This window comes from Mustela lutreola, chromosome 10, assembly GCF_030435805.1.
Source record: "Mustela lutreola isolate mMusLut2 chromosome 10, mMusLut2.pri, whole genome shotgun sequence".
NCBI classification, from domain to species: Eukaryota; Metazoa; Chordata; class Mammalia; order Carnivora; family Mustelidae; genus Mustela; species Mustela lutreola.
Genome location: NC_081299.1, coordinates 75,768,633 through 75,912,811, shown reverse-complemented (window position 1 = coordinate 75,912,811; position 144,179 = coordinate 75,768,633). Strand labels below are relative to the sequence as shown.

The window sequence follows — 144,179 nt, the reverse complement described above, 5'->3', positions numbered from 1 at the left end:
TTTTTCATTTTATGAAATTATTCTTTCTAATAATATTTTTTATTTAAATTAAAAAGCCAGAAAAGGGATGCCTGGGTAGCTCAGTCAGTTAAGTTAGTCAGTCTGCCTTGGGCTCAGGGCATGATCCCATGGTCCCAGGATCAAGTCCCTCATAGGGCTCCTTGCTCAGTGGGGAGCCTGCTTCTCCCTCTGCCTGCTGCTCCCCCTGCTTGTGCTCTCTCTGACAAATAAGTAAAATCTTTAAAAAAATAAAAAATAAACAAACAAAAAGGCCAAAAGGAGATAAATTTATGTTTAGCATTTGATGTTTGTCTTATTTTGAAAGATGATTTAGACATTCAATGAGTACCCATTATTTAGTTTAACTCAGTATAAACTTTGATCTTATTTATATTTATTTAAATTACTTGGTTTTTAGTAATTATGCTTGGATTAGCCATTATACAATTGATTATCATTTTAAGTTATTTATTGCTGTTGTTGACAAATTTTGTATGTCATAGATCATATGAGCTAATTTGATTAGTAAGCCTGGGTTAAAAAAAATGGTTGATCTCATTATATTTAATGCTAATAATTCTGAAGACAGGATTAAACCAACAAACTTGAATTAGCTTTTATTTATTAAAGATTATTTTAGATTATATGAACTTGAAAAAATTTTGGATTATTTTTTATGATACTTCTGAGAACTTCACAAATACTTAATTCATAAGCACTTGATTTTCTGTAAGCCAATTAAATAGAGCTCTTTTCTGAACTTACACCATCCAGAGGTGGAAGATCACATACCTATAACATACTCATATACACATACAAATGCAGAGACCTTATAGTTTTTATTTTTACTTATTTATTTATTTTTGTTTTGAATTTCAGCCATGCCTCAGGTATGAAACACAAAAAGAATAGCTGGATGGATCAAATGATGGTTCTAGGAAATGGACAAAGTTAGGATTACTGGATTAGATGGCCAAAGTCTTTTACACTATTTGTATGTTATAAGGATCCTTTTGGAACTGTTTCTGAAGTTACTATTTCTTTTAGAAGCTTCTGTACATCAATCAAAGGGCATATTCTATTGTCCCTCAGAAGTTTGGATTCCTCTCCTCTAAGGGTGCAACTTTAAGGTAGATTGACCTAAGTGAAAGCTTCCCCAGCATGGCTTTCACTTACAAGCATATGAATAAGTTGGTAGAGATCAGAATAACCAGGTGTATAAGTTTGAGTGACCAAATTATTATTTGTTTTTTGTTTTTAGCAGACTCTAAAGGGTCTTTTTTTTTAATTTTTAATTTTTTTAAAACATATAATGTATTATTAGCTCCAGGAGTACAGGTCTGTGAATCACCAGGTTTACACACTTCACAGCACTCCCCAATGTCCATAACCTCACCACCCTCTCCCTACATCCCTTCCCCTGGCCCCCCTCATTTGTTTTGTGACATTAAGAGTCTCTTTTGGTTTGTCTCCCTCCTGATCCAATGTTGTATCATTTATTCTTTTCCTACCCCCGAAACACCCCCAACCCCCGTTGCATCTCCACTCTCTCATATCAGGGAGATCATATGATAGTTGTCTTTCTCCGATTGACTTATTTTGCTAAGCATAATATCCTCTAGTTCCATCCATGTCATGACAAATGGCAAGATTTCATTTCTTTTGATGGCTGCATAGTATTCCATTGTATATATATATATACCACCTCTTCTTTATCCATGCATCTGTTGATGGACATTTAGGTTCTTTCCATAGTTTGGCTATTGTGGACATCGCTGCTATAAACTTTTGGGTGCACGTGCCCCTTTGGACCACTACGTTTGTATCTTTAGGGTAAATACCCAGGAGTGCAATTGCTGGGTCGTAGGGTAGCTCTATTTTCAACTTTTTGAGGAACCTCCATGCTATTTTCCAGAGTGGCTGCACTAGCTTGCATTCCCACCAACAGTGTAGGAGGGTTCCCCTTTCTCCGCATCCTTGCCAGCATCTGTCATTTCCTGACTTGTTAATTTTAGCCATTCTGACAGGTGTGAGGTGATATCTCATTGTGGTTTTGATTTGTATTTCCCTGATGCCGAGTGATATGGAGCACTTTTTCATGTGTCTGTTGGCCATCTGGATGTCCTCTTTGCAGAAATGTCTGTTCATGTCCTCTGCCCATTTCTTGATTGGATTATTTGTTCTTTGGGTATTGAGTTTGCTAAGCTCTTTATAGATTTTGGATACTAGCCTTTTATCTGATATATTGTTTGTAAATATCTTCTCCCATTCTGTCAGTTCTCTTTTGGTTTGTTGACTGTTTCCTTTGCTGTGCAAAAGATTTTGATCTTGATGAAGTTCCAAAAGTTCATTTTTGCTGTGGCTTCCCTTGCCTTTGGCATTGTTCCTAGGAAGAGGTTGCTATAGATGAGGTCAAAGAGGTTGCTGCCTGTGTTCTCCTCAAGGATTTTGATGGATTCCTTTCTCACATTGAGGTCTTTCATCCATTTTTAGTCTATTATCATATGTGGTGTAAGGAAATGATCTAATTTCATTTTTCTGCATGTGGCTGTCCAATTTTCCCAACGCTATTTGTTGAAGAGGCTGTCTTTTTTCCATGGGACATTCTTTCCTGCGTTGTCGAAGATTAGTTGACCATAGAGTTGAGGGTCTATTTCTGGGCTCTCTATTCTGTTCCATTGATCTATGTGTCTGTTTTTGTGCCAGTACCATACTGTCTTGATGATGACAGCTTTGTAATAGAGCTTGAAGTTGGAATTGTGATGCCACCAACTTTGGCTTTGTTTTTCAACATTCCTCTGGCTATTCGAGGTCTTTTCTGGTTCTATATAAATTTTAGGATTATTTGTTCCATTTCTTTAAAAAAAAATGAATGGGATTTTGATAGGGATTGCATTAAATGTGTACATAGCTTTAGGTAGCATAAACATTTTCACAATATTTGTTCTTCCAATCCGTGATCATGAACATTTTTCCATTTCTTTGTGTCATCCTCAATCTCTTTCATGAGCACTTTATAGTTTTCTGAGTATAGATTCTTTGCCTCTTTGGTTAGGCTTATTCCTAGGTATCTTATGGTTTTGGGTGCAATTGTAAATGGGATTGACTCCTTAATTCCTCTTTCTTCTGTTTTGTTGTTGGTGTAAAGAAATGCAACTGATTTCTGTGCATTGATTTTATATCCTGACACTTTATTGAATTCCTGTACATGTTCTAGCAGATTTGGAGTGGAGTCTTTTGGGTTTTCCACATATAGTATCATATCATCTGCAAAGAGTGATAGTTTGACTTCTTCTTTACTGATTTGGATGCCTTTTATTTCTTTTTGTTTTCTGATTGCTGAGGCTAGGACTTCCAGTACTATGTTGAATAGCAGTGGTGATAATGGACCTCCCTGCCATGTTCCTGATCATAGCAGAAAAGTTCTCAGTTTTTCTCTATTGGGAATGATATTTGCAGTGGGTTTTTCATAGATGGCTTTGATAATATTGAGGTATGTGCCCTCTATCCCTACACTTTGGAGAGTTTTGATCAGGAAGGTATGTTGTACTTTGTCAAATGCTTTTTCAGCATCTATTGAGAGTACCCTATGGTTCTTGTTCTTTTTTTTTTTTATTAATGTATTGTATCACACTGATTGATTTGTGGATGTTGAACCAACCTTGCAGCCATGGAATAAATCTCACTTGGTCATGGTGAATAATCCTTTTAATGTACTGTTGGATCTTACTGGATAGTATTTTGGTGAGAATTTTTGCATCTATGTTCATCACGGATATTGGATTGTAATTCTCCTTTTTGATGGGTTCCCCCTTGTCTGGTTTTCAGATCAAGGTGATGCTGGCCTCATAAAATGAGTTTGGAAGTTTTCCTTCCATTTCTATTTTTTGGAACAGTTTCAGGAGAATAGGAATTAATTCTTCTTTAAATGTTTGGTAGAATTCCCCTGGGAAGCCGTCTGGCTCTGGGCTTTTGTTTGTTTGGAGATTTTTGATGACTTTTTCAATCTCCTTACTGGTTATGGGACTGTTCAGGTTTTCTATTTCTTCCTGGTTCAGTTGTGTTAGTTTATATGTCCCTAGGAATGCATTCATTTCTTCCAGATTGTCAAATTTGTTGGTGTAGAGTTGTTCATAATATGTTCTTATAATTATTTGTATTTCTTTGGTGTTTCCTCTTTCATTCATGATTTTATTGATTTGGGTTCTTTCTCTTTTGATGAGTCTGGCCAGGGGTTTATCAATATTATTAATTCTTTCAAAGAACCAACTCCTAGTTTCGTTAATCTGTTCTATTGTTTTTTTGGTTTCTAGTTCATTGATTTCTGCTCCGATCTTTATTATTTCTCTTCTACTGCTGGGTTTAGGCTTTCTTTGTTGTTCTCTCTCCAGCTCCTTTAGGTTTAGGGTTAGGTTGTGTATTTGAGACCTTTCTTGTTTCTTGAGAAAGGCTTGTATTGCTATATATTTTCCTCTCAGGACTGCCTTTGCTGTGTCCCACAGATTTTTTTTTTTAAAGATTTTATCCATCTGTTTGATTTTATTCATCTCTGTTTGACAGAGATCACAAGTAGGCAAAGGGGCACACAGAGAGAGAGGAAGGGAAGCAGGCTCCCTGCCGAGCAGAGAGCCTGATGTGGGGTGCGATCCCAGGACCCCAGGATCATGACCTGAGCCGAAGGCAGAGGCTTTAACCCACTGAACCACCCAGGCGCCCCTGTCCCACAGATTTTGAACCACTGTGTTTTCATTATCATTTGTTTTCATAAATTTTTTCAATTCTTTAATTTCCTGGTTGACCCATTTATTCTTTAGAAGGATACTGTTTAGTCTCCATGTATTTGGGTTCTTTCCAAATTTCCTCTCTCTCTTTTTTTTTTAAAGATTTTATTTATTTATTTGACAGACAGATATCACAAGTAGGCAGAGAGGCAGGCAGAGAGAGAGAGGAGGAAGCAGGCTCCTGGCCGAACAGAGAGCCCAATGCGGGGCTCGATCCCAGGACCTTGGGATCATGACCTGAGCAGAAGGCAGAGGCTTTAACCCACTGAGCCACCCAGGCGCCCCCCAAATTTCCTCTCTTGATTGAGTTCTAGCTTCAGAGCATTGTGGTCTGAAAATATGCAGGGAATGATCCCAATCTTTTGATACCAATTGAGACCTGATTTATGACCCAGGATGTGATCTATTCTGGAGAATTTCGATGTGCATGAGAGAAGAATATGTATTCTGTTGCTTTGGGATGGAATGTTCTGAATGTGCCTGTGATGTCCATCTGGTCCAATGTGTTATTTAAGACCTTTATTTTCTTGTTGATCTTTTGCTTGGGTGATCTGTCTATTTCAGTGAGGGGGGGGTGTTAAAGTCCCCTACTATTATTGTATTGTTGTTGATGTGTTTCTTTGATTTTGTTATTAATTGGCTTATATAATTGGCTTCTCCCAAGTTAGGGGCATAGATATTTAAGATTGTTAGATCTTGTTGGACAGACCCTTTGAGTATGATATAGTGTCCTTCCTCATCTCTTATTATAGTTTTCTGATATAAGGATTGCCACCTCAGCTTTCTTCTGATGTCCATTAACAAGGTAAATTGTTTTCCACCCCCTCACTTTAAATCTGGAGGTGTCTTTGGGTCTAAAATGAGTTTCTTGTAGGCAGCATATTGATTTTTTTTTTTTAATCCATTCTGATACCCTGTGTCTTTTGATTGAGGCTTTTAGCCCATTTACATTCAGGGAAACTATTGAGAGATATGAATTTAGTGTCATTGTATTGCCTGTAAGGTGACTGTTACTGTATATTGTCTCTGGTCCTTTCTGATCTACTACTTTTAGGCTTTCTCTTTGCTTAGAGGACCCCTTTCAATATTTCCTGAGGAGCTGGTTTGATGTTTGCAAATTCTTTCAGTGTTTGTTTATCCTGGAAGTTTTTATCTCTCCTTCTATTTTCAATGATAACTTAGCTAGATATAGTATTTTTGGCTGCATATTTTTCTCATTTAGTGCTCTGAATATATCATGCCAGTTCTTTCTGGCCTGCCAGGTCTCTGTGGATAAGTCTGCTGCCAATCTAATATTTTTACCATTGTATGTTACAGACTACTTTTCCAGGACTGCTTTCAGGATTTTCTCTTGGTTGCTAAGACTTGTAAATTTTGCTATTAGATGATGGGGTGTGGACCTATTCTTATTGATTTTGAGGGGGGTTCTCTGTACCTCCTGGATTTTGATGCTTGTTTCCTTTGCCGTATTAGGGAAATTCTCTCCAATAATTCTCTCCAATATACCTTCTGCTCCCCTCTCTCTTCTTCTTCTGGAAGAAGAAAGAGAGATCCCAATTATTCTAATGTTGTTTCATCTTATGGTATCACTTATCTCTCAAATTCTCCCCTCGTGATCCAGTAGTTGTCACTCTTTTGCTCAGCTTCTTTATTCTCTGTCATTTGGTCTTCTTTATCACTAATTCTTTCTTCTGCCTCATTTATCCTAGCAGTAAGAGCCTCCATTTTTGATTGCACCTCATTAATAGCTTTTTTGATTTCAACTTGGTTAGATTTTAGTTCTTTTATTTCTCCAGAAAGGGCTTTTATTTCTCCAGACAGGTTTCTCTAATATCTCCCATGCCTTTTTCGAGCCCGGCTAGAACCTTGAGAATCATCATTCTGAATTCTAGATCTGACATATTATCAATGTTCGTACCGATTAGGTCCCTAGCTTTTGGTACTGCCTCTTGTTCTTTTTTTTGTGTGTGTGGTGAGTTTTTCCACCTTGTCATTTTGTCCAGATAAGAATAGATGAAGGAGCAAATGAAATACTAAAAGGGTGGCAAAGACCCCAGGAAAATGTGCTTTAACTAAATCAGAAGAGACGACAAATTGGGGGGGGGGGGGTAAAAAGAAGTTCAGAAAAAAAAATTAAAAAAAGAAAACAAATAAAAAAATATAAAAAAAGAAAAAAATTTATATATATTAGACGGATGACTAGAACAGAGTGTTTTGGTCTCTTAGAAGAGACCTCCTACAATTTTAAAGAATGAAAAACATATATTAGGGTAAACACAATGAAGGGATAGAATATGGCTATAAAGATGAAAAAAGAATTTTTAAAAAATTTCTAACAAAGCAGTTGATAAGGTAAGTTGGTTCGGAGAATAAAGAAAAAGAAAGTGGAGAGAATTTGCTCAGGCTGGAGACTAGATCAAGCCCAGTGCTAAATTTATGGTGTATTTTGATCTATTAGAAGAAATCATACCCCAAATTTTTTAGAAGAAAACACCTATATGTATACAAAAAAATAAAGTTAGATACAATGAAGGACAAAATATGACTTTAATAATGAAGGTTCAAAAAAGATTTTTTTAAATGAAAGCTATTAAGATAAGCTAGTTAAAAAACATTAAAAGAAGAAAGGGTAAAAGTTAAAAAAAATTAGCAGAAGAAAAAAAATTAAAAAAAATTAACTTTTCAAGACTAAAGATTCTTGGGGAGAAAGCCATGAATTCCATACTTTGCTTTCTCCTTCTCTGGAATTCCGCTGTTCTCCTTGGTAAGTGAACTTGGTCTTGGCTGGATTTCTTGTTGATCTTCTGGGGGAGGGGCGTGTTGTAGTGATTCTCAAGTGTCCTTGCCCCAGGCGGAATTGCACCACCCTTACCAGGAGCCAGGCTAAGTAATCTGCTTGGATTGGCTTTTGGGAGCTTTTGCTCCCTGAACGCTTTCCATAGAGTTCTGGAGGATGGGAATGAAAATGGCGGCCTCCCAGTCTCCAGCCCAGAGGAGCCAAGAGCTCAGGGTCCCACTCCTCAGTGCACCCTCAGAGAAAAGCGCTCATTCACTCCCATCTCCCTGGCCTCAGGCCGCACTCAGAGCTCACCCAGCCTCTGACGGGTTCAAAATAACCCCGGGTTGAGAGCCTACTCCTCAGCTCTGTCTCTGTAGCTGGCTTTCCTGCTCTAATATCTGTGAGCTCTGCGACACTCAGACACCCCCAATCCTTCTGTGACCCTGCATGACCAGGGGCCACGCTGACCCTGTGTGGGCTTCACCCTGGTTTAGCCTCTGGAGCAATGTCCCTCAGTGGAGCAGCCTTTTAAAAGTCCCAATTTTGTGCTCCATTGTTAAGCCACTTGCCGGGAGCCCACTCCTACCCCCTCGGTCTATCTTTCCGTCGCTTTGGATTCATTACTCCGCCAGTCCTACCTTTCAGAAAGTGATCAATTTTCTGTTTCTAGAATTGTTGCTCTTCTTCTCTTCGTTCTCCTATTGGATCTATAGGTGTTCGGAACGGTTTGACAAGCTATCTAGCTGATCTCCTACCTGATGTCGTCTCAGCCTGCTACTTCTCCACCATCTTGACTCCTCCTCCCAACTCTAGAGGGTCTTGAAGGGCATTAGGAAATTCTTCAGTAACAACTCACGATCCAACTTCAGTCCAAGGGTGCTAAGAAACAGAGGGAGTTCCTGAACCCTCTTTGTTAGGGTTTATCTCAAAGAGTGCTTGACTGCCCGGATGATTCAGGAAACTTCAGGGTGTTGCTATCGATGAAAAGCTCAGCTACACTGGGGTAGATAGGTAGAGGGTTGGGGAAAGAAGGCAGAGGAGAAGAGTAGTGACCATGGTCAGTTCAGGAGCTGCAGAAAACTTTTCTACTTCAGATAGCCTCTAGGGAAGATCAGAGTTGTCTTTAGAGAGCCAGGATTAGTTTCTTATAAGGAAGAGAGTTTTGAGTCATTTGATTACTTGGAGACCTCTGTATACCAACTGAAATAGGCTTCTCATTGATTTTGCTTGGTTATATTCCCCCTTTCCAGTTGTGCATGCAAATAAATTCATTTTCAAATTTCAAAGGATCTCCAAAGTTACCATTGCAATTTTATTTGTTTATTTATTTTAAAAGATTTTATTTATTTATTTGACAGGGGGAGCAGCAAGCAGAGGGAGAGGTAGAAGCAGGTTCCCCACTGAGCAAGGACCCCAATGCTGGGCTCCATGTGGGACTGGATCCTAGGGTCCTGAGACCATGACCTGAGCTGAAAGGAGATACTTAACCAACTAAGCCACCAGGCTCCCCTGTGACCACTGCAATTTTAAATGTAGACTGCTTCTCAGGTAACTCTGGAGAGGAGAGTGTTAATACCCTGTAGAAGCCTTATCAAACAGAATCCTGTTAGGAAAGTGTTAATCCCCTGTGAGTACTGGATAGAGTCAGAAGGGATGTGTGAATCCCCTGTGAGAAATTCTACCTAACAGAATTGGGTCAGAGAAGTTTTACTCCCCTGTACAAACCAGCACCAAACAGATATCCAAAGAGAGGCTAGAACCTCAAGCAAGGAGACAGGTTCAGAGCCAGGAGGACTCAGCACAGGAACTCAGGCTGTGGGGTCAGGGGACAACAGAGCACAGAGAGTTCAGAAGGTACCTTGCTCGACCAACAGCAGCACCAAGTTGGGGCTGTGTGTCACTTCAGATCCCACTTCTTCAGACATCAGAAATGTCAACCGAGAAAAGAGGCTGAGCAAGAATAAAAGCAAAAGGATTTATTTGGAGTTTCAGAATTACAACTCAGGAAACACAGATTTGGGCAGGAACCCAAGAAGTCCCCCCCACCCCACATCCCTGCCAAAAGATTTAAAAGACAAAAAAAAAAAAAAAAAAAAAAAAAAGCCTATATATGTTGTACACATACATTTTTGATTGAGGAAAAAAATACAAAAATTTTTTTGGATAGTGCTGGTGGCAGAAAACCAGTCTTAGCTGAATATAATTGGTTATTAAGGCTATCACCAAGCAAACTCCCTTACTCTAGGAGGTTGCAGGTGTTCAGGCTAGGTCCTTGGAACATTTGGGTTCCAGAGAGCTATCAATAATCAGGTATAAGAAATGAGAAGTGGGTAAGAAGAAAGCTTGGAGAAAGGAAGGGGAAACTGATGAGTACCTATCCACTGTCAGATATAACACCAAGAATTTTAAAGACACTGTCTTAATCCCCGCCCCCCCCCCCCCCGCCCGGGGGGTTGTTCATTATTCTCTCCCATTTTACAGATGAGAAAACTGAGGTATAGGAAGGTTAAGTGACTTGCCCAATGTAACACAGCTAGAAAGTTTTCAAGACAAGATTTAAACTTAAGTTTGGCTGATATCAAGGTCCCAAGCCCAGGGACTTCCACCCTCTGACAAGGACAAAGGGGAGCAGGTAACCAGGAAGGTAGAGATGGCTGAACTACTCTAGGAAGGGGTGGGAGGTGAAATCTGAAAAACTAACAATTGTAACGTCGAACCCACACCCAACGGGCAGAAGCCACAGATGACAACCCTTCTCTGTCTCCACACCTCTTCAGACATGTGAACTTTTCACCAGGCCATATTTTAATTATTCACAGAGGTCTAGTCTAAGACAAGCACACAGAGGTGGTGAAGTTTAGTTGGGAAAGCGGACATTCTACTTTTATGTGTGCTGCCTTAGTCCATCCCCAGAATCCTTACTTTTGTGGCTAAGTGGAAATCAGTTATCATCACTTAAGAACTAACTAAGATTTTTTTTTGCAAGATTTATTTATTTTGGAGAGAGAGAGTCTGTGCGTGAGCAGGGGCAGAAACAGAGGGAGAGGGAAAGAGATTCTTGAGCAGACTCTGAGCTGAGTGTGGAGCTGTACGTGGGGCTCCATCCCACAGCCCAGAGTTCAGGACCTGAGCCGAAATGAAGAATTGAGGGCTTAACTGACTGAGCCACTCAGTGCCCCACTAAGATTTTTATGAATCAAAATTCCTGAAGAAACTAAAGAAGGTATGTTCTTCAGTTCTGGTGGTGGTATTGTCACAGTCAGTTTGGGCCACTGTAACAGAAGACCACAGACTGAGTGGCTTAAACAATAAACATTTCTCACAGTTCCAGAGGCTGGCAGTCCAAGATCAAAGTGTTGCCAATTCGGTTCTTGGTGAAGGCTCTCATTCTGGTATAGACAACTGACTTCTTGCGGTCACAAAACACGGAGAGAGAGAGCTCTGGGTTTTTCCTCTATTTCTTCTTCTCCTCTCCTCCTCCTCCTCACTTCCCTTTCCCTCCTTCTTCTCCTCTTCCTCCTTCTATCTTCTTCTAAGTTTTTTATTTTTTAAAATAATCTCTATGCCCAACCTGAGACTCGAACTCACCACCTTGAGAATCAAGAGTTGCACAGTCCTCCAACTGAGAACCTCACCTAAGTACCTTGCAAGGCTCCACCTACTAATACTATCCCTTTGGGAGTTTACGGTTTTAGCACTTGCATTGTGGGGTGACATGAACATTCAGTCCACAATACTAACAATAAAAAATAAGTCCATACACAAAGAGCTTAGCAGCTGACAAAGTAAATTCATATAAATTGTCTCACTTGTACCTCATGTTTGTTACCACTGAGTTAGCTATTTTTATTTTCCTTGTTTTCCAGATGAGGGAGCTGAGCTGAGAAGGATTCAGTGATTTCCCCAAGGTCACACCCCTAGTAAGTGGCCGCGGTGGCGGGCAGATTCAGGTCCTCTCGTTCCAAATCCCATGTTCTTTCAGCTGCAGCAGGAATCAGGCTGTTCTGCCCCCAGTATGAGCAGCCACAGTCACAAAGCCGAAATGAGAACTGATGTTTACTTAGTGCTCTGCTACGGGCCATCCTCTTTGAGAACATTATCTCCTAGGGTAGGTATTATTACTCTACTTTAGGTCCCTTAAAAAATGGGAAACTATCAGGTTTAAGTCACTTTTCCAGATCATGTGGCTCGTCTATGACAGAACAAGTATTTGAACCAGGCCTGGCTGAACCCACAGATTATGTTCTTAAACCTTCTGCTTTTTGAAATGCTCTTTGGAAAACAGTTTGAAAGATGAAAATATTCTGCTAGACATATTTATCGAGATTTTTAGTAGAAATGGATCTCTTGCCCTTTTAAAAGCATGAGCGTCTCACAATGTACTCCATTGAAAGCCCTATTTTCTAAGCACTGCAGATGGAGGACAGATGTTTCTTTATGCTCTGAAAGGTCCACTCTATGTAGCTGACCATAATGAGATTGTATCTTGTACTGAATGTTTCAGAAAAATGGCCTCGGACAGATCATTCCAAACGAAAGCCAAATCAAAGGAGTTACTGCATAGATTTGATGAAAACAACAGGATGTTATTCAGTGGTTTGGGTGGGAAGTTTTCATTTCAGAGTTCACTCAGAACCACACAGCCGTTTTCAGATGTGTTTGACCCTAAAATTTAGTCTCAAGTCAGAGAATTGCATGCATTATCTGACTGAGATTCCTGTGTTGGGGTGGGGTGCCACAGGTATGGGGCACAAAATGCTGGACTTTATTTCAGTATGATACAGAATTATAGGTAGAATGAAGTTCTAAGGCCATGGAGAGGGAGTGGAAACTTGGACTTAGGTCAACTATTCAGATAAAGTTACTTTCTGTGAGTTCAACGGTTATACTTGAATGCGTAAGTATGTTTTAAACACCTATTTGGGAAGAATAATTGGGCCTCTAAGATAGTATTTCCTAGGCTTTGTTGTGTTTTGGGGTCATGATTGCAACCCATGACAAGGTTTTTAGGGCCAATACACCAGTGGACTTATGTTTTGACTGAGCTGATCACCAGATTAAGAAGTCTGCTGGCATCCTGCAGAGAATCCTAGTATCTCAGGCCTGAATCTGGTCTCGCAGACACGTAGCTCAGCGTTTCTCATTTTACTGAAGAGGAAACTAAAGTAGGCTCCAATAAGGGTTAGTTACATTCTGGAGTTAAACTTAATACAGCTGAGAGGGCATTCCCCAAAGACCTGAAGGACCCAAGTTCGAGGTAGTGTTTGAAGATTTGTTTGAGGTTTTGTGTAACATCTAAGAACACGAACTCTGAAATCGGACCTGTTAAGCAGATTTCTTTGCTTACTAGCTCTGTGTGTTTTGGTAAAGCATTTAACTTCCTTGAGCCTTAGTTTTCTCATCTGTAGAATGGGCATAAGATTTTCATCCTTTAATTTCACCATCCTGTTAAACCTTCAATTAATGTACCCAAAGTTCTACTTCCTTGTGCTGTTCTGCCCACCAACCTTCAATGACTTTTTGTCATTTTCACAGTCTGTCCACAGTCTGTCCAGTAGTTTCTGGCATATACCCTTGCAGTTAGGCATTCTGGCGGACCTACTGGCCCCATGACACAGTTTGCCGGTGCCTAGTTTTCTCCTAATTTATCATTCTGCACCTGCAACGTGCTAGACACTGCACTGCTTGAAGGGGATAAAAAAAATGAAGAATATTTGGTTTCTGTCATCAGTTTAATGAGGAAGAAATAAAAAAATAACCTTACTACCTTGTTATTTTGAATAAAACCACCTAACTCCAATTTTGGAGAAGGAAGGTGGCCAGAGGAGGTTGGAGACAGAATGATGATGAATGAATGAATGAATGGAGGGTTGACCAAAACACTGAGAGATGATGATGGGTAGATAGATGATAGATACTATTCCGTATCTCCATGGAAGGAAGGAACTTCTGATGGAGAGAACAGTATGGGCAAAGATACACGGAGGCTTAGAAAGGCCTGGTAAAGAGGACTGCCATGCAGTTCCATGTGGGGGGTTCATAGGAATGCATGTGGGAAGTCCAGCACAGCCCAGTGCATTTGGATTTTGGCCAAAAGAAAACCACTGGGGTCAGGCCACATCGCTGCTTTGTTCCATCCCACAGGGCTCCAAAGGGCAGAACATTAACCTTTGCAGTGAGTCACATGTAAACGACTGTGTTTGCTGGAGTCTCTTCCTCAATGTACTGAGGCTGGGGGCATCTTTCATACCATGTGACAGAGCGAAAAATCAACATGGTTACATTTCTGCTGCTGACATCCTTCTAGCCATGTGCCATTGGACTTCATTTTTCCAAGCTTCTTCTAGCTAGTTACAAGAGACAAGACCATTTCCTTTAAATCATACTGCCTGGCTGTGGGAGGGCAGATTAGAATGAGACGGTGGTACATGGTCCCAAAGGAGACTCCTACTGCCCTGTTCTCAGCAGCGCCCTGAGTGGTGATGGATAAATCTTGTTACCAATGGGCAACCCAACATGCCATCATTTGCATGGTGACTTGGCTATCTGATTGCCTCCAAGGAGATATAGATGCTGCCCAGGGCATGGCCTGTTTTATCAGCCATGTTGGCTATTCCTCCTCTTCATATTAGACTGAGAAGAGGGAGGAAAGAAAGGGCCCGAGTACTCCTGATGGAGTACTTTTCTCCTTTTTCTGGAGTACAGATTCTCCTTTTTCTGTCCCCATAGATGTCTCTCATTTGGAAGAGAACATCCCATTCACATATCAGCCAGTCGGATGGTCAGATACTTATGGAACATCTTGGAGCCTAGACTTGGGTAGACATGGATGCCATCCACCCCAGTTTTATAATCTGGTCAAGAACACAGACACTGAATGAGTAGTAGTTATCAAAGGGATGGATACCTCAAAGTAGAGTGCCAGTTGCAATGAGGACACACAACAGGGAACCCCGAACTTGGACCTGGTCTGGGAGGTGCTTTGCTAAGGAAGTGACCCTTGACCCCAAACACTGGATGAACAGGAGTTAGCTAAGCAAAGGGAGCATGGAAGAGCATTCTAGGCAAAGAGAAATCCATGTGCAAGGGGTGGGAAAGATCATGTTTTAAAAGATTTTCTACTGTATTTGGAGGAAAAGTCATCAGAACTAACCAGCAGTGAATACCTACCAGGGTCAGAAAAGATGCTAGGCATTTTATATAATCTCACGGAACCCTCCTGAAGCCATACTTCCATGAAGGTGGGGTCCTTGTTTGTCTTGTCCCCATTGATCACACTGTATCCTCAGTACCTAGGATGGCAACTGGCTGGGAACAGATGCTTAGTATTCGTAGACTAGAGTTTACATTTTATAGAAGAGGAAACAGAGGCGCAGAGACATTAGGTTGGTTACTCACGTGTTACTGGTGGAGAAAAGCCTCCAAGTCAGCACAGAGTAGAGTGCCTTCCTGGTAGCCTGCTGATTGTCCAGCTGTGTCTAGGACACTGATCTTGCTTCCCCTTCTTCTAGACACAAAGGAGCACAAGCCTAAGAGCAGTCCTGAGCTGGGCACCAGGGCCCAGAGGAGGAGCACAGCACACAAGATCCAGGACAGCCCGTCACATGTCAGGTGAGCCCGATGGGCACACAGTCTGCCCTGGGAGCTGGTACTCTGTTGGAAGCGTATACTAAATGCAGGGAGAAGCTGACACGCCTCAGTTTACCAAGACTGGAGGTGTGTCTCTCCAACTGAGCCGGTCTGCTGCTTGGATGCTTAGGCTAGAGCCCCATGGAACATAATCCTGAGACCTGAAAATTTGGAGGCATCCATGGGCCCCGAGTCAGACTCCAGGCTCAGTGTAAGTGGTGATGGAGTGGCCTCAGATTTCCAGCTTTGGTGTTAAAGCCCACGAGGGTCAAGTACCTCATGGGTCACCTTTGTCATTACTGGGGCCTATCAACTGAGCAGGACCAAGGCTCTTCTGAAACTGTTCTAGCCGGCCCGTCTTCGAGAGCACCCCTCCACTGTCTCACTATCTTCTCTGATGCAGGGATGGCAGGACTGCTCTTCCTACCAGTTCTGTCCTCCTCCACTTGCTATTATGCTTTAGGTTCTCCAGTGAATAAAAGTCTTATTCGTATGTCCTGAAAATGAGTCATTTTAAAAGCTCAAAAATAAATCTATGGTGTGTTCAGACTCTTAAGAAAGTTAGTATTAACCCCCATCAACACTTCCTACTCACTGAACCTTCTATGTCAATCAGAATACCAGAGTTGCAGGTACCCTAGGGAACACCTAAGTTCACCCTCTCATTAGGCTCCATTAGGCCAGGCCCCCGAACCCACGGACATATGCATATTGCACTGGAAATGCCATCACGAAGGCAGATGATGAATTCCACATGTCACAAGGACCTCACGTCCTCGTGCCTGTTGAGCTGACCTCCAGCATCCTCAGCAACACCAAATCCCCTGAGTCACGGCTCACTCTGAGAGAGAAAAGTGTTATTTTCCTACAGGCCCTCCAGTCATGGGCTCAGTGAGGGTCTCCGCTGCCCACGCCAAGCATCACCTATTCCATCTGACTTATTTCCCCCCTTGCAAAACATTCTCTGTGGGCACCCTTTTCTAAGCAGGATGAATGAAGACTCACCACCAGTAGAAAAAGGGACAACTTCTTTCATCTAGAAGAAGATAAACAGACAACGTGATTACACAAAGTTGCTTGGTAAGGAATCTTTCCTTCCTTAGCAGAGCTCAGTGGCAGGTTGGGGGACAGGCAGCATCCAAGAGCTGTGGTAGCACTGGGTGCATGGACCCCAGGGACAGCTGACCTGATGTACCACTTGCCTTGAAAGGCATGTGCTTTGAAATGACGCCAAAGGAAAATGTCAAGGGAATCAGGGCTTCAAGGAGTGGGTTCTTTGCTTGACTTAAGGCTTTTTCCATACTTAGCAGTGCATTCAGCCAAAAGGCAAAACCAGGGAGAGATACACCATCAGCTTGGGGTGAGAAACACAGCTTCTTATCTGGAACATGGCATGGATTCAATAAGGACAGCATAACCCGCTCCTCCAAACGTCTAAATCAGCAGAACGAATTTAGAACTAATTTAGCCTGAACTGGGATTGGTAGTCATTTTGCAAGTCTAAAATGTCTGCCAGCATTTCCCTATAATAAATCAGGGCTCTAAGGGAGTTAGAGTGCCATGTAGTGAAACCCAAACTGATGACGAGCCTCATTTCTACCTTGAAACAAAACCCAACATATTAACCTCTCCTTTTAATGGCATGAGGGTATTTACCCAACATCTCCCACAGGACTCGAAATTCAGAATGGCATTCCATTCTTCAAATGATATCAAAAGTGCTCGGAGCTTAGGTTAGGACATGTAAATAAAAACAGCTTCCCCTCCTCCCCCCCAAAATAACCACATTTAACAATATATTAGCACTTTGGATGAAATTTTATATTTAAATGAAAGGGTATTTAAAACTGTGTTTGTGCATATGTATGTGAATGTATGTCTATCTTTTCCCAGAATATTCAGAGCCTGTACATCATAAAGGACAGTATTTGATGCCCAAATCCTCAGCTGTATTCACTGCTCCATCCCTTGCTTGCCGCATGACCTTGTCTGTGTGCAGTATACAAAAAGTGGGGATTTGGTGCTACAGAGTCCCCAGTTCAAAACTTGGCTGTGCCACATCCTATGCAATCTCATATGTGACCCAATATGTCCTTTCACTTGCCTGGGCCTATTTCTTTTTCTATAGAATGGAGATCATGCCTACCTTTATATATTTCAAGCATTAATGATATTTACAAAGTCTATGGCAGATGCCCAATGTGGTAACTATTGAAGAATGTCTCTTGCAGAGCCTAGTTTTCTTTTAGGTGAAATGGGGACAGGAACCTAAACTGCTTTGTGTCCAGTAATGTCCTATGCCCAGGAGGGGTCATTATTAAGATGCAGGACACAGTTCAAATGAATGCAGCTTGTGAGGGAATGCACAGGACTTGAGTTAGGGAGGATGCCTGGCTGCTGAGCTCAGATCTTCCACTCTTTGTTTACATATAGATTTTCTGGACTTCTGAGAACCAGCCCAGGAGAGCACAAAGTGTACTCACCAGGGGCACAAGCAGATAGGTAGCAGCTCCCTCAGACAGTGGGTCTGTGATCTAAACAAGCCAGTTAGGTCTTCCTCTTCAGAAAAGTCTATGTGGTTCCTTCCAGTTGGAAAGTTCTAAAATTCTGAAATTACATTTGTAAGTGAGGGAGCAAATAAAATGGACAGGAAGTAACTCACTGGCTTGGAGAAGACCAACTAGGACAGATATGGAGGAGGAAGAACTGGCTCAAAGGGAGGGAAGAGGGCGGTGAGCTCTGAAAACCAGAGAACCATCTGGAGTCTTCAAACTCCAAGGTGGGGAAGAGAGTATGTAGTATGGGGTTGTGTTCTTTACTGCACCTCTGTAGAAACAGGCTTTGCAGACCTGTAGTTTGAATAGGGTTCCTCTTCTGAACGGTCAGGAGAACTTGGAAAATGTTAGTTTCCAAGTTTGTTTTCTCATCTGTAAAATAGGAATAACATACCAAATAAGGCTGTTGGATGGATTGAGCTAGCTCGCATAAACCATCCGCCACCTGGCTCGTAGCAGGTGTTCAATAACATTATGCTATTTCCCCTCCAGGGATGGACACCATGCTGAAGGAGCATAGACAAAATGATTCCATTTTTATCTTTTCTCAATTTGAAAACATTAATGTAGTTCATGATCTATTGCTCTGTCCAGGTATCACAAGCCAGCAAAATTTTCCCAAGTCTCTTAACGCAGACCGAATCAATTCTCCTTCACTTGGTTACTTCTTCAGACTTTCCCTTTTCACAGAGCAATTTTAGGAGACTGGCTCTGTCTATTATGAAAAGGGTGACAGAACTCTTCCATTCTCCCCATAATGATCTAAGTCATTTCTCTAGGAAGCACTATAAAGACACCAAGACAAGGATGTGAATCCAAACCCACTTCAGGCAAAGACTAGAAGGAAACTCCTGTCACACCGGTAGCATTTGGTCCTCCTGAGGTTTAGACATTTGCCTTGGGTATTAATTTACACAGATCAAAATATTAATGAAGTAATTGGAATTAGGTGACCAGTTAACTCCGGTTTCCATATGCAATACTCTAGGTTATCCACTTAAGGAATGCAAATTGGTCCTACCCCCATTCAGTATATTGAAGAAATCTCTTATTTGGAATTTGAAATTGTGACAAGAAACCACCTTCTAGGGAGACTCTTGATAAGTGAAAGATGTTTATTTTCGTGAATACAAGCTAAAACATCATTCTTAGTATGACTTAATACTCTCAAAGATGGCATTTAGTAATGGGTGAAAATATGTAAGCTTGGAGTGCATAATTAGGAAAATGCTAAGTAGCACAGCCAGAGGAGGGGTGGAGAGAGAGGGAAAGAGCGCATCCTGGAAAGGGAGAGGGTGGGGACCCGGAGAGTAAGGTACTTCAGTCCTTCCAAGGGAAAAAAGAGAGGTGAGCCTCAGCAGCTGACAGGCCTGCTCAAGAGGCCTGGGAGGAGATTCTCTATTGGGGTGTATGTGACAGACTTGTTATGAGCCATGAGAACTCTCACTGGCTCTGCAACTCTTGGCCGCCCCACTCCCCATCTTTACCTTACTCTTGAGGTTTTGGTGGGGGGGAGAATGGAATAATTAGACAGTTGACACAAAAGTTCATGAATTCTTTTTATTTTTAAGGATTTTATTTATTTATTTATTTGAGAGAGAGAGTGGGGTGGGGGGAGGAGTGGAGGGAGAGGGACAAGCAGACTCCCTGCTGAGCTCAGAGCCCAACACCGGGCTTGATCTTATGACCCTGAGATCATGACCTGAGCCGAAATCAGGAGTTGGGCACTCAGCCGACTGAGCCACCCAGGTGCCCCGAAAGTTCATGATTTTTAGTAATAGAAGACCAATTCCCTTATCTCTCTCAAGGGCACATTGAATACATATTCAAAGCAGGTTTTTTAAAAGAGTGCCAAATTCTTAACTGCTTAGGGCACTCACATGTCTGGTCTGGTCCTGGTGCCAGGCACTGCTTGAGGCTTTCTGAGTGCCTCTCATTTGACAGGAGTCACTGAGATTAAGTAGGGGCCACTGAATTGTTAAGATCTTACCTTGGGGGTTGCACTGGATAAAGGCAAGGCAAGAAGAAACTATGGAGCCAGAGCTTGTCACCTTCTATTTGATTTATTCTCATCTCAGCGGCAGAGGGAGGCAGAGAGTAAAGAATGGTGTGTGACAGGCCCTCCCCGTACAAACACCAGGCATGTGTAAAAGGGCATATGCGATTTAAGGTATTTTATTTATTTTTTAAAAATTTTTTTAAAAAGGCTTTATTTATTTACCTCACAGACAGAGATCACAGGTAGGCAGAGAGGCAGCCAGAGAGAGGGAGGAAGGGAAGCAGGCTCCGTGCTGAGCAGAGAGCCTGATGGGGGGCTCGATCCAGGGCTTGATGCCAGGACCCTGGGATCATGACCTGAGCTGAAGGCAGAGGCTTTAACCCATTGAGCCACCCAGGTGCCCCCTTAAGGTATTTATGATAAGAAATAATTTGAAAAACTGTGTAGCATGCAGGCAGCTCTACAGAACCACTGGTATTTGGGAGGCAGGATTTATAAGTCTAGATTTATAAAGATTTATAAGGAGAAAGATTTATAAAGATTTATAAGGAGACAACAGGGTGAAGAGAGACTTGTAATTTAAAAAAGACTGTGCATTTTATAAAATGACTTTTTTTCTGATCCTCCTTTGCCATACAAGATCTCTTTTCTTGGGTAAATATGGGGCTTGAGTTCAAAGGTGTGACTCTGGGCCTCTGGACCAATCACTTTTCTGTAGAGCTCAGTGAGGAGGGGGACAGGGGCTGCAGCTACGAGTGGGGTTTTAGAGAATCCCCAGACGGGCAACATGGGCTCAACAGTGCAGGGGCATCTCTCCCGGCCGACAGGCCCTCACTGTAGTCACAGTCGGGAACGGCCGTTATTTCAGGGTGGAAGGGAATACTGACGAATGAAGTCACACTTTTGCATAAACTCGGAGCCCCATCACTGCCCTGGAGGCTGTTGGCACAGGACCCCAGCATCCCGAGGTCCCTGGCAGTCCCTTAAATGGCTGCTGACGTCTTGAGTCAGACCCTGGCTTCTTTTCCTCAGTGTCTCCCATTGCTCAGCCCTTCGAGGTGGATGCATGCCTTTCTTGAAGTACCGCACGTTCAGGGTGAAACACGGCCAGCCAGTGTAAGTCAGCAGAGTCACTTTCCTTCATAAAATCTGGTTCCATGTATGTCGAGTTCTGTCCTCCAGCAGAGAAAAGTCTTTGATCATCTTTATAACGTGCTCCTGAAAGTGTGTGTGCATGGGGGATGGAGGGGGTTTGGGGAAGGGGAGTAGGAACTTGAGAGGGAGACAGAGAGGAAGGTCGAACTATCATGGACTTATTTTTACCCAGTAATTCCATTTTCCCTCTTTTACTCAACCTTCTCCAAATTTCATCTTGCCATTCTTTACTTTTTATTAATCTGATCTATAGCCAGTGTTAGAGCTGCGCTAAGAGTAAATGGAGAAATGAGAGCCAAGAGGAGAGGGAGAGAGCTGGGTCGCCTTGTGAACACCAGTCCCCAAGGACGAGCACCACCAGAAAGGCGGACCTACTTAGAGTCCTGGGGACAGATGTCGCCCCTTGCCCCAGCATATTCTAGGATCAAACCAGCTCTTTTCAGGGGCTTGTTATTTTGTGATCATCATCGCATATTTTGAGAACTCCTACTCTTGTCATGAGATTCATGCGTAAATCTAAAATTGACTATCCAGTGAATGATACAGCAGTACACCTGCATGGGGACAAATCAGTAGAGTCAACTTCTTCCAACATTTAATCTGTTTTTATTTGCCATTTGTTATAAAAATTGAATCTGTATTTTACACAAAAGGTACTTTAAAACAGTGAAGTTTACCAAAAACCACTGAATCTCAAGCAAAGGGATTCACCACCAAAATGCAGATTTACATGGTAAACCTGAGGCCTCAAAACATTCAGCTTACAAAAAAAAAAATCTTATATTTTCTAGTAATTCATTACCAGAAGCAAAACCCGACTATGAACATGTTTCAAAACAGGTGACAAAATAACAAAGGCAGCTTTCACTGTGAAGCTAACCAAAGAAAATGCCCCCACCCAAGACTGGCCCATTATTCCACTCAGAGTGAAACATCTGAGGAGCTTTAAGAGTATTTACACATAAATATTTAGGTTTACACACAAGACACATATGCACAGACATGTCGATTCTAATTCTATGCCCCTTTGTATTTCTTAAATTGCACCATCTCTGTTAGAGATAATATAGAACATGCAGGAGGCATTCATAATTGTTTTTCTCAGCAGTGGTGTATTATACAAGTCAAATGCAAAATTTAAACATGAATTAGGTTCAACCGGGAGCCATCTCAGCTAAGTACTTTAGCTCATATATTCTGTATTAATGCTTTAGTGTTGATGAAATTGTTCATATTAAAAAAAAAAAAGTTGAAGAGAATGGAGTCTATTACCAAAGGTACCGAGCAGATAGTTCCCAGCGGATTTAAAAGTGATGGGCCAGAAACAGGAAGAAACCAATTAAATAGGACTGCAGGTTTTCACTGCTTTCACATTCAGCTGAAGATAAGAAATAATTATATCCAGGACATTTTCCGACAGCCATTAGTTTATACCATTTCATGTATATAATGTCTTCATAATTCAAAGGAGGATACAAGGGAGCTCCTCCCCCTCCCACTGCCTCCCTCTTGTTTCCAGAAAGAAGTGAACACAGATTTTGGTGCAATATCCAGTTCCTGGAAACAAAGTGGACTTACGATTATATTCTCTTGCTTCTGGGAGGGATGAGAGATCATGGGGTGAATCAGCTCTAAATACTGCAGTGATGGGTAAAGTGGAACAACTCAATCAGGCCTAATTAGAGGCCCTGGCTTCCCCCCAAATAAATACATGCTCAAGGATCACTGCGAGTTCTTTAGCACAAATATATTGTTATACACAAGTGCTAACCAAGTATAAGGAGGTGAGTGAGTGGAGAGGGAAAACAACATACCTACGTGCAGTTAGGACGATGCTAAGAGAATGTAAAAATGGAAGGAGCGTTTTATGGAAAATATCGGGAAAGAAAGCTGTCACCCACAGGTTAACTATTTGATTATTTTAATGGTTTGTTAACCCACCATTATGTGATATTTTAATTAAACATACAAAATCTGAATCATGAAATGCATGAAGAACAGAAACAAATATTGTCACTCTCAAACAATTAATGTTATGCAAAGAACTCACTGCCGCTTACCACAGCACAGTAGTAACTTTACCAATGAACGAGTTAGGCCACAGCACTGGGAGCCCATAGATCTCTGCTTACCCTGTTTAACACAAACATTTGTTAAGTGACAGTGAAATATGGTGATATCCAGGGAGAAAAATGAAGACTGAGGATGAAGAATGAAAACACGGTCTCTATGTGCCACAAAGACATATCCTAGGGTAGGTTAGGGAAGGAACACTATACCATACCAGGAGTGCTCAAAACTGCCCAGGGTGTCTGTGTCTGTGTGTAGCCAAGCTCATCTGTGAGTGTGTGTGTGTGTGTAAGTGAAACGAAGCTATGCCATTGCTACCATGAGCCACCAATTTTGTTCTGAGTAATAGCCACGTGTATTTTTTAGAAAAAAAAATACATGCTATACATCTTGGAGATCCTAGGCCAACTAAAGTGTCCTCATTGAATACACCGCATTTTCCTCATTGAGAATCCTCTTAAATGAATATGAACACTCGCAAAATGAAGATCTGCTTCAACAATGCAGTGAAGGTGGCCTCCAATGCCACATTTCCAATATGTCAAGCGGCGGTCTCAGTGTTCACTGCTTCAGGGCCATGTTATTTCGAAAGCTACCTAAACACTGGTGTGTAAGACGGAAACAAGACAGAAATCTAAAAACTGTGGCATCAAAGAACAAGGTTTGTACCAGTAACCATACCCTAGTGTTTGGAAAGCAGCTTACAATATTCAGTATTGATCCTGATGGTAAGTAATGAGCTTCTAGAAACTGAGAGTAGCGGTAAGGAAGATTTAGTCAATGACTTGTGCAGGGAACACAACTGGTCTGACTAGCCGTGGAGATATTTTAGTTTGTGAGAATGATAGCAAAGCTGAAATTTGTTTTTGAAAACTCTTCTTTCTGGAAGGGGTGGGATTTTTCATGGAAACTATGGCTAATTATACGGCCACAAATATTTCAAGACCTCTCCATGCAGCATATTCCATATTCTAAATATTTAAGATAAATCCTACCCAACATTGAAATCAGTACACATGACAATTTTATTGCGAAACATTCAAATGGCAGTTAACTTACATTAAAAAAAAAAAAAAAAAAAAAAAAAAAAAGAAAAGCGCAAAAACCCTAGATAGAGTCAGAATCTGTTTTCTAAAGTCCTAGAAGAAAGTTTCATCAGTTCTGCCTGGGTCCCTGAGAACTTGAATGTTCTGACTAAAGGCAAGTTTGGGTAGGAATTAACATTTTTACACTGTTCCTTCTCATTCAGAATAAAAATAAATGTTTTAGGCAGCTTTTGGTGCTTAGAGTTTTATAGCTCATTTTATTCAAATTACATTTGACATAAGCAATTCCTTTCTGAGCTTGAGTTCAGGGGTGTGTGGCAGGTGAAGGGAGTGACATTTTGCTGTGATTTAAAGACTCGCTTTTATCTTTCTGGAAGGGGCAAAGCAAGAAACGACATCCCACACATCACAATTCTGTGTTTACAGTACTTTACCCATAGTGTTTTCCACTTTTGTCTAGGTGCAGTTAACGGGTTACTTCAGAGTTAACATCCAAAATGAGTCGGGCATCATAATGCCCAGACCCATTAGAGAAAAACATGGTAAAAATGTACATTTCCCAAAAATGAGTCAGTTGACTTTATTCATTTTACAATATGCATGATAATAAAAGACTACACACAAAGCTATTTATTTAAAAAAAAAAAAAAAAAAAAAAAGGAAGAGCAAAATGCATTCCAGGAAAGTTAGACAAAAGCACGGGATGAATTTCAGTTAAATGGATCTACTGCTTTGTGAGCTTTGAGAATTCTTAAATACTGAATAGAGGCGGAGTGTTTTACATGATAAACACATCTAGAGATCATGTAGATGAAGTATTTTGCTTGAAGTCTTAATTTGTCTGGGTGTTATGAAATCAGTTTTAAAGATTCGATTCTGTACCTCTCCCCTCCGTCACAGTTTTTGAACTAATTAAGAATTGTACCCGTGCAACAGCACAGAGACTAGGGAAGAGAGAGGTAGATGCTGCGGCCATCCTCTTATGAGGAAAGCCCCCAAATATTTTAGGGCATGAACACAAGGCCTGTGTTATCCAAAAGTAATTAGTTGCAGAGTACAAAAACATTCTGGAGCAGGGTGCACACAAACAGGAGACTTGTAAGCAGCCCAAACCAAGTATATTAATAGTAAATTCTTAAATTGCATGTGTTCTCTGTACCTTACAAAAATGATTCTCACAGACTTTGAATCCAAGATTATACCATAGAAAACAGTCACAGGTTTTACATTTACTATAAAAATGACTAGCAAATAAGAAAGGCTTTGATGATACAAAAGAAGACATTTTAGTTAATAGAGTAATTTTCAGGATGCCCCGAGGCTGACGGGTCCTTAGTACCCTGTCCTTTTTTATGCTCATGCCAAAGACAGGCGCTTTCTCAGGGCTCACCCTTGTTTGGGGGCTTTCTTTTTTAGGATTCACCATTGTTAAGATAAAACAAGATGAAGGAAGACTCCAGCAAGCTTGGACAGAAAGTAAAATCAAGCCAACAAGGAATTCGGCCAAGCACAATGTACACCCTGCCTAAAAATATTTCAGAACATAAAGACAGTGTAGAATATACACCAAGGACATCTATATTGATGAATTTATGGTCTAGGTGATAAATATCAAAGCAGGAAGTCCGTTAAAACAAGTGTGCAAATAAGTAAGTAATGAGGACTAGGGGAAGGAGATGAAAGAGTATCTAATCTTCAAGGTAAAAACTGTAACGTAGAGATTCAACAATTTCATGTCCCCCATGTCACCCTCGAAGTGTACTTCTCACGTCTTATTAAGTTAAAGATCAGTTATTCACAAGACTTAAGTTCAGTGTTAACACTTTTTACCTGTTTAATTTAGAGTTAGACACTGAGTTGCTTTAAAGATATTTGGTTATAGTTAGTCATAATTATTACCCATTTTTCATCTTTATAACTTAGAAAATCTTAGTTCTCATTTAAAGCCCTGGGGCAAACTTTTAAACATTATTTTCTCCTTAGGTCAGCATTTATCTAAGCATGTCTGCAAACGTTCTGTTACAGGGAGAGGAAGCGTGTTGAGCAAATTCTCCTCTACAATCAGACAGCTCCGTTTTAGGGACTGACATCCTTCCAGTTCAGGAGGAAGTGTTTCCAGGTAATTACCAATGAGCTCCAGATGAGTCAGGTTCGACAGCTCACCCACGTGAGGGGACAAACTCATCAGGCTATTTTTCCCCAAAAGTAAACACTGCAGCTTTTTGCACTGAAACAGCCCATCTGGTAGCGTCTCAATCTGGAAAGGGAAAAAAAGAAGCCAGTAAAACTTGTTTTCTGTTGTCTATGATAATACATTTGCTTATTTATGCCCCTACCTTTTCCCAAAAACATTCCTGGACATTTGCAGGACTCCACAGAACAGTGATGATAAATATGAAGGAGATGGAAAAGATAAAGAAAAAAGAAGAACGGCCTGACTTGAAGTTGGCACTGAGGTTACCATGAACTTCTAAACCCCTGCTGTACATGTGCATGGGCAAAAGATTTGATTCTAAGCATTCTAACAAGCAATTCCCAAACAAAACCTAATCAGTCACCTACTCACGGTCCCCAAGATAAAAAACAACAGCAGCAGCATTTTAGGAAAATCATAATTATTCTTGAGGCCGAGGATCAGAAATAACTTGTTCTCAAGAGTCCTCATGAAGAATTACTGTGTAATATAATGAGCAGTAGCCTCAAAAACACTGTGAGTACAGACACAAGGCTATTTCCAGAGATTGAAAACTTCCTTCTGTTAAAAGAAAAAAGTCGACAGAAGCACAGACAAGAAGACGTGATCATCTACACATGCACATTTCATTTCCCTCCACATATACACTTCTGAGTCTTTACCCTTCTTCCTGCCCTTTGGCAGTTTCAATGAAATCATGTAACACAGAGAAATAATTTAAAATATGATAAATAGCCTGAAATTAGGTCAACACCTAGGACTGCTCAAATGAGCTGCTCCCCCATGTGGTGGCTGGTTGCATGGGAATTTCTAAGGGAGCCACAGTCCATATGTGAAAGTTGATTGTAAAAGACATCCACAGAAGAGCTGAGAGCAAGCATTTCCCCCCTCCCTCTCATCATGCCACTGAAAGGTGAGTTTGCACCAGGCAGTGCTGGACAGCACACGCCCTGATCTGTAACACTCCACATATTTACGTATCTCTGGATGGGGCATCTTTGCAGCTATGAAATAGTGCAGGCTCCTTCCTTGGTTCAGGACATTGGCTTTGGTAGACACAGGGATGAAAAGGGCACTCAAGAGCTCAGCCCGCTGCTCTGACGGGCTAACACAGCCCAACTGAGCCAGCTTTCTGCTGGAATTTCCAGGGCCATCCAGAACAATCTTCTCAAAAGGATAAACATTCTCTATGCAAACTAAAAAATGGTCAGACTGCCTTCAAAAATGCTCATTATATTGGAAATTCCCCTCTCTTCCATCACTCACACATATACTGAGTCCTGGATATCCCTGGAAATAAATCGCATGATCCCCATTGCTGAGTATGGCATTCAATAAAGTTCGTCATTGCACACCAGAATACTAGGAATAAGCAAAGGAAAAATATCCATCCTTCCCTTTCATTCTCTTCTCAAGTATGCAGATGTAAAACTGTACATATGTAGATTTCGATGTAGAAATGTGGCAGAGAGATAGGAGACAGGAGAAATGGAACCCCTTTCTACTGCAACATCTTCTAGTCGGACACCTGCTGCTCAGAAGTAGGGTCAGGGACGTACAAGTAAACAATCTGTCTTGTGCAGCCCAAGCTCAACCCTGAGAGTGCCTATCAGCGTCTAAGTGATGACTTAGGCAAGCCAGCTGAAAAAAGAGGGTAGGCTTGGCTCATCTGTATTCAGTAAATGCAGGCAGAGAGCCTCCGTGCCAGTCTCCCAGTTAGGTGCAGAGGATAAAGCGCTGAGCAAGACAGGTGGGTCTTTGAGAACCATGGTCTAATGCAGGATTTCTCAACTGTGGCACTGTTGACATTTTGGGTGAGGTAATTCCTTTTGTGGGGGTGCCCTGTGGATTATATACTATTTAGCAGCATCCCTGCCTCTGTGTCCTAGATGCCTCCTCAGTGGTGATCATCAAAAATGTCGCCAGACATATGTCACCTAGGGGGCTACAAAAGTGCCCCCATTTGAGAAGCTCTGGTTTCCTGGGTGAGAAATACTAAACAGTTACATGAATTAATCTGTCATGGATGCTGGGAAGGAGGGGCTGTATTAGAGACTGTCTCAGGGACCCCTCCATCTCCCTAGTTCAGTGAGCTTCCAGATGCCCAGCAAGGACTTGGATAACGGGACTCATCTCCACTGGGAGAATACCCAGAAGCCATCGCCGTCACGCTCCTGTCTGGCTATCAGCACTACCAATTTTCATCAATCTTCTTTCAAATTTCTGAATTTGTGATTGTAGCAACTTCTCAGGCCCCTAAGGCAGACGAGGGATTTCACAAGGCAGTGGGAGTGAGCCAGAGGGTCCCCTCAGCTGTGCTGCTGTCATGAAAGGGAGGCAAGGGCTGCGGTTAGAGGTTCTCCTTCCTGAGTGCCAAGTGTCCATCTCAGGGACTTTCTCTCAGGTCAGCACCCAGCTGAGGCGCGAGACCTTTTGTCACCTACCTGAATCCAATTATGTTAAAGGAGGCGGGGGAGTTGTGTTAGAGACGCAAAACTTTCCTTCATTTCAGCTATTTTATTCTGAAAAATCTAAAATAGTTTACCCTGGGGATGACTGGGTGGCTTAGTGGGTTAAGCCTCTCCCTCCAGCTCAGGACATTGGGCTCCCTGCTCAGCGGGGAATCTGTTTCTCCTTCTCCCTGCTGCTCCCCCTGTTTGTACTCCCTCTCTGGCAAATGAATTAAAAAAAAAAAGAAAAAAGAAAAAAGTTTGTCCTGAAACTTGCAAGAATATAAAAATCATTTTGCCTGGGCCAATACATTTAAAAAAAAACTTTTTAGATAGCATTTATTTATTCTCAATTCATTTAACATGCTCTTTCCTAGACCATATAATATACAACCTGAAAAGGAAAAAATCACCCCCATGCTACTGATTTCTTTTAAAAAATCAAAAGAAATGTTTGCAGACTATCAGGGAGATGAGAGACTTCATATGCAGGATGGTTTTTACAGAATGAACTATAAACTATACATGCAACAAGCTATTAAATAAACTGAGAAAAGGAGAGAAACTAATGCTATAATCCTAGAATTCTCTGGCAATAACATTTCTCAAACAAAATGTAGTAGAGCCCCTAGAACATCCAAGGAAGGATGGTCCCCTTCCTGTATCTATTGCTGGCATTTGATAATTAAATACTCCCCTGTTTCCAGAGGCTTCGACTTACTTCAGACTCTGTCTCAGTATCAGATTTCCCCTTTTTTCCTGGCTGTCGAACACATCAGCTCAGAACATGCTAACCAAATCCATAAAATCCAATCGTTTCAGGAAATAAAAATGAATATTTCCATTCCTAAGTAATGATGTCAAACCCAAGCTCCACCACATAAATGATGCTCAGAAGTAATTTCTACTTCCAGCTATAAGCTTTGGAGTTAATGGGCTATAAGCCTTGGAGTTAATAAAAGAAATGGATTAAATGCACAAATGCAGGGGCACCTGGGTGGCTCAGTGGGTTAAACCTCTGCCTTCGGCTCAGGTCATGATCCCAGGGTCCTGGGATTGGGCCCCACATCAGGCTCTCCGCTCAGTGGGGAGCCTGCTTCCCGCCCCCTACCCCCGGTCTGCCTCTCTGCCTACTTGCGCTGTCTGTCAATAAATAATAAAATTTTTAAAAATGCACCAATGTAGAAGTTGGAAGACCTAGGTGTAAACTAGAGTGGTTTTTAAAATTTGAGCGCAACTATTAAGTCCTCCCCCTTTCCTATGCTTCTCCATCACATTCAATACCATCATAATCCAATTATGCTTTGGCACTGGCATAGAGACGCTGCCTCCCCCTCTCCCACCTCCCACGTCCACCCACACACACACCACTGCATCCCGTGTAATAGCATTGGTTGGATGCATCTGAGATGCAGTAGAGGGAGGGCTGGAGTGGGAGCTGGAGCTCTTGGGTTCCATCCCAGATCCATCACTGGAAAGCTTCAGACTTCAGGCAAATGGCTCTGAGCATCGACTTCAGTCTCAGTAAAATGAGGGCAGTAACGAGAGCAAAGGTTGGAGACGTTTTTCTCTAAATGTGTAGGATAGGAAATATTTTAGGCCTTGTGTGTGAAGAAGTAAAACTGAAAATATTATGTAGGAACTTATATAATAAGAGAGAAAAAAATCCATACACGTTTAAATGAGGAAATTCAAAATAGAATAACAGTCGAGGATAATTTTTTTTTGTAATAGAGGCCCACGAATGAGAACAATGGAACAATGGAATTTCTTCATGGCTACTGAGATTTGAATTTCATATAATTTTCATGTGAGACAAAATGTTATTTAAAAAAATTTTTTCCCTGACCATTAAAAAATTTTAAAACCATTCTTAGGTTGGGGCTATCTACAAATTTAAGAAGCATTCTTAGCTCAGGCTGTGGGTACGTTTTGGTCCCAGGTTGGCAGTTGGCTGACTTGATGGTCTATGGTGTTCCTTTCAAATATAAATCCTCATTTTTTCATTTTATATTCCTACTTCTGAATCATAACTGATTTAAACTTTGTCAAGGGGTTTTATTTCTTGATTATACTCTCCCAACACTTCTAAATGGATTACAATCAGAGCCTCCTTTGAAGGTGTTGGTTCATGCTAAATATCACTTTCAAGCTCAAGTCTGACCCCACCTACTATCCAGTGAACTTAAACCTGAACTTGACTCCAGACTTCAAGGCATTCTCCATTCTGACCCACCTTCTAAATGCTCTCATCTCTCATTACATCTGGACATGCCTCTGTCCATGACCTCTATCCTTTTACATTTCCCCAACCCCCAGTGTTCCTAGGAACACTCCTCACTAGAGTTACTATTAAAAAAAAGCATCTTGGGCACCTGGCTGGCTCAATCAGTAGAGCATGTAACTCCTGATCTTGGGGTTTAAGTTTGAGCCCCACATTAGGTATAAAGATTACTTAAAAATAAAATTAAAAAAAAAAAGAACATTTTGCTCAAATATATTCGGCAAACATTTGAGTATTATACCTCCCTCCTGGAGAAGCACAAAGCATATTCAACTACAAAAAGTTCTGAGGTATCCTACAGCAAAAAATATGATAAAAAGAAATGTTTACTGTTTTGTGTGATAACACCTATTACTATCTTGTAGAAGAAACTCTAGAGTGCCCTCTCTGTGAATGTCTGTCATTTGGGGGATGCCCAACAACTTCGATGTCTGGAGAATTCCCTACTTCATCTTGGTGGGGAGCAGAGTGCACTTCCCACTGGAGGAACCGACAACACCAGATTCCAGTTTTTCTAGATTCTCTACAGCTTGAGTGTGGGGTGGTAGTTCATAAGCTCTGCTCATCAGGTGCTCAGACTTGGACTTTACATCGGGGCTAGTGTCACAAAGCAGCAGAAACCACAAAGAACTTTTGTGGGAGGGTGAGGGCTGTAATAGCAGCAGCATCCAGTATTCGGGGCAGCACTGTGCCAGGGCTGGGATGGTCAGTGGCAGGTACCCTCACCATTTTGTTTTTGTGGTAGGCTTTTGACCTTTTGGTTATCTGACTAACTTAATGCTAGACTGTTTTTCCAAGCTTGATTCTGCAGCCTTTACAGTGATAATATGAGAGACACAACATCCTTTCAATAAATGTCTTTTCTACTTAACCACAGAGAGCATTTGTTGCCTCCATCCATGAACCTGGTATATTGCCCAACTCTAGAAGAGCATTTTAAAACCTCTGCTTTCAGGAACCTTTACCAACTTTTATTCCAAATGGACAAATCAACTCACATTCCTGAGTATATACTTATGTATCCAATTTGATATTTTATTTTCTAAGTTTATTTTATTCATTTATTTTTTTTTTAAGATTTTATTTATTTGACAGAGAGAAACAGAGCCAGAGAGGGAACACAAGCAGAGGGAACAGGAGAAGGAGAAGCAGGCCTCCCACCGAGCAGGGATCCTGATGCGGGTCTTGATCCCGGGATCCTGGGATCAATGACCTGAGCCAAAGGCAGATGTTTAATAGCTGAGCCACCCAGGCACCCCTTATTTTCTAATTTTAAAAAATATTTTGGTCTACCTCATAGAATCTTAGGAATCTCAAAGTTAGAAGGAACCCTGAAAATGAAACGTGAATCCCTGATTCATTCTTACCGAGTGGTTGACAATCTATATCTGGACAGTTTAATTAATAAGAAATCATTTACCCCTTCCCAAAGGTTCAGTTTTTGGACAGCTTTTTGGGAATATGAGAAATCTTACCCCTACTTGTCCTGGTTCTAACACTCATGGTTACTTGCAAGAAGATTTCTATTTAAGTCTTCCAAATATTTAGAGACCATTACCATGGACTATTCTTTTTCCCTTCCCTCCCTTATGTCCTACATTTAGGTTAACTGTTCTGTTGGAGAACTTTTCATCTCTCTGGCTGGTAACTTCTGCATGAGTTCTACTTTCTCCATATCCTGATTAAATAAGTCTCTTCATAGTTGTGATGACAGTGTTCCTCACCCATTCAAATGTATCATGGTCATTGTTATGGCTCTGGGATGCTCAGCAACTGCTGGTTATTAGACTTCTGAGACAACTAAGCCTAGGATATTCTATTTTGGCCATAACTGCCTTCAGCATTGGACTTTTCTTTCCTCCTTTATTTTTTTGAAAAGATTATTTATTTATTTGAGAGAGAGAGAGAGCGAGTGCACATGAGTGGGGGGAAGGACGGAGGGAGAGAGAGGTAGACTCCCTGCAGAGCAAGGAGCCCAATGAGGGACTTGATTCCAATACATGACCTGAGCCAAAGGCAGACATCTAACAACTGAGCCACCTAGGCGCCCAGCACAGGACTTTCCACATGTGCCAAGTATCTTCCCTTACTCCGGATAAAATGTGTCTGATACACCTAGTTTCTCTTTTAGACGTGGTCACATCAATAGACTTGGTGTCAAAAGTACCAATGGATTTAAGGTCTTATTATATTAACCAGAAAAACACACTGACCTGCTTACAAATTTAAATAACTCATGGGCCGCTGACAATTTAATCAGCTGCAGTTTTCAAAAATTCATGTGGTGATATAACCACACAACAACTTGGTGGAACTGATGCCTTTCAAAATAATTAGTTGTATCTTTTATTATTGATTTAACAATGGGACAAGTATAACCAAAATATTAACACTGATGAACTACATGATTAAACAATGCTAATAATAAATCTCTAAACGTATAGTTTTCAAAGTATGGTCACCACACCAGCAGAATCAGCTTGACTTGGAATTTTGTGAGAACTGTCAACTCTTGGCTCCTACACCAGACCTACTCAATCAGAAACTCTGGTAGTGTCCAGCAATTGGTATTTTAACAAATCCTTCAGGTAATTCTGATGAACACTGCTCATCTAGATCAACCCTCAAGGAGTCTTACAGTCTTACAATCTTATCAGTCTTACAGCCTGATAATCCTTTAGGATTTGAAGATTTCTCATTTATCTTAGAATGGATTCTAGCCTTTTAACATATGAGTCAAGTCTTAGGGCTCTGAAAATCAGCAGGAATTTTGTTATCATCCCTCAACTTTCTGGTGTTTTCCCAACAACCTATGGTTTTTGAAAATAATGTCTGGGGATTAATATGTTTATTAGCCAACACCATGCTCATAGTCACATTTAGCATGAAATATGAATTATAAAAAGTCTAGGAGATATTACATTTTGGTGGATGGGGTAGAAGAAAACAGCTCTCATTTTCTACAACAGGAAGATCAGGTTTCATTTTATGGCAGACCTGATTTCGGAAAGATTTTTTTCCTTCTTCTCATATGGACATTACCATCACTCTCTTGCCCTTTTGGCTAGCATGGTTTTTTTTCCTTTTCCCTTCTGCTTCACATTTTAACCTAGGAAACTACTCATTTATTTTTTTTTCTTGTTTCAGTGAAGTCAAGTTTTCCTTAACTTGGCTTTACTTTTAGTATTTTACTTGCCCCTTCATTTACTCTTATCTGGACAAAATGACAAGACGTAAAAATTCAACACAAAAAAAAGAACAAGAGGCAGTACCGAAGGCTAGGGACCTAATCAATACAGACATCGGTAATATGTCAGATCTAGAGTTCAGAATGACAATTCTCAAGGTTCTAGCCGGGCTCGAAAAAGGCATGGAAGATATTAGAGAAACCCTCTCGAGAGATATAAAAGCCCTTTCTGGAGAAATAAAAGAACTAAAATCTAACCAAGGTGAAATCAAAAAAGCTATTAATGAGGTGCAATCAAAAATGGAGGCTCTAACTGCTAGGATAAATGAGGCAGAAGAAAGAATTAGTGATATAGAAGACCAAATGACAGAGAATAAAGAAGCTGAGCAAAAGAGGGACAAACAGCTACTGGACCACGAGGGGAGAATTCGAGAGATAAGTGACACCATAAGACGAAACAACATTAGAATAATTGGGATTCCAGAAGAAGAAGAAAGTGAGAGGGGAGCAGAAGGTATACTGGAGAGAATTATTGGGGAGAATTTCCCCAATATGGCAAAGGGAACGAGCATCAAAATTCAGGAGGTTCAGAGAATGCCCCTCAAAATCAATAAGAATAGGCCCACACCCCGTCACCTAATAGTAAAATTTACAAGTCTCAATGACAAAGAGAAAATCCTGAAAGCAGCCCGGGAAAAGAAGTCTGTAACATACAATGGTAAAAATATTAGATTGGCAGCTGACTTATCCACAGAGACCTGGCAGGCCAGAAAGAGCTGGCATGATATATTCAGAGCACTAAACGAGAAAAACATGCAGCCAAGAATACTATATCCAGCTAGGCTATCATTGAAAATAGAAGGAGAGATTAAAAGCTTCCAGGACAAACAACAACTGAAAGAATTTGCAAATACCAAACCAGCTCTACAGGAAATATTGAAAGGGATCCTCTAAGCAAAGAGAGAGCCTACAAGTGGTAGATCAGAAAGGAACAGAGACCATATACAGTAATAGTCACCTTACAGGCAATACAATGGCACTAAATTCATATCTCTCAATAGTTACCCTGAATGTGAATGGGCTAAATGCCCCTGTCAAAAGACACAGGGTATCAGAATGGATAAAAAAACAAAACCCATCTATATGTTGCCTCCAAGAAACACATTTTAAGCCCGAAGACACCTCCAGATTTAAAGTGAGGGGGTGGAAAAGAATTTACCATGCTAATGGACATCAGAAGAAAGCAGGAGTGGCAATCCTTATATCAGATCAATTAGATTTTAAGCCAAAGACTATAATAAGAGATGAGGAAGGACACTATATCATACTCAAAGGGTCTGTCCAACAAGAAGATTTAACAATTTTAAATATCTATGCCCCCAATGTGGGAGCAGCCAACTATATAAACCAATTAATAACAAAATCAAAGAAACACATCAACAATAATACAATAATAGTAGGGGACTTTAACACTCCCCTCACTGAAATGGACAGGTCATCCAAACAAAAGATCAGCAAGGAAATACTGTTGCAAATTATGGTTCATTTTTAAAGTATGGAGGCTGGAAAAAGCTTCTAAGAAGCCCTAGTGTTGCATTATAGAACCAGGCCTTTCATTTTGAATTATCTTTCTACATATGCATGTAGATTTCAAGCCTTTTTTTACTGCATCACAAAAAAGATTTATGAATAATTCATGATCCCAGTATTTTTAACAAAAAGTTCTTTTCCTATGACAGATCTGGAAAGCTAAAAACTTTTATGAAGCTTTCTAACTACTTAAGATCTTTCCAAAATGAAAAGTAAGCTCTGTTATAGCTAATTAGTTTAAAATACTTCAGCTGTGATGTTTCTGTAAAAAATGGGGAAAGGGAACATTTGTTGAGCAATTACTATGTGCCAGGAACGATGCCCAGTGCTTATATGTATTTTTTCTCACAAAATCTCCATGACAACTTGTAAGTTAGGTCAAAAACTGATGCTCAGTGCTTTGGTAATTTACTCATGGGCATGCGACTGGTAAGTGGTAGTCGGAGCAGGCTCAGAGGATGCTTTGTAGGAATGAAGGTCCATTTTCTTTACCCACATTATACACGGCAACAGCAGAGGCTCAAAAGACTAGCTAAATAAAAGGAAGAGTGCATTTACTTACATTGTTGTTGGTCACGGCAAAGTACTGCAAATTACTCAGATACTGGATTTCTTCTGGAATGAAGGTCAGGTGGTTATAGCTTAGATCTAAATAATGTAGTTTGGTGCATAGGAAAAGCTGCAGGGGCAGATTCTCGATATTATTGTGGTTCAAAGAGAGCTGCTCTAGATTAGATAGCGCCCCGATCTGGGCAGGGATATAAGCAATGTTATTGTGCCACAACTTTAGGCAGGAAAGATTCTGGAGATGCTGAAAGCTAATGATCTCTTCCACCGTTTTAAGGTTATTTTCTTTTAGATCTAATTCATGCAGGTTGTTCAGGCTGAAAATGGAGTGTGGGATGCGTTCCAGGTCACAGCTGATAAGCTCCAGGCTTTTCAGATTGACCATCTTTTTCAAGTTGTTCAACACCACCAGTTTGCTTCCCTCATTATCGAGGGACAACTTCTGCAGTGAAGGCAGGAGGTCTGTAATGACTTGTGGGATCCGGGACAGGCTGCTCTTCAAGTAGAGGGTCCTCAGGTTTTTTAAGTCTTGAAAGCCTTCTAGCTGCATGGTACTCAACTGCTCAGGGAGAACACAGCCCGACAGATAAAGTTCCTTGAGATTCTTCAGGTGAAATACCCAGCGTGGGATCTTCCCCATTTCGGTAAATTTCAGGCGGAGGATTTTTAAGTTCTCCTCCAAGAAGCCCAACGCTGGGTGGTCCACCAGGAGGGACGAATGGTACACATGAAGCTCCTTGAGGTTGACCAGCTGGGAGATGGCGGAGGGCAGCTTGACTTCAGGGATGAGCTCCAGGCTGAGCACTTCGATTTCTGTCAACTCAAACACATTGTCTGGAAGACCATTTAGCATAAAAAGATGCAGTTCTACCTTGTCCTGGGAGTTTTTCACAAGCTTACTCTTTAGTTTCTCAACCGTCCATTCGTTATTGAGGTTGATCTGTTTCAGTTTGTTTTCACTGACCTCCGACAGGAATATGGAGAAGCGTTTGGAATAGAGGGGATCATATTGATCGGCCAGATGGAGGATGAAGGCGAAGTCATTCTTGACATCAGGGATATCGCTGTAGTTGCTCTTTTCTCTCAACGCCTCGAAGGAATATTGCTTCAGGGAACTCCTCAGCATCCACCATAAGCTGTAGGAGGAGGTGAGACCATAAAGTATAACTAAAATCACATAAAATGAAGCCAAGACCTTAAATATTTCTGCCAAGGAGTAGACACACTGGTAGCGCTTGTAGCCTGTGAAAGCTTGTACATCGACCGAACAGTCAATTTCAAGTGTGATGTAGGTTAGAAAATACGGAACGTAGGTTATGATGAGGACAAACAGAATGACCTTCACGATGATCTGCTTCAGATACACTCTGTAAATGATGTCCTTCTGCTCCACGTGCATGCGGAACCTTTTCACTTTTTCAAAGATGGCTTTGGCCTGTTCGCCTTCCTTCTTATCCAGGACGCTGGAAGTGGGGCTTTCGATGCCAGCTGACTCCAAGCCAGGCTGTGGGTAGGGCAATGACTGCTTGCTGGAATCAACGTCGGCCGAACACCCTGAGGACGAAAGCAGGACCTTGGACTTGGAGAGGGTCAGGGGCCTCACGGACTGCTCGGCCACCGTTTCGGACAGGGCACGGGTGGTCCACGGAGAATCGAAGCACTTGTGGAGGATGGCCACGAAATGCTCGAGTCTGGAACTGGTACTGGGGTAGTGAAGCCAGAAGTTGCTGCAGGCTGCAAAGATGAGTGTGTGCAGGAGCACCAGGTAGGGGAAGAACTTGGCGAACCAGTGGAGCTGCTTCTCGTAACAGACGGCATCGATGTAGGAGTACTGCTGTCGGTGGAGGTCATTCTGGATTCTGAGGGGGAGTGGAAGCGGGGTCCCGGGATCAGAGGAGGACGTGTTGGCGCTGGCTTTCAGGAGGTCCCAAGGCACGGCACAGTGATTGTCAAATTCCACCTTACATGGAAGACAGCACAGAACCCTGCTCTGTGTGAGCTGGAGAGCTCCGGCCAGCACGGCCACCAGCAGCATGATCAGGGTGATGTAATACCAGAAGACGTCCCACCATGGTTTTAGGATGTGATAGGATGACTGGGCGTCTGCTAAACATTTCAGCTCCGTTAGTGTAATCATGACTTTCCCTTGTAGGAGTCCAGGAACTGGAAGAGGAAAAGAAAAGAAAAGCCACTGAAGCAAGGATCCAAAGCTCTAATGGCTTGTCCTAGCCAGGTAGGATTTAGCTCAGGGACAAAACCTGGGAGGCAGGGCTGATCAGAGGATGCAAACGTCTTTTGGTTTCACTTGAAAACTTGGGCCATCCCAGCTGTGCACTCATCTTCAGATGAGAGACCATTTGGTGGTCACCAGACTGGATCTATAAAGGTATTTGGGGCAGACTATGAAGCAACTACCTAGTCTCCTCCTGGAGCTTGACTCTCTGCTGAGTCATTAAAAACCAGAAGCCGGGGCACCTGGGTGGCTCAGTGGATTAAGCCTCTGCCTTCGGCTCAGGTCATGATCTCAGGGTCCTGGGATCAAGCCCCACATCGGGCTCTCTGCTCGGCAGGGAGCCTGCTTCCCTCCCCCACCCCCACCTGCCTCTCTGCCTACTTGTGATGTCTGTCAAACAAACAAACAAATAAATCTAAAATAAAATAAAACCCAGAAGCCATGTTTTCTTCAACCAACATTAGGAAAACTTATTCTTATGTTACTTATTTCTTACAGCCACATTTCACACCTTCCAAAGGGTCTGAACAAGCTCTTTTTACATCCTACCCCATGTCTGGAGCATCAGTTATGGCTTAAGAGCTGTGTTTAAACCATTCTTTGAAAATTCTTCTGAGCAAGCATTGCTTTATGTAAGTATCTGTTAGGATTAGAGGGATATATCAGTGCTACATTGGAAACAAACTGTGAGTTAATGCATGCTACTATGGGGACTCTCTCTCATAAGCACTGTTTTGATGTCAAAGTACTAATTCGATAAACGATTAAGGATATGTTCTATTATTACATTATTTTTGCCTTCAGAAACACAAGAGGCAGATTTTGCATTTTTTCATATTAAAAAGTATTCAGATAGTGCTCCTTACAGCAATGATTTATGTAATGTTCAACCTTAGCTATATCAACTGTTTAAAAAATAGCTAATTAGTAAAATCCAGACCATATAAGATGGAACAGAGGAAGAAAATAAAAGGAAATATTTGGATCTAATAGCATATCTGGTAAGAAAAAAAATTCACAGATTCACAGTAGTCTTTTAATGGATAAAGAGAGTGAACCAGATCGTCTCTAAGGGCTCTGCCAGCTCACAGTTTACGGCTGTATTTGTCCTCTTAAAGGTCCTGAGAGTTAAATTCATTTAAGACATAGAACTGCAATTGCAGAAGAATGTAAACACGAACTGCCCAACCATGATATGGGTTGACAGAGAGCGAATATTTATTCAACGAAGAACACAAGTCAACATTGATCAAAATAATGTACTGTAAATATTTATACTTACTGGATGAAAAAGGTGAATCCAATAAGTTGACTGTGCTTCAATCAGGAGGCCGACACCTTTTGAAATTTCTTAGACACACCATCTCTGTGTTTGTCTTCATTCTATGAGAAAGAGTAGATATAATAGCTGCGGTATTTCAAACAAAAATGGAGACACTGTCTTCAGAGACCCACTCCATCATAAGACATGTTATGGCAAATGGATTTTCACAGATCAGTTTACTTTTGACACTGGAAGACATTTCGGCAAAGCTATATATACAGGACCCCACCCATATATGAGATCATACTCAGCCCCCAAACTCCCTTAAATTACAGAGAAGTTTCTACAGAGACTTAGATGTTAATATACTTTAAAATGCCATATTTACAACACTTAGATGAACATTTAGCTTTTCCAAGCAGCCTACATATGTTAATTTCTCTCATTCAGTCCTCATACACAGTTGGTCTTATTTGCATTTATCAGATGGCCTGTCAAATCACGTAATTTCGGCATCCTAATTTTAAACCACACACCTCTCCAAATAAGAAGGCTCAGTGCTCTTCAAATTTAGCCTACTGATTTCATTAGAAATTGTCACAAGTTAATAACTTTTGAAGACACAGCTCAGAAATATGGCTGAAATTCTCTGGAATTATGATATTATTAAATGAAGCTGTACTTTGTATTAGGTTTTTTTTTAATCTTGTAGGTTAATAAATACCATCCGAAGCATCTATATCAAATAATCATTTGTAGTAATTTAAACTGCATATATATATCAATCAGTTTGAAATATGGGGCCATTCTAAAACATATAAAATTTTTAAGTTGCTATGGAATTATATTCTGGTAATGCCTATGAACCTCTGAAAAGTTACTAGGAATGTTTATATATTTGCCCTGGTGATACAATCCTTTTTTGGTTTTATTAAGTACTTGAAATACAGCTCAGTGTATTAACCACAAATTGTATTTAAGATATTTTTAGTAATTCTCTTGTGACCTTGTCATTTTCAAAGATCAAAAAGCTGGGCATGTCTGAAATTTACTTTGGATTTACCAATCTATGTGCAATAAAGCTTGCTTGATAACTACTATCCAGTATCAAATTATTTTGTAGGCAGGAAGGCACAGTTAGTGTGTATGATAATCCAGCTGTGTACTAATTCATACTTACATAGTACCACTAGAGTATGAGTTTCTCATTCACAATTCATTTTTAGAAGGCTTTCAACATATGATACACAACTGCATTTATGTGCAGCAGATATGATAAAGATATTTGAGGTGTGAAACATTTTACATATTCTTCCATTGCTTTGCATCTATAATGTACCAGGAAAGAATTTATTATATAACTCCAGAATGCTACCCAGCCATCCTGATACTTCTTGTACAATACATTTTCTTTTAAAAATTACAAGCACATTTCTACTTTAAACACAGTATTTCTATGAAAGAAGAGAGTCACAAACCTTCAACTATAGTAATCTTTTAAAATATACATTTTTAAATATTAGTATGAGAAACTATTATAACTAATCTGTTAAGAGAACCACAGCTAACTATAGGTTTATCATATTAATACTAACTGAAAGTGATTTGTAAATAACTTTTCCTGTTTACCTTTTTTAAGATTTATAAGCTTTCCCCCTAATCACCTAATTCAGATTTCCATCAAGGAATTCCTTATAATAAGAGAGCAAATAAAAAGGTACAGTTTATAAGCTGATACCTGTTATCCTACTTTCAAAGCACTTTCATTTGTATTAATTGGTTTCAGAAAATAAACCGCTAAAGAAGTATTATTCTTCTTTACATTTTTAAAGCATGGAAAATAAAGGAGGCCCAAAGGAGCCATCCTGCCCAAGGTGACAAAACTGTCAAGAAATAATTCCAGTTAGAACCTGGGTCCCCAGACTCAAATCTCAAACCTTGTCCACAGCAGACCACGCTGTCTCATTAAATCCAATTAACTATGCCACTCTGTTCTTTCAAAGGCTAAAGAAAAAGCTATTTCTCTCTTTTCCCCAACTGCAGCAGACTAAATATTTTGTCCCCCTAAAATACGTGTGTTGAAATCTTGATCTTGAACTTCCCAGCCTCCAGGCACTGTGAGAAATAAATGTCTGCTAGTTAAGTCACCCAGTCTGTGCTAGCTTGTTAAAGGAGCCTGGACAAAAACATTAACTCACCCCAACAACTGCATTGTAACTGGGTTCCATTTTAATCTTTTGGAAAAAAAAAAAAAAAAGGACGGAAATACACAGTTTTCTACCATGTCCACTCTAATATACTATAGAATCAACTTTCCCCAGCTAAACTTTTTCTACCAAACGTTTTCCACTGAACTAAGACTTCACTTATAAATAAATAAATACATAGCATCCAGGTTTCATGATGTATGAAAAACTCAAGCATTCTTATATATTACATGATGTTAATTTTTCTAATTAAAGTGTTTATCTCAAAGGCTAGAGCATAGCCTTTGTCACTACAAAATTTAACTGTTTGTGTATCTAGGAAATTTTTTCCAGACTGTATTTTTGCAAACAATAAGGATTCAATCTAAATCAGATCTCTATTTCTAATATACAAATGCACTAAATCAGTTCAAAGAAACCATGTTAAGAGTAAAGGATTTTGTGGCCTAATCCCACTCCTTTAGCTTTTAAACCTCATTCAAAAATCATAAAAGCTTTTCAAAGCACATGAATTCTTTGACAATCTCACCCCAAAGCCTCTAGGATTGAAACAAGAACACTCAAGTTAGGCATCTTTGCTTCCCACTAGTCCCTATTTTACTTTGAAAGCATTTCCAAAATAGTGAAAAAATAAACAAATGATGATCAGATGGTATTTAGAGTCATTCTATGCAGAGAACTGGACACTACTTCAAAGATCTCTGTCTCTGACCCCAGGCAGGGATATAACCAAACAATTTAAAACGGGGATTCTCTACGCTCTCACAGCAAATTGACTTAGAGATTGCCTTATATCCCCTCAAAATGTTTAGTACCACTTCTCATCAAAAGATGTTTCTTGGGTCTAACATACAACCAACTGAAGTTTCAATTCACCTCTCGAGTTCTCTCTCTGGGAAATCATGCATCAGTATCCTTGATTAACCTGCTCCTTTTCTTCAGATTAAATTAAATAACCCCTTGAGGCATTTTTCAGAGATGTGGTAATAATCATTCAGCATTTCTCAAGAACTTAAGTGATCACTAGCAAGACACTTGGTAACAGGTTTATGTCCTTTACCAATTGTTTCAGATCCTGTCAATAGAGCAACTTTCAAATAATAAACACTCTTCCCACATTTAGTTGTAGTTTTGAGACTTCCTGGAAGGGACCTAAGATTTATATAGTGAAGTGTTTCTCTAACATTAATATTCATAAAAATCATTGGAGAGCTTACTGAAACACAAAGTTCTAGGGATGCCTGGGTGGCTCAGTTGGTTAAGCATCTGCCTTCGGCTTGGGTCATGATCGAAAGGTCCTGGGATGAGTTCGGCATCGGGTTCCCTGCTCAGCCGGGAGCCTGCTTCTCCCTCTCTCTCTGCCTGCAGCTCCCCCTGCTTGTGCTCTCTGTCCCTCTGACAAATAAAGAAAATCTAAAAAAACCACACCTCAGAGTTTCTGATTCATTAGGTTTGAAGAAGGCCCCCAAAATGAGCACTTCTAAAAAACCCCTAGTTAATGTTGATGCTGTTGGTGCAGAGACCATTTTTTGAGAATCTAAGACAGTGGTTCTCAATTTTGGCTTCCCATTAGAGCAACCTAGAGTGCTTTAAAAAAACAAAAAACAACAAACAAACAAACAAACAAAAAAACCCAAACCCTCAAATCCAGGCCCTACTCCTATGATGGATCAAGCAATTCAACTGGTCTAGCTGAGACCAGTACTTTTTGGTTTGTTTTCTCCACATCTCCACAGGAAGAGAAAGCTCACAGGACAGACTGGCATTTAAATATCTGGGGAAAATGCCAGCCTTTTAAATCTTCTTGGAAGTTTCAGTAGATGTCTAGAGTGCTATCCCTCTACACAGATTACCAGTAACAGTGACCAGCCCACTCCATGAGCCCTTCAGAGACCCGAGAACCAGGTGTGTGAGGCAGGAGAACAGGGAGTCTCTGAGCTGTAGAGATTTGTAGGGTGAACTTGAAGAGGAATCAGACAATGAAGCCGAGCTGAAAGGCTATTTCAATCGTGTGGGTGAAATAATGAGGGAGAATTTTGCAACACGTTTGAAAAGAAAGCAATGACCGAAAGAGTCACTGTAAATGACAATCCAACATGACTTAGCAACAACAGATAAAGGGGTCCATGGAGAAGCAGGAGTCAAAAGGATTCAGATTTTGAGTCTATGGCATTACATAGTATCTTCCACAATTTCTAGCACATGGTGTACAACAAATATTTGTATAGTAATTAATGGAGCATATCAGAGAGCAGAAAGTAATATAGTCAGGTGTTAGGCAGGGTGTAGCTAAGGTCCTAGGACCTTCCCTGGGAGAGGCCAGTGCTTAGCCACATGTAGATGGGAAGGATTTGGGCTAACTATTCTGCATATTCTAAATATTAATGGCTGAAAAAATTAATAAGGTTCTATTTCTCATGATTCTGGGGTGATTCTTTAACTTGATGGGATCGGCCAGCACAAGAGTGGCCAGAAGGTCCAGAATGCCTGTTCATCAGGCTGGTGGTTGGAGCTGGCTGCTGGCTGGCCTTCCAGTGTGACTTCTCATGGCTCTTTGAGGGTCCTGACATAGCGTGGCGGGGTTCGAAGATGGTGCTTTCCAAGCGTGAAGGGGAAAACTGTAGTTCTTTACTGGCCCAGCTCTCAAAGCTACATGGTATCACGTCTACCACTTTTTATCAGTCAAAGGAGTCACAGAGCCAGCCCTGATTCCAGACAACAGAGGAGGGGAAATGTGACTTCTCAGTAGGAGGAGTGGTAACAGATAAACAGCTTGGGTTAACTCACCCTGCTTTCCCTGTGATTTCTAGTCATTTCCTCCTACATGCAAAGCAACACTCACCTTCTTCCAAGCTCCTAAAAATTTCATCTGACTATGGCATCAAGTTCAGGCTTGAAGTCCAGGATCTTGTCAGCTAAATTAGGTCTAGGGGGCTGTGGGACAGCATTCTTAAGGAATGTAGAAGTCCCGTTATCTAGCAGAGAAGATTCAGAAAGCATGGCCTTTCATCTTTTGAAGTCATAGTACAGGGTCTTACTGTGAGGCCCTGGGTTTTGTTTGTACCTTGAGATTATGTTCTCCTGGCAGCCGTGCTCTGGATCTGATCTCTACTTTGAGTACTTTTTGCTGGGTGGAAAAGCTGGGAATGAAGAACAGTTTTATCTACAACCCTAGACAATTCTGGAAGGGAACAATATCCAAAGTCTGCTTAAAATCAGACAATTTCTTCTTTCTTTGGTTGTGATGAAAAAAAGTCAATTGTCACTTCGAATATTTTTTTTTTTTATGTTTGAATACATTTTTTAATTCAACACAGGGCTTGAATTCATGACCCTGAGATCAATTCCTGAGCTGAGATAAAGAGTGGGACACTTAACCCACTGAACCACCCAGGTTGGATATTCTGATTTTCTGCTGAAAAATCTCCTAAGTTAGATACACAAATCCATTAGGTTCATTTTCCATCTTCCACGTTACTGGAGGTGTCAGTCTTGTCAATTTTTCTGTCAGTATGCAACAAGGGTACCGTTTTATACCCCCCAATAGTGATTTCCTCACTGCCCTTCCAGCCACCATTAATAGTTGTCTCGCTTCCCTCCAAACCTTCACTGTGCCCTAGTCTCAAAGCCAATTCCAGATGTTTCATTAGGGCAGGACCTCACTTCTGGGTACCAATTTTTGCTTTAGATCTCTATTGCTATGCAAAAAACCATCCCAAAACTGAGTGGCTAAAACAACAATTTGTCACTTCTCATGATTCTGTGGGATAATTGGACAGATCTTGTGTTTCACATGGTGTTGGCTGGAATGTTGGGATGGCTGGAAGGTTTAAAATGCCAATCATAGGACTGGCATTCAGGCTGTCTGCTGGTCTTGCCGCTCAGTTTGGCTAATGACCAGGGGCCACTCCTCCACGTACATGGCTGGTTAGGCTTTCCCATGGCAAGGTGACTAAGTTCAAAGGAACGCTACAAGCCCCCAAGAGCAGAAGCTGCAAATCTCTTTAAAGTCCAGCCTTAGAAATTACTCCGCACCACTTCGGCCAGGTTTGAGGGTTCAAAAAAGGTAACCAAGCTGGTCTAGATTTTTAAAGGGAAGGGAAACGGACTCCAGCTGGAAAAATCACGAAGTGTTTACCACCATCTTTAATTCATGATAGGAACTCAAGAACATTTAAGTCGTAGATAATGCCACAGAAATGAATTCGTTCTTTGAGAGAGAGAACTGAGTGAGTGAAGAACAGAATCTCTCCCCTGAATAATATATCCCATGAAGAAGGATTCTTAGACCAGGAAGAGCAAAGGGGGAGCAAGAAGCAGGCTCAGTGAGAAAGAAGCACAGTGTTTCTGGAACGGAAATCAGTTTCAAGGAAAGAGTATGACATCATGGTCAATATCACTGAGAAACCAAAGGAGAGAAGTGATGTGTAACTACCATTCAGCAGTTTCTTATCCAAAGCTGCACAATGGTAATGGGTTTCCAAGACAATCATAAATAATATTCTAAATATTAGGAAAATTTATCATCTGAAGCCCCAGAAGACCGTTACTGAGTACAACAATTAACACCACAGGAATAACTCTAGAAATTCCAATTAAATCTGAGTTGTTCTGAACTTAAAAAAAATTGCTTTACTTTTCCTTGTTTCTGACAGTTAGGGAACACATGATTTTTTAAATGTAGATGGTAATTGTCTTTTTTAGGAAAAGGCTTCTCAGTTCTTTGATGCGGTCAGTAAGCTACCGAATTATCTTGAATACATTTAAAATGAAAGAAGCTGCAGTCACATTATAATATTAACATTGGCACATAAGCCACCAGTTGGTTATGTGATTCTTAGAATATGTAAGTAGAAGGAACCTTGGACCCTTCTCCACCATCTTCATTGTTTAATAAAATGTTTTTTTGACTCCCCCTCCCACCACCCCCAATAAGTAAGCCATCAAGTAGATCCAGACTCAGTTCTTGTGTAGTCTCTTGTGGATCTACATGCTTTCCTTTTGAATGTCTGGCTGATAGCAGAGATCATTTGCTTCTCCTACTCCTCCCATAGGTGACCTTCCTTTCACAAGAGCAGAATCATATGGGCTAGCTAACCCAGGAAGAAATTAGACTGTAACTCTACAAGTAAGAGAACTAAAGCATACAAATGTTTAAGTTACTTCTCCAGGGCCTGGAATTATGAACAAATTTCCTAATTTGTACAGAACTGGGAAGTTGATAGAATTGATAATGGCTACCTAGCCTAGTTACTAATAGGCCTTCTTAATGAATTCATGAATGTAGTCCAGAACATTTTTATTTTACAATTTTAAACCATAAATCAAAATGAGATTTTTTTTTTAAGTTCTAGGACAAACCAGTGTATTCAAGAAATACTAAAAATATGGTTAAGCCACTCATCTTAACCCTTTCTCTAAAGTTAATATTTAAATGCACTCAATTAGGGAGGCTAGGACTCCAAAGGTGTACTAAGGCAATATGAGACCTTGTTTCTACTTTCATGGGATTTATAATCCCATGAGAAGACATGCATAGTTGGAAGCACCACCATGCCAAGCTGTCACCAGGCCAAATGGGTGGCATGATGGGTAAACCTAATAAGTACTACATTTGATTCTATACAAAGAAAATACCCCCAAGAGAATGGGTGGGACATCCCTGAACAGTAGCACTTCTCAAAGAGAGGTCAGGATTTTAGTTTGTAGGATACCTACTCCATGCCTGGTGGAGGCTGAAGCATTCAGGAAATATAGATGTGCAAGACAGAAAGATCCCTGCTTTCAGGGATCTTACTGAGGAAGAAGGAAAGAGAGACAACCAAATATGTAAACACAATAAATTCATAAGTTCCATGAAGAATGTAGGGCTCCTTTAGATTGGCCAGTTAGGGAAGGCCTCTTTAGATCTGAAGAGAGCCAGCCATGCAATGATATTGGGGAAGCTCATTCCAAGTAGAAGGAGCAAGAAGCTTAGAATGGGTGCAGATCAGAAGGGAGGCCTCTCAGCTGGGATGTTAGGAACTAAATGGGAGGGCCTGCAGCCAACATATAGAGTTTGGATAATAAATAGTCCAGGAGGAATGGAAAAGCCATTGAAGAGCCATAAGTAGAGAAGCAGCTGACCTGATATAAGCTGTTTTTTTTTTTTTTTTAAGATGTTTTTTGAGAGGAGGGGAGATGGAGAGAGAGAGAGACTTAAGCAGACTCTGCACAGAGCATAGAGGTCAATGTGGGGCACACAGGCCCACGCGGGGCTCGATCTCATAACCCTGAGATCACAACCTGAGCCAAAGGCAAGAGCTGGGCACTTCACTGGTGCACTACCCAGGCACCCCTGATACTAGCTTTTAAAAATTCAGTTACTCAATGAATCAGCAGGGATATGTGAATATACTCAAGAAGTCAAAGGATCTATACTTTCATCTATAAAAGAAGGGTGTTCACGATACCCAGAGGACAGACCCAATGTCCTCCCACTGCTTCACCTGGATTGCATATGTTCAGACCTGGGCAACACACTTTTCAAGACATTTGTCATATTCACAATACTAGAGAGTCATGCTACTTAATATAGTATACAAATTAATTGCTCATTATGTCAATGTCAAAAGTTCTGCCACAGAGCTAATTTAAGATTAATCTTCCACAAGTATTAAAGATAAATGATATTTGTAGAAAGCAACAGATATGGGACTTGTTTATTTCTGACTTCTGTAATCTGGGAAAGGGCGGCCATTGTTTATTTACGGAAGCATGGCAAATCAATTCCCTGCATAAAAAAGCACTACCTTAAGCAAAAATCAAAAAAATACAGACGTGGAATCATGGAGTCTAAGTCTGTCATAGACATTATATTTCTCAGATCTCTAAGGTTTAAAAAAATAACATCAACCTACATACACATATACTCTGCAATGTACAAGACCAACAAAGGACAGGAAGAGGACATTTTACCAAAACTTATACAGACTTAATTTTCTAGTTTATTAACTGGTTTAACTATATCAAAAGGATTTTATGCAAAAGATCTGTAAGGAATAACAGTCTCTTTTTACATATTAAGTATTCAGTATTTGCCCCAAGCTACCAATAATTATCTTTACCATGTGTTCACAATTCAAAATGTTAACCTTACCCGATGAATGCTGGTCAACTGGAAACTCTGCAATTAGTTTCTGTTTGAAAAATTCCTGAAGAGAAATCATAAACACATTATTACATTTTACTCAATGCAGCACTGCAAGACAAGTTATCTACTTACCTGATTCTAAGATTTCCAAGATATATAATAACTTTATGAGACATACAACTTAAAAAGTGAGTGTTATTATAGAAGTCAGCTTTCTGACCTCCTGCAAAAACACAAACCACTGTCACATGTTATACTTTCAGTGTCTTCACCACAGCAATTTATAAGGCATAAAATATGAACATTCAATTTTTATTTAAGAATGAGATAAACATTACATCTCAGGTTTAATTTATAACCTTATACATGTTTTTATAAGCTTATAAATTAAATTTATATTTTTATGATATGTTGTATGTAATTTATTTATATATAAAAATAAAAATATAAAATATATAACATATACAATTAAACAAAATAAATTATAAAATAAATATAAATGAATATTATTTACAAGTTTATAAATTAAACCTGAGATATGCTTATATCTTTATATTTTTAATATATAAAGATATACATATATATTTACTAAATATGTATATAATATATATTTATATATTTTATATTAAAAGTTTATAAATAAATATATTTATAAGTATAAAGAATAAAAAGCCATTGAAAATATCTACATTTCTTATATAAAAAGAGGAAGGGGGGTATTTGGGATAGTTTCTCTTTCAAGTTTTTACTGTTTTTGCTTTGGGGTTTTTTGTTATTGTTGCTTGCTGTTCTTTTATTTGACACAATTAAGCCATTGTAAAATTCAATGGCACAATATTTTTCCCTCTTATTTTTTATCATAGGCTTTCTCAATGTTGTTACAGTTTCTGTAAACAGCATCTTTTTTTAAAAGGATTGTATTTTTAAGTCATTTCCACACCCAACTCACAAGGCCTGGACCAAGAGTCGCATGTTCCACTGAATGAACCAGCCAGGTGCCCCTCTAAACATGTTTCGATGGAAGCATAATAGTTCACACATAGATATGTCATAGTTCACAAAATTATTTTTGTATAAAGTCCTACATCTTCCCTTTTTACTACTAATAATAGTGTAAACATCCCTGTACTCTATTCATATGATTTCCTTTGCATAGATCTCTAAAAGTGGGAGTGATGGGTCTGAGGGCGTAAATGTTTTAAGTTCTCTGATATATAACAACAAATTATTTCTCAAGAAGGTCATACTAATTTTCTTCTCCATAAACAGTATGAGTAGTACCCTTACGATATGTGGGAATCATCATTAAATAAACAAACAAACAAAACCTTGGCTAATTCCACCCCAAATTAGCTTATTGTTTATTTTGCATTTCTCTGACTCGGTTGAGTTGAATGCTTTTTAACATGTTTTACTAACAAGTTTCATTCTTCTTTTTTCTTCTTAAAAATATTTATTCATCTGGCAGAAAGTAAGAGAGAGAGAGCGCGCGTGTGCGCGCGCGCCCGCGCGCGCGAGCACAAGCAAGGGGAGCCTCAGAGGGAGAGGGAGAAACAGGCTCCCTGCTCCATCCCAGGATGCTGAGCTCATTACCTAAGCCGACGGCAGATGCTTAACCAACTGAGCCACCCAGGCGCCCCTCATTCTTCTTTTCTACTTCTTATTTACCTACACCAGAGGAATATTTTGCTGAGAAGATATAACTGTAATGAAAGCTTCCTCCTAACCACAACTTGTCATCTCAGAGTGAAGCCATTGTTGTCAAGTAAAAAAACAACAAAACGTAGTTCAGTTTCTTTATTCAGACTAAAACCAAATCACTCAAAACTAATTTTAGAAACTATAGCATAGGGGCACCTGGGTGGCTCAGTGGGTTAAGCCTCTGCCTTTGGCTCAGGTCATGATCCCTGTCCTGGGATAAAGCCCTGCATTGGGCTCTCTGCTCAACAGGGAGCCTGCTTTCCCCTCTCTCTCTGCCTGCCTCTCTGCCTACTTGTGATCTCTGTCTGTCAAATAAATAAATAAAATCTTAAAAAAAAAAAAAAAAAAAAAGAAAGAAACTAGCATAAGATATCGGCTTTCTTTCTCCCTAGCAGCAAAAGAAACAACAAGCTGGAAAAAGGAAATGTGAAAATACTAAATGACAATGCTTGTTAGAATAGAATCAATAGTCCACACGAGGCAGGAAAACCCAGGATTCGACTGTCAAGGGTAATGCTGATGGACCCAGCTGCTGACACAGGCTTCTCTGGTTTGCTCTGCTGCTATGGTAATGAGTGTTATGAAACTAGCATTACCTACTACCCCCTCAAAAACATTTTCTCTCCCCACTGGCACGACCCAAAGCACGTTCATTTTCACTTAAAAAGTCAATTCCAAGACAATCTGAAAAAAGTCTGTTCTGGAGATCTGGAGATGACAAACAGAACACCCAAAATTCCCTTTACCAAAGAACAACTCCCTTCAAAAGGTTTCCAGTGAAATGACATACAAAGGACTACTTCCAAGTGACTGTGGATTAAAGAACAATAGAGGACAATCAACCGTGATAGAAAAACAAGAGGCCCCATGCCTTCTGCTTTGAAAACTGAGAAGTCTGGATGCTCTCATTTCCTTCTGGTCAGTAGAGATAGGGGAGATTGACAAAACGAACTCCTTTGTAGTTAAGCAAAGAACTGCTCTAAAACTCTGGAATCTGAGAATGGTTCTCCATTGGCATGAATCTGTGTCTTAGTGATGGTTAAATAAAATCTTCCCCTTTAAGGCTTAGCAAGAAGTCAAGAATCTCTGCCTAGTAACTCGATCTCATTTTGTAAGTCAGATATGGCCAGAATCGTTGCAGTATCACACTTGCTCATCCTGCTCTCCAACAATTCCATAAGTTTAAGCCTTTAGTTTCTATACAATTAAAATATGATTTTAAAATCATATTTTTATTATTAAAATATTTTAATTGTATAATTTCAAACTAGAAATACCAGATGTACTTAAAAGAGGGACATTTCATTTCACCATCTGTCCCACCCTGCCATCACCTCCATGAGTTACCTCCATGATCCACCTTGACCTCCACAGCCTGAATTCCCTGTCCCTGCATCCATGTTCCTACTACATTAACAGTTCTCTCACACTGTGTTAGAGTATAGAATAAGCTATTGCCTCAAGTTCCTTGAGCATTGAGGCAGCATCTTATTTATCTACATGTCTGGGATCTATCCCAGTGTCTTTTCCCAGGCCTAGATTAAAAGTCTGATTGTGGGGGCCTGGGTAGCTCAGTGGGTTAAAGCCTCTGCTTTCAGCTCAGGTCGTGATCCCAGGGTCCTGGGATCGAGCCCTGCATTGGGTTCTCTGCTCAGCAGGGAGCCTGCTCCCCCCCCCCCCAACCTTCTCTCTCTGCCTGCTTGTACTCTGTCAAATAAATAAATCTTAAAAAAAAAAAAAAAAGCGCCTGGCTATTAGGGCAGTTTCCACATACAGACATATCCATGGGGTGCTGAAGACATCTCTGGAAACTTAACTAGATGAAATAAAAATAGTATCCACCAGGACTTTTCTCAGGGTCTGTATAAAGTAAGCTTGGAAGGAAAAAGAAGGGGTCTGTTATTTTTCTTCTGGTCTGTTGAGAACCTAGGAGCTGGCAGGAGGGAGATTTGAGGGATTCTTTGGCTACCCCCTTCCCTCTCACCTGGAGCTTGGCTTTTCTTCTTAAATATGTTGTGAAAAATATTCAAAGGACAACAGTCTGAAGTGGCATCAAATCATCAGCCTGCCCAGGGTAACAAATTATTAGCTTATCTCTTGGACCCCTATATCTCAATCCTGGCCCCTATCCCTACCATGAATATTTGGTAAATAATTACTGAGTGAACCAATAATACCAGGTCAAGTTTCACCAACCAGTTAGGAACCAAGAGTACAGAGGAAGAAGGCCTGACTCTGAATGATCTATAACACAATTGGTGGGCACACACAATGGGTCTAGGAAGGTGGGAAAGCAGAACAGAGAGGACAGAACCTCAGGCATTTCCATCACTCCATGATCAGTGCAGAGATTCAGAAGCAGAGGCGAAGCTTTCACCCTTTGGAAGGAGAAAAATTCATACTTTTCAGCAAAGCCACCAAACATGACATTGCAGAGATCTGAGTGGAGAACTGCTGTCAAATTTAGCATAACTGGCTGCATTCTCATGGCAGTGAGTCATTTTGAATCAGTGATGGATCACTGGATAAATGCCACAGCATTCCTAAATGACCTTAATATCTTATCGAATTATGATTTCACAATTCTTTTGTACAAGCTAAAAGTACAATGCAGTAGTACAATGTGAGCCCTCTCTCTCTCCACCTTCCCTCAAGACCATGGGCTTGGGGAAGGAAAGGACATTTCTTGTCTCCTCAGGGTCTGTAAGTATTGTAATTCCACAATTCCTGTGAGCTATGATTAAGCTGAAAATATTACATGTCTCTGGATGTTCTCAGTCTCCTAAAATCAATAACTTCTGATAGCGATCATTATAAAGAATGCTATATCCAGTAGAACATTTTCTTAACCCAGTGTCAAATATCAAATTGCCCAATGTTTAGGTTGAGTTAACTTCTGACCCTAAAATATAAAGGTTTAATGTTCGCCAAGTATTAAATGACCATTAAACACAAAAGATGTTTAAAATGAATGCTGCTGGGGTGCCTGGGTGGCTCAGCCGTTAAGCATCTGCCTTCAGCTCAGGTCATGATCCCAGGGTCCTGGGATCCAGCCCTGCATCAAGCTCCCTGCTCCTCGGGAAGACTGCTTCTCCCTCCCCCACTTGCCCTGCTTGTATTCCTGCTTTTGCTGTCCCTCTCCGTCAAATAAATAAAATCTTTAAAAAAATAAAATGAACGCTGCTACCCATTCTACCCACCAAATAAGTAGTTGTTCCATGCTTCTTTAGCATTTAGAGAATGCTGATGGTTCTGTTACACTGTCATTAATCTGCATCACAAAGAGATGGTTAGATGCCTTCCTGCCTTCTCGATTAGAGCTTTTAGAAGAATATAGTGTACTGGACAGGACCTAACATACAAGGCATCCTTAGTAATAACTATGTGCAGAATTTAAAAGGTAGAAGGAGATGGGAAAGGGAAGGCTAACATTTACTGTGTATTTAGCGAGGTAGGTATTATGGTCTCAGCATTAAAGGTGAGAACATTGAGGACTGGAAAACTTAAGAAACTTGCTCAAGCTCACAAAGTGAACCCCAAATTCACACCAACCCATTCTACGAGCCATCTGCCACACCGCCTCTCCAGTGCACTATATAAAAAGGAGTTTTATATAGAACATGCATCTCTCTTTTAAAAAAAACCTACAATCTATCTTTTAGGGGAACTAAAAGACACAATCTGAAAATCAGCTTAATATAGTTTTCCCAGCTTGTTACTCAGTATTCCATCTTGTGAAACAGAATCAACAAATGCTCCTTCCATCCTGCCTGCCTCTATTATATAATTAAGATTGACATGCTAGATGGCCAGAGCAAGGGAGCATCCTACAGGCACAGCCTTTTACAGAAACATGCCTCCAGCAATATAATAACAAGAGGAATAACTGAGGCTTAATCTGTGTCTAAATAATATTTTACAAGGCTTTTCTTCTTGGCTTTCCTATTAAAATGTGGTCAAAACAAATTAATATCAGAGCCCCTACAAATGACATTCTTTCTGAAAGACTTACTAAAGAAGTATCACATGTGTTCAGTATATTAGTTACTTTTAATATGTTGGTTATGTTGTTAGGCCTAGTTCTTACTAGAAAACTTGTATGACTGTTAGAGAAGCCTGGAAGGGAGCACAGCAGAATGGCTAGATCCGATTGAACTCTAACTTTGTCATTTACCACCTGCCTAATGGTAGATAAGCTAAGTATCCATTTTTTTTTTCATCTGTAAAACAGGGACCATACAGTTATTTTAAGAATTTAAAAAGGTGGAGGTACCTGGGTGGCCCAGTGAGTTAAGCATCTGCCTTCTGCTCAGGTCATGACCCTAGGGTCCTGGGATATAGCCCCACATCGGGCTCCTTGCTCAGTGGGGAGCCTGCTTCTGTCCCTCTTCCCTGCTCTTGCTCTCTCTCTCTTAAATAAATAAATAAAATCTTAAAAAAAAAGAGAGAGAGAGAATTAAATGAAGTAACCATAAATCAAATGCTTAGCACAAAAGCAGGTACAAAGTAAACACTCAAAAATGGTAATTTATTAACAGAGTAACAGCTTTATCTAAAATTAATCCTTTAAGGGTTGGCTTTAAAGTATTAGCTTGTAAAGAAAAAACAGATAAGACGTCAGGGGGTTCTGTTCTCCTAATGTTGTGTTCTCCTAAATGAGTGATTTCCATGCCAGATTTTGCAATATATCACAGGACTCCAGTTATTAGAAAGTGTTGTGAAATATAAATGTAACTTACCTCAATCATTTAATATATGGCCCAGAAGGAAGACAAAGTGCTGTGAGGCCAAAACAATACAAGATGATGCAAAAATAAGTTACCCCTCCTTCTCATGCAGTGCATGTCTTCTCAGTCAAGATTCACACTGTAGGCAAGCCTGGTATCACCAATGTCACCCAAGCAAAGGCCATGTTTTACAATCCACAGTTGCACATCAGCGTGCATGAACTTGATGTCACAGAACTGTACACTTAAAAATGGTTAAGATGCTACATTTTATGTTATGCGTATTTTATCACAAAAATCCTATAATCATATAAAATAAAAGCTGTTCTGACTGCTTTAAAATGAACATAAATGGATTACACAGATTTAATGTCCAGTGGGCCCCAATGTACAGGAAGGCATACTGACACATAAAAAGTATGTTTACTGTGTCAAATTTACTTTACCCATAATTCCTAGATTATAATAAATACTATTTAATTATCAGTTTTGTTTGTTACCTTGAATTAGAAGGATTTGGCTGTGTGAGAGAAAATGATCCTACTAATTTGCCTAGAAAAGGCACAGATCTTCTTCTCTACTACAGAAATAGCCATATATGAACCTAACACATTCAAAAATCTTCTTGAGACTATCTAGGTAAGCACACACAGGAGGCCTTTCTTTTTTCTCCCAAATAACCATTGAGGCACCCACATGTTTACAAAAATCACCAATAACTTGAAAAGTATTTGAGCCTCTTATTAATCTTTTATTAAGATGCCAATCTAGGGGCACCTGGGTGGCTCAGTGGGTTAAAGTCTCTGCCTCAGCTCAGGTCATGATTCCAGAGTCCTGGGATCAACCCCAAATCCGGCTCTCTGCTCAGCAGGGAGCCTGCTTCCCCTCCTCTCTCTCTGCCTACTTGTGATCTCTGTCGAATAAATAAATGAAATCTTTAAAAAAAAAAAAAAGAGGCCAATCTAGCAGAAGGCATCAAGGATAGCCTAATGTGAAGAAGGGCTGGGGAGAGGGGTTAGATGGCAGGTGGGGTGGGTGGAGGGAGAGATGGCGTGTGTTTTGGGAAGCAATTAAAGAAGAGCAATCATAACACTTTCCCTTGGGGATAGCAGACATTCTTACTGGGCACATAACACCCATCAATCAATCAATCAATCAATCAATCAGTTCCTGAGGCTCTCATAATTATGAACTCATTTTTGTAGGACTGCCTTGTTACTTCCTTGGGCTCTGGATATGTGGAGTGGAAATGACCATCCAAGGCACAAGAGGGTAGCAGTAATGACCCATATCAAATGAGAGCCAATTTAATAAGAGAAATCCTTGCTCTGCCTCTCCAGAGGGCTATACTGGATGAGGACGAGCGAATGCAGGAATGAGATTGGATGTTCAAATGAAGGAAAGTCACCATGACAGTGGCAGAGGGAAGAATCAAAACCACAAGGCAGCATGGCTTAACAGAAAGAACCCCTGACTAGGTGTCAGGAGACTCAATTTCTACTCCCTGCTTTCCAGTGATCTGACAGTATAACGTTGAATGAGTCACCTAGCCTCATTTGACCTGACTTTCCTTACTTGTCACATTGGAGGGAAAGCCAAATGATCGATAGACCCTCCACTTCCAACATCCCACTGTTCTCTGAGTTGATTAATTGCAGCTGGAGCTGGGGGACACTTAATCTGAAAAGACTCCTCTGGAGTGGCAAGAATCGAACAGGGATTTTTAAAAAAATGGTGACAGCACCAGGGAAAACATGAACTCAAAGACAAAGAGAGCAATGAATGGTCTATGATTGGCAACTAATAATCAATCTTGCTAAAAAGAGAGTAAAAGTGGGTCACAGCAAGAAAAGAAGGTCATTGGGTCAAGCATAGTAACAAGAGCACAGATTTTAATTGAAGGTAAAAAGGTAACTGGGAACCATGTAAGGGGCCTAATACAGATCCATCCCTGGGGCACTGGGGTTCACCAGGATTCGGTCCTTGGCCAGTAGCTTCTCTGTTCATGCACAGGTGTTCCTCTAGTGAAATCCCCTACCCTAAAAGATCATCCACCACCTCTACGTAGGGGATCCCCAAAAAGACATGGTGAGCCCTGCTCTCTCACTCTGAGCCTCAAAATCGTCTCCTAAACAGCTTCCTGGCTATCCACTGATATGTGCGGAAGCACCTAACACTCAGCATGTCCCAAACTAAACCCACCACTTCTGCCCATACCCACACCAAATCAATCCACATTTCTTGGGTCCCTGAATGTTGATAGCAACATCAAGAGCTCCGGCCCCTGCCCCAAACCTTCTTTCCTTTTATTCTCTCAAATCTACATGTTTTTGTCTGAAACTAGCCCCTTCTGCAGCCCTGCCACCACTGTCTTGGGTGGAGCCTGCTGAATCTTTGTGGAAGACAACAAAAATGTTTTCTTCTCTTGCCCTCCTTGGTCCCCTTTCCAAACTGCAGTCAGGGAGCCCTTTCTAAAACATATCAAACCTTCCCGATTTGGTGTTTTTTTTTTTTTTGTTGTTGTTGTTGTTATAAAGTAAAAATAATATCACTGGGAGGGGTGGGGAGGTCTGGCAATGGAATGTGATGGGAACAAATGCTATCCAGCTTCTTCTGCCGTTTTATTGGTTCTTGCTACTTCCTTCCCAAGAATGTGAGGGCTTGACTCCAAAAGGCTGGGCTGACTGGGTCACATATTCTGTGATCATCACTCACTTGGGACTAGCCGGACTAGGAAGAAAGGATACTTCACCCTGTGGCTCACTGTGGGCACTCATCCAACCCAACAAGTCAGGTAGGCTCCCCCACCCCCCAACTCCAGCTCACACTGCCTGTGTCATGGGACTAGCGCTGTGAGAAGGGATTTTTAATGCCTTTAGCTCTGTTTCTACCTACATGTTACTGGTATCTATGCTCCCAGAGACTGGGCATTTTTACAGTTTTCTCCTCCTTGGGCAGCAGCAGTCATTGCTACGGCAGTCAGTTCTGGGATATAGAGTGATTGCTTGTTCTGCTGATGTGTTGCCCTCTAAATGTTCTGGAATTGCATTAGGTAAGTGTAAACCACCCAATTTTTTATTTATTTTTATATTTCTTATTCCCTTACTGCTGGGGCCCTGTTGCTCATCAAGAGAAACCTCACTTCTTCATTCAGTGCACAAGCAAGGCAGGGGCTTTTCTTCCATGGCTGCAGTGTGGGAAACATGTACTTGGAATCCCCGGCCTGCCTCCACCACCCTCTGCATACCCTTAAGCAAATCAGCTTATCCAACCCAGGCCTGAGTCCTCACCTTTACAATGTGGACAATGTGTCTACAGGCCCCAAAGGTTGATGTTGGTGGTAAAATAAATATTGCAGAAGTACTTCGGAATCATTAAAATGGCATATAAATATAAGGGTGGTCTCTTATAAAGAAAGTCTTTTCTATTTTTTTATTTTTATTTTTATTTTTTGCTGGTAAAGTAATTTTAAAAGAGGATACTTTTGGCCTTGGAATATTCTTAAATCAAAACAATCCATGAAGTGAGCGTTATTTATACCACTTTGATTCCAAGGAAACAAAGCAGCAAGAGTCACAAGGTCACTGACACCTCCTAACATTTAAGTCTCACTAAAAAAGTCAAAAGGGATTTTTCCAAAAGGCCCAGGGGTCCAGGCAGATATATGTAGTCCAAACATACAACTGTGCAGTGAGAAGACAACAGCGAATGTAAAAAATTCTTTTCCAAACCAACCTTGCAATAATGCACTAATAATGGACCATTTATATTCTGTCTGTTGAAGAAAGAAAAGAAGAAAAGATGACATAACACCCACAACCTCCGGCTCTCTGTGCCCACAAAGTGCAGCCATGTCTATCTGCCCAGCCCAGAGAAGGCCTTCTGGAGCATTCCGATCAGCTGACATTGCTTATCTCTTCCCTGGAAGAAGGTATGGGAAGAGTGAAGCATCCAGCAAGAGCATGAGCAGAGAAACAGGTCAGTTTTGAAAGAGCAAGCTCTTCTGGCATTTGTGTTTCTGGTAAAGTCCAAGTTCATCTTGGGGTTAAAGCAGTGCTTCACATTTGCAGCTCAGCCATGGCTCCTGGTCAGAATCACTGATTTCCATTTGCTCCTCTGCTGGAGCAGAAAAATATCTGGTTTACATTTAATGTAACCACGGTGAGATGTCTTTTTTCTGACACCATGTGGGTGCCCTCCCACGCAGTCCTGTTCTGATACTACCTAGAGTCAGCCTAAGACTCCAACAGGTTTAAGGGCTCAGTCCCACAAGACTGACCCCATCTCAGACACTGGTCCTAAGTCCCAGGACCCTGACAACCTGCTCTTCTGTTTGACTTGGTTAGCAATCCAAGGGTTCCCATAATCCCCTCCTTAAGTTTGATAATTCCCTTGAATGACTCAGAGAATTCAGGAAAACATAAACCAGCAGGTTTATTGTAAAGGACACAACTCAGAAACAGCCAAATAGAAGAGATGTCTAGGGCATGGTACTTGGTGGTAGTCTTGGTAGGAGAGGGGGAGGGAGGGTAGAATTCAGATTCCATGCCCGGTCTGAATATGTCAACCTCCAAAGCACCAATTGGGAAGTTCCCCAAACCCTATCATTGACAGCGTTTATAGTAGTTTCATTACATAGGCATGGTTGGTTAAGTCACTGGCCATTGGCAATGAAAAATCTCCAGCCCTGGAAAGTTCCAACCCTCTAATCCCATTGTTGGTTCCTCTGGTGACTAGTCCCCAACCTGAAGCCCTCCATGAGTCCATCCAGAGTCACCTCATTAGCAAATACTCAGGTATGGCTGAGGGGGGATCATTATGAGTAACCAAGGATGCCCTATCGGGAGATTTCAAGGGTTTTAACACTGTGCCGGGAACCAGGGGCAAAGACCAGATACAATATTGTACCACATACAGTGTGTAGTATAGCACTGCATAAGAACAGTAACACCTGAGGGCTAATTGTCATTCAAAATTGTTGCAATTTGAAAGAGTGCAAAGCAGTTCACTTAGAAGATCAAACTCACCTTCAAGGACCCACCAGGACAGTCATTTTAAGCCACAGATTTCCAGAGTTAATGACTTACAGACATTCTTCCTAAGGAAAGCCTTCCCTGACCATTCTGACCAAGCCCATCACAATGAACTCCTTCAGTCTTCTATCTCTCATGTTCACAGTTCTTATCCCACACCTTCATGCAGTTTAAAATTAAAAGTTTATTTCTCTCCCACTAAACTATAAGGTCTAGGAGGTCTGATCGTGTGTCATGCTGTTATCTACCCCCCCCCCCCATGTTTTTACAGTCAGAAGCTGCTATTAAACATTAAATGAATGAATGAGAGAATTAAAATTAGACCCATTGCCTGGAACAAAGATCACAGCAACTTCCTACAATCACCACATCATCGCGTCTTCAATTCTCCAAATACCACTTGACATGCAAAGGTCCCTGAGTCATTTAGCAGATTCAAGCCCTATCAGCAAAGAAGAAAGATTCAGCTCAACCATGGTATTAAGAATAATTTCAGGTCATTCAGGGCATATTGAAGTGACAGAGGAAGGTCAGGTTTCTACAACAACCTACAAAGAACGAATAGGAATCAGGGAGAATGCTTACACAGCAAAGGTGATGGACTGTTTCTGCACACTGGCTTGGCTTTGGGCTTCAGAACTCAACAGGGCCCTGTAGCTTCATCTGGTGTTAGCAAAGCAGGGAAATCATGTTCCCTCTGGGAACTTTAGAATTTTGATGGCTTCTCGGGAGACAAAAGTCACATTCCCCATCTGGAAGTGTAACACATGACTTCTAAATCAGGGTAGGGCTTTGTCTGGCTCAGTGACAAATTCAGCTGCCTAAGAAGCACAGTCTCTGGGTTAGTGACCTAAGTTTCTCCTTTGTACCCAGCAAATGAATCTACGGTTATTTCTTAGCAACCAAACTTGAAAGGCAGAAAGATTGTGCCAAGAAAGCTAATGGTGTGTTTTTTTTTCCTCTGTCCTTTTTTCTTTCCCTTACCACACACAAGAAATAATATTTTTCCATTCATATTTGACAACACCATCTGTTTTTGTTGTGGAAAGACTTACCCGTTCAGGGAAGGCCACAACTTAGCTGCTGCTAGCTGAAGGGATGTAGAAATAAAGAGGACCCTATGGACCACCAACTGTAACACAGCCAGAGAGGGGACCCCAACAGAAAGCTGGGATAGGATACTTCATGCTTTAGTGAAATGAGGCATGAATACAAGAAAGCTCAAAAGGATTACAGTTGCGTTGTAGAGCAGTATACACCAAAGGCATAATAGTTACTGCATAGGAGTTATGAGTGGGCCAAGAAAGATGCCTAAGATTTATCGAGGTGGGAGGCAAAGGGACAAGAATTAAAAATAGGGCACAAAGTCTTTTATGTGGAGGTGTGGAGGTATGGAGGAACAAATCACGAAGGTAGAAGGATGCCAAGGTGAATTTTAGGAGTTAGTGAAGAGGCATATACTGATGGAGACATATACTGATGGAGATAAGTAGATTAGGGGTAAATAGTAAAGAAAGTCTCCAATGTCAGGCTAAGAACTTTTCAAGACATAATTCAGGCCTTATTCGTGCATGATAGGCACCTGAGAAATAAATGACTGTTTTAGAGCCACTTTATGTCAGTTTAATATCACTTTTAGAATCAACAGCCAAATATTTTTATGAGAGCAGAAAGTAATTCAGATTTGATCATATAACCAGTAGGGAACACTTGATGGCATCTGAGCAGGGGAATGATGGAAAAAGACATTTAAAGGCATATTAGTGTGAATTAGGGAAATTAACTTGAAAGCAGCAAGAAGGATTCATTGTGGAGGGTTTGACAACAAGAACAGGAAGCCTACTTCTATATTAGGGTATATATCTGATCACCCCATAAAATAAAACATAAATGGACTGCACAATACAAATCTCAAGTAGAAAAACAGTTATGCTTAAAACAACTAAACTTTCAGGGGCACCTGGGTGGTTCAATCAGTTGAGCATCGGACTCTTGATCTTGTTCAGGTCTTGATCTCAGGGTTAGGGGTTCAAGCACCACGTCTGGCTCCATGCTGGGTGTAGAGCCAACCTAACAAAACATTTTAACTTTCTGATTAGTGGGTCGCATGACATACCTGGACAAAACAGATTTTGAAGGAGCAGACTTTTCCTGTTTTACTGGTGTTTTCAAAAGAGAAATGGATTTGATCAGTCGTTTTTTTTGTTTGTTTGTTTTGTTTTTTTGCTTCTTGTTTTTTTTTTTTTGTTTTTGTTTTTAACATTAGATAATACCTGAATACTTTGGTGAAATCAGATACTTTGGGGTAAAAACATCACTTTTAGAATTAATAACCAAATGCTTCATGCAATGCTGTTATACACAAGAAGAATCATCTTAAAACACACACAAAATGGTGCCAGACAGACTAGGAGCCATGTGAAACACACCATAAGTAAGCCATCATCTTAAGAGTATACTGGGCCCTTCTGAAAGAGTCCTTAGGCATTATGTCACTCACCATGCAATCAAGTCTCTGCTTAAAATCAAGTTACAATTACTCTAATTATGGGCCAACATTTCATTTGTTTCACAACCACAGCCTAATCAAACAGTTCTGTAGATGACTTTACCACAAGGTAACTTAATTAACTTCTGTGCCAAAGGTTTCTTTGGTTTTTTGTTGTTGTTGTTGTTTTTTAAGTCTTCTTTGGGCAACTGATTGGCCAGTTCAGGCGTCAGAAATCTTACTATAAAAATGACTACATGAACTAAATCAAAATCAAACCCAAATACTTTCATCCATGACAAAACCATATTCTTCTTTCACAAATGCTTCATTTAAATATTTCCCAGCAACAACAGGCTTGTGTGGACACAACAGGAAGTGAAACCAAGTATGATCACATTGTGAAAGCCAAGTAAAATGAAAGAATGCATTGGAATTAGCTGAGGCACTGTTAAAATTTGCTTGAAAGTCCCTTCCTGTGGAAACTTCAATTTAATTAAAGCAGCAATAAGAGGAATTTAAAAGCATAAGTCTTTGTTGTTCCGCAATTTCCCCGCTATTCTATGCAGATGTATTGTGCTGCGGCCAGGCTGGGTCATCTGATATGGGAGCAGCCACCCAGCCCGCCTGGTGAGCCAAGAACAGTTTTACGCGAGCATTTTCCATGCCACTAAATCTACTCTGAAACAAAACAATCACAAATCCTTAATGATTTGGGGTGGGGAGCACAAGAGATACAGGGGCAGGAGAAGAAAGCAAGGTACCCCTGGCTTCTAAGGTATGGAGAAAATCCCATTCTCCTAATTGTGTTGCTGGGGCTCCTAGCATTCCCTTATCCTCCACAAATGAGGAATTCCCTGAAAAGAGAAACCGTATTCTACTGTATGATTGTTTTTTAACTGAGTACTGAGACTTGGTGGCACAGGCACTGGAAGAGTTATGAGTACCTAATGGTTATTCTTATAGCCTAAGAAGAGTGTAATCCAATAAGAGTTACCAGCTGATAGCTTTCTTCGAAGCTGGACACTAAGCTGAATCAGAAACTCCACCACTCCACCAGCCTCTCTCTTGTTTCCAGGATATTATCAGTGGGAGAAGGGCCAGAAGATACTCGTGCAAAAATGAGCTCTTACGTGGTGATGATTCTTCTTTATTCTTATTAATTTTAAGTATGATTTGAATAAGTTTAATCTTATAATGCTGTATTTTTGGACACTTCTTAGCGATTTAAATAAATAGTTCCTGGAAGTACCTATGGCTTTATCAAGTGATCAGGGACTCCCATCATTGCACAAACACATTGCAAATGTGAGTGTCAGTGGCACCCTACAGATGAGGCAGACACACTCCTACTACTCATGCCAAGGAAATTGAAAAGAGAGGAGAAATGTAAGTAATTACAAGCAGGGATAGATAAATCCATTGGTATGTACACATGTGCACAGAAACATACTGTGTGTGCACATGGATGTGTGACAGTAGGAAAATTATATGGGTAGTGAATGCAACAAACATTTGAGAGCCTACTCTGTGTTAGAACTGTTACTCTTAGGAAATTGAGGCAGCCCTACTGCTTGGGTACAAAAAATTTGCAGAGACAGCCTAGGAGCTGAATCTTGAGCTTGTCCATGGACCCACAAAAGAAGTCAGAAAGAAGAGGCAGGCCAATTCCCTAGATGGGTTCTTTCTTTCCAGTCACCTTATTTTCTTCCTGTTTCTTTCTCTCTCCCTGTATCAAATACTATTCTTTCCTACCGTGCCTGAAACTTCACACTTTTATTCATTGGATTCTCTTGATGGGAAAATTTATTAAATGTTTGCCAAGGTGTGGGATGGATAAGAAAAGAAGGAATAATGGTAAATGAGAATTCATTTCATTTTTGTATTTCGTCTTACATTTACCCTTAAAATACGCTTAAAAGTTAGGAGGATGGGAAATATACACTAAGTGATTAGGCAACAGGAAAATACATTATCAATATCAAACAATATCAAAATATATTACAAACGGTATATAGTTGAAACAACAATGAGGCATCTGCATGATGCTTTCAAGTTTATGGAGCATGTTTTCCCCCATCAATAATTTAAATTGTTTGCTCGACTATATGATAAGGATACCAGTTCAGAGAGGAAAGAACAAGCTGCTTAAGCCACATTTTGTGAACCTGAGCTTGATCCAATAACTGACACCAACCATTGTGCTCTTGCTACCATCCAAAGCTGCCATGTATAAAGGTCAACAAAGTTATGGCTGAGGGACTACAGAAAGCAGCCTGGGTGATTGGATCTGAACCTGCAGGGATAGGCAGGAGCTGGATGAGAAAGAACTTAAGTTGTAGAAGAGCAAGAACAGAGAGGTCTGGAGTTAAGAGCAATAGACAGCAAGCCCCACTGAGGAGAGAATATTCACAGTCAGAGGGAGATGACTTCACAAATAAGCGACTTAGTGAGGACCTTTAGGATGAAGGTTCCAGAATGAAGAGTATGGCTTGACTTGACTCACAGAAGAGAACCATGAGAGATTCTAAAACAGAATGCAAGCCATGTTTCAGGAAGACTAACCTGGGGATGGGGAGCACAGGAGGTACAGGGGCAGGAGAAGAAAGCGAGACAGAATGAAAGCAAAGGAACCAGGTAGGATCCTACTGCAGTAATTCAGTAACTAAGCAGCAAAGACTTAACAGGGGAGTGTCAGTGAAAATGACCAGGGATGAAGGAATTTATTAGTATTATGAGAGAAAACCTGACAAATACTGGCTGGTGGGAGAAATGGGGACAGGAAAGAGGAATCAAGCTGGGCTGATAAAAGGCTTTAATCATAAAGTGCTAGTTATTATTCCAATATTCACTAGAAGACCAATAAGCAAGCCCATGAATTTCACTTTCGTTCTAAATCAAGGATAATTTATTAACCTACTTAAGGCTTCAGACCTTTATAAGGGGTCTGGCATAGATGAGTTTTGACTGAATATTGGTCTCAAGAGTGAAGACAGTTGGAAAGCTGAGGAAGGTAAGACAAAAGGACATTTGGGGTCAGGTCATAAAGAGACATGGGCACCATGTCATGGAGTCAATGAGGGGTTTTATGCAAGGGGGTGACATGATCTGGTGAGTGTCAAATTTTAAGTTTAGAAATCTAGAATTTGCTGCTTTGGTGGGAGCATGGGGGATTCATTAGAAGGGGAAATATACAGTGTGGGTAGAGTACCAGATCAATAGTTGAAGAGGTAAAACAAGAAAGAAGGTTTGAACTAAGATGTGCCTAGATGGGAAGAGGAGAGGGGATAAAAGGAAGCACGTTTAAGCACCTTCAGGCAGGTACTAAACAGCTTATGGACATGGGTTCTAGGGTTACTCAGGTATTGCTCAGAAGGCCTTGGTGGCAGACTAGATGTTCAGGACTCCCAGGGCTCAAGGACAAGTGACCACCCTAGTCTTGGCCAAGGGTCAATTGTGAACATTTGTGGAGGAGACCGCTGAGTGTGGTTTTTAAAACCCTAAGTCTGTAGTACACTCTAGGGAGAAGAGGATACATAAATGAATTTGTTACACTGCACATTTTTGGCACTGACTCTGGCTACTCCTGGGTTGAAAAGCTTGGTAACTTGGAAAAAAATATTTAAAATAAAAACTTAAGGTAGTCTGGTCCATCTCCTATAAAAAATTCACTTATACATTCCTTTCTAGATATTTCCATTTAAAGATGAGACTAAATTTCTAGGAAGGCAATCAACTGAACTAATATATAACACCTGTATTTTGTAATACACGCATGCACCCACCCTCTTTGCTTTGAATGGCTTCTACTTGTCTGTCCAGCTGGAGGTAAACAAGATTGGAAGTAATCAAAGACACCTGACAGTAATCAAGGCCTCCTTATTGTAAGGGCTCCATTGCCTTCCTGATCATGAACTGCCAACTCTCTCCCAAAATATGTAAGTGTATATATTTCATTTTACTTCAGTGTTTAAAAAAAAAAAAGCTGCTACCTCTCTCATGGTACTTTACCTTTCATTTGTGCTCTAAACTTACTGGTGGTAAAAACAGTGAGTATATTTAGTTTATCAACAGAGTTAATAGAAACACGAAGGAATTCCAGATGTGGTGTGGTTTGTACCTTTGTAACTATCAATCTTTGCTAGCTTTGATAGAGTTGAAAAATGTATCCTTGGGGAAATCTAATTCTGGAGAATATGTCCTGTTTTGCTTTTCTCTAATTTATCTCTATTTAATGTACTATAGAATTATTTAGTCTACTGTCTAGATCCACCCACTAGGCAGTAAGCTCCGAGAACACAGGGCTTTTACCTGGAGGGTGCACTGAGGTATGTCAGCACTTAGCCAGATAGCAGGGGCTTGGTAAATTATCATGGAGTGAATCAATCATAGTCCTGCAATTCTTATACTTGAAGAATTTAACATGTGTTTTCCCTTAGCATTCATGTCTCAATCTGCAAGCTTCAACTTAGTCTTGAACCATGATTTCTATTTATAGACCCTGAAGAAATTCTTTCAGGACTTATGCCGTGGTGGGACCCCAGAGGGTACTGCAGGTTGTGGATGCAAAGGAGTTAACATGGGGAAAATTGCAGCCAGGTCTAAAAATGTCTCAGGTACCCCAGGTGACCCCTCTGTCCAGCTCTGTCTTAGGAGGATGAGTCATGGTTTCTGTCCTACCCATGCTGCACTCACTTCTGGTTTCCTGATCTTGATTCCTGTTTCAGTATAGGCTTCCTTTTGGTATTCTGACCCGGATTACCTGAGTGTGACATTTGTTGTTTTCATTGCTTGACACTGTGATTCTACCCCTCCACCCCCTGCCGTGGTTAAGCCTACAGAACAGTCTAGGTCTGTCTTTCCACATAGACCAGAGACTCACATAACTTAAAATAATGACACAGATATTCTAGACTAGTTTCTCTTCAAGGTTCTTACTGTCTTTCCCTATGCCCATTATAAAACATAGTAATTTCCTCACCAAGCCATTTGACGGGACAATCACAGTGACCACTTGTGTTCCCTCACTCATAGTAATTTTTTTTCTGGTCAACTGGATTGAGTTAGTATGAATTATTACACAATCAAAGACAAGAAGAAGTTAATAGCATAATCTAAGTTCTTATTAAGAATGAAGTGAGAGGGGCACCTGGGTGGCTCAGAGGGTTAGGCCTCTGCTTTCAACTCCGGTCATGATCTCAGGGTCCTGGGATTGAGCCCCGCATCGGGCTCCCTGCTCCACAGGGAGACTGCTTTCCCCTCTCTCTCTGCCTGCCTCTCTGCTTACTTGTGATCTCTGTTTCTCTGTCAAGTAAATAAATAAAATATTAAAAAAAAAAAAAGAATGAAGTGAAAAGGACTTTAAACTTAGGGGAAAAGAGATATATTCTATGTAAGCTATGTTACACATTTTCCATTTGATGTCTAGGTATGTGCAAGGAAATACACTGTGTGTATTCTTTGTGAAATGCGGTCAGTATGTAACTTATGCTACGCTTCTGAAGCCACTGGCTTGGGTCTAATTGAATTTATAGGCCAACAATTCTAAACACATCATGTGTATCAGCAAGGCAATGTTTAGAAAGGCTCTCGTCATCTGCACAGAAGACAATTCACTTGACAGCACTCCTTTCTTGAGCAATGACTCAAGCTAGCTAGACTGAAAATAAATCTGCAGGGTACACAGCTGTCATGTAATCTGAAGTAGCCCTCTGAGCAATAACTTGATTCATTTCCTCCTATTTGTACCACTGGTTCTGCAAACAGGATTGCAATCCAACAAATGCATTCCGCCCCCCATGAAAAGAGAGCTTTTCAGTGTCCTACAGAGGGTTCTCCTGGATTCCTCCGTCCTCATGGGTATGGCAAATAGCACATCATGATTTCTTGATTTTATTTCATGAGAAACAGCTATTTAAACTCAGTGATCTAAGTGAACCAGTTACAAATAGGGTTCTACAATTAGAGAATAATACTTTATCAAAGGAATGTTGCCATCAAAGTTCGAGGGACCGACGGGTACCAGACTATCGACTGGGTACAAGCAACTTATCTATTTTCATTGTAGCATTCCTTAATCGTTGTTTTTGACTTTTTATTATGGAGAATGTTAAACATACATACATGTCAAGAGAAGGGTAGAAGGAGGCCAATGTGCCCACCACTCTGATACAATAATCAAAACATCCACCCTCACTGGATTACTTGAAACAAATTCTAGAGATCATAGTTTATCCTATTTCAGAATGTTATCTCTAAAAGGTAGAGAGTCTTTAAAACATCCAACTGGAACACCATAATCATACCCAGTGTGCTGGTACGTATTCAACAATCCGTTCTCCACGGGGGAAGAAGAGGCCTGATTCACAGTCTTTGCCACTTCGAAAGGCATAACTAATCCCACCACAGCCCCTTTCAAGCTATTAACATGACAGCACTGAAGGGGGGATTGAGAAGAAGTGCGTAGACACTGTGAAATGGGACTTGTGCAATGCAGATACAGGAGACCTAAGTAATCTTAGAGGCGTGGATAATAGCACAGTATAGTAAAATCATTAGGAAGTGATGAGTTTGAATGTCACCTTCATTTTAATATCTTATGTTTCTACAATTGTTTCATGGTTGTGTTTAACAGCTGGCTTACAAAAGTTCCTGAAAATACAGCAGTGGGCTCTTGTCTGCTTAGCATCCCACTGAATCATATCCAAATGATTAATAATTCCTTAATATTACCAACTCTCCAAATGGCTGACATGTCTTTCCTCTTTTCTTCTCAGCGGCAGAGAAACATTATAAACAGGAAGGAAGAAGGAACTTTGTTTCAGAAGCTACAGTAAAGCATCGGCCTTTCCAAATGGTTCAGAGCCACTGTGTACAGTTCCGTCTGCTGTTAAAAATCTGTTTTCAGGAGATTAGACACCACCACACACACGTACCTTCAATTACTAGAGAGTCATAATAATGGTTTTATTTCCTTTTAACTATCCACTATTAGGCCCACGAGAGAGGAGGGGAGAGTGAGAGAGAAAAAGGGTAGGAGAGGGACTTGACAGAAGGGAAAATAAGTCCCTTCCAGGTAGACAAGCTTCAAGTTAATGAAGTGTTCCTGTAGCAAGATTCTCAACAAGATGTGAGACATTCCTCTGTCCCTGGGGGGTCCCACCATGGAAACTTGGGTTTGTAAAAAGCCCCCTTTAAATGTGCCTTTCAGAACTGAATATACCAGATGCGATGGAGTGGGGCCGACCCAGATTTAAGTGGGCTGCGGCCATCCTTCCATCCCTGATGAGGATGGCAGGCTGTACTCCAACTCCACCTTGACCTCAGGCTAAGACTCAAGTCCAGTCAACGAAGTCTAGTGTCGATCAGTACTCACCCACACGCCACGGGGTAGAATCATAAATACCCTCTCCTACCAAATCTGATACCCAACTGCCTTCCCCACTATGCTTTTGAACAAACCCTTCATTCCAGGTAGGCCAGCCTACCCACTTTCTGTACGATTTTTGTATTTTGAACTTTTTATTAGGAACATAATTCTTAACACATACAAAGTATCAAAAATTGTTTAAGGAAGCCCCAATGTATCCTTCACTTAGCTTCAGCAATTATCAACTCCTATCACACCCATGCCCAGGATTATTTTGAGTCCTCGTGGATATATCATTTCATCCACAATTATTTCAGTATCGTAGCCATTCTTCCCTGCACACCTCTGCTTAGACAGTTCCTCTTCCCATCCCTATCTTTCCTAATTCTATGTCATCCTGCAAGGCTCAGCTCAGGTCTAAACTCCTACGTTGTTTCCACTGAACTTATCACTTAGTCATGTCACGTTGGGACATCTCTTTTGTTGCTATTTTTTGTGTTCCTTACCCCTTAAATTGTTCACTTACAACAATGTCCTTAGCCTGGAAAGCAGGAAACCTCTCTCAGCATACATATACAGCAATAACAGATGCTTAGAAGGGACAGAACTAAATAAGAGCATTAAATTTGGTGGCGCAGTTTTACAGAGTATATTGACATAATTCCTTTTACGAGAAATGTCTCATAGCACAGACCAGGGTATGTTGACACAGTATGACAAGGCAAAAATAACACTGGGTGTGGAGTTAAAAGGCCTGAGTTCTTGTCCCCACCCTTCTGTTTTGTCCATTATTTGGGGTCTGAGGGACTTACAAGCCCACCCATAAAATAGGAATTAACTGCAGCCATCCTTCCTCTTTCCCTTACAGGACTGTCAGAACTGAATGCAGTTACACATGTAAAAGTAGGTTTGTAATTGATAGAGCATGTTGTTAATACACATCATTATTGGCAAATGAGGAATATTTGGTCATATGACTTGAAACCAAGGAAAATTACTGCTTTAGATCTGGAATGTAGGAGGAAACATTAAGTCCTTAATAGGGAAAATGGGAATGTGATAGATCAGGTGGGATCAGGTGGGATTCAGAATGAACAAAATTAACTCTGGGAGGAATAGAAAAGCATATCTTTCCTTCTGAGACTTGAAAAACCATGGCCTTGCAATTAAAACAAATTGACGGAGCCCTAAAAAGAAATTGCAAAGGAAGCAAGATATGTTGTTAGCTATTTAAAAAGAATCCTGTTACATGAAATAATTAAATGGAAAGGCAAAATTCATCTGATTCCCTCCAAAAAAACTACAGAATTATCCAACAAAGTCATTGTCATTCTAAGTTTATGCTCTTCTAGGACATTGTCAAAGCCTTTGGCCTCTCAATTTTGCAGTTTGCTTTGCCAAAAGGAATAATCGTTAATACTAAACTTCAAATATTTATCATATCACACCAAACACTGCTTAAATTACAGTGGAATGGAGGTCTCTCCTCCCAGTAGAAAAGAGGATAGATGGCTTTTATCAAGGAAACACTGTTCTCTGTACCGCACTATAAGCTGCACTAGTGTCCTGGGAGAGACGTTCAGCCTAGCTTTGCCATCCATTGCAATATTAAGTTTCCTTGCAAGAAAAGGAAAATTACTAGGGTTGGAGAAAAGGCTGACATTTTATAAAACTCTAAATAATCTTGGGGCACTTGGGTGGCTCAGTCAGTTAAGTGTCTTGCCTTCGGCTCAGGTCATGATCCTAGGGTCCTGGGATTGAGCCCAGAGTCATGGGCTCCCTGCTTAGTGGGGAGTTTGCTTCTCTCTCTCCCTCTCCTGTTACCCCTGCCTGCTTGTGCTCTCTCTCTCTCTGTCAAATAAATAAAATCTTAAAAAAAAAAAAACAACAAAAAAAAACCCAAACCAAAATCCTGACGTAATTTTGGCCAAGGTAGAAAAAACAGTTTTTCAACTTTGGACATTAATGTAATTTAGCAATAGTCAGTGAAAACAACAGCTGCTAAACCTGGTAAATCCAAATAAGATTATTAGGTTAAAATCACAGAAATACGCAGAGGATATTTCAAAATTCCCAGCACACTGACAACAAAGCACCAAAGCAGAATATCATTAGCAAAGGAAACATTTTGTTTAAAAGTAAGTTTTTTATAAGATTTCACCATGTGTAACTTCTCTAAGGACTTCCCTGGAGAGAAAAAACAAGAATCCATCTCTCACATAGACCCACTTAAAATAAGGAAATTAATAAGTCATTGCTTCTGTTACCTTCATGAACAACAACCCCACAAAGGAATTCTAGAACTTCTAACAAATATAAAGAATTTTATAATGTCTCAACTTGCATGACTTTAGGTACTGTACCCACTATGGTCAATTTGCATGTAAGATTTTTCAAGGTTAAAAAAATCTACCTATCTCCAAATATCCATTCAAAATGTGAAACCATAGTTTTGGGGGGTTTGGTTTTCTTTTTTACTTGTCCATCTGCTGAATAATTCAAAATTGAATTCTGGGGAATGGGAAGATAGAAAACTTTCAGGCTAAACAATAATTCAAAGGCTTTTCTGACCTGGTGCTGGGGCAGGTCTAATTTCTCCTAATTTGTCTATAGTGTGCTTATTTGATCCATAATTATACAAGTCTAATTTGTCAGCATTAAGCAATTTGACTGTACTTTAAAAATGACCAGGAGAAAGCCCATTTAAGTCTAGTTAACTGAAATGACAAATTATAAATTATCCAAAGAATCAGGTAGAACTTGCCCTACAAGTCCCTCCTAGGTAAGTAAGACAAAAACAAGCCCAGTTTGGGAATACTTCGGCCCCAAGTAGCTGAGGTGAGGCTGAAGGAGTTGAATAGGTGCGGTTTATTATAAGAATCTCGGAAGCTGGTGCTCGTCCCAAGGTAACCTTATGTTAAATATTCTCAACCCTTTACGTCAATTAACTGATTTAATGCGTCCAACAACTCCATGGGGTTATCTTTGCAGATGAAGCAATGGAAGCAGACTTGATTTACCTAAGCCTGCACAACTAGTAAACTCGTAACTAACACTGGCATGAACGGGAATAATCTTCCAAGAGATCTTTGAGAAGGATAAAAAGTAGCTTACCTAGTGGAACCAACAAAAGATGAAATATGCAGTTGTTCATGTCCTCGTTCATTCAGTAATAAGCACAGCAGAAGTCTGAGCAAAGTGACTGAGCAGAGTGAACTTGAATCCTGCCTACCATCTGCCTTAACTTTAGCCAAGCTACACAGTCTGTCAGAATGCCAGCTTCTTAATTGCAGAAATAGAAATAATTCTACCTGGCCTACTTTCTACCTTCACATTGATGATACCATCAAAAGCAATGGAAACTCCCACGGCATAGGAGGGATCAGAGAACAGTTGCCCACAAAGGAGTAAACTCCTCACAAAGACAGGCTCTGTTCTCCTCTGGCTACAGAACATACCCCATGTGCCCACAGTTTTCAGGGCTTCTGGAAGATGAGGAGCTGTCCTGTGTGGAGTGATTACCTGGTGTCAGCGGACCTCTCCTGTGCAGAGAGTCCTTATTCTTGCCACAGAACAGATATTACTTCCTCCAAGTCTCTTCTCATTTCTAGTCACAGGATATCCATGCTTAGAAGCTGTATTAATCCATTTGGGCTGCCATAACACACTACTACAGATTGGGGGGGGGGCTTCATCAAGAAACTAAGTTCTCACACTTCTGGAGGCTGAGAAGTCCAATATTAAGATGCCAGGAAGATTCAGTGTCTGATTAGAACTTCTTGGTTCACAGACAAATATCTTCTCCACCACATCCCCTCACACGGTAGGAGGAATAGGCAGTCTCTGGATTCTCTAAGGGTTCTCCCCCATGACCTCATCACCTCCCAAAGGCCCTACTTCTTAATACTATCACCTTGGGGATTAGGTTTCAACATATGAATTTGGGAGAAACAGTCTACAGCAAAATCAATGATTTTCTTAAAAGTTCTATTAAGGATAAATAGAATCTTCAAAAAAAAAGTTCTATTAATACGTGTATTCATCAGTACTCTGAAATTTGAGGCTTTGCGGGGGACCCAATATGTAACCAAGAGGGAACTTATTCTATTCCTTCTATGAATAATGATTCACAAGTTAGGAGCAACAATCAAACCAGTGAAACTTTGGTGAGCATAGTTTGTATTAAGTAATTGCCACAGGATCCTTGTGATGAAAGGAAATAGGACAATTTAACCTTACCACTTCTTTCTCAAGTTTCTTTTGTATTAGTCTCCTCTCTTCCAACCCCACTGCTCTACTTGGTCTCCCAAGATGACCTCTCTTACCTTAGCTGCTGGTATTACTTCCCAAAAAATCTGATGTCACCTTTGGCTTAAAATCTTCCTTGTGTCTCCTCCTAATGAGGTTGTATGCTTGCTGATAGGGTTAAAAATGTACCTCTAAGCCCACCCCAGGCGGAGACTGAGCCAGAATCGGCACTGAGTGTTCCAACTCCCACTCCCAGCTTGTCTTCATTCATTCCATGAAGGGGGAAAGCTGCCATTGGTGGTGAGGTGTACACTGTGTAGGTATTTAAGAAGTCATTGAGTGTGGGATTGACTCGAAGTATATTTTCACATCAGTGTGAAAGCCATTATAGCAGATAACAAAACTGGCAAAATGTAGGTTCATCAGGTAAAAAGAAGGGAGCCACATGGCCAAAGAAATAAGAAGTTACAATTGGAAGGTATTTCAAGGTATTGCTCTCAAGACACAGGGCAATAGATGCCTGGAAGCTTCAGCTTCCTTTAGTTCCAAAAATGTGTCATGCTTGGGGACTTTATATCTAAAACACTGTGCTAAATTATTTTACCCTGTACATGTCCCTTAAATATATAGATAAAAGCAAAGCAAAACCTAAAAAGTAACAATAAACCAAAAAATAATTCTCCAGGCATGCCTGGGTGGCTTAGTCGGTTAAGCATCTGACTCCTGATTTTGGCTCAGGTCATGTCAGGGTCGTAAGACTGAGCCCCATGTTGGGCTCTGTGCTAGGTGAGGAGCCTGCTTAAGATTCTCACTCTTGGGGCGCCTGGGTGGCTCAATCAGTTAAACCTCTGACTTCAGCTCAGGTCATCATCTCAGGGTCCTGATATCAAACCCTGTGTCTGCTCAGCAGGGTGTCTGCTCGTCCCTCTCCCTCTGCTTTCTGCTCCTTTCCTTGCCTGTGTTCCCTGTCTCTCTCAAATAAAATCTTAAAAAAAAAAATTATCTCCCTTGCTCTCTAAAAAAATAAATAAAAAATAAAAATAATTGTCCAGAACATGGAGTAACTGAAATATTTTGTTTACTCTTTGGATGATTCATTAGGAGCTCTCAAGAATATGATACATGGAGATATAATATATGAAAGAATAAACATGCATGTGGAGGGATAAAAAAATACCTTTCGGGGGGCACCTGGCTGGCTCCAATCAGCAAAGCATGTGACCCTTGATCTCAGGGGTCTAAGTTCAAGCCCCACAGTAGGTGTAAAGATTACTTTAAAAAATGTAAACAACAACAACAACAACAAAAGACCTATGGGCATCTTCTCCCAGATCTTATGGAAAACACTTATTTCTACAATATCTAGAAAATATATCACTGTAATTCTAAAGAAAGTATACAATAAATGCACATTAGTAGTTTAACCGCTTATCTTAAACAAATTCAATGGATGGGAGCTAACACTACAAGCTGTTAGTAGTAATCAAGATAGTTATTTAATTTTGAAAAAGGTCTAAGTACCTTGAAGAAAAGAAAACCTAAACTGGCAAATCTTTATTGGAAGATTCAGTCGAACAATGCAAAATCAAGCAATAATGACTAGTAAACCTTAAAACCGGTCCAAGATTCCCTCTCATGTAATATGCTTTGGCAGAAATGCTTGTGCAGTGGGTTGACTCTGAGGCCCTAACTTCTGTACTACATTCCCTCTGCAGGCTCCCATTTCTCTTCCTTCACCTTCATGACTCATGGGTAGAGAAGGGTCTGCTGAAGTGTGCAACAATGGGAAGAGTGAAGCTTAAATCAGCTTGTAACCACAGGTATTCCCCCCAAGTTGGGCTGGTCCAGTTCTGCCACCAATAAAAATCAAGCCATGCCTGAAAAACCCAGATCCCTTTTTAGCATTGTAAACCATGTAGGAGATGCTCATTACATCTGCTTTGTTCTCTATTTCTATGGTGCCCATCACCATAGTAACAAGGCACACAGATGGAAAAGTAGGCTAGAAATACCCAAATATGGGGGTGGAGATGGAGACTATGGGGGAAAGGGCCTTTCACTGATTGAGAAAAAAGGCTAAAGTTTCTTCTATCAGAGCTGTCAGTACATTAATGGGCAACCTAACTGAAAAAAGTAGGCTTTGTCTTTAAGTGGGCCACAGCAGAGAGCGGCCTAAAAATTCAATAAATATCAATATTTATAGGAAGTGGACTTGCTAGGTTTCTGAGGTTTTAAAGCCAGATATAAAATCTTGTATGCAAATTGAAATTTCTACAACAGCCTGTAATTTTGAAAATCAGGGACTCATCTCACAGTATGGATGATTACTATTAACATTTTTTTGGTTTCTTTGTAGTACTAAAAGTTGAGACATCTGTTAAGGAAGTGTGGCTGAGAAGATAAGTTAATACAATGACTATATTTTTGAAAGTGACAAGTTTATTTTCAAAGTTTTTGTATAAAATGTCCCAACAGGAAATCCCTAGGTGGTAATTGGGGGGTGACTGTTGTTTCATCCTAGGGAGTCACTGCCCCAGCTGAAACTGGGACAAGGCCATTCCCATCTGCAGCCCCTCTGCTCTCTGTAGGTGCAGAGGTCTTCCTATCAGTGCCTTTATGCTCTTTTTTTTCTCTTTCTTTTTCCTTTATGCTCTTTAAAGTGACAATGGGCCAAAGATTCATCTGTAAGAAATCTTCCCATTCCAAGATCTTTTTTTTTTTCTTCCTTTTTTCTTCCTTGCTGCCAGCCTGAGTCCTCCTTTCTAGGATGTCTGGAATACCTGGGTTGTTATTTACATTGTTACTGGTCAGGAAATAAGAAAAGGAGCCACATAAACTACTTGTTTCACTACACAGGCTTTTTACTACATAGGTTTTACTCTGTGTAAATAAAAACGTTGCAAAAAAAAATACAGATATTTTATAGACTACAATTGTTTTAGAAAATTTAACACTAGCAACTAAGGCCGCTTCATGGCTCAAGTTGGTTAAGCATCCGTCCCTTGATTTTGGCTCAGGTCATGATCTCAGCGTTGTGAGATCAAGCCCCATGTTGGGCTCCTCACGGGTCATGGGGTCTGCTTAAGATTCTCCTCTCCCTCAGCATCTCTCGCTTCCCCTCTGCCTCTCAAAACAACAACAACAACAACAACAACAATACCCCCCCCACAACAAAACAAAACAAAAAACCACTCTAGCAACGTACAGATTTTAGTGGAAAAAGCAACAGAAAACTTTGTCAGAATCTTTGACTCAGCCACCAACCAGCTGTGACTCTGTGGACAATTTTTACTTTGCCTTTCTCAGTCTTAATTCTTACTAGAAAAAAGAAAGGACTGAAGTAGACCAGGCATATGAGTTCGAGGGTATCTAAAGATGATCTCAAGGCATGTTAAAATGTTAAGCATATGAGTAGATGTATATTTGGAAAAGACCCTCAAGGATATGCATAACATAAAGTTAAAAATCAATAGACACTCTGTAAGTCTCTTCCACATTGCTCTAAAATACCAGGACTTGAATCAAATAAAGCAAATGCACTGAACTCAGACTCAGGTGAGCATAATATTCAGGTCTTTTCAAGTTTCCACGCCAGGGATCCTGTCTCTGACCACGTTATCCAAATCTCACACCAACCACTCTCTAGCCCTTTACACTACTTTATTTTTCTTCATATCATTTAGCACATGACATTTTATCTTGCATTTGCTTATTATCTATATTCCCCCTGCTAGGATATATGTTCCAAGCAAAAAGGTTTTTTTTTTTTTCTCTTTTCACTGTTGGATTTATTCCCAGTGCCTGGCATGACACTTAGCAAATATTAAGTGCTCAAAAAAAACCCCCAAACAAACAAACAAAAAAACCAAAAAACAGAAACAAAACCCCAAATGAATTAACTTTTTAAAAGCCATAAAATCAACAACGGCAAAACAAAAACTCAAATACATTTTTTTCTTTTTCTTTTTAAAAGTCTGGGGGCCTGCTGACAGCCATGCATTTTACTAAGCATGTTGCAAGCCTATGTATTTTACCTCATATTTAAGGCATGTTTTCCAATATTTAGAGCCTTTTATGAACTAACACATCTGGGAAAAGGTTCCAGGCAATATACTGCAGAAAAAACTGCTTCATCAGTTATCAGAGCTGCCACTAACTTGTTGGGTTTGCTTAGAGAAGCCACAAGTCCCCACACAAACTCCATTTCCATGTTTATATCCTGAGGATAATATTTGCCCCACCTACTGCCAGTCATCTGGAGAATAAATGCTCTAGTATGTTAAAAGTGATGTACAAACATAAGTTATGTGGTAGGGGTTCTTATAAAGTGCTTCAGGAGAGATTTGCTCTAAGATGTGGGGGAAGGTAAGAGAGCAGGGGACACCTGTACAGAGTTTTTTCCTACAGAGCCAGAGCATCCAGGAACTCAGAGGACCCCAGTAAAGCCTCCTTACTCAGCACGACGATAGCCAGGCTCAACTCCTCTCTCTCCAGGATGCATTACTCTATAAAGAAAAAAAAATGTTCCAAATCTAGCCTGGGACCAATCCTTTTGCATGCTCTAATTCACAGCCTCCTCCTGGGAAGAAATTAGCATTCTTGATAAAACTCTGAAAAACACTTTTTTTTTCCTCCATAGGATTGGAAACTAGTCACCTACTGACCCAGCTCACCTTTAGTCACGTGTCTGGTGATCTTCACTCACTTTCTTCTTTCAGTGTTCTGTTTCCTTGTCTAACAATGGGTATAGTAAATCATTTTGGCATCAAATTTGCTTCTATCATATATATGGAGATATATATATATATATATATATATATATATATATATATATATATATATATCTCCATTCTCTTTCCCTATTGAATGCTCTTTCCTCTCAAAAGGAAATCTTTAAATTGGCCTACTAGAGGCCCTTTCCCTTAGATCTGACAGCTGACAGTTTCTGTAGCTGCCAAACCACTTGATCTTCAAACAGGGTATGAGGTTTGGGGGTCTTTTTTTTTTTTTTTGAAGAGAGGGGTACTCTGGTGGAATCTATTTGTAGATTATCAATTAATTCATGTCTAAAAGTATCTGCCTCAAAACACCAGATGTCATCTTGATTTTTTCTAGCCATCTCCTTTTCTCTTTTCACATTTATCTTTTCCCCCTTTCTGGAAGGAAGGCATATACCTCACTTTTCAGGAGTCTGCTTATAGTGCTCTACCTTGGGATGTAAAAATCTTCAAGCCCCAAGCAGAGGGCCATTTTGAAATACCTGTAAAGGTTATAGATGCAGTGAAAGTAAGTGGTTTTCATGACTGAGAAACAAATCTTTTTGGAGTCAGAGGAAAGTTTCCATTTTTTTGCTTCAAATGCTAGAGCAAGACCTAATCAACAGAGAATAGAAAACTGAATAGAATACAATAGAATAGGAAAACTGAAAATCATTTTTGGGATCAGACACTAGCTAACTTTTGATACGTAACTCAGGAATTTAAAAATAGAGTCGGGGGCCTGGCTCAGTCAGTCAAACATCCAATTTTTTATTTCGGCTTAGGTCATGATCTTGATTCGGCTTAGGGGTTGTGAGACCAAGCCCTGCATCCAGCTCCGTGCTGGGTGTGGGGCTTCCTTAAGATCTCCTCCTCCTCTTCTGCCCCTCTTCCCCTCTAAAAAAAAATGGTAGAGTTACATTGCCTTCATCCCCATATACTTATTTATATAGCAAGATTTCTTGAACACTACATTAAATAAAGGAACACTTGGTTTGATAATAAAGGCTATTTTACTCTAGCAATAAGTACTATTTATGCATAAATAAATGATTTTTAAGCCCCATGAATTCTGAGGGGTGATTTTTCTCACAAACGTTTGCCTATATCTAAAAACAATTAATCAAAATTCTAATATACCTGTTGTTCCGATCAGTTGTGTACTAGTAAAAATCACAATTTAATCCGAAATAGATTTTATTAAACAGAGCCTTGTTGTCAAAAGAACATTTAAAAAAAGATATATGTAAATGTGTGTGTCTCACAAGAGTTTGAAAAGGTAATCAATGGAAGATTTTTAAACATAAGAACATAACATTGGGCTTAAGTTTTATAGGAAAAGAGAGATGAAATGAGTTCCATAAGGGAAATACTATACAAAATTCCTGACTTCTCAAAGAGCTTGTTCATATGTTTTTTAGAGGATGTTATAATAGGCATGAAATTACTTTGGTGTTTAATTTCGTTTCCATGAGGTACATCACAAAAAGTGTTTTCTAAAGAAATCAATATTTATAATATCAGAAATGTCATCTTCCAGAACTATTTAAAATCATGATAAAAAAACTTTAGATATTCATTTTTATTTAGTTTTAAAGATTTTACTTATTTATTTGAAAGAGAGAGAGAGAGTGCGCGAGAGAGTGCACAGAGGCAGGGGGAGGGGCAGTGAGAGAGAGACAAGCCACTCCCTGCTGAGTCTGGGAAGCCAGTCTCAGGGCCTAATCTCAGGACCCTGAGATCATGACCTGAGCAAAGCCAGACGCTTAACCAACTGAACCAGCCAGGTGCTCCTAGATATTAACTTTTAAAGTGTATTGGGGAGACCTCACAGTTTTTCAAATTCTTTAAGGGGTACTAGAAGATAAAAATATATCAGAGATACTACTCTAAACTACCTCTAAGCCAAGAGCCTGTGTTGACTAAAGTTTTGACTTCTAATAGAGACACAAAACCAGGACTATTTCAGAAAAGTGCGGAATCTGTCAGAGGCACCCCCTGCAAAACCATAACTCTGAACACAGTAAATATTCAATAAACACCGTTCACTGACAAAATATTTTGGTCATTTAAATGATATCTATTAATAGCATATATGCAATATCCCTTCGTATTTCTAACCTTCAAGGAGAGCTTTCAAGTTTTGGTCAAATACCAGTCAAAAGTATGTTACCAGAACAAATCCATAATAAGTATGTAGAGTTTCATTCCTAATTCTTTTGCATTTATTCATGTACATTCCAAGTACAATGCCTGGCCCAGGAAACCCAGGAGAGAAATAAAATAATCCTTACAAGAGCATCTAGGAGGTGACAGAAGTGCTCCCTGGCATAGGTATTACGATAGGTGTGCCAAACTCAGAGCCAGCAAGAGTAGGGACTGTGGCACTCTCGTGGGTGGTAGGCAGAGGAAGTGTGTCTGCAATGGTCTTTGAACTGATCCTCGAAAGATGGGCAGGTGATTGACAGAGGATACCAACGTCCCAGGTAGAGAGGGAAGGAACAACCCCAGGAGTACAGCCATCTGACTACCTCATGCCTTCTTCCTCTACTGCTAAGAGTCTAGGATGGCTGGTAGGGGGGTGTGACCATGCACACTCTCCATGGTGCATACACTGGTGATTTAGAAATGACGGGGTGGCAGGAGGTGAAGCTGAAAAGTTGTGGAAGCAGACAAAAGAGGATTTGATTATATGGTTCACCGAGGCGTTTGGATTTGATCCTGTGGCAAAGCAAGTCATTAAAGGATTATTGAACTGGGCAGTCATGGTAAAAGATTTGCCTTTCAGAATGATTACTTCCCTGCAGTGTGGACAACAAATTGGGGGGGCGGCGGTGGAGGGTACAGAAGACTACAAACTGAACTATGAGCTGGAAGACCATTAGCATTTATCCTGGAAAAGACTCTGGAGGAAGGGTGCAGATGGAAAAACCTGAAGGACGTAGTCCCTGGACAAATTGGTTACAAATGTACAAGGAGTGGTTGGGGGGAATGAGGTAAGGAAAAGCCCAGAAGGGCGTCTAGGTTTTTATGGTTTATGTAATTGGGTAAGTAGTATTGCTATTTACAAAAGTATGGGCTCTAAAGACAAATTATCAAGTTTTGGGGAAACAAAATATCTTCAGTACACTAACTCCAGTCCCTCATTTGTTCTATGAGGCAGGCAGCACAGGTATTATCTGCAATCTCTGCTCAAAAGGGTAAATTTTTTTGCCCAATCTCATATGCAACAGTTTGGGAAGGTTACTACATAGCCAGCTCAAGAGTTGGTAAACAAGGGAGACAAGACCCATACGTTCAACAGAACTTATATTCTGTTGGGTGCAAGGGGAGTAGAAGACAAATCAGCAAACAACCAATAAACTAAGATCTGAAAGACCTATGATAGGGCAGGTGTGGGGGATATGGGTACTTCATCTGAGGTGGTCAGGGAAAGCATCTCTGAAGTCCCATTTGAGATGACCTTTCATTCAGGAGAAAACAGCATTTATGTAAATTAATAAGGGAAGAGCATTTCCAGACAGAGAACAGCAACTGAGAAGTCCCTGAGGTGGGAACAAGGTTGGTGTGCCACTGAGGGAGGAATTCCAAATAGTGGGGCAGTGGGGAGTGAGAGGCAATCCTGGTTCCAAGGGTATTCCTGGGAAGGTGAAGGTGAAAGACTTGTGGCCCCTTAGGGCAGCAGTGGCATAGCATAAACTCTCTTGGGGAAGCCTGCAAACCTCCATGCACAACACTGGCATCTGAGAAACTGCGTCATGACTCACAGATGCTTTTGGAAGACAAGCCATTACTCAGTGAGGACTGCCTATTTTGGCACTGAAATAGGGCCAGAAACAAACTCATTTAGTCTTGCCTAGAGGGATGAGCTTTAAAATCTTAAAATGAACAGAATTCATGTTATATTTATCCACTCAGAGCAAGAACCAATCTGCAGTATAATGGCAGGGGGCTCTGCCCCAAGGCTTGGTCAAACCCTGGCACACTACATGGAAGCAGAGCCTCCTCGCCCACCCTCCAAGGTTCTCAATGGGATCAGAAAGGCAACATTTGCTCCAAAGGATCCCCCAGTAGCTCAGCTGGCGGGCAAGGAAAAATGGTACTCCACTGCCAATGTGCCGAGCAGGGTTCTTGCCTATGTACACCTGAGAGCCTTGGAGGGGTTGTTGGGGTTGCCTCCTGGCACTCACATAGGACACCCGGGCGCAGCAGCTCAGCCAGCTCTCTGCACTGGCCGTGCCTTCCATCCTGTAGTCCTTTTCCACTGCTGCTTTATGGGCTACCTGGTCTTGTGCCAGCAGTCTTTCATATGGCCCTCATTTGGCCAAATGGCTTTAAATTCCACTTGCCAAGGGTGATGCCGATCAACCCTATGACCCTCTCTGGAAAGAGCCTACTCTATAGCTTGAACTTGCTCAGACGCATCTGCTTGGTGTATCAAAAAAAGTATCTGTACTTAAAGTCTGCCAATGTGGCATGAATAAATTATAAAAGAATTAAGTTATTTCCGAATTATGTAGCTCCTTTCAGAGTATCACACTGAGAAGTTATAGATTATATGCACTTACTTTAAAGACGGCTGCAAGCATTATGAAACACCCTTTTTGGAATGGTGTTGGAAACCTGGGACACATTACAATCCATGCCAAGGGGCAGGCTCATTTCATGTCTGAGCTCATTTCAAGCTCCACTCCCATACCATCTACTTCAGCTCACTGCACAATTTTTTCTTCCTAAAGTCACCATTCAACCTGGGACTATAGGACATTTACTTGTGCTTCTATACCACCTGTACTACTACTACTTCTTCTTCTTCTTCTTCTTCTTTTTTTTTTTTTTTAAGATTTTATTTATTTGAGAGAGAGAGTTTGAGTAGAGGGGGAAAGGAAGTGGTGGGAGAGGGAGAAGCAGACACCCTTCAGAGCAGGGAGCCCAATGCGGGGCGTGATCCCAGGATCCTGGGATCATGACCTGAGCTGAAAGCAGAGCCTTAACTGACTGAATCACCTAGGCACCCCTCTCCTTCTGAACAAATTTTTTAGTGGCGATTTTTCATTTAATTGCAGCAGTTAATTCACCTGTCTCCCCCAGTAACCCGCAACCTCCATGAGGCAGGGACCATGTACATTTTTGTTTTTCTTCTGTCCCCAGAACCTGGCACAGTGTCAGTAGTTGTTACTAAATAGATGCTTAAAGAATACTATGACATACACTCACTGGTGGAAATGTTTCACCTTCTGAGAGCAGATCAGCCAAAAATCATTCAAATCAAGGTTGAAGGAGGTTAAGGCTAAACTGTTCTGCTTTTAATCAAAAAAATACAGTGAAAGACTCTACTGCTAGTTGGGTTTAAACTGGTTTGGGAGACGACTCTCAAAAAGTGTAATAATTTAACAATGCTTATTTAGATATGTATGAAGATGAACAATTTTAAAACCTTTTGTTTAAAGGGATAAGAATAATTCTTGGAAAGATTCACTCAGATTAGCTCCCAATTTTAAACAAAGTTACCATTTACTTCATCGGGCAGTTTAGTAGGCACTCTACTTTTATCCTCCTGTCTGATTCTTGCCCCCAGTTTGCAGATGAGGAAATGGAGGGTACAAGAGGGGAGGGGTGCATACTGAGTAAGCAGCAGAACCAGGATTCACATGCAGGTCTGTTCAATTACAAGAGCTAGGTTTTTAATCTAAGCCACACATTAAACTAGGAAGTAAATGCTGACATTTAGAAATAAAGCATTGCATCCTCCTGTGGAAAGATACAAGACTATGTAAGTCTGATACTACCAACTGGGGCAAATATTGAAGTATTAAAAAGAAAAAAAAAAAAGGATCTGGAGGCCAATGATGTGGTAGCAGGGAAACCAGACAATTTATGACAAAGGAATAAGGAGAAACATGAACTGTCATCTACTGAAAGCTTGTTTTATGCCAGATACTGTATTAGATGCTTTAATGTTACTATTTCCTTCAATCCTAAGAATCTTGTAAAATGGGTAATAAGAGTCAAGAAAACAGGGGTGTAGAATAACTGTGGATTTTGGCTACCACAGTGTTCCTTCCCTCCTTCCTAAGGATGTGAACCTTCAACATTTCAGTGGGGCACAAGGTTGTTGGGAATAAGGACAATAGTCTCCAGTCTCTATTCTAGCTAGGTGAGGTCACACGGCTAAGTTCTGGTCGATGAGATGGAGCACGGAGAGTATGACGCCCTCTGGGAAATTTCCGTAAGAGACCATGGTCTCTTGCCTTTCTCCCTTTCCCCCTACCTTCCTTCTCTCCGCTTTTCTACTACTTGGAACCCACGCGTGATGGCTGAGCCCCATTGAGGACTGTGAGGTTGAGTCTCTTCTGATGTGTGGCAGATCTTTAAGGTGGAACCAGTCTAGGTCTCAGAAGACTGTAAAACCATTATACCAGCCCTGGATGGTCTCTTTATAAACTTTCTTTTTTAGTGTGAAAGAGAAACAAACATCACTTTGTCTAAACCACTGTTTTTGCGGTGTGTGACTGGCAGCTAATCTTAATTAATCCAGCAACTGGTTCATCAGGCCCTTCGGCAAAGTCCACACTCTTAGGTAGAAGCTAAAGAACCCTTGTTTATAATTTGTGATAGACTGGGGGAAAAGGGGCAGTGTAAAAAGGCTGAAAAGGAATTTGACAGAAGAAAAGAAGGTTCAAATAGGCTCTCAAATCTGCACACCTGAGAAGAGATCAAAAGGAATATGCTACTCAACAATAAAGAATTCAGTTTCCATCAGAGCTGGGCAGGAGGAGAGCTCTGTCACCTGCACAGAACTGGAAATAGAAGAGAAATAGAAGCAACATAGCTGGTAGTTTCTGAGAAAGATGCTGCTGGCTGAGGAGCTAAGCACTGGAGAATGGAGCCCTGGAAATGGCCACAGGAAGAGACAGACAAGAAGAATTACAAGGAACTCTGAAATTGAAGAAGCAGGAGATGAAGCTCACAGTCTGCAAAGTGACAAGCAGAATCATGTGACCCGTATCAAAGACAGCATAAAGGTCAAAAGGCAAAAGGAAAGGTCAAGAACGAAGCTCTGACAACTCATTTTTATTCATTTCCTTTACACAGGTTCACAACAGCATTGAAGAAGTGAATTTAAATTGTCGCAATTGAGTAGAATCCTAAATGAGAGGAAGTCACAGAACAGGGAGTTTATTATTACCCTTTGCTCAATTTCTAAATGAACAGCAGTGATAAGAACTTAGCAGAGAGATTCAGTGACTGGAGTTAGGCCTCATTTTGTTTGAAATCAATCTTCATGATTCAGAAGAGGAAAAATAATTTATGTCTGGCAAAGACACAACTTAAACATCAGGAAAAAACTAACTCACAATAAAGGTATGTAGGAAGTGTAGAAAATATAGATGGGAAATAAAATGAAAGCAGGTGATAACAATAAAACAAAAGACGGGAAAATGAAAACATACACAACAGAGATGAGAATGAATTTTACAACTGGTTAAAAAAAAATTCTGTGCTATAACTGGACCTTCCAGGTTTTTTTTGAGTGGCCACAGGTCTGAACTGTTTGTGGAACATCCAGTATTCTGGGAACAGGGAAGGACATGCTACGTGGAAGGCAAAGCAAATCATTCCACCAAGTCTGGAGTAACACGACAGCTTTAGCATACATTCATTTGATATTATCAGTGTATGCTAGAAGAGGGAAGGAAAGGAGAAACAAAAGTAAAACTTGAAAATTCAACTTGAGAGATACCAAAAGTAAACTGAGAATTAAATAAGCTATTTTTTTGCATGGGCAGTAAAAGAAAAAACTAGAAAAGCACATAAAAATATGCAGATACCATTAAGAAGGATTTGAGATTTTTTTTTCAGTTGTTTACAAATAAATTGGCTAAAGCAAGAATCTTTAAAATATTAAAATATTTGCCTGTTTCAGCCTCAAGAAAACAATAAAAACATCACAAATTTCAGGCCACTGAAAGAAAATACCCATAGTCTTAAAATACTTGGAGTGATAATGGAATGTTATTCAGTGCTAAAAAGAAGTGAGCTACAAAGCCATAAAATGACCAGGAGACAACTTAAATGCATAATACTAAGTGTACGAAGCCAACGTGAAAAGGCTACAGATTGTATGATTCCAACTGTGATAGTCTGGAAAAGTCATAACTATGGAGACCATAAAAGGATCAGTTGTCATTAGTGGGAGAGGGAGGAATGAAAAGGTGGGGCACAGGGATTTTTAGAGCAGTGATACTGTGATATAGTATCATAGTCTATTATTACAGTGGTGGATACATGTTACTGTATATTTGAATACCACCAAGAGTGAACCCTAATGTAAACTATGGACTTTGGGTGATAACAATGCGTCAGTGGAAGCTCACTGATTATAACGAACGTACCACTCTGGCAGGGGTTGTCGATAATGGGGCAGGCTATACAGGGGTGGGGAGGGCAAGGGAGCTTTAAGAAAAACCTCTGTATTTTACTTTCAATTTTGCTATGAACCTAAAATTGCTCTAAAAAAAAAAAAATGAAGTCTATCTGGTATCTTCTTCAAGTTGTATTGATTAGGGCACTTTTCATTTTAATCAATTGTTGGTGCTTTCATTCTGAGGATTATGAAGAATGAAGCAGCAATGGGGAATGGTCTTAGAAAAGCAAATCTGGACAGGCAGTCAAATGAAATCACTCCAAATCTGAAAATATACATGTCAGGATGGACATGTTGAAGAAAAAACAGAATAAGCTTTGAAGAACAGTAAATTTATTTATACATGTAGAATTTTTTTTTTCTACCATAAAAACGTTTTAGGGGGTAGTAGGTGTAAGAAAAAGTGCTATGACTCAACTATACAACCAGTGACAAGCTTGACTCCTTCTTTACCTGAACTGAAAGTAATAGCAGACACGTTAAGGCTTATATTCTTAAAGCACACATGCCCAATTACTTGGGGGATTAGCTGTCATTTTATATTCTCTTCAAGAGTGGAGCTTCGGACTAGAAAAGTCAGGGGCAAAAGAAAGTCACCTTGGCACCCACAACTCAAAGGAGTACTTTGGGTTCTCAGGAGGTGCATTCTGAACACATTAACGACATTGGAATCGTTAAATAATTATACTACATTTGACTTCTGTGCACCTGTCAACTCTACACTTAGGTTTAAGAGACAGAACAGTCTGACAAAAACACATGCCATTTCATTTTCTTCTAGAAAGCAAGGAACAAATTGACTATTTCAAATTGGCTACATATTTGCAATTTAAAATTTTCATACTGCTATCTTTTTCGGAGTTTTAAAAACAGTTTTTAGGCAAGGCAAATGTATTAAAGAAAGTCCAGGCATAGGTTTTTGTTTTTAAATTTAGGTTCGTCCTTTTCTCAGGAAGGGAAAGGGGGTTGCAGAGCGCCTTTTTGACTACAAAGAAAAGTCTTCCACAAATGTCATCTGACTAAAGGCAACCTATGGACTTTGGGAAGTCAGTTGGGACACAGAGTAATGAGCCAACAACCGAGCCTCCTGCCTTCTGACCTCTCAGCACCTGCTCCTCTGTAACCTAGAAGGAAACTCTTGGGCTTCTCTACGTGGGTATGGTTGCCCCCCCCACCCCCCACGCCCAAGCAAACGAACACCAACACCATCAAACTGCAGGTGAACAAGGAGTACCTAAGGAGTTGGTCAAAGAACAGCGCAAGGGCAGGGGCCAAAGGAGAGCGACCAAAGGCGGACGCCCTCAGGAGAGGTCTGCTCACTCTAGCCTGGGAAACCAGAACCCTGCTCCCGCACCGCCGAGGGCTCACACTCAGGTGCAGCGCGGAGCCTCCTGCGGCGGAGCGGGGACCGCCTTGTCGCGGCCGCCCGGTCTCCTTGCCCCGAACGACCCCAGCACGTAGGAGAGGTCCTCTCTGGGGCTTCGCTCCCTCTCTCCTGGAGACAAGACGGCAGAGAAGCTGCCACTCATCCGCGGCCGCGGCACCTGCCTGCAGGCCCGGCTCGCAGGTGTGGCGCGGGCAGGTAACCGCACCTGCTCGGCCAACCCCACCTGCTGCGTCCCCTCACCCCGTCCTCCGTCTCCACCCGCGAGGTCCGCGCGGCTCCTCCTCCGGGAGCTGGGGGCGCCCCGCTCCGACCTACCTGCGGGACCCCGGCCCCGGGCGCCCGCGCTCCCCGCCGCGTGCGCCCCGCGCCGCTCGGGGCGCGCCGGCGGCGGCTGTGCGCCGGCACTTTCTCGGCTGACGGCTGCTGCGGGCTCAGCGGGAAGCCCCAGCGCTGCCGGGCTCGCCGCCTCCGACCGGCTCCATTGTGACGCGGCGCGTTCCGGCGGCCAATCGCGGCGCGGCGGCGCGAACCGCTGACTAAGTTCGCGTGTGGAGGAGGAGGGGACTGGGCGGAGGCGGGAGGCGGAGGCGGCGGCCGCGGGGCGACTGCGGCCGTGGCCGAGGCGGAGGACGAAGAGGAGGAAGAGGCTGCGGCTGCTTCGGTAGCTGCCCGTGCTGTGAAATTCGTAGCCGCCCGGGCCGGACTGTGTGCCCAGCTTCGGGCGCGCGGGGGCCGGTGACTCACCCCTCGCCGTTGGAAACAAAGCGCAGCTGCCGTCACCCGGAGCGCGCCATGTGGCCGCCCCGGCCCGCTCGCCACAGCCGGGGGTCGGCGGGCAGCGGTGCGCAGCTCCACGACTCGCGGGGGCCTGGAGAGCGCGGGGGCTGGATTCAAGAGAAGGGAGGGCCGGGGGCTTAGGGCCGTCCGCCAGCGCACCGGGCAAGAGACTCTGGAAGTACTGTATTTTTGCGTCCCCCCTCCCCCTTTCACGTGGGCGCCGCTGAGTAACTCGTTATTTACATACTGTGTGCTGGGCCCTGAGGGAAGGCTCAGGTGCAGCACGTGGACACCTACCTCTCACACACACAAGTCCCCTTACCTTTCTTTGCCCAACGGGCTTAGGAAGGCCCCAGGGCCGAGTCCTTGTGCGGAAGAGTTTATAGTTGTGCCAAACCAAGCGGCTTCAGTTAGGATTCTGGGCCTCCAGTATCCCCCGTCTGTCTCAGAAGTCCTTATCCTCAGGACGGGGAGGCAACGTGGTGGAGGGGCCACGCTTTACTCCTCACCAGCGTTTTACTCCTAGTAAACTGCAGGTCAGCCCCATCTACTAACCCACTCTACAGTTGGGACCCTGCCTTTGAAAAGTAACATGCACCTTACAGAATAAACACAAAATGCAAACCCAGGAATTCGGGCACTTAATATTGTCATCCTCAATTCAGTCCCCACTCTCATCCCCACCCCAGATTTATCTCGGGCTTTTGGCACAGACTGTCGTCTTCAACACAATGATTCAATTAGGCAACATTTATGTCTCCGAGTTGCTATGGCAATCACATGCCCATTAAAAAAAATTGTAGAGGGAACTCCCAAAGGAATAAAATGAAGACGGTAAAACACACAACTTGGGGGGGGGGGGGGGGTTATATCTGATGGGTTTGCATAAATGGGAGTAAAGAAACCGGCATGACTGGGTTATATGAGACCAAATTGTGTCCTACAAAGCCTGTTCAGATTAGAACTACAATTTGAGTTACTTTGAAAGGGGATAAGAAGAAGGCTGTCTTTCTCACCCTGCTCTATTCTCTCTTTGTCCATTCCATTCTGGGTTGGCAGCAGTCTTCTTCCTGAGCTTTGGAGGAAAGGTTGAAATCATTTCTGCTTTTGGTCATTCATAGAGTTTTTACTGAGTTTATATGCAAGACACTGTATGTACAGATCTATTAAGTCAATTTAGGTCTAGGTTTTCTCCTCAAATGGTTTACCACCTGGAGAAGATTAAAAAAATACAGAGAATTAAATATGAAAGAAGGAAAAAAGTGAGTGCTATAAGCAATATTGATTATAAAGTCATGAGATTAAAAATTGAAAATACCTAATTTCCCATATGTATCTTTGAATGTTTAGAAAGGAATTCTCTCTTTCCTTCCAAATCCATGGTCAGATAATCCATCTTTTATCACAGCAATATCACTACCTGTGAGTAGTTACTTAACCTCCTTGGGAATCTGTCCCTTCATCTATGAAATAAAAGAGTATAAACCACATGAACTGTTAAGATTCCAATTCCAATTATGGTATGAATTAAAAGCTGACTTCCATGCTTGGTAACCCAAGGTACCATTCGCAAGAAGTTAAAGTCATGGAGTTCATTAAGACTCCATTAGCTCACCTTATGACCCAGCAATTGCACTACTGGGTATTCATCCTACAGATACGAATGTAGGGACCCAAAGGGGCATGTGCACCCGAATGTTTCTGACAGAAGTGTCCACAATAGCCAAACTATGGAAAGAACCTAGATGTCCATCAACAGATGAATGGATAAAGAAGAGATTGTATATGTATCTACAATGGAATACTATGCAGCCATCAAAAGAAATGAAATCTTGCCATTGCAATAATGTGGATGGAACTAGAGGGTATTATCCTGAGCGAAATAAGTTAATCAGAGAAAGACAGTTATCATATGATCTCCCTGATATGAAGAATTTGAGAGTCAATGGAAGGGGGGTTGGAGGGTAGGGAAGGAAAAAATGAAACAAGATAGGATCAGGAGGGAGACGGACCATAAGACTCTTAATCTCACAAAACAAACTGAGGGTTGCTGGGGGGCGGGGAGGGTGAAGGTGGTTGGGTTATGGACATTGGGAAGGGTATGTGCTATGGTGAGTGCTGTGAAGTGTGTAAACCTGGCAATTCATAGACCTGTACCCCTGGGGCTAATAATACATTATATGTTAATAAAAAATAAAAAATTCAAAATAAAAAAAGACTCCATTAGCTCTGGGTTAATCTCAGATATGTTGTTTATAAATATGTTTATTTTACTCCAGTTCTCATGAACAGTCACCCTCCATGATGACAACATTTATTATTGTCACTAGAGAATGTGGGCTTTTGAATTTGTGATATTGCTTCTGGGAGTCCTCCTCTGAAACATCCAATGGATGCTTCTCGTTTCTTCTTCCTCCTGTGATGCTTCACATAAGCTCCTGCTTACATTATAGTGCGAGGAAGATGAATAACCTCTAATCCTAGTCCTGGAGAACTTTAATACTTTGCACATGGTATGGGACCATAACAAAGCGAAAGTATTTACTAACTGGAAACTATTGGCATCCCAGGGTAGATCTTATAATGAGAAAAATACTGTTTAGGTTTTTATGTCTGTACCAGGTTTTACCATTACATTGTAATCTCTTTGAAAACAGGACCTGTGGAGTCTTAGAATATGACTTAGAATATGTAAATCCTTACAAGATTATAGGGATATCTGAAATTCTCTGAGGGACTTTCTGATTAACTCATTTTAGTAAAAAACAAAAATAAAACAAAACAAAATTCCCAAACTACAAAACTTAATCATTGTTTCCACAGCCAAATTAATTGAAGTCTAAAATGTTGGCAGGGTGTCTCTGAGCTGATTATCTGAAAGAAAAAAGTGAAAACAAACAAAAAACCCCACACATCTCTGAGTGGCATCAGCATGAGCTATGTTCCATGTGGCTGTCTTGATAAGAGTTTCATTTTTTCTGAATCTTGACAAAATTTTTATGATTAATGGAAGACAGAATATTACCCAATAGTAACAGTTCTTTTCCAATTCTGTATTCAAAAATTATTTGTTATAATGAAAAATCCTCTTTCTTTAAATTAAACATTTGAATGTCTACACAGTATAAAAGAAAGACTGAGGATCTGACAGAGGTGTGGGAAATATGCAGATAAATATAGTAAATCATTTTCTTAGATATGTAAGTATCTTAGATATGTATGTATTTCTGGGTGCGGAAAGTATATCCACTTAGCATACAGAACCTTAAAGAGGAGTGTTGGTGGGCCCTGCAGGGTTAAAGGAGAATCATACATGGGTCTGAAAAAGTTTGACTATTTTTAAGATTCCAAACTGGGATATTACTTTTAAATATTGTCACAGCAAAATAAATAAATAAAGAAATAAATATTGTCTCAGCATCATAGTTTAAGTTTGTTAGTTTTACTGAGATGTCAGGTCAAAAGAGCAAAAATGAGAAGTTATTCACAGTTTTGCATTCTCAGAAAGCTTGCCTGGTTCAGCTGTATATGGCTGAACATGTTGATATTGATAAAGAATATTTACTTTTGGCCAACACTTCACCATGCTTTCCTGACATTTTTCAATCTACTCTTTTCAGAGGTTTAACATGAATTTTCCTGAGCCTGGAGAAAATTCTGAGAATAACCCCCGAGGATGAGCTCAGTGGTGGGAATTCTGAGGACGGGATGAGTAGGACATTGCACGTGTGTTTGGAATAAAGTAGCTTGACCTAGAAATCCAGACTGCAATTGTGCAAGGCTGCTGTGCACTTCAGTGTGAGTTGATCCCTTATTGTGGTTCCAGTCTGAAATATTCATGACTGGTTACTCCGTGTTCTCAACACCCACCTTGCTGATTGTCCCCTCTGCCTGAATTGTATGCTGCCCCTTACTTATGGGAAAACTGCTGTAGAGGTGACCTCCCAGCCTCTTCTCTGAAGGAAAACCACCGACTCCTGCAGCAGGATGCCCGACATCCCCAGCTGATCTGTCTTCTGGGAAGTTGTCCAAATATTTCTTTGAAAGTTTCCCATGCATCCCATTTAAAGAATACATACTGTCATCTGGGTCACATATTGGAAGCCACCATACAGCAGCCAGCCAGTTACTGACTTTTGTCCCTTTCCTATCCATAAAAAGGAGGTGACTTCTAAGAAAATATTTGCAAGTGAAGCCAGGCTGAAAGCCTCGCATTACAGCAGAGTTGCAGTGTCTGCAAAGTGGTTGAAAAAAGCCCTGATAAGCTCTGCTCATGACTGGACTGTGCTTGCTGGGACTCCTGCAAGGATTCACTCCGGGTTCCATGAACCATGCTGCAATCTGGGCAAGAGTGTTACACTGACTGGTTTCTGACGTTCCACATAGTAAACGCTTCCATTTATTTGGCTGAGGGTAATACAAGTCTAACACCAGATAGGCCTTAATTTCTCCCCTTTCTTACCCTTCGACAGCTGTGTGTGTGTGTGTGTGTGTGTGTGTGTGTGTGTGCACGCATACATGCCTACACATTTCTTGGCCTGATATTAGGTCATCTGTTAATTATAATATACGTTGAATACTGGACTTCAATTCTCATCTAAACTGATTTTTTTTTTTTTTTTTTTTTTTGAGAGAGAGAAAGAGAGAGGTTGTGGGGAGGGGCAGGGGGAAGGAGAGAATCTTAAGTAGGATCCACACCCAGCATGTAGACCAAAGAGGGGCTTGATCTCACAACACTGAAAGTATGACATGAGCCAAAGATCGAGGCAAACACTTAACTGACTGAGCCAACCAGGTGCCCCTAAATTGACCGTTTAAGGGTAGGAGCTAATATAGTTCTGTGGTTTATTAAGAATAGAAAAATAACCGTAAAAGAACAGGATTCAGAACATTTTAGAGCTGGAGAAGAAAGAGATATTTTCAAGAAAGAGCACTGAAATTGGAGCCTTGGGTTCTATTGATGGCTCTTCTGGCCATGAGACTTAGGTCAAGCCATTAACAGTCTAGGGAGGAGTTTCTGTCTTACAAGGTGTATATAATATATCTATCGTGAACTATATAAGAAAAGAAGATGGATATAGTTCATTCATGTTTTAGAAGTGTCAGGCTTCTTTTCACTCATTTACCATCCAACAAGATTTATGTTGTGCAAAATACTGTACTGGTTTCTGGGGACACACCAGTCCATATGATGGATGTGGCCTATGACTTCCTCAGGTCCACAGTCTCTCATCCTCCACAGAATGTTAGGCTGGATGTGATAAATCAATGAGGACCAACCAAACTCCAGTCTGTTCCCACAACTCCATCCTCTTGGGCTTGGTCTCCTGAATTCTCCATATCTAAATGCAGGCACACTTTCCAATCACCTACCTCTTCTTCTACTGACTTATCTCTGCAGACCTGTTTGCATCCAATTTACTGCCTCCACCAAACTATTCTTTTTGGAGCATATAAAAGCAAAAGGACACTTTCCCTCGAGAAGTGTAAAGGTTTTAAGACTTGAAACAATAGAGGCAAATTTGTAGCCAAATAAAAATCTCCTACCACAGGATACGGACATGGCTCAGAGCCTGTCACTCAAGTATGCTTTAGAATAGCTTAATATAATCTAGTTACCTTATGAAAAAGGGCAGTAAGATAATAAAGCAGATGTTCTTTTTCATTACAAAACTGGTGGGCAGTGTCAGGCTTACACTAGAGGAGAGGGTGGGTTAAAGTAGGAAAAGCTCAGAGAAATTGAGACCTGATGAGTGAATTAAAGAACCCAGGGTTTCAAAGGAACCTATTGTTTTAGTGAGTAGAACAGCTAGCTTTTAGTAGCTGACAAAAGCCTTGTGTAGGTGGGGGAGTTATGGACAGCTTGATTACAAGTAAAGATGAGGGGGAAGCATTCTGAGACTGAAAACAGGTATAGAGGTGGGTGGAAACTTTACACTTTTATCTTTGAGTGAACTTGAATGTCAAACAAAATTCCTGGATTTACTTAATCTACTTATCAATTCAATAAGAAGATATACTATTTTGCTCTTCAGGGTCCACAACAAAAGGATCTGAGTAAATAACAATCAAAACACAAGTAATTTCTGTTTATAAACTAAAGTTCACACAAATTACTCAATGTTTTATAGTCATTTCTGAACAATATTCTCTTACTCTCTTACTTCTATACTAAGAGTGCTATTAGCAGTCCCCAGCCTTGCTGAGTCACTCTGTGAAACCTCCTGCAGCCCAGCCATCACTTAGAGGTCCAGTGGGTTGAAAGATGACAGTCGCTTAATTGCAGATCCCTAACATCCTCTAGAGGATAAAGGCTACATCCATCACGTAGACTATGAATCCCCAGAAACTGGTACAGGGATTGGTACATACTGGCCATGGAATAAATATAGTTGCTGAAGATGAATGAGTAAATGAAGGAAAATGAAGTCTGGAATTTATGAAATGCACATATTCTCTATCCTGTATATTCCAGGGTCATCTCAGGATTTAACTAGCTCTGTCTACTTCAACTCCAGCAGTTTAACATGTTGTCACTTGACTGAAGAATCAACAAATTTATAAGACTGGGATTTGGAAGTGCAAAGGAGTACATAAGGATAATTTGAGAAAACAAGGGGATGGCACACAAGTGGCAACATTTTTCAAAGTTAGCTAAAAAAATTTTTTTTTTACATATTGAAAAATCACTTATTGTATTTCTCATGGCTGTGAATGCCTTCATCTCCTCTTTCTTGGTAACATTTACATCCACATTGGCATTGGGCCATTTTTTTTTTCCAACTTGAGTGTCTTGTAGCTTTGAAGTGTCATGATATCTTGAGGTTTCTTTGGGAATATTTGACCAGGGGATTGGCTTTGGAGATGTCAGAAACTGTGATGATCAGCATATAAGACAGCATACAGGACAGTGCAAAAACACGAGTCAGCAAATTATGACTACCTTTAGAAATAGCTACCTAAATATAGCATAGTGGCTAAAAGCACGGATTCTGGAGCAAGGCTACTTGGGTTCAAATGTTGGATTTGCCCTTATGAGCTGTTGGAGTTTTGTTATTTAATTTCTCTTAGCCTTAGTTTTCTACTTGAAAAATGGGTTTTAGTAAGGATTAAATGAATAATACAGTTAGAATAGTTCAGAAACATATTAATTTAGCTCCTATCATGATCTTTGGTAAGGAAACCACTCTGAACTAAGAGTTTCCATGCACAAAATGAGAGGTTTTGAGTAGATTATCTCTAAGGCCCTTCTGAATCTATTGTTTTCAAACAAGGACAGTTAGTCTATGCATCTTTCTACATATATGTGTGTGGTTAGAGACAAGAAAGTGGGTGATTAGTTAGTAAATGCTTTCCTTGACTGATGGAAGAAGGGATTATTGGGAGATTAGGTCAAGCTTCTTTACTAGACTCTAAATTCCTAGAGAGTGAAAAGCATATGGTTCTTCTCCGTGTCCCAAGGCCTAACGTGGTACCAGGAGATGGTGGGTGCTCAATAAACCAGTAATGAATGTGGAATAAATGTCCTTGTGTCTTAGGTTCCCAGATGTGTGGGAATCAGAAAGGGTACTAACTGCTTCCTAAGCCTTTTCTTGTTTTAATACTACTTACACAAAATATTCAAAAAACATCAGTGCTCTCTACTGGAGATATTCATAGTGCAGGAATTCAGTTAATTGGTTTTTCAGGGCAGATTTGAGTTCAGAAGTCCTGGATTTTAGAAATAGGATATGGCAGATAGACATATTTTACTGTTTCAAGTACATATTTAGTGTTATGGTATCGAAGATGACATGATTTGCACTAAAATTTCTTTGCCTTCTATTTCTGACCTTCCTTCAGAGCATTTGTATCTATATAGTCATACAAATTTTGTATTCTTTCTCACTCATTGTAAATAAAAAGAGGACAGCATTAATTAAAATATCAATGTTGAGAAAGCAAAAAGACAACCCACAAATGGTAGAAAATATTTATAAATCATCTATCAAATAAGGGACTGGTATCCAGAATGTATAAGAATAGAACTCCATAATAATAAAAGACAAAAACACAATTTTAAAATGGGCAAAATATTTGTTGAAATTTCTCAAGAAAAAAGATATGAAAGGACAATAAGCATATGAAAAGATATCCTACATCATTAGTTGTTAGAAAGATGCACATCAAAACCACAAGGAGATATTACTTAGAACTCAGTAGGATGATTGAAATAAAAAGGACAAGTCTCAGCGAGGATGTGGAGATACTGGAATCCTTACAACACTGCTCATAAAATTGTAAAATGGTGTCTCCACCTTGAAAGGCAGCCTGACAGCTTCTTAAGATGTTAAACATGGAATAACTCTATGACCCAGAAATTCTACTCCTAGGAATATACTCAAGAGAAATGAAACATCACCACACAAAAGCCTATACATGAATGTTCACAGCAGCATTATTCATACTAACCAAAAGGTAGAAACAGCTAAAATATCCATCAACTGATGAATAGATTAATAAATTGCTGTATAGCAATATAATGGAACATTTTTTGGCCATAAAATGTAATGAAGTGGAGATAAATGCTACAATGTAGATGAACCTTGGAAAGATGCTAAGGGAAGAAGCCAGTCACAAAGACCACATATCATATGATTCCATTTACATGAAATATCCAGAAAAGACAAATCCACACACACAAATAGCGTGTTAAGGGTTGGGGGAGAAGGGGCAGAGAGTGACTACTAATGGGTACAGTGTTTATATTTGGGGTGACAAAATGTTCTAACATTAGACAGTGATGATGATTATACAACTGTGAGCATAATCCTAAAGGACAATGAATTGTGTACCTTAAAAAGGTGAATTTTTTGGTCAATTACATCTCAACATAACTGCTATTAAACAAAATCAACGTCCTCTAAATACACTCAGTTTCAATAACTATAGGACAAAACGTCAGGCTTTGGTGGATTTTTAAAACCTGTACTTTGCCATATACAGATCTCCTGGAGAGCTAAGCCGGTCTAGTGATTTCTGTTTTGCTTTGTTTTCAACTAGAGAAATCATCTGAAGTTGTGTTTGTATGATGCCAAAATAACTAATTAGGAAGTAAGTGAGGCAATTTGGTTGTTTTAGTTTTTTTGAATTTAAACTTTTTACTTTCTGTTAGGCAAACCCTCAGGTATGTTAATTGTTTTTAATAAAAATATTAAAGAATGAATTCTGTAGCAAGTACTCTCAAATTGCGCATGTTATATTCGAGTATTGGCCAGGACTTAAAATGATATGGAATGTTATATATCTATATCTATATTTCTCTTTTCATTTTTTTTCAACTTTGGTTTCCTATCTTTGGTGTTTTGTTGTTACATGCATATATTTATAATTGTTATATCTTCGGGGTGGATTGATAGTTTCATCATTATAAAATGTCCCTCCAGCTCTCTTCTTGTTGTTTACATAGTGTATCTTTTTCTATCCTTTTACTTTCAATCTATGTGTAACTACTCCTGTAGACAGTATATAGTCGGATCCTGTTTTATTTTTAAACCTAGTTTAACAAATTCTGCCTTTTGATTGAATTATTTAGTCCATTTACTTTTGTTATGAGTACAGTTGGACTTCCACTTGCTGTACTGTTTTCATATGCTTCAAATCTTTTTTGTTCGTCTATTTCTCCTTTACTACTTACTTTTTCATTACATGAATATTGCCTAGTGTTGCATTTTAACTTTAATGATCTTATTGCTACATATTTTTAGTTATTTCCTTAGCAGTTGCTTTAGGGCTTAGTATATACATCTTAACTTGTCCAAAACAGCTCAGAATTATATTAACAATTCCAATGATGATGGAGAGACATCATTCTCATATAGCTCTAATCTCTTTTCTCTGTTATTGTGGTATTATTATGTATTACCTCTATACATGTTATAAACCCAATAATACATTGTTGTAATTATTATTACTTGTATGTCTTTTAAAGAAGCTGAGGGAAGAGGAAAGAACAGGTACATAACTTGTAGTTTCTATTGTATTAACCATCTTATTTATCATTTTAGGTTTTCTGCATTTTTTCCTGTGGATTCAAGTTAACATCTAGAATCAATTCTCGGCCCAGTATAGCATTGTCCCCACACACTTCCTTGTGCTGTTATGAGCAAATACATCACATTTCTGTATGTTACAGGGTCAAAAATACCATTACATACACATTGACTTATGCTCTTTAAATCAGATAAGAGAAGAATGGATAAGAGATACATATTTATATTCTTATAATTATGTAATTACCTTTACCAGTGCTCTTGATTGTGTGTGTGTTTGTGTGTTTGTGTATTTAGATTACTTTCTGGGGTTACTTGCTTTAAGTCTGTTGAATTTGCTTAAGTATTTCTTCTAAGGCAGATCTGCTAGCAACAGATTCTTTCAGTTTTTATTTATTTATTTTGCCTTCATTTTTGAATGATAGTTTTACTAGTATAAGATTTTTGGTTGACAGTTTTCTAAGTTTGAAGGCTTTGAGTATGTTATCCCGTTGTCTTCAGACATCCAATATTTCTGATGAGAAGTTGACTGTTAATAGTAATTGATTTTCCTTGTAAGTGAGGAATCATTTTTCTCTTGCTGCTTTCAAGAGTTTCTTTGGCATTTTTACCATGATGCTTCTATTTATGGATCTCTTTGAGTTTATCATTATTTTTTTACTAATTATTTTTATTAACATATAATGTATTATTTGCCCCAGGGGTACAGGTCTGTGAATCATCAGGCTTACATACTTCATAGCATTCACCATAGCACATACTCTCCCCAATGTCCATCACCCAATCACCCTCTCCATTACTCCCCCACCAACCCTCAGTTTGTTTTGTGAGATTAAGAGTCTCTTATGGTTTGTCTCTCTCCCAACCGCATCTTGTTTCATGTTTTCCTTCCTGGCTCCCCAAACCCCCCCATGTTGCCTCTCAAATTCTTCATATCAGGGAGATCATATGATAATTGTCTTTCTCTGATTGACTTATTTTGCTCAGCATAATACCCTCTAGTTCCATTCATGTCATTGCAAAAGGCAAGATTTTGTTTCTTTTGATGGTTGCATAGTAATACATTGTATATATATACACCATTTTCTTTATCCATTCATCTGTTGATGGACATCTAGGTTCTTTCCATAGTTTGGCTATTGTGGACACTGCTGCTATAAACATTCGGGTACACGTGCCCTTCAGATCCCTACATTTGCATCTTTAGGGTAATACTCAGTAGTGCAATTGCTGGGTAGTAAGATAGCTCTATTTTCAAGTTTTTGAGGAACCTCCATGCTGTTTTTAAGTGGCTGCACCAGCTTGCATTCCCACCAACAGTGGAGGAGGGTTCCCCTTTCTCCACATCTTCACCGGCATCTGTCATTTCCTGACTTGTTTAATTTAGCCATTCTGACTGGTGTGAGGTGATATCTCACAGTGGTTTTGATTTGTATTTCCTTGATGCCAGTGATGTTGAGCACTTTTTCACGTGTCTGTTGGCCGTCTGGATGTTCTCTTCACATAAATGTCTTCTAGTATCTTCTGCCCATTTCTTTCTTTCTTTTTTTAAATATCTTAATTTTTTTCTTATTATTTTTTTCTCTTTTCATCTTGTACAAACCCTTGTGTCAAGGGCTGACTTTCAATAGATTGCAGCGAGGGAGCTGCTCTGCTATGTATGAAACCCTGACCCAGAAGCAGGTTGTCTACGAATGGTTTAGCGCCAGGTTCCCCACGAATGTGCATTGTGTGATGGGCAAGGGGGCAGCCCCATTTCCAGCTGCGCCCTGTGCCCATTTCTTGATTGGATTATTTATTGGATGTTGGCTGGGTATTGAGTTTCTTAAGTTCTTTATAGATTGTGGATACTAGCCCTTTACCTGATTGATATGTCATTTGCAACTATCTTCTCCCATTCTGTCAGTTGCTTTTGGTTCTGTTGACTGTTTCCTTTGCTGTGCAAAAGCTTTTGATCTTGATGACTTCCCAGTAGTTCACTTTTGCTCTTGCTTCCCTTGCCTTTAGCGATGTGTCTAGGAAGAAGTTGGTGCGCCTTTGTTCTCCTCTAGGATTTTGATGGATTCCTGTTTCACATTGAGGTCTTTCATCCATTTTGAGTCTATTTTGTGTGTGTGGTGTAAGGAAATGGTTCAGTTTCATTCTTCTGCATATGGCTGTCCAATTTTCCCAGTACCATTTGTTGAAGAGGCTGTCTTTTTTCCATTGGAGAGTCTTTCCTGCTTTGCCAAAGATTAGTTGACCATAGAGTTGAGGGTCTATTTCTGGGCTCTCTGTTCTGTTCCATTAATCTATGTGTCTGTTTTTGTGCCAGTACCATACTGTCTTGATGATGACAGCTTTGTAATAGAGCTTGTGTCTGGAATTGTGATGCCACCAACTTTGGCTTTCTTTTTCAATATTCCTCTGACTATTCGAGGTCTTTTCTGGTTCTTATATAGCTTCTAGGATTATTTGTTGCATTTCTTTGAAAAAACTGGATGGTATTTTGATAGGGATTGCATCAAATGTGTAGATTACTTTAGATAACATAAACATTTTCACAATATTTGTTCTTCCAATCCATGATCATGGAACATTTTTCCATTTCTTTGTGTCTTCCTCAATTTCTTTCATGAGTTTTCTGAGTACAGATTCTTTCCCTCTTTGGTCAGGTTAATTCCTAGGTATCTTATGGTTTTGGGTGCAATTGTAAATGGGATCGACTCCTTAATTTCTTTTTCTTCTGTCCTGTTGTTGGTATATAGAAACGCAACTGATTTCTGTGCATTGATTTTATATCCTGACACTTTACTGAATTCCTGTATGAGCTCTAGCAGTTTTGGAGTGGAGTCTTTTGGGTTTTCCATGTAAAGTATCATTTCATCTGCAAAGAGTGATAGTTTGACTTCTTCTTTGCCAATTTGAATGCCTTTGTTTTCTTTTTGTTGTCTGATTGCCAAGGCTAGGACTTCTAGTACTATGTTGAATAGCAGTGGTGATAATGGACATCTGTACTGTACTCCTGACCTTAGCAGAAAAGCTCTCAGTTTTTCCCCATTGAGAATGATATTCACGGTGGGTTTTTCATAGATGGCTTTGATGATATCGAGGTGTGTACCCTTTATCCCTACATTTGAAGAGTTTTGATCAGGAAAGGAAGCTGTACTTTGTCAAATGCTTTTTCAGCATCTATTGAGAGTATCATATGGTTCTTGTTCTTTCCTTAATTAATGTATTGTATCATATTGATTGATTTGTGGATGTTGAACCAACCTTGCAACCCTGGTATAAATCCCACTTGGTCATGATGAATAAACCTTTTAATGTACTGTTGGATCCTATTGACTAGTATTTTGTGAGAATTTTGCATCTGTGCTCATCATGGATATTGGTTTGTAATTCTTTTTTGATGGGATCCTTGTCTGGTTTTGAGATCAAAGTAATGCTGGCCTCATAAAATGAGTTTGGAAGTGTTTCTTCTATTTCTATTTTTTGGAATAGTTTCAGGAGACTAGGTATTAATTCTTCTTTAAATGTTTAGTAGAATTCCCCTGGGAAGCCATGTGGCCCTCAGCTCTTGTTTTTTTGGAGATTTTACTTCAATCTCCTTACTGGTTATGAGTCTGTTCAGGTTTTCTATGTATCCTGGTTCAGTTGTGGTAGTTTATATGTCTCTAGGAATGCATCCATTTCTTCCAGATTTTCCCAAATTTGCTGGCATATAGTTGCTCAAAATATGTTCTTAAAATTGTTTATATTTCTTTGGTGTTGTGATCTCTCCTCTTTCATTCATGATTTAATTTATTTGGGTCCTTTCTCTTTTCTTTTTGATAAGCCTGGCCAGGGGATTATCAATCATATTAATTCTTTCAAAGAACCAGCTCCTAGTTTCATTGATTCATTCTGGTTTTTTTTTTTTTTTTTTTTTTGGTTTCTATTTCATTAATTTCTGCTCTGATCATTATGATTTCTCTCCTCCTGCTGGGTTAAGCTTTCTTTGTTGTTCTTTCTCCAGTTCCCTTAGGTTTAGGGTTAGGTTGTGAATTTGAGACCTTTCTTGTTTCTTTAGAAAGGCTTGTATTGCTATATATTTTCCTCTCAGGACTGCCTTTGCTGTGTCCCACAGATTTTGAACAGTTGTGTTTTCATTATCATTTGTTTCCATGAATTTTTCAATTCATCCTTAATTTCCTGGTTGACCCACTCATTCTTTAGAAGGATGCTCTTTAGTCTCCAGGTATTAGGTTCTTTCTAGCTTTCCTCTTGTGATTGAGTTCTAGCTTCAGAGCATTGTGGTCTGAAAATATGCAGGAAATGATCCCAATATTTTGATACCAGTTGAGACCTGATTTGTGCCCCAGGATGTGATCTATTCTGGAGAATGTTCCATGTGCACTTGAGAAGAATGTGTATTCTGTAGCTTTGGGATGGAATGTTCTGAATATATCTGTAATGTGCATCTGTCCCAGTGTGTCATTTAAGGCCTTTATTTCCTTGTTGATCTTTTGCTTGGATGATCTGTCCATTTCAGTGAGGGGGGGTGTTAAAGTCCCCTACTAATTATTGTATTATTGTCAATGTGTTTCTTTGATTTTGTTATTAATTGACTTATATAATTGACTGCTCCCAAGTTAGGGGCATAGATATTTAAAGTTGTTAGATCTTCTTGTGGACAGACTCTTTGATTATGATATAGTGTCCTTCCTCATCTCTTATTAGTCTTTGGCTTAAAAATCTATTGATCTGATATAAGGATTGCCACCCCAGCTTTATTTTGATGTCCATTAGTGTGGTAAATTGTTTTCCACCCCCTCACTTTAAATCTGGAGGTGTCCGTGGGTCTAAAAATGAGTTTCTTGTAGATAGCATATTGATGGGTTTTGTTTCTTTTATCCATTCTGATATCCTGTGTCTTTTGATTGGGGCATTAAGCCCATTTACATTCAGGGTAACTATTGAGACATATGAATTTAGTGCCATTGTATTGCCTGTAAGGTGGCTATTACTGTATATTGTCTTTGTTCCTTTCTGTTCTACTACTTTTAGGCTCTCTCTTTGCTTAGAGGACCCCTTTCAGTATTTCCTGTAGAGTTGGTTTGGTGTTTACAAATTCTTTTAGTTTTTGTTTGTCCTGGAAGTTTTTATCTCTCCTTCTATTTTCAATGATAGCCTAGCTGGATATAGCATTTTTGGCTGCATGTTTTTCTCATTTAGTGCTCTGGATATATCATGCCAGTTCTTTCTGGCTTGCCAGGTCTCAGTGGATAAATCTGCTGCCAATCTAATATTTTTACCACTGTATGTTACAGACTTCTTGTTCCTAGCTGCTTTCAGGATTTTCTCTTTGTCATTAAGACTTGTAAATTTTATTAATAGATGACAGGGTATGGACCTATTCTTATTGATTTTAAGGGGGGTTCTCTGCACCTCTTGGTTTTTGATGCTTGTTCCCTTTGCCATATTAGGGAAATTCTCTACAATAATTCTCTACAATATATCTTCTGCTCCCTTTCTCTTTCTTCTTCTTCTGGAATCCCAATTATTCTAATGTTGTTTCATCTTATGGTATCACTTATGTCTCAAATTCTCCCCTCATTACCCAGTAGTTTTTTGTCTCTCTCTTTTTTTTTTTAAAGATTTTATTTATTTGACAGACAGAGATCACAAGTAGGCAGAGAGGCAGGCAGAGAGAGAGAGAGAGAGAGAGAGGGAATCAGGCTTCCTGCGGAGCAGAGAGCCCGATGCGGGGCTCAATCCCAGGACCCTGAGATCATGACCCGAGCCGAAGGCAGCAGCCCAAACCACTGAGCCACCCAGGCACCCCTTTTGTCTCTCTTTTGCTCAACTTCTTTATTCTCTGTCATTTGGTCTTCTATATCACTAATTCTCTCTTCTGCCTCATTTAACCAAGCAGTAAGAGCCTCCATTTTAATTATACCTCATTAACAGTTTTTTAAAATTTCAACTTGGCTAGATTTTAGTTCTTTTATTTCTCTAGAAAGGGCTTTTATTTCTCCAGACAGGGTTTCTCTAATATCCTCCACGCCTTTTTCAAGTCCAGCTAGCACCTTGAGAATTGTCATTCTGAAGTCTAGATCTGACATATTACCAATGTCCATATTGATTAATTCCCTAGATGTCAGTACTGCCTCTTGTTCTTTTTTCTGTGTGGTGAGTTCTTCCACCTCGTCATTTTATCCAGATAAGAATATATGAATGAGAGAATAAAATACTAAAAGGGTGGCAAAGACCCCAGGAAAATGTGCTTTAACCAAATCAAAAGGGACCCCAAATCGTGGAGGGAAGAATGGGTTTAAAAAGAAATTCAGAAAGGGGCACCTGGGTGGTTCAGTGGGTTGAGCCTCTGCCTTCAGCTTGGGTCATGATCTCAGGGTCCTGGGATCAAGCCCCATGTCAAGCTCTCTGCTCAGCGGGGAGCCTGCTTCCCCCCTCCCTCTCTTTCTGCCTGCCTCTCTGCCTGCTTGTGATCTCTCTCTGTAAAAAAAAAAAAAAAAAAAAAAAAAAAAAAAAAAAAAAAAAAAAAAAAAAATTCAGAAAAGAAATAAAAAAAAAAAGAAAGAAAATATATATATATTAGATTGGTGAATAGAACAGTGTCACCCATTTAATTTTGGGAGTATTTTGGTATCTTACAAGAAACTAGCTTCCCCAAATTTTCAAGAATGAAGGAAAAAAAATATACACACACACACACACACACAATAAGGGTTAACATGATGAAGGGATGGAATATGAATATAAGGATGAAATTTTTAAAAAATTTCTAAAAATAGAGTTGATAAGATAAGTTAGTTGGAAGAATAAAGAAAAAGAAATTGGAGAGAATTTTCTCAAGCTGAGACTAGAACAAAGACCTGTGCTAGATTTATGGTATATTTTGATCTATTAGAAGAAGTTGTATCCCAAATTATTTTAGAAAAAAAAACCCTATGTGAATACAAAAAATCAAGTTAGATTCAATGAAGGATAAAATATGACTATAATAATGAAGTTTCAAAAAATATTTTTTTTTCATGAAAAGTATTGTTAAGTTAAACTAGTTAAAAAATGTTAAAAGCGGAAAGAGTAAAAGTTAAAAAAATTTAGCTTAAGAAAAAAATAAAATTAAAAAAATTAATTAACTTTGCAAGACTAAAGAATCATGGGGAGAAAGCCATGAATTCCATGCTTTGCTTTCTCCTCCTCTGGAATTATGCTGTTCTCCTTGGTAAGGGAACTTGGTTTTGGCTGGATTTCTTGCTGATCTTATGGCATGTTGTAGTGATTCTCAAGTGTTTTTGCCCCAGGCAGAATTGCACAGCCCTTACCAGGGGCCGGGCTACATTTTCTGCTTGGGTTCGCTTTCGGGAGTTTTTGTTCCCTGATGCTTTCTGTAGAGTTCTGGAGGATGGAATGAAAATGGCGGCCTCCCCATCTCAGGCCCAGAGAAGCCAAGAGCTCAGGGTCCCACTCCTCAGTGAGCCCTTGGAGAAAAGTGCTCAATCACTCCCGTCTCCCTGGCCTCTGGCTGTGCTCTGAGCTCACCCAGCCTGTAACCAAGCATCTCTGTCTCTGGCACACAGCCCTGCCTGGAGTCTGCAGATCCAGTAGACCCCTGCACTCTTCCAGGGGGGGTCTCCCCCGATCTTGTGTGGTCCTTGCTCATAAAGCAGTGGTCTGACTGTCCCACGGGTCATGGTTTAAGGTAACCCTGAGTTGAGAGCTCACTCCTTGGCTCCGTCCCTGTAGCGGCTTCCCAGCTCTAATACCTGTGAGTTCAGTGACACTCAGACACCCCCAGTCCTTCTGTGACTCCGCAGGACCTGAGACCATGCTGTCCCCACATGGGCTTCTCCCTGGCTTAGCCTCTGGAGCGATGTCTCTCCACGGAGCAGCCTTTTAAAAGTTCTGATTTTGTGCTCCATTGCTCCACTGCTTGCCAGGAGCCAACCCCTCCCCCCGTGGCCTATCTTCCCATCACTTTGGATTTACTTCTCCGCAGGTCCTACCTTTCAGAAAGTGGTCAATTTTCTGTTTCTAGAATTGCTGCTCTTCTTCTCTTCAATCTCCTTTTGAGTTTGTAGGTGTTCAGAATGGTTTGATAAACTAGCTGATCTCCTGCTACCTGATATCATCTCATTCTGCTACTTCTCCAGCATCTTAACTCCTCTCTCAATTTTTTTTTCTTTTAAATCCATTCTGATATCCTGTGACTTTTGATTGGGACATTTAGACCATTGACTTCAGGGTATGAAGGTATGAAGTTAGTGCCATTGTATTGCCTGTATAAGGTGACTATTACTGTATATTGTCTCTTTCTGGTTCCTTTCTGGTCTACTACTTTCAGGCTTTCTCTTTGTTTCGAGGACCCCTTTCAACATTTTCTGTCAGTCTGGCTTGGTGTTTGAAAATTCTTTTAATTCTTGTTTTTCCTGGAAGATTTTTCTCTCTCCCTCTAATTTCAATGATAGCCTAGCTGGATATAGTATTCTTGGCTGCTTATTTTTCTCATTTAATGCTCGGAATATATCATAGCTAGTTCTTTCTGGCCTGTTAGGTCTCTGTAGATAAATCTACTGCCAGTCTAATATTTCTATCATTATATATTACAGAGTTCTTGACCTGAGCTGCTTTTGGGATTTTCACTTCGTCACTTAAGTTTTACTACTAGATGATGGGGTGTGTACCTGTTCTTATTGATTTTGAGGGGTGTTCTTGCGCCTTCTGGATTTTGATGCTTGTTCTCCTTGCCGTATTAGGGAAATTCTCTGCTATAATTTTCTTCTTCTGAGATACCAATTATTCTAATATTGATTTTTCTTATGTTATCACTTATCTCTCAAATTATCCCCTCATGGTCCAGCAGTTGTTTGTCTCTCTTTTGCCCAGCTTCTTTTTCTCTGTCATTTGGTTTTCTATATCACTAATTCTCTCTTCTGCCTCATTTATCTGAGCAGTAAGAGCCTCCATTTTTGATTGCACCTCATTAATAGCTTTTTAAATTTCAACTTGGCTAGATTGTAGTTCTTTTATTTCTCTAGAAAGGGCTTTTATTTCTCCAGACAGGGTTTCTCTAATATCCTCCACGCCTTTTTCAACCCCAGCTAGCACCTTGAGAATCATCATTCTGAAGTCTAGACCTGACATATTACCAATGTCCATATTGATTAATTCCCTAGATGCCAGTACTGCCTCTTGTTCTTTTTTTGTGTGTGGTGAGTTTTTCCACCTCGTCATTTTATCCAGATAAGAATATATGAATGAGAGAATAAAATACTAAAAGGGTGGCAAAACCCCAGAAAAAATGTATGCTAACCAAATTGGAAGAGACCCCAAACTGGGGGGAGAAAAAAGGGGGTAAAAAGAAATTAAAAAATTATCTCTCTCTCTCTCTCTCTCTCTCTCTCTCTATATATATATATATATATATATATATAACTGATGAATAGAATAGAGCCACCCACTTGATTTTGGGTGTATTTTGGTCTCTTAGAAGAAACTACCCCCCCAAATTTTAAAGCAAGAAAAACTTATATATATATATATATATATATATACACAAAAAAATAAGGGTAAATATGAGGAAGGAATGGAATATGAGTGTAAAGATTAAAAAAGAGTTCTAAAAAAGGAATTGATAAGTTGATTGGAAAAAGAAAGCAGAAAAAAAAAAACAAAAACAAAAAAAAGGGAGAGTATGTGCTCAGGCTGGAGAGTAGAGCAAAGCCATGTGGCAGATTTAGGGTATATTTTGATCTATTAGAAGAAATTGTGTCCCAAAATTTTTTAGAAAAAAAAAAAAAAAGAAGAACCCTGTATTTATACAAAAAATAAGGTTAAATACAATGATGGATAAAATATGACTATGATAATGAAGGTTTAAAAAGATTTTTTTAAAGAAATGTATTGTTAGGATAAACTAGTTAAAAACCATTAAATGATGAGAGAGGAAAAGTTAAAAAAATTAGCAGAAGAAAAAAATAAAGTTAAAAAAATTAATTTAACTTTGAAGACAAAAGAATCATGGGGAGAAAGCCATGAATTCCATGTTTTGCTTTTCCCTCCTCTGGATTTCTGTTCTCCTTGATCAGTGAGCTTGGCTTGGCTGGACATTCTTGCTAATCTCCTGGGGGCCAGTTGTAGTGACTCTCAAATGTCTTTGCCCTAGGCAGAATTGCACCACCCTTGCCAGGGGACAGGCCAGGAAATCTGCTCAAGTTTGCTCTCAGGAGTTTTTGTTCCCTGAATACTTTCCATAGAGCTTTGGAGGATGGGAATGAAAATGGTGACCTTCCAATCTCTGGCTCCTTAGGAGCTGAGGGCTCAGGGTCCTGCTCCTCAGTGAGACTCAGAGATAAGGGGTCAATCACTCCTGTCTCCGTGGTCTCCAGCTGCACTCTGGGCTCACCCAGCCCGTGACTAAGTGTTTCTGTCTCTGACGCACACCCCCATTTGGAGTTTCCAAAACCAGCGGATTCCTGCCTCCAGAGGGGGAAGGTGAATCTCCCTGGATTTGCCACTTTTGGGCTCCCTGCTCTAAAAGCAGTGGTTTGACTGTGTTGCAGATCACAGTTTTAAGTAACCCCGAGCTGAGAGCTCACCTCTTGGTTCTGTCTCTGTGGTCTTCTTCCCCATTCTGATACCTGGGAGCTCCACTACACTCAGACACCCCAAATTCTTCTGTGACCCCGTGGGACCTGAGAACATGATGTCCTTGTGAGGGATCCACCCCTGCTTAGCTTCTGTAGTGATGTCTCTTAGTGGAGCAGACTTCTAAAAGTTTGGATTTTATGCTGTGCTGCTCCACTGCTTACCAGGAGCTGGCCCCTCCCCACCGTAGTCTATCTCCCTATCGCTTTGGATTCACTTCTCCGCACAACCTAGCTTTCAGAAAGTGGTCAATTTTCTGTTCTTAGAATTGCTGCTCTTCTCTTCAATCTCTTATTGAGTTTGTAGGTATTTGGAATGGTTTGGTAACTATCTAGCTGAACTCCTGTGACCTGATGTCATTTCAGTTCACTACTCCTCTGTCATCTTCGAGTTTATCCTTCTTGTGGTTTGTTGAACTCCCTGGATGTGTGGATTTATGGTTTTCATCATGTGGGAAGTTTTCAGACATTAGTGTTTCAAATATTTTTTCTCTTTCATTCTCTCTCTGTTCTTCTGGTACTGATTATATGTGTTTTGGTTTACTTAATAGTGTCTCAAATTTCTCTGATGCTCTGTTCATTTTTCTTCATTCTTTTTTCTGTCTGTCCTATGGATTATGTAATTTCTATTGATGATTTTTGAGTTCTCTACTTCTTTCCTCTGCCAGTTCAAATTTCCTATTTAGCCTGTCTAGTGAATCTTAACATTTCAGTTAATTCATTTTTCAACTCCAGAATTTCCATTTGGTTCTTTTCATAACTGCTATCTCTTCATCAATTTTTTATCAATTACATTAATTGATGTAACATTGTCATCATAGTCTACTACTGAAATCCTGGTTTCCTTTAGTTCTTGAAACATATTCATAATGGCTTTGTTGAAGTCTGTCTGATATGTGGTCACTCTTCCAGGAAGTTCTGTTGTATTTCTTCTGGTATGATGGTCACACTTTCCTGTTTATTTTATATGTCTCATTTTTTAAAAAACAGAATATTTTAGATCACATATTATAGCAAATTTGGGTATTGGTTTCATCTCTCCCCTCCTCCGGGGCTTGTTGTTATTAGCTTGTTTCCTTGTTTAGGGACTGGTTAGATTTCTTTAGGGAAGTCTGTGTTAGATTACGTTAGTGAAGTCTCTTTCCACCTCTTCCCTCAACCCTGCTAAACACGCACAGTGAAGCCTCTGATGTTGTTCCTCAGGGGTTCATCCTTGGATATGTTCACAGTCACTCTGGGAGGACAGCGGTTTTGGTGTGGTTCTCTGTCTGGTTATGTGCCCACATCCATCTGTGTAGCTCCACTAACTGCTGGTTGCTTGCTCTATTGTTTGTAATGATGCTATGGGCAGTAAGTTGCTTCACACTAATCCAATCAAATTCAGGATCCTTTGGAGGGACAGTTTCTGACATCAGTTTTTGAGGTTTATTCAGACTCAAGGAAAGCTCTTCCACCTGTCTCTTTGCTTATTTTTCTCCAACAGCTCTTTGGTTCACTGTTTTGCCTATATCTTTCATAAAATTATCAATCTCCTCCCAATTGTCTTTCACCAAAACTTCTACTGTTGTTTTTTTGAAAGCATGCTTAGGCTTGAACTTCATATTCTGTTGCAAATGAAGTTGGTCCCTTTGGGGAAAGATCTTGAACTTTCTGTTCAATGGCCTGTTTTTTCTCCCTGCCAAAATTTCTGAGCCACAGCTCTGGTGCTGAGGGAATGAGCAATACCTCACTTCTCCCTAAGTGAAACCCCTGCTTAAAGAACTTGAACTCGGTGAATGTGGGGGCAGTAGCCCAGGTGTCCTTGGCTTGTCTCCCTTGGCGTGGTATCTCTGCCCTATGAGCTGAGGCAAGGGCAGTTGGGACCTCAGTGTTCTACTGTGTCAAAGGTAGAGACTTTGTCCCCTGAGTGGGAGTGAGTGGAAGAATGGAGTCCCCTCCTCTTGACTGCACTTTCCCAGAAGTTTGCCTCAGCAAAGTTAGGGGTGGCGTGAGAAATGTTAATGTCTTGTCCCTCCCAGGAAAATGGCCTTAAGTGGTAAGCCAAGGGACTTCAGAACGTTTTATTCGAGACTGTACTATTCTGGAGCAGAGTTTCCATCTCACTGAGCTGGAACTAAGGAGGGAGGCTATGGATGTTGGTTCAAATACCACAGGCTCTTGCAGTTTTATGGAGTTTTAGTAAATATTCTTGAATAAATGTTTCCTCACATTTGCTGTATGCCCATAGAGCCATTTCCATTTATTTGGTATGCCCCTAGGGTTAAGCATTTCATTTCATTTATTAACTTGTTTATTTTAAAATTTTATTTTTTCAGTGTTCCAAGATTCATTGTTTATGCATCACACCCAGTGCTCCATGCAATATTGTCTGCCTTAATACCCACCACCAGGTTCACCTAACCCCCTACTTCCCTCCCCTCCAAAACCCTCAATCTGTTTCTTTGAGTCCATAGTCTCTAGAGAGGTTAAGCATATTTAAACAGTTACTTTAGAAATAATTTCATTAGTTTTGCTGAGGAGTGACTCTGAGTTGCACACTGTCATGCCAGAAGTGGAAACAGGAAAGAGAAACTTTGATCCAATATAGATCAGCATTGTCTTTAGCAGAGTGCTTTAGGTGTCTATGGTTGCTAATGGAAGGCCCAAGATCTATTTGTAAAATAATAATAATAATAATAATTAATAATAATTTCTTAGGCAAGTATTCCAGAAGCAAGACCAACACGGAAATTTCTGTAGGTGGTTTGTTGAGGGAGTTCTCTTAGAACCAAGCATTTAGAGAAGTTGTGACACAGGGATACATAAGTACCCAGGCATCTCTTGGGGGAGGTGGCACGGGCCTATAGCAACCAATAGTCATTGCATCTAGGGATGGATACTCTGTCCTCATAAGGAGATCAGAAGTGGAGTTCAACAGGTCAAGAGTTCAAGAAGTAAAGAAGAGACAAATGAAAGGAGAATAAAAGAAAGAAAATAGAGAAAAGAATAAAAAAAAAAGCAAAAAGCAGGGGAGGGCATGGGACTGCCAGGGCAGGACTAGCAATGTTCCCAGTGGTCATTCAGGAATACAAAGGTACTTGGCTTTGGCTTAAGCCTTCTGAGGTCAGCCTTGTCAGAGTCCAACAATGTTGCCATCTCTTAGTTAATGTCATCCAAGGGATGAGAATTTGGGGAGCATTGTCCAGGGAACCATTTCCTACTCAAAATGCTTAAATTATTTGGTTTAGCAAGGAGCAGAGCTATTTCCCTAAAGCCAGAGTCTCTCACAGCAAATATTTTCCTTGAGGTTCATTGGCAACAGAGAGACTTCACGTGGTACTACCTGCCCTCGAAGTCCCTTTATGGTTCAAGTGCTACATAGTTAGGTACTATATGAACATCACCTCAAATAGCACATGGCAGTAACCTCTTCAGAAGGAGCTATATTTTTGTAAATAGAGTATGCATGCCCCTGGTCTCTCTTTGATAAGTGACAGTGTGATATTCTTAAGAACAAAGTGGAGGAGGATTTGCATAATGAACCTACTCTTTGTTAGGTGTGATAAAAGCTTTCTTTTTTCACTGAAGATGCTTAATGAAGTAGATTATAGAGACTATTTCAAAACCTTCTCTTTATGGTTAGGTTAAAGAGAAATTCCCACCCAGTAAGAAATTCCACTGTAATGTTAAGTTAGGTACCTATCTAAACCCCATATATTCCAGGGAACATGGAATGGGGAGCTTGAAATCACTTTTTTTTTTTAAATCACTCATTAATTTAAAATACATTAACAGATAAATAACCCTCTCAACAGCACTCATGACTCCAAATGGTGTGCCATTCCAACACCACAGACATAATTAAAAGTGGCGATTTTATCCCCAAACCTTACCTCTCCTATTCTCCTAAAGCAGAAGTTATAATTTCAGACCCAGAGAAACCAGTGCAATCTGACAAGTTAATAACTTCAACAACAAAATGATGAAGACCTCAGTGACATACGTATTTTGGGGGAAGTTATAACAAAGACATTTGGGAGAAATTTAGTTATATTTAAAAGGACTTCTTTCTAAAGTTTCCTCTAACGTCTTCTTTTTCAATGCCAGCCAAGATTGGTAGTGTAATTGAATCAGATTTTTAATCTCTTGGGTTTCACATTGTTTAAATTTGTCATGCCAGAATATTTGCTTAGCAGATGGTATTTCAATTTTTTTTTAACGTTTCTTACAGCAGTTTCTAGGAGAATTTAAAATAAAATTGTTCTTAGGAAATGATTCTTTATCTCTTCTCATTGGAAATAAATTCAGAACTCACGGCTGGATTAAGCAGAACACGTGAAGCAATAGAAATAATGACTGGTATCTGTTGCTAGATGACCAATACTGATGTTTAATTCCTTACAAAATCAGACTGATCTGTAATTCACTATTATTTTTGTTATCATTTTAATTTTATGATGCAACAATAGAACAGCACTTTAAGACAATGACAATGTATTAAAACAATAATCTACACATCAGTTTTTAGTATTTCTCCGTTTTCTCTCAGATGTATTCCATTTGCACTGGATTTTTATCTTTGATGGTCCTCTGTTCCCCTCAATGCCTAACTTCAAAGTCAACTGCAAATGGAGGGGATAAGACTATCTCCATGATTTCAATCTTATCTCTCCTCTTGCTAACTAACCCTTGAGATTTTGTCCTTTTAAGTCAATTCTAAAAGTGTAAGTGGTTGATAATAGCTTAATATTTGTTAAAATCAGCAAAGTCATTAAACATCTACTATGTCCTGGATGGAGTATATGCTTATGTTTTATGTTATCTCCACACACAGACACACACACACACACCCCCCAGGTAGTCCCTTTCCATGGAAGACTGAGATATAACAAAGACCCTGTGATTTTGAATAAATCAAATATTATCATTCTGATGACAGTATGTTTTTGGATAGGAAACATAATAGATATTATATAATACTTTTTTTCAAAGTCAACTGACAATGATGAATCAATAAATATGCAATTATTGCCTTACAGAGAACTGAAAAGGGATAGATCCCATTGTAGACAAAGTATTCACAGAGGGGACAGAAACCCAGGATTAGAAAACAGATTGATTATGGGTGGGTATTCATTCTAAGCAGGGATACTTTACAGGATTCTTTTAAAGTGTAAACTCTGATTTAAGCATTATTTTAAACAAGATTTTAAAAAATTCAGTTTGTACACTAGCCTTAGGGGTATACCTGTTACTGTTACAGCTACATAGATTTTAAAATAGATTTAGAAGCACTGTATTTGATTTTCTTGGAACATTGGGTAGAGAAGAAGAAAGCAGAGGTAACTAATATTTATTTACTATTCAATTTTTTTTCAGGTTTTTTTTTGCTAAATGTTCTCTATCCCATTCAATATCAGAACAGTTTTTGAAGTGAGTGCTCCTATCCTTATTTTGTGGATTAGGAACAGAGTCCCACATATTACTGTGATTATGCAGCTAACAATAACTGGAAAGAAGTTTACAATCCAGTTCCACTGGACTCCAAAGTGCAAGCTTCCTTTTTTTTTTCCTTTTTTTTTTTTAAACCATTTTATAAACCATTAAAAAACAAAACAAAACAAAACCAAAAAACCCCCTTGATTTTGAAAGGATGTAGTAAGTATTTTTTGAGTACAAAGACCCAGACTGTTACTCTCCAACTACACGTAAAATAACTTTTCCAGTTAGCTAGCTGTAAGCCCTTGCAAATTGTGGGTTTAGCCTCTTGAAAAATACTGAAAATTTACCATGCATGAAGAAAACAATACATTGGACCAATTATAGCCTACTGGCATATTAAACGCTCAGTTTTTATGAGTAAGCCATGCCAAATATAGGATCATTTTAGCTGTTGAAATCTGTCTTTATGTAAATAGATATCTGCTCTCATTGGTGCCATCCCCAGCAATACAGATGGGCTATTTGCTGCCTGGTGCCAGTCTGTAGAAAGATCTCAGAGTACCACAGACTGGTCTGCTGTTTGAGTTGGAACTGAACCAACCAGCATATGATGACTCCAGCCATCTCTTATGACAGTCCGTTCTCTCCATTAGCATTTATTTTTGCTCTGGAGATTCAGCCCTCACACAAAGGGTGGGTCCCTGACAGCATCTGGTTTCTCCTTTCCATGTCGCCAGCTTTGGGTATTTTAGTAATTGCAGTGCAAGCTGGCATAATTTACAAGTTTTAACTACTCTTCAATGCTATCAGTGTCCATAACTCTTTGTTCCTTCTTTATTAAGAGATCCCAGGATTAAAAATCTTTAGGTCATTATGATGTTGTAGTTTGTCTCATTCTTGGTACGGAGTAAGCCCTGCCAATCTCTCAGAATGTGATAAAAACTACTGTGTGATGAAGTATTTCTCTTGTATGATTTTATTCTATGGTGTCTTTCCTTTAATCCACCCTGCATTCCTGGAACTCCTTCTATTGCTTCTCTCTAACTTGCAATTCTTTTTTCTTTTTCTTTTTTTTTTTTTTTTAAAGATTTTATTTATTTGACAGACAGAGATCACAAGTAGGCAGAAAGGCAGGCAGGGGGTGGGGAAGCAGGCTCCCTGCTGAGCAGAGAGCCCATGCAGGGCTCAATTTCAGGACCCTGAGATCATGACCTGAGCCAAAAGCAGAGGCTTAACCCACTGAGCCACCCAGGTGCCCCGTGATTCTTTTTCAAAGTAATAGATGTCACATCAGTGCCACTTCAGAGTTTTCATACGTCCATATTCAAGTAATGCTCCTTGCTCCCCTTTTACCACAATGTGAATATGGACCACGGGTTTAGTCAGGCAACTAAGGAAACTAGCCTCTGAAATGACCAGTTGATCCTTTCCCCACCTGCTTGACTTCCAGGGAAAAGCCTGGAAAAATTCTCATGAGACGTATGAAAGTTCTGAAATGGAACAGGCATGACATGACTTACTGTGAATGAATCCTACACGTTAAAGAAAAGCAGCAGAGCATCCAGGGCCATCCTGGTGTGGCAGCAGGACAGAGCCCCGCCTCAGAGCCTGTGGAATCTGGAAGCCCTGGGAGACACAGAGGATGACAGAACTTTGGGAGACACCTCAGATCCTAGCACATATGCGGCCCTCTCTCATGTAAGCAACTGTATTCTGGGTGGTGAGGTGCAGTCACTAGGATGTATCTATTCCTTGTGTGACTCCTTTGTTCATTCAACAAATATTTATCACTGGCCCGCTGTGTGCCCGGAGCTAGGCATACAGCTTAGACTCTTTTTCTTGGCATCATGGTGGTCTTTCCCCTTCTCTCTCCACCCGTCACCATGGTAACATTAAATGTTTGCCAAGCATTTGTGTTGTGCTCAGGACTGTGGTGGTTATTGACATACGTATCTCTCATCAACATCTTACTCTTGAATGGTAAATGCTAATATTCCCATTTTGTAACTGAAGAAACTGAGACTTAGAAAAAAAAAACTAGTTGATCTTTCAAAGTCCAAGATGGAGCTCGAATGCTGTGGACCCCAGTTCTGTTGGGCGCCAATTCAGCTATGTTACACGTTATTTCTCCTTAGGTGGTGGAAAACCCTCCTGAAGAGAGAATTAAAGTGCCCGACATGCCAGACCAACGGCTTCCCACAGCGCTTTGGAGCACTTCCAGCTGTTGTCCAAGCAGGGCTAAGGTTGGGCTTCTTTCCCTCTCCAGGGTTTTAGTGACAGAAGGTTCTTTTTCTCTTGTGTCTCTTGACAAATGCTATCCAGTTGTCTAGAAGCAGATTCAACTATTTTTTTTCTCTTTGTAGTTTTTTTCACCTATGTGAGAAAATTTGCTCTCACTTGTCTTTCCTTTCCCTAAAATGCACTTAACCTTCTTTAATATGAGGTTTAAGTTTTTCTGTGTCATTGCCTAGATCCATGAAATGCCTTTTTTCCCTGTTCAATGTGCATGCATTTAATTATCAATTTTCCTAGAAATTTCCACATGGTTGAATCAAGTCTGGCCTTTTCACTTAAGAGCAATTAATATTGGGTAAGTTACCTAACTGAGTATGGCCCTCAATTTCCTCATTTTTAAAAGGCAATAGTGCCTAGCTCATAGGATTGTTGTAAGACCAAATAAAAAATACAATACTTTGTACGGTGACTAGAACTTAAGATATTAACAGATGTGAACTCATCAGTATTGAGATTTAGTAGACCATGTCAATTACTTCCATTGGAATAGGTTCATATGAGGGGATAGGATGTGGAATGGACCCACCCACAGGAGAGCTGGGCTTTGACGCTTATGCTCAGCTGGAGGTTTAGGTTATCAGGTTAAGTACGCTTTCCAAAGACTACAGTTAGGTTCAACTAGGCTAATATTTGGCAACAGAGTTGACAGTGAAGTAGCAGGGAGTTCTGGCAATGGAGCCAGGGACAGCAATGAAGACTTGAGGAAGATTTGTCAAGGGCTATGAAAGCTCAACTGCCTTTGTTGATTGCTAGGACAGGCCTTCAGACCTTCAGACAAGACCTTCAGAAGAAGTCCTGGAAAGGAAAAGGAATCTAGGCAAGGAATGAAGACGGGCGGAAGCCAGCTGCAAGTGAAGGCGGTAGATGCCCAAACTGGGAATTCGGTAAAGGCCCAGATATCGGAAGCGGGGCCCAGGGCCAGAGTTAGATTCAGAACAAAGGGAGCAATGTGCAGCTCTGGGATGTGGGGCCTGAGTGGTCGTGGGGCAGGCCGAGGGATCCAGGCAGCCAGGGAGAACCTGGATTCAGATCTGGTCATTCTGGGTGGGGAGAAATATAGAGCTGAGGAACCAAGATGAGCCGGATCCTTCATACATTTATTTTATTAGTCTTCATTAGATTTATAAACTCTGAGAGTTTAGATAGCTCTGGGTAGGTTTGTGGACGTGGCACTTAATTAATACCTTATTCTCCTACACCATGAAGGGTTGTAGAGAAAATGAAATATAGACCTGAAGGTGATTTTTACATTTTTAAAAAGCTTTTAAAATGTAAGGTATTGTAGCCATTATTTATAATCATACATTTTCATGATAGCAATGCAGTTTTCCATTAACATTTTTTTTCATGATTTAGCCTGAATAATATTTCCATTAAAGTAAGTACAGCCAGTATATTGAATAAGGAATGGAATAAGAAAAGCAATTTTATTTTTGCCTCCTACTGTTACTATGAAGTGTATTTAGTAAGAGAAATGCTTTTCCTGATGTTGGGTAAAAGCTCGAGGGGGCTTAATGACAGAAAGTCCCATGGTTGCTTTAACTTTCAAAACAGAGCTTGATTCAGAAATTAGCATGTCTAGTCCAAATTTTAGTTTTCACTTAAAGGTAAGACTTCCAAGCAGGGAAAGTCAGTTATCATATGGTTTCATTATTTGTGGAACATAAGAATAGCACAGAGAACATTAGGAGAGGGAAGCGAAAAATGAAGGGGGAGAGATTAGAGGGGGAGAGGAACCATGAGAGACTGTGGACTCCTGGGAAACAAACTGAGGGGCTTAGAGGGGATGGGGCTTGCGGGAGGGTTAGCCCAGTGATGGGTATTAAGGAGGGCATGGATTGCATGGAGCACTGGGTGTTATACACAAACAATGAGTCATGGAACACCACCTCAAAAACTAATGATGTCCTGTATGGTGACTAACATAACACAGTTAAAAAAAAAAGAAAGAAAGAAAGAAAGAAAGAAAGAAAGAAAGAAAGAAAGAAAGAAAGAAAGAAAAGTTTTTCTTCTCCTCTTCTTCCCCCTCCTACCCTGAGCAGCTTCCTAGAAGCCTCAACAGGGAGGGAGTAGGTAGGCGACTTCTTCCACAGAAGCAGCCTCAGATCTCTCCTGAACATTACACTATAAAGCAGAGCTCAGGGAGGGACAAGGGAAAGGCATTTCATTCTACCTTTTCCCTTTCTGGGTGGCTGATGTTTAAAGCTGACTTTTTGTCTCTGAGACCAGGCTGAATTTCTCGGACAGCTCACCTGAAGGGCCCCTCTGACCTCAACTTGTACAGGGAGCAAGTCTCCTCATTCTGCTGGTGACAGGCACTCCTCCTTAGCTTCCAGATTTCCAGCAGTTCAGCCCTAGCCCAGACTCTGTGTGGACCTCTTGCTCTCTGGCCTAAGCTGTCAATGAGCAGGTAAGATCCCCTTAAAAACGATTCAAAGATGAGCTCTCATTCTCTGTTAATGACTCAACAGTCACTGGCATCCCACCATAGTGCTCAGACTTGGGTCACACCCTAGCCCAGAGGACATGGGTTAGGTCTCTCAGGGACTTCACAAAGATTTCCTTACCTCATTTGAAGAAGGACAAAATTCTTTTCAGTAGGTGAAATTTCTTTATGACACCCCATTCCCAGGCTACTCTCAAATGTTTTATATCATCCAATTAGGTGAGGGGTATTTATTTATTTATTTAAAATATGTATTTATTTATTTTAGAGAGAGAGAGAGCGCGCGCAAGCCGGGGAAGGGGCAGAGGGAAACAGAGAATCCTTAGACAGACTCTCCTCTGAGTGGGGAGCTGGACACAAGGCTTGATCCTAGGACCCTGAGATCATGAACTGAGCTGAAATCAAGAATTGGATGCTTAACTGGCTCAGCTACCCAGGAGCCCCTAGGTGAAGTGTTTTAAAAGTACCGGTTCTTATAATTTTATTTGTAAATGTATATAGGGTCTAATATCTCATTTTGGGGTAAATATCGATTGAAACAGACGTTTAAGTAACAATTACTTCACCTTCCTGCCAGCCCTCACCCACTGCCTTGTTAAAGAATCTGTGGCATCCATTAAGAGCTACTTCAAGGTACTTTGGGCTTTCATCTGTGTTCTTGGTGCCCACTGCCTAGTTCCTAAGTCATGCCCACATTTTAAGATTTTTGTTGTGGCAGAACCCCCCCTTCCAGATACCAAGATTGACAGTAGTTGTCTACTTCGTAGGAAATTACCCCCAAACACAATAGCGTTAAACAGCAAATATTGATTATCTCTCAGTTTCTGAGGAAAGCCTAGAGCTTAGCTGGTAGTTCTGTTCCAAGATTTCTCATATGGTCGTAGTGGACTGTCAGCTGGGCTACAGGCTACCGAGGCTTGGCTGGGGTTCCATTTCGAAGCTCATGCACCTGGCTATTGCTCCCCACATGGGCTTCTTTCCCCAGGGCTGTTTTGACATGGTTTCTTCCTGAGTCAGTGATCCAGGACAGAAGCAGCACATTTTCAATGAAGAAGCTGTAGACTTTTTAACCCTCTCATCTCAGAACTGGATACCATCACATCTGTTCTTTCCCAATCATTGGCAATTAGTCATTACAACTAAACTACACTCAAGGGGAAGGGAATTAAGCTTTACCTCTTGAAGGGAGGAGATTCAACGAACTTGTGGGTATACATTCAAAACCATGCAGGCACATGCTGACTGAGGAAGATAGATTTAACCTCTGTTTCCCAGTTATTTGAGTTTAAGATATAAAATATCTTAACCCCACCCTTAAAAAAGACTAAACTAATATTAGTTATATGAAGGCATTAAAGGAATAGGTCATTAAATTTCACAATCTAGATTAGACAAAGAGTAAAGGAAAAAGAAATCTTGCATGCATGGCTAATTTATAAAGCACTGACATCAATGGATTGAGCATATTCTTGCATCAGAAGTGAAAATGGTCAATTCCTACTTCTGGCTTTATCTTGCGGCTTCTTTCTTTCAGATTTGTGGTTAAACAATATGTGGTCAAAGGGCTTTCATCACTTACCTTGTCGTTATAAATACTTCCTCTTTGTTGACTTCCAGTTAGCTTTGAACAATATATTAAACTTGAATAAGACTTATATAGAGAAAGTCCATGAATTTGAAGATATAAAAAAGTCATTTGAAAGCTGCAGTTAAATATTACAGACATGGTGTAAACATGGCATATTTGTTCGCTCCTTATAGAGGTACAGAATTGTTACAGAACTTTGCCAGATGTAATTTTCATTCATATTTTTTATTTTTCTACATAGGTGCCAGGCAAGGTAGTGTTAATTCAGTAAGTAGGTAATGTTTAATGGTCATAAAAGGTTGGAATAGTTCTAGAACAGTTCTTCTGTCATCCACTGCTCTAGTAGGAGCTGGAGCTCACTAGGAGAATTGAGGGAGTCTTCTCTAATATATCTATGTGGGCTGCTTAAATTGAGTAGTTAACATCAGGTCGTAAAAAAAGGAAGAGGTCCATTTATTAAGTAGTGTTGACAGACAGGAAAAGTAGTCACTGATAACCCATTTTTATTAATTTTTACCTCAGTGCAAAAAGTGTACAGGATTTGAAATGGTTGCAGCTAATGATGAAGATGAAGTTAATATTTCTCTTATTTAGGGTGCTTGATGGCCATAGATCTCAATGCCTTGGAATCAGCGAGTCCGCTCTTCACAGCGCACTCTTGTGGCCAGAGTTTTGAACTTCTCTTACAGAATTTCTCCCCAGCTCCTCACGGATCTTTCTTCCAATTACGTCAGAAGTAAAAGATTATTTCCCACTGATTACTGACTCCTAGAACCAACTCATTAGAAGTGGGAACTTAATTATTATGAATTTGCATACTCTATTTGTTTCAGTACTTACAGGAATCAAGACACTGTTGTTATGTACTGACTGGTTGGATTGTTATTTTTGTTTTTTTTGTACAAGGAGCCCATAAAAGAATTCAAGGTTTATTCCCCTTTCTTTTTTCTCCTCAATGCATGATAATTATAGGCAGGAATTTAAGAAATCACTATATATGTATGTTGACAAAAATAATAATCTTATAGAAAATAATAACATTAACAAAAATCTCAATAATTTTCATGAATCATTCCACTATCATTATATTTGGGAGTATACGGGACAACCTACAGCTATCAGGAGTAAATAATGTCATTAGAAAAGTAAAGCTCTCTGATGATGATTTGTAATAGTAATGAAAGAGGAATCTCTTAAGCATCAAACTTAAAAGTGTGTAATGCCCTCATTTACCAATGTTTCTGTGATTATCATAGCAGATGTTGCATATTGCATTGATATTTTGTCAAATAAAAATATTTATCACCTCACAAGTTCCACTGAAGAACTATAATAAATAAAAATACAGGAATACTTTTTTCAATATTTCCCCATATTTTTCCATATTTCCAGTTTTTTAATTAAAAAAACTAGAATTAAGTATGACTTAACTCAGAAAAATGAACAAAGTATAAATGTTCAGTTGAATAAACCATCACAAAGTCAACTCAGCTGTGTAATTACCACCCAGGCCAAAAGACAGGGTATTATCTTCATTTGTCTCTCAACCAATGCCTCCTTCCTTCTTTTCCAGGAATATACTTCTAGCACGATTTTGGTGGTTTGACAACTTTGTATGAAAGGAATCACAAAGCATGTGCTCTTTTAAAATTTTATTTTATTTGTTTGTCAGAGAGAGAGAGAGAGAGAGAGAGAATGAGAGAGAGAGTGCACAAGCAGGGGGAGCAGCAGGCAGAGAGAGAACCAGGCTCCTCACTGAGCAGGTAGCCTGATGTGGGACTGGATCCTAGGACCCTGGGATCATGACCTGAGCCGAAGGCAGCCACTTAAGCAACTTAGCCACCCAGACATTCATCACAGCATGTATTCTTTAGTGTTTGGCTTCTTGTGCTCAACATTGTATTTGTTGGAATCATCTATATTGGGATAAGCTACTGTTCTTCTATTTTATTTATTTATTTTAAATTTATTTTTTAAAATATTTTATTTGTTTATTTGAGAGTGAATGAGTGAGCAAGAGAGAGAGAACACAAGCTGGGGGATGGGGGTGGGGGAGAGGCAGAGGGAGAGAGATAAGCAGACTCCTTGCTGAGCCAACTCAGGGAGCCAACTCCGGACTCAAACCCAAGACCCTGGGATCATGACCTGAGCAAGAGGCAGATGACTAACTGACTGAGCCACCCAGGCACCCCTAGCTCTTCCATTTTAATTTTATATAGTAGCTCACTTTATGAAAAAAAAATATATATACTATACAGTTATTAATTTCATATTAGTAGACATTTTAGTTATTTCCAGTTTAGGTTCGTAGAAACAAGGGTGTGATGAATGCTCTTGAGCATTCTGGAGCCCATATGTATGCATTTCCATTGGCTATGAAGCTGGGGGCATAACGCTGGGCAGGACTCACTTTATGGGCATGCAATTTGTCCAGTCTCAGTGGGCCCCATGCTCACAAGCATGCTGCACTAGGTTTAAGGCTCCGCTGTTACTGTCCTGAAATTCTTAATCATTTGATCTCGAAACTTGGGTTTTGTAATTGCAGTCTATTGCAATAAGCCAAGGAGAAAGGCACAATGTGCGTATTCCCAGCTTGTTGTGGCTTCATTTGCATATGGCCCAAATCCCACAAACCCAGGATTCAGGGGAGTGACTCCTCATGGGGCTCAACATGACTCAAAACAAGTCTAAGGTAAGTCTGTTGCAGCTACAGAGTGAATGGGGCACTGCCAGCCTTGCGAGGCTCTTCCAATGCAAACTTGCATCAGAATGCTTAAAGGAGGGTCTTCTGAGAAACACAACTTCCCTTTATTAGCCAGCTGCTTTACTCTGCAAATGCTGACAGGGCGGGGAAGGAAATATGGGACAAAGTCTAGTTGCTTTTCCTGTTAGTCTTTCCTTAGTCATCAGTGGGCCAAAGGTAGAGAACAAGCATATGGAGAAATGAATAGAAACAGCAGTTAGTTTTGTGCAGTTTCCACTGTTTTGGAGAATAAAATACATGTGCTGGAATGGATTATAAAATACAAGTTGTGAAAGTTTGGTGATTACATGTGAGTCAAATGCCCTTGTATTTGTGCCTAAAACTGGCACTGCAGGGGCTGCTTGGGTGGCTCAGTTGGTGAAGCATCTGACTCTTGATTTCGGCTCAGGTCATGGTATCAGGGTCATGGGATCAAGCCCAGCTTCGGGCTCCAAGCTGAGCATGGAGCCAGCTTGGGATTCTCTCTCTCCCTCCCCCCCTCCTGCCTCTAATAAACAAAACTGAAAAAATTCTCATTGCACAATACAGAGATCAATGGTATCATTCATGTTAATAATTTTAAAGTTTAATTTTTCCTCATTTAGAAGAGCATCAAAGAGAAAATAAACAACATTATGACAAAGTTACCAAAGAGGATGAGGAAGAAAGGAAACATTTTTATGTTTCATTAACTTTTTAAAAAAATATTTTATTTATTTATTTGACACAGAGAAGGAGAGAGAGATCACAAGTAGGCAGAGAGGCAGGCACAGAGAAAGGGAAGGGAAGCAGGCTCCCTGCTGAGCATAGAGCCCAGACTCGGGGCTCGATCCCAGGACCCTGGGATCATGACCTGAACCGAAAGCAGAGAGGCTTTAACCCACTGAGTTACCCAGGCGCCCCCTTATTAACTTTAACAGCACTTTTTTCCCTGAAATTTGAACAACTGCTTATACAGATTACATAGCTGGCCTTGCTACATAAGGTCATAGACTATACATGACTGTTTTAGTAATGGTATTTCAAGGTGGTTGTATTAATTTACACCACATTAGGGACAAAGTTCCTATTGTATTAGCTTGTGGGCACTTGATATTATCAGAATTTAATTTTAGATATTCTGATGGGTGTTTTACATTTCCTAGGCGATCAGTGAGATTGAGAACCTTTTCATATGTACATTGACCAATGGATATTTTCTTTTGTGAACAGTCTATTTAAGAGAACCATTTTTCATTGATTTGTTTGTATTTTCTTATCAGTTAGTAGGCTTCTTCATATATTCTCGATGTGTACTCTTACTGCTTCTGGGTTGAAAATATCTCCTCTCACTTTTTTATTACCTTAATAGAGTCTTTTTATGAACTTAAATTCATAATTTTAATCTGGTCCAATTCATTAATCTTTTCCTTTATATATAGTTTTTGCTTTTGGGGGCCTCCTTAAGATATTTTTCCCTATCCCGAAATCCTGATATTCTCCCATGATTTCTTCTAAAAGCCTTTTATTTTTCCTTTCACATATAAGTTTACAACCCACCTAGGATTGGTTTTTGTTTATAGTGTGAGGGAGAGGTAATGTTCCATTTTTTTTTTTCCCACATCACTATCTAATTAATCCTGCACTAGCCTTTCCCTCATGCCACCTTTAAAAAAATGTTTTATTGGGGTGCCTGGGTGGCTCAGTGGGTTAAGCCTCTGCCTTCAGCTCAGGTCATGATCTCAGGGTCCTGGGATTGAGCCCTGCATTGGGCTCTCTGCTCAGCAGGGAGTCTGTTTCCCCCACCCCCCTGCCTGCCTCTCTGCCTGCTTGTGATCTCTCTGTGTCCAGTATAACTAAAATCTCTCTAAAAACGAACAAACAAACAAACAAAAAAAAAACCAAGCGTGCCTGGGTGGCTTAGTGGGTTAAGCTGCTGCCTTCAGCTTAGGCCATGATCTCAGGGTCCTGGGATTGAGTCCTGCATTGGGCTCCCTGCTCAACAGGGAGCCTGCTTCCCTCTCTCTCTCTCTCTCTGCCTGCCTCTCTGTCTACTGTGATCTTTCTCTGTCAAATAAATAAATAAAATCTTAAAAAAAAAGTTTTATTAAAGAGTAACTGACATATAATATTGTATTAGTTTCAGGTGTACAGCTTAGTTTATTGATGTTTATATACATTACAAAATGTTGTAATATACGTTACAAATAGTTACCATTTGTCACCATAGAAAGTTGTTACAATATTATTAACTCTATTCCCTATGTTGTACACAACATCCTCAAGTCTTAATTCATTTTGTAAGTGAAAGTTTTGCCTTTGAATCCCCTTCAGTTATTTTGTCCAAATGGGTGGTATTACTTTTTTTTTTTTTTTTTAACAAAACAAGGGTCCATGTATATGTGAGTCTGCTTTCTGTGCACTCTGATTTGGTCCATTGTTCTATTTGTCTCTTCTTGTTTCAATAGCACCTTACTAAGATGTCTTAGTTATATCTGTAGCTCTATATCTGATAAAGCAGGTCCTCCTGGCTCTTCTTCCAAAGTGTCTCAGCTACTCTTAGCCTTTTGTATTCTTTGTTTTTAAAGTTTATTTGTTTACTTGTTTATATATAAAAAGTCTATTTATTATTTCTTTGACAGAGAGAGAGAGACAGAGCAAGCATAAGCAGGAGGAGCAGCAGACAGAGGAAGAGGGAGAAGCAGACTCCCCTTGAGCAGGAAGCCCAATGTGGGTCTCAATTCCGGGACCCTGAGATCATGACCTGAGTGGAAGGCAGAACTGAGCCACCAAGGTGACCCTATTTATTTATTTTTAGTAATCTCTACATCCAATGTGAGACTCAAACTCATGATCCTGAGATCAAGAGTTGTATGCCTATCTGAGTGAAACAGCCAGGCACCCTGGCCCTTTATGTTCTGATCTAAATCTTAGAATCTGTGTGAAAATTAACATACATATACAAATCTGCTGTGATTTTTGTTGAGATTGTAATTACTACATAGAGCACTGTGAGGCTATGATTTTTACAATTTTGAAGCTTTCAATTTCTGAATATACTATATATGATATTATTTGGTTTCTCTCTGTTTTATAATTTTCTATGTAGATATCTTGAACATCAAAAAAAACAAATTAAGTTTGGGGCGCCTGGGTGGCTCAGTGGGTTAAAGCCTTTGCCTTCGGCTCAGGTCATGATCCCAGGGTCCTGGGATCGAGCCCCGCATCAGGCTCTCTGCTTAGCAGGGAGCCTGCTTCCTCTTCCCTCTCTCTCTGCGTGCCTCTCTGCCTACTTGTGATCTCTGTCAAATAAAATAAATAAAATCTTTAAAAAAAATTGTTTATTCCTAGATATATGATGTTAGTATCAATATAAGTAACATCTTCTTAACTTTTAGCTTTCACAGCTATATATCTATCACATAGTATAAATAGAAATATAATTAATTTTTGTAATATTGACTTCATGTATGTGACCTATAATTTTTAAATTTTATGTATATTTTTATGCCATTTGCAAATAATGACAGATTCCCAATTATTTTGCTTCTTTTTCTTCATTTATTTTACTGCCTAGAATCTCCAAATATGTGGAATAGAAATGGTTATATTGGAGGATCCCCTACTGGCATTGTATTATTTCTGTTCTTGAAAGATCCACTAATGGCATTGAATCACTAGGTATGGTGTTTTCTGTAGTTGTTTTATATGTACTCTTCAGAAATTAAAAGACCTTCTCCTTACAGTTTGCTAAATTAGTTATGAGGGAGTATTGAAATTTCTGCATTTTTGAGATAATCATATGACTTTCTGATTTTGTTAATGTGAAAGATTATATCAATTGATTTAAAAATTAATTGAAAAAAGATTTTTTCTTTCTTTGAATAATTTCAAGTTAATTGTGAATCTTTATTCCTTTTATATATCGTTGTATTCAATTTGCTCTTGTTTTGTTTGGGACATTTACATCAATGATCATCATCAATAAGAAAGATTCACACTTTTATTTTCCTGTAGTGGATTTGGTAGAATTTATTTTTTTATTTTATTTTTTATTGCAATCCTTTGGGCCTAGAGATTTTCTTATGGTAAGTATTTTAATTATTCAGTTCCTTTAATTGTTATGGTACCATTTAGGTTTTACTATTTCTTCTCTTGTAAGTTCTAGAAAGTTTTATTTTTCTGAAGAAATGAAGTTATTTACATCTAAATTTTCAAATTTATTTGAATACTATTATTTTTCATAATATTCTCTTACGATATTTCTAATGTCTTTCTTTTTTTTTTTTTTTTTTTTTTTTTTTTTTTTTTAAAGATTTTATTTATTTATTTGACAGAGAGAAATCACAAGTACACTGAGAGGCAGGCAGAGAGAGAGAGAGAGAGAGAGAGAGAAGGAAGCAGGCTCCCTGCTGAGCAGAGAGCCCGATGCGGGACTCGATCCCAGGACCCTGAGATCATGACCTGAGTCGAAGGCAGCGGCTTAACCCACTGAGCCACCCAGGCGCCCCCTAATGTCTTTCTTTTTTAAAAAAGATTTATTTATTTACTTGACAGAGAGAGGGACATGCCTTTCTGACCCATACTGATTTCATCTTGTAAATAACCAATATTATTTATTTTATACTTTCTCCCTTTTTCCTGGTCAGGCTTACCAGGGATTAATCAGTACTTTCATACATTTCAAATAATAAGTTTCAGGCATTGTTTATCTTCTTTGCTAATTGCTTATTTTTCTGTTTTTGTCAGTTGCTCTTATATTTTTTTCCCCTGTATTTTTTTTTAAATTTAATTTGCTATTCTTTTTCGGAGTTTTGTAATTAAGCTTAACTCACTGGTTTTTTTTTACCTTTTTCTCTTTATAACATATGAATTTTAAAAAATTTTTATTTGTTTATTTATTTATTTGTCAGAGAAAGAGAGAGGGAAAGAGGGACCTCATAAGCAGGGGGAGCAGAAGGCAAAGGGAGAAGCAGACTCCCCACTGAGCAGGGAGCCCGATGCAGGATTTGGTCCCAGGACCCTGGGATCATGGCCTGAGCTGAAGACAGATGCTCAAAAGACTGAGCCCCTAGTTGTCCCAAGAATTTGCATCTTAAGGCAAAGGTGTTTGGCTTTAGTTATATCCTAAAAGTTTTCATATTGACTGTTTTTGTTATTATTCTGTTCAAAATATTTTGTAATTTTCATTTCAATTTACTTATTGGCTTACAGGTTATTTATAGAGTATATTTTTAAATTTCCAAATTTTCACTTTATCTTTGCAATATTGATTTCCAGCTTAATTCCACTGTGATGGGATAATATGCTCTGTATGATTGCAACTTTTTAAATTTGTGATGTGTTTTATGGCCCAGCGAGTGTTCAAAAAAAGGATATCTGTAGCTGTTTGGTGCAGGGTTTCACAATAATAATGACTTATCAGCTAAGTCATTATTATTGTGCTATTCAAAGCTTCTCTAGACTTACTAATATTTTTGTCTGATTGTTCTAATAATGAGAGAGGCATGGTAAAATTTCCCACTACACTTACAGAATTATGTATTTCTCTTTGAAATTTGATTTTTTGTTTTATATCATTTGAAGCTGTGTTATTATTAGATGCATACAGATTTAGAATTATTGTAATTTCTCTACCATTAAATGGCTCTCTTTATCTATAGAAATTTTGTTTCTCTTGAAGCCTAATTTCTGATATTAATATAGCTATACTGGCTTTATTTTAGATAAAGTTTCTATGACATATCATTTTTCCATCATTTTAATTTCAACTCTTTATTCTTATATTTTTAAATGTATCAGAAGAACAGAACATTTGAACTCCATTTATAGTCTCTCACTATTTAAATGTCATTTTGTTGTGATTTGAATTTTCTATATAATTTAAACCAGAGATAATATTTCAAATTTTTACATTTTTAATTGTGCTAAAACATACATAACATAAAATTTACTCTCTCACTTTTAAAAGATTTATTTATTTTATTATTATTATTTTTTAAAAGATGTTATTTGTTCATTTGAAAGAGAGAGGGAGAGAGAGCACAAGCAGGGGGAGAGGCTGAGGAAGAGGGAGAAGCAGGCTCCCCACTGAGCAGGCAGCCCGACATGGGGATTGATCCCAGGACCTGGAGATCATGACCAGAGCTGAAGGCAGATGCTTAAACATTTGAGCCACCCAGGTGTCCTATTTTTTTCTTTTTTTAAAAGATTTTTGTATTTATTTGAGAGAGAAAGTATGGGGGGGATGATGAGGGAGAAAAAAATCTCGAGCAGATGCGGTGGGGCTTCATCTCACCACTGTGAAATCAGGACTTGAGCTGACACCAAGACATAGTTGCTCAACCAGCTAAGTCATCCAGGTGCCCTTCATCTCACTCACTTTTAAGCATACAGGTTCGTGGTATCGAGTGGGAATTTTTCATTCATTATCTCTCACATATTACTTCTGCCTCATTCTCTCATGTTATTTTTTCCCCTGAAAATCAAGAACATGTTAAATGTCACTGTATCCTCTCTATCCCTTATATAATATACTATATTTTTCATCTTTTGTCTCTCTGTGATTTATTCTGGCTTTTTTCTTTTCTTTTTAAATTACTTTTATTAACATATAATGTATTATTTGCCCCAGGGTTACAGGTCTGTGAATCATCAAGCTTACACATTTCACAGCACTCACCATAGCACATACTCTCCCCAATGTCCATAACCCAACCATCCTCTCCACCCCCACCAACCCTCAGTTTGTTTTGTGAGATTGAGTCTCTTTTGATTTGTCTCCCTCCTGATCCCATCTTGTTTCATTTTTTTCCTTCCCAACCCCCCACACTTCCCACCCTGTCTCTCAAATTCCTCATATCAGAGAGATCATATAATTATCTTTCTCTGATTGACATATTTTACTCAGCATAATAAATACCCTCTAGTTCCATCCATGTGATTGCAAAAGGCAAGATTTCATTTCTTTTGATGGCTGCATAGTACTCCATTGTGTGTGTGTGTGTGTGTGTGTGTGTGTGTGTGTGTGTACCACCTCTTCTTTATCCATTCATCTGTTGATGGACATCTAGGTTCTTTCCATAGTTTGGGTATTGTGGACATTGCTGCTATAAACATTCGGGTGCACGTACCCCTTCGGATCATTACGTTTGTATCTTTAGGGTAAATACCCAGTAGTGCAATTGCTGGGTTATAGGGAAGCTCTATTTTCAACTTTTTGAGGAACCTCCATGCTGTTTTCCAGATTGGCTGCACCAGCTTGCATTCCCACCAACAGTGTAGGAGGCTTCCCCTTTCTCTGCATCTTCTCCAGTGTCTGTCGTTTCCTGACTTGTTAATTTTAGCCATTCTGACTGATGTGAGGTGGTATCTCATTGTGGTTTTGATTTGTATTTCCCTGATGCCAAATGATGTGGAGCATATTTTCATGTGTCTGTGGGCCATCTGGAGGTCTTCTTTGCAGAAATGTCTGTTCATGTCCTCTGCCTATTTCTTGATTGGATTGTTTGTTCTTTGGGTATTGAGTTTGTTAAGTTCTTTATAGATTTTGGATACTAGCCCTTTATCTGATATGTTGTTTGCAAATATCTTCTCCCATTTTGTCAATTGTCTTTTGGTTTTGTTGACTGTTTCCTTTGCTGTGCAAAAGCTTTTGATCTTGATGATGTTCCACTAGTTCATTTTTGCCCTTGCTTCTCTTGCCTTTGGCGATGTGTCTAGGAAGAAGTGGGTGTGCCTTTGTTCTCCTCAAGGATTTTGATGGATTCCTATCTCATATTGAGTTCTTTTAATTATTTTGAGTCTATTTTTAGGTGTGGTGTAAGGAAATGGTCCAGTTTCATTCTTCTGCATGTTGCAGTCCAATTTTCCCAACACCATTTGTTGAAGAGACTTTTTTCCATTGGACATTTTTCCTGCTTTGTGGGAGATTATTTGACCATAGAGTTGAGGGTCTATTTCTGGGCTCTCTGTTCTGTTCCATTGATGTATGTGTCTGTTTATGTGCCAGTACCATACTGTCTTGATGATGACAGTTTTGTAATAGAGCTTGAAGTCTGGAATTGTGATGCTACCAACTTTGGCTTTCTTTTTCAACATTCCTCTGGTTATTCGAGGTCTTTTCTGGTTCCATATAAATTTTAGGATTATTTGTTGCATTTCTTTGAAAAAACTGGATGGTATTTTGATAGGGATTGCATCGAATGTGTAGGCTGCATAGACATTTTCACAATATTTTTTCTTCCAATCTATGAGCATGGAACGGTTTCTCATTTCTTTTCTTTTCTTTTTTTTTTCTTAAAGATTTTATTTATTTGACAGACAGAAATCACAAGTAGGCAGAGAGGCAAGTAGAGAGAGAGGGGGGAAGCAGGCTCCCTGCCAAGCAGAGAACCTGATGTGGAGCTCGATCCCAGGACCCTGGGATCATGACCTGAGCCGAAGGCAGAGGCACAGTTTCTCATTTCTTTGTACCTTCCTCAATTTCTTTCATCAGTACTTTATAGTTTTCCGAGTACAGATTCTTTGGTTATGTTTATTCCTAGTTATCTTATTGTTTTGAGTGCAATTGTAAATGGGATCAACTCCTTAATTTCTCTTTCTTCTGTCTTGCTGTTGGTGCATAGAAATGCAACTGATTTCTGCACAGTGATTTTATACCCTGATACTTTACTGAATTCCTATACAAGTTCTAGCAGATTTGGAGTGGAGTCTTTTGGGTGTTCCACATAAAGTATCATATCATCTGCAAAGAGTGATAATTTGACTTCTTTGCTGACTTGGATGCCTTTTATTTCTTTTTGTTGTCTGATTGCCAGGGCTAGGACTTCTAGTACTATGTTGAATAGCAGTGGTGACAGTGGACATCCCTGCTGTGCTCCTGACCTTAGCGGAAAAGCTCTCAGTTTTTCCCCATTGAGAATGATATTGTCTGTGGGTTTTTCACAAATGGCTTTGATGATATTGAGGAATGTATCCTCTATCCCTACATTTTGAAGACTTTTAATCAGGAAAGGAAGCTGTACTTTGTCAAATGCTTTTTCAGCATCTATTGAGAGTATCATATGGTTCTTGTTCTTTTCCTTAATTAATGTATTGTATCACATTGATTGATTTGTGATTGTTGAACCAACCTTGCAGCCCAGGAATAAATCCCACTTGGTCATGGTGAATAATCCTTTTAATGTACTGTTGGATCCTATTGGCTAGTATTTTGGTGAGAATTTTCACATCTGTGTTCATCAAGGATATTGGTCTGCAATTCTCTCTTTTGATGGTATCTTTGTCTGGTTTTGGGATCAAGATCATGCTGGACTCATAAAATGAGTTTGGCAGTTTTCCTTCCACTTCTATTTTTTTGGAACAATTTCCGGAAACTAGGTATTAATTATTCTTTAAATGTTTGATAGAATTCCCCTGGGAAGCTGTCTGGCCCTTGGCTCTTGTTTGTTTGGAGACTTTTGATGTCTGCTTCATTCTCCTTACTGGCTATGGGTCTGTTTAGGTTTTCTATTTCTTCCTGGTTCAGTTGTGATAGTTTATATCTCTCTAAGAATGCATCCATTTCTTCCAGATTTTCAAATTTGCTGGTGTATAGTTGCTCATAATATGTTCTTATAATTGTTTGTATTTCTTTGGTGTTAGTTGTGATACCTCTATCATTCATGATTTTATTTTTTGAATCCTTTCTCTTTTCTTTTTGATAAGTCTGGCCAGGTGCTTATCAATCTTATTAATTCTTTCAAAGAACCAGCTCCTAGTTTTGTTGATTTGTTCTACTGTTCTTTGGTTTCTATTTCATTGATTTCTGCTCTGATCTTTATGATTTCTCTGCTCTTTTGGGTTTAGGCTTCTTTTGCTGTTCTTTCTCCAGCTCCTTTAGATATCAGGTTAGGGTGTGCACTTGAGACCTTTCTTGTTTCTTGAGAAAGGCTTGCATGGCTATGTACTTTCCTCTCAGAACTACCTTTGTTGTGTCCCCAAGATTTTGAACAGTGTGTTTTTATTTTCATTTGTTTCCATGAATTTTTTCAATTCTTCTTTGATTTCTTGGTTGACCCATTCATTCTTTAGAAGGATGCTCTTTAGCCTCCATGTTTGAGTTCTTTCCAACTTTCTTCTTGTGATTGAGTTCTAGCTTCAGAGCATTGTGATCTGAAAATATGCAGGGAATGATCCCAATCTTTTGGTACCAGTTGAGACCTGATTTGTGACCCAAGACGTGATCTATTCTGGAGAATGTTCCATGTGCACTTGAGAAGAATGTGTATTCTGTTGCTTTGGAATGGGATGTTCTGAATATATCTGTGATGTCCATTTGGCACAGTGTGTCATTTAAGGCCTTTATTTCCTTGTTGATCTTTTGCTTGGATGATCTGTCCATTTCAGTAAGGGTGGTGTTAAAGTGTCCCCCACTATTATTATATTATTGTTGATGTGGTTCTTTGATTTTGTTATTAATTGACTTATATAATTGGGTTCTCCCAAGTTAGGGGCATAGATATTTAAAATTGTTAGATCTTTATTGTTGGACAGACTCTTTGAGTATGATATAATGTCGTTCCTCATCTCTTATTATAGTCTTTGGCTTAAAATATAATTTATATGTTATAAGGATTGCCACTCCAGCTTTCTTTAGATGTCCATTCACATGGTATATTTTTTCCACCCCCTCACTTAAAATCTGGAGTTGTCTTTGGGTCTAAGACGAGTTTCTTGCAGAGAGCATATTGATTTTTTTTTCCCCCATTCTGATATCTTGTGTCTTTTGATTGAAGCATTTAGCCTATTTACATTCAGGGTAACTATTGAAAGGTATGAAGTTAGTGCAATTGTATTACCTGTAAGGTGACTGTTACTGTATATTTTCTTTCTGGTTCCTTTCTGGTCTACTCCTTTTAGGCTCTCTATTTGCTTAGAAGACCCCTTTCAATATTTCCTGTAGGGGTGGTTTGGTGTTTGCAAATTCTTTTAGTTTTTGATTGTCCTGGAAGCTTTTTATCTCTCCTTCTATTTTCAATGATAGCCTAGCTGGATATAGTATTCTTGGCTGCATGTTTTTCTCGTTTAGTGCTCTGGATATATCATGCCAATTCTTTCTGGCCTGCCGGGTCTCTGTGGATAAGTCTGCTTCCAATCTAATATTTATACCATTGTATGTTAAAGACTTCTTGTCCTGAGTTGCTTCCAGGATTTCAATCTTTGTCACTAAGGTTTGTATGTTTTCCTATTAGATGATGGGGTGTTGACCTATTTTTATTGATTTTGAGGGGTATTCTCTGTGTCTCCTGGATTTTGATGCTTGCTCCCTTTGCTGTATTAGGGAAATTGTCTGGTATAATTCATATACCTTCTGCTCCTCTCTCTGTTTCTTCTTCTTCTGGGATCCCAATTATTCTAATATTGTTTCATCTTATGGTATTACTTATCTCTTGAATTCCCCCCTCATGGTTCAGTAGTTGTTTGTCTCTCTTTTGCTCAGCTTCTCTATTTGCCATCATTTGGTCTTCCATATCACTAATTCACTCTTCTGCCTCATTTATCCTAGTAGTAAGAGCCTTCATTTTTTATTGCACCTCATTAATAGCTTTTCTGATTTCAAATTGGTTAGATTTTAGTTCTTTTATTTCTTCAAAAAGGGATTTTATTTCTCCAGAAAGGGATTCTCTAATATCTTCTATGCGTTTTTCGAGCCCAGTTAGCACCTTGATAATCATCATTCTGAACTCTAGTTCTGATATATTACCAATGTCTGTATTGATTAGATCCCTAGCTGTTGGTACTGCTTCTTGTTCTTTTTTTTCTGGTGAGTTTTTCCACCTTGTCATTTTCTCTAGATATGAATATAGGAATGAGAGAATAAAACACTAAAAAGTTGGCAAAGACCCCAGAAAAATATATGTTAACCAAATCAGAAGGGACCCAAAACCATGGGGAGAAGAAAGAGGGGAGAAATAAAAATAAAAATAAATAAAAAAACTATATCTATATTAGACTGGTGGATAGAACAGAGCCACCCACTTTGTTTTGGGTGTATTCTGGTCTCTTAGAAGAAACTATCTCCCAAAATTTTAAAGAAAGAGAAAGTTACATATATACAAAAATAAGGGAAAACATGATGAAGGGATGGAATATGACTGTAAAGATGAAACTTTTTAAAAGTTTCTAAAAAAGGAATTGATAAGATAAATTGGTTGAAAAAAGGAAAAACAAACAAACACAAAAGACTAAAGAATGTGACCAGACTGGAAACTAGCACAAAGCCATGTGCTAGATTTAGGGTGTATTTTAATCTATTAGAAGAAACTGTATCCCAAAATTTTAAGGGAAAAAAACCTACATGTATACAAAAAATAAAGTTAAATACAAAGAAGGGATAAAATATTAGTCATATTTTAAAAATATTTTTTTAAAAAAAGGTATTGTTGGGATAAAATAGAAAAATGTTAAAAGAGGAAAGAGGAAAAGTTAAAAATAGAATAAGAAAAAATAAAATAAAAATAATTTCACTTTGCAAGACTAAAGGATCATGGGGGAAAATGCCGTGAATTCTATGTGTTGCTTTCCCCTAGCTCTGGAGTTTGCAGTTCTCCTTGATCAGTGAACTTGGTCTTGGCTGGATGTTCTTGCTGATCTTCTGGGGGAGGGGCCCATTGCAGTGATTTTCAAGTGTCTTTGCCTGAGGCAGAATTGCACCACCCTTGCCAGGGGCCAGGCTAAGTCATCTGCTCAGGTTCACTCCCAGGAACTTTTGTTCCCTGAACACTCTCTGTACAGCTTTGGAGGATGGGAATAGAAATGGCAGCCTCCCAAACTCTTGCCCAGAGGAGCCAAGTGCTCAGGCCCCACTCCTCAGTGCACCCTCAGAGAAAAGCAGTCAATCTCTCCCGTCTCCCTGGTCTCTGGCTGTGCTCTGTGTTCACCTGGCCTGTGACCAAGCATTTCTATCTCTGGTGCATGGCACCATTTGGAGTCTCCAAACCCAGCTGATTCCTGCTGTGCACTCCCATGCTGCTCCTCCTTGAGGAGGATGGAGGGGGTCTCTCTGGATCTGCCACTTGTTTGGTCCCTGCTTGAAGAACAGTTGGCCCAATTTTGCCTTGGATCACAGCTTAAGGTAACCCTGAGCTAAGAGCCTCTCCTCAGCTCCAGCTCCATCTCTGTAGCCAGTTTCCATACTTTGATACCTGGGAGCTCTGCCATACTCATACACCCCTGGTCTTTCTGTGACCCTGTGGGTCCTGAGACCACACTGTCCCTGTGAGGGTTCCACCCCCACTTAGCCTCTGGAGCAAAGTCCCTCAGTAAAGTGGACTTCTAAAAGTTCTGATTTTGTGCTCCACTGCTCCACCACTTGCCAGGATCTGGCCCTTCCCCTCCCAGTCTATCTTCCCATCATTTCGGATTCACTTCTCTGCATGTCCTACCTTCCAGAAAATGGTCGATTTTCTGTTCCTAGAATTGCTGCTCTTCTTCTCTTCTATCTCCTGTTGAGATTATAAGTGTTTGGAATGATTTGATAACTATTTAGCTGAACTTCTGGGACCTAGTGCTGTTTCAGTCTGCTACTCTTCTGCCATCTTGCTTCCTCCTTCCTATTCTGGCTTTTTTCTTATGATCTATTGTCATAAATCTGTCTTCAGCAGTAATATAGGGCATTCTAATATTTCCCCAATTCATCCACTGAGTTCTTAATTTCAGTGATTTTATTTTTTTTAAATTCTATAATTTCCATGTGATTCTTTTTTCCCCTCATAATAGTTTTTTATTGTGGCAAAATATACACAACATACAATTTACCATTTTAATCATTATTCATGCATACAGTTCATTGGCATGAAGTGCATTCACACTGCTGTGCTATGATCACCACCATCCACTTCTAGGACTTTGACAAATTCCCAAACTGAAACTCATACCCACTAAAAAATGACTTCTTATTCTGCCTTTCGGTGGCCCTGGGTAACCACCATTCCACTTCCTGTCTCTGGCTTTGACTACTATAGTTAGCTCATATAAGTGGAATCTCACAATCTTTGTCCTTTTGTGACTGGTTTATTTCATTCAGCATGATGTCTTCAGGGTTCACCCCTGTTGTATCATCTGGCAGAATTTCCTCCCTCTTACAAGATTCATTAAAAAAAAAAAAAAAAAGCTTTCTAGTCTTTGGAAAACTCAATATTTTAAGAAAATCTTTTAACCATGTTAACCATAACTCATAAAAAGTACATATCTGGTCATTCATTATTTGTATTGCCTGTGGACTTATTTTTCTTGTTTGGTGTTTCTTTGACTTGCCTCGTCATATGGCTTGTAACTTTTGATTGAGTATTGGACATTTAAAATTGTGTTTTAAGATTATAGAGATTGTTAGATGTTTAGGATGATGTCATAGTCTTCTAGAGAGGATTAATGTTTGCAAACCCAGATATGTAATCAAAATTCATGTATTTGGAGTTGAACATCCATCCTGGAAGGGCCTGCCCCTTCCAGATAATATCTTATTTGTAGGGCAGCATCTTTTGAGATTCCAGTAAAAAGCTAATGGGTTATCAGGATCTTCAATGCTTGGCAGGTTCCAAACCCTAATTCCTGCTAACCATGTGAATTTGTTTACATCCTGGCCCAGTTTCTCGGCCTCTTACTTGTCACAGTTGGAGTTGGCAGGTATCCCTAGGAGAAAAGCAGCTCCAATTGCTTGGTTCAACCATCTGGGTTTCTTCTTCCAGAATTTGGCCACCTAGGTTTTCTTTACTTTTTTATGCTTTGATGCCCTGAGACACATTTGGATATTTTTTTCTCACTTCTTTTAGCTGTTCTATGGCAAAGGGTGGATCTGATTCCTTTGTCATTGTAAGAAGTGGAAGATAAGTCTAGTGTGCTTTACTCTTTCACTAAATGTCCACAATATGCTATACTCTGCATAAAGTAACACATTTTTTTTTAAGATTTTATTTATTTATTTGACAGAGACCACAAGTAGGCAGAGAGGCAGGCAGAGAGAGAAGGGGAAGTGGGCTACCTAGAAGCAGAGAGCCTGATGTGGGGCTTGATCCCAGGACCCCAAGACCACAACCCAAGCTGAAGGCAGAGGCCCAGCCACTAATCCACCCAGGTACCTCTAAAGTAACACATCTTTATAATTAAACACACAATTCCGATCTTGAATAAAAGAAGATGAGGTGAACACATTAATGAGGTTTCACATTTTGCTCCTATGGAAAATATTTTATTTATGTAGCTAAAGGCCTCTGGCATGCTTAGAACACTTTGTATATACATGCAGTTTATTTGTACAGGTATGTTTATGTTGTTTCTGTTCTACTTGTAGTTGAAAGCTTGACACAAATGCCATTTTTACCATGAAACCTTTTTTGATATCTCAAGGCAAAGTAGTGGCTTCCTCTTTAGGACTTTCATATTAATTTGTATAGCTGTAAAACTACACTGTAACACTCTATCTTTTATTGTCACTGTACAATTTAAGCTCTTAGGAAGTAGAAATAGTCTTACCCAAATATATACATCTAAGATAATATTTTATATATAATGGGAACTTAATATATATTTGCTGAGTGGCAAATATATATTATTTGTGGACTGGCTCTGTTGGTAGAGCTTGGGACTCTTGATCTCAGGGTCATGAGTTCAAGCCCTATGTTGGGCAGGGAGCCTACTAAATTAATTAATTAATTAATTAATTAATGAGTAAATGGAGCAATGAATGAATTAATAAGGATGTGAGAGTGCCATGAAAAGAATGTTGATTGGAATAGGAAGAACTATGTTTATGTGCCATCTCTGCCTTGGGTAAGTGTTTTAAATGTTTTCTCAGGATCTATACTTGTGTAGAATGAATGTCTATCTCAGGGAGTTTTGAGGGTTAAAGAAGTAAATTTATCTTGATGTGCAGTGCGAAACAATATACAAATATAAAGTGGCCATTTATAGTTATAAAACATGTGGGAAGGGGAAAACATATGCCTATAAAGCCATTAAATGTCTTTGGAAGACATACAAGACACTCGAGGCAAGGGAACAGGGTGGTGGGGAGACAGGATAGGAATTTGACTTTGGACACTACATCTATTTGAATTTTGAATCCTATGGATATTTTAACTATTAAAAATAAAATAAATAGGATTTAGGAAAAATATAATGTACTGTAACTCTGTTTTGTGTCAGAGTATTTGGTCAGCAACAACACTTCTCGTGCTGATTACAGTGATTGAGAGACTTAATGAAAAACTAGTTTTATAGCTAGAAGTTTAAACAATTTGTGAATTAGTTACTTTGATTTACTCATTTATTAGAGAGTTCTTTCTCTTAATATGTGTACTCTAGCTCAGAGCCTGGACCATCCGCTGATTATTTCTTAAATTCATGATATAGTTTAAGTTTGTTAGATTACTCTGTAACTAGATTTTCTGGCATGTAAACTTCCTTGTCACTTAATATAATTTAGAAAGGTTTCCTGAATACCCTTCTACCAATGGAGACATCTCTTTTGGGGCATCCAGCAGGGAAGGGCAGCTACTCAGTCCTTGGTCAGGGATCCTGTCTTCTGGGCTGGCCTCGCAGCATTGATAGGGATGCATGTGACTTACTGAGAGAGGACAGGGCCTTCAGTCCCCTTTATTAACCATCAAATCTGGTGATAAATGTAGTGACACAAGTGCCAGACAGAGGGTCTTTACCTCCAGAATTTCCAGAGAGCTGTTCAGAGTCCACTTTTCGGTCATTCACAGTATTTCCTAATACCCAGAAACCTTGCCTAGCCTTTGGTTTTGTCTGGGTTCTGGCCATCTCCAATGTCATGAGATGACCAGTGAAGACAGATTGGGATCTGAAATCCCATCCGAGAAAATACTGCTCTCGTTACACAGTTCTTGTTGAGCTTCACTGGAGGAGGGACTGAAACTAGTCCCTACTTTGAGGATGAGCTCTGGAGCTCATTCATCTCTATCTTTCCTAGCTTGGTGGGAATTAAAAAAAAAAAATTGACTTTGTCTCCAGCTATTGTAAAATGATTTCTGACATCTTTTAAACTTCTTTTATTCCCCTTTTCAAACTCTGTAGCTTCATTAAATTTAATTTATGCTGTTTTAAACTAAATAAACTGAAAAAGTCTTTGGGAAGAATACTTTCTATTTATAATTTGTTTGGACATCCCAGTTTCTTAATGATATCTCTCAAAATACTCAGGATTTCTGTCTTAACCTTTCAAAATTTGTTATATTTCCCTTAAGAAATAAATGGGATGTTTGGCTGGGGCCCTGTTATTTCCAAATTTGAACATCAAAAATAAGTCAGTAGAGGCATTATATTAACAAAAGATTCACAATCTCCACTAAGCTGCAAGGAAGAAGAATTTGTTATTTAGCTTCAGCTTGATTAAAAAACAGAACAAGTCATTCACATTCATAACTTTTAGTTCTGTTGCTCAATGTAAAATATAATATGAACCAATTTTCTAGGTATTTCAGTTACATATTGCTTATAATTTGGGGTGGTTTGTTACACAGCAAGAAGTAACTAAAACAACAGGAGTAACAACTATTCATTTTCTCATGATTCTGCATTTGGGGCAGGGCTCAGTGGGGATGGCTTCTCTTTGTTCATATGGGGTTGGCTGGGCTGGTTCAATTGAAAATGGAACATTTACAAGCTTTACCTGCAAGTCTGGTGCCTCACCTGGGGAGGCTGGATCAGCTGGAGATTGGCTGGGTTTCTATTTTTTCTTCAAAATCCATTACCCAGGGTTTCTCTCTATATACATGGGTCTATGTATCTATTTATTGGTCTATCAATCATCTCTCTATTTACCTATTCATCAACCCATTCTTCCATGCACCCACCTATCCACCCAGTGCCTCTCTAATATGGTGGTTGAACTTTTTTATATGGCTGCTAACTTCCAAGAGAATAAACTCATATAATTAGGCATATAGAAAATCACATTAGAGATCTTTTTCCACTTTGGGGATCGTCACACATGATACAAAATTAGAATAAAGTGATTTGATCTATTTTTTCTTTCATTGTTATTTAAAAATATAAACCTAGGGTCACATGGGTGGCTCAGTCAGGTGACGGACTCAACTTTGGCTCAGGTCATGATCTCAGAGTTGTGAGATCGAAGCACCCATGCCGCCATATCCCTGCAAGAAGCCTGCTTGAGATTTTTTGCCTGTCTGCTCCTACCCCTGCACGTGCGTGCTCTCTCCCCCTCCCTCAAACAAAATATATTTATATATGTATATGTATATGTGTATATATACATATATATACACATAACATTTAAACACCTAGCTTCTAGCCAACAAGAAATAACTTGAGACATTATGGGATGTTATTAACATTAAGCATATGAAGATTCAATCCTGATTCTCAGGATTGTTTCACTAAAGCAGGGAATTATACTCGATCTGAAAATACCATGCTGTATTTTCCCAAATGAACAGAAATATTCCCTGCATTTTAGATAGCAAAAAATAACCCCAGAGACTGTCACTCAAATTAAGAATGTATACACCATTTGTCATTATAAAGAAGTGTCCAAAACAATTTCTCATTTTCAGTTACTTCTTTTTGACCTTCAGATTACTTAAAATACATGAATATTTTTCTAGTTACTTTTTTTTTATTACTAGCTTAATTTCTTGTGGCCAAATATATAGTCTGTGATTTCAATAACTTGACATTTGTTTGAGGATTGATTTTGATGCTCTATTATTCATAAAATCATGGAAATATTAGAACTTTGCCATGAAATAAACATTTATCATTGTGAAGAACCCTCTTTATATCCTTTCTTTTCTCTGGCCCACCTTCTTCTCCTTTCGTAGACTATACATCCATTGCTTAAGACAAAGCAAAAGAAGGTGCCTTTTTACTTACAAAAAAATTAACACAATTATTCTGAAAGAAAATGTAATGGTTAACAAGAACCAAGTCAATCTCATCAAAGAATCCAGATATGTCTCAAGTGAGTCCATATGATGACTA

General features: G+C 39.8%; 1 protein-coding gene and 1 long non-coding RNA gene across 4 annotated transcripts; one reads left to right on the top strand and one right to left on the bottom strand.

The window, feature by feature from the left end:
* Window positions 1–24,251: 24,251 nt before the first annotated feature.
* On the bottom strand, window positions 24,252–89,759 carry LRRC8B (leucine rich repeat containing 8 VRAC subunit B). 2 transcript variants are annotated; one of them, XM_059135775.1, is made up of 6 exons: window positions 89,576–89,759; window positions 55,097–55,254; window positions 49,129–49,183; window positions 39,802–39,902; window positions 36,282–38,449; window positions 24,252–26,271 (listed from the first exon to the last, which is right to left on the bottom strand). In XM_059135775.1, exons 5-6 carry the CDS (start codon window positions 38,421–38,423, stop codon window positions 25,999–26,001), a joined length of 2,415 nt encoding a protein of 804 aa, XP_058991758.1. In that variant the 5' UTR covers window positions 38,424–38,449; window positions 39,802–39,902; window positions 49,129–49,183; window positions 55,097–55,254; window positions 89,576–89,759; the 3' UTR covers window positions 24,252–25,998. The 2 variants fall into 2 exon arrangements, with proteins under 2 accessions (XP_058991758.1, XP_058991757.1); XM_059135774.1 differs by lacking the exon at window positions 55,097–55,254.
* Window positions 64,581–75,916, top strand: LOC131809131 (uncharacterized). Of its 2 annotated transcripts, none has more exons than XR_009345064.1 (3): window positions 64,581–65,708; window positions 66,762–67,009; window positions 69,848–75,915. It is a non-coding gene; the product is annotated as an uncharacterized LOC131809131 (long non-coding RNA). The 2 variants fall into 2 exon arrangements; XR_009345065.1 differs by having other exon boundaries at window positions 65,039–65,708; window positions 66,894–67,009; window positions 69,848–75,916.
* Window positions 89,760–144,179: the final 54,420 nt, after the last annotated feature.

Excerpts from the sequence above, each read along its gene's own strand:
- LRRC8B (XM_059135775.1), bottom strand. The coding sequence starts at position 38,423 with ATGATTACACTAACGGAGCTGAAATGTTTAGCAGACGCCCAGTCATCC. Across the intron at positions 26,272-36,281 it reads TTGCCGTGACCAACAACAAT|ATTGAGACGCTACCAGATGG; the intron begins GTAAGTAAATGC and ends TTCCCTTTCCAG.